Source organism: Rhinolophus sinicus, chromosome 15, assembly GCF_057876585.1.
Source record: "Rhinolophus sinicus isolate RSI-liver-muscle chromosome 15, RSI-T2T, whole genome shotgun sequence".
NCBI lineage: Eukaryota > Metazoa > Chordata > Mammalia > Chiroptera > Rhinolophidae > Rhinolophus > Rhinolophus sinicus.
This window is the reverse complement of record NC_142515.1, coordinates 84,656,084-84,799,622: the sequence shown is the minus strand read 5'-3', so window position 1 is coordinate 84,799,622 and position 143,539 is coordinate 84,656,084. Positions and strand designations below refer to the sequence as shown.

At 50.2% G+C, this 143,539-nt stretch overlaps 2 protein-coding genes across 17 annotated transcripts; one reads left to right on the top strand and one right to left on the bottom strand.

Annotated features, from left to right (window-relative positions):
* The first annotated feature begins 28,320 nt into the window (after positions 1-28,320).
* KLF2 (KLF transcription factor 2) lies at positions 28,321-31,018 on the top strand. Its single transcript, XM_019737088.3, has 3 exons — positions 28,321-28,714; positions 28,969-29,794; positions 30,376-31,018. The coding sequence occupies exons 1-3, from the start codon at positions 28,640-28,642 to the stop codon at positions 30,549-30,551; spliced, it is 1,077 nt and encodes a 358-aa protein (XP_019592647.2). The 5' UTR covers positions 28,321-28,639; the 3' UTR covers positions 30,552-31,018.
* A 20,719-nt stretch (positions 31,019-51,737) lies between these two features.
* On the bottom strand, positions 51,738-141,529 carry EPS15L1 (epidermal growth factor receptor pathway substrate 15 like 1). 16 transcript variants are annotated; one of them, XM_019736823.3, is made up of 25 exons: positions 141,417-141,529; positions 120,108-120,149; positions 119,827-119,916; positions 119,322-119,369; positions 117,372-117,467; positions 116,598-116,660; positions 114,163-114,288; positions 110,473-110,532; positions 106,697-106,930; positions 102,712-102,869; positions 100,244-100,400; positions 99,916-100,001; positions 97,057-97,129; positions 93,247-93,408; positions 92,446-92,643; positions 90,822-90,986; positions 85,637-85,760; positions 84,673-84,723; positions 83,438-83,574; positions 78,780-78,840; positions 77,907-77,989; positions 70,317-70,449; positions 67,955-68,002; positions 57,498-57,703; positions 51,738-52,412 (listed from the first exon to the last, which is right to left on the bottom strand). In XM_019736823.3, the coding sequence occupies exons 1-25, from the start codon at positions 141,447-141,449 to the stop codon at positions 52,266-52,268; spliced, it is 2,781 nt and encodes a 926-aa protein (XP_019592382.2). In that variant the 5' UTR covers positions 141,450-141,529; the 3' UTR covers positions 51,738-52,265. The 16 variants fall into 16 exon arrangements, with proteins under 16 accessions (XP_019592382.2, XP_074194087.2, XP_074194088.2 ...); XM_074337986.2 differs by lacking the exon at positions 141,417-141,529 and adding an exon at positions 140,120-140,287; XM_074337987.2 differs by lacking the exon at positions 141,417-141,529 and adding an exon at positions 140,120-140,287 and having other exon boundaries at positions 119,345-119,369.
* Between the last annotated feature and the right edge of the window lie 2,010 nt (positions 141,530-143,539).

Sequence of the window (143,539 nt, the reverse complement as noted above, 5' to 3'; positions counted from 1 at the left end):
TGGGGGGGTGATGAGCTCCTGAGGGCGGAGTTCTCGTGAATGGGGTTCGTGCCTTACAAAAGGGACCCCCGAGCGCTTCCCTCACACCCGCTGCCGTGTGAAGACAGCAAGAAGGTACTGTCTATGAACCAGGAAGTGGGCCCTCACCAAACACTAAATCTGCTGGTACCTTGATCTTAAACTTCCAGCTTCCAGAACTGGAAATAAATTTATGTTTATAAGTCACCCCATCTGTGGTATTCTGTTACAGCAGCCTGAATGGACTAAGAGAATATCGTTTATGGCAACTTTTTCTTTTCTCATTTAGGATCTAATCCAGACTCACCCACTGTCTTTTGTTGTCATGTCGCTTTAGTCTCCTCTTAATCAGGAGCATTTCTCAGCCTTCCTGTGTCTTTCGCGGTATTGATTTGTGGAGAGTCCAGGCAGTTTTACAGAACGACCCATGGCGGGCTGGCCTGCTGGTTCTCTGTGACCAGGTTCAGGTTGTGCATCTTGGGGCGGGAGCCATGGACCGGGTTGGCTGGTCCTCCCCCAGTGTGTCATGTCAGGAGGCACCTGACGTCTCGCCTCATTGCTGGTAATGTTAAAACTGTGCAATCTTGGTTCGGGTGGTGGAATCATATATCTTAAAATCTCCCCCAGCCACCTGAAACTAAAAAAAGGAAAAAAAAATCTCCCCCAGGCAGTCAAATGTTCAGGCAGAGCTGGAAACAACTTTCTTCAATCACCTCGCTTTTCTGCAAATGCAGAAAAACTACATAGGTCTGCTAACCCCAGCTTACACGTCCATCTTGGGGCTCTCTCACACTGATAGCTGATCTGGACAGGTGGCAGGGAACCAACAGGATCCAGGGGTGACTCAGACCCTCCCCTGATTCTGAGGAGGTTCGTAAAGGGGACCATGTGAGGGTGGAAAGGATGTATTACTGGAAGCTTCCTGGAGGTGGTGACCTCCAAGACATGCCTGCAAATGGGCTGCACTTAGTGTCATCCCAGAGTCTAGGTTCTCACCAAAATATCTGTAGGAGCCTCCTTCTCAGCTCACCCAGCAGGATAGCCCAGCGGTTCATTGCCCCCCATTCAGGGGCTCATTTTGGCTCACCCCATCAGACACTTGTGGCAGTTTCCCTGTGCAGTGGGCAAACACACTCAGGCCCCCATCATCAGGGACCAAACCATTTTGCCTTCTTTGAAGTTTATGATCTCCAGGGGATGGAATTTGAATCTCTTATTTTATCCTTGCAGCTTTGGAGTCTGAACCACAGTCCAGTGTGTACAGTGGCTGCTTGGAGGGTCAGAAAAAGGGGAGCTATTTTGGGTTCTATGGGTTGTAATTTCTGCTGCTCAGAGAAAGCCTAAGGGGTGGGGAGCAGGAGGACGATTTCTGGCTTCCCTCACAGAGCCTCAGTTTACCCATCTGCTAAAGGGGTGAGTAATTCACACCTCGCAAAAGGGTGGTGGAGAGTGGGAGACATGCTGGGCATGAAACGTCCAACGCAAAGTTGGTGTTTTCTGTCCATGTGAAGCGGGGGGTGGGGTCTCTCACTCCCCTTATACCTCCCACCAACCAGGGCAGGTGGGAGGATGGTGATTTTATTTTCATTTTTTATTTATTTTGTTTGTTTGTTTTTAAATAATGGAACCAGGTAGGTGTTTTTTTTAAGATTTTATTGGGGAAGGGGAACAGGACTTTATTGGGGAACAGTGTGTACTTCCAGGACTTTTTTCCAAGTCAAGTTGTTGTCCTTTCAGTCTTAGTTGTGGAGGGCGCAGCTCAGCTCCAGGTCCAGTTGCCGTTGCTAGTTGCAGGAGGTGCAGCCCACAGGATGGTGATTTTAACCTTCAGGAGACACTGGGCGATGTCTGAAGACACTTGGGATTATCAGAACTAGGGGCTGGAGACCAGGGATGTTGCTCAGTCCCCTACAACGCAATAGGAGGCCCCTCCCCAGAGAGTGACCGGCCCTAATGTCAGCCGTGCTAAGGGTGAGAACCTACTGGAGAAAAATACTGTATCTGTCATCTAGCCATACGACTGTCACGTAGGTGACTTTGTGATTTAAAATACGGCTCAGGGTTACATGCAACGATATGTGTTACATTATTCCTAATAATGGTGAAAGTGGAGGCAGCTGAGGTATCTGTCAATAAACAGCTAACTACACACTGCACATATTCGTAACATTGACAATGAAACTGCTTTGATGAAAATGAAGGGGTTCTAGAGCAGTGGTTCTCACCCAGGGGCGATGTCGCTCCCAGGGGACCTTTGACGATGAGGGAAGATTTTTTTATTGTCATATCTGGGAGGGGGAGGGTACCACTGGCATCTAGTGGGTGGGGAACAGGGTTGCTCCTTAGCAGCCTGCCGTGCACAAGACGCCCCACGACAGAAAATCATCCAGCCCCAGACGTCAGTGGTGAACAAAAATGAGAATTCCTGACCCCAGGGAGCCATCAGAGGGGGGACATTTGAGCTGAGATCTGAACCTGCCACCCTCAGTGATGTTTGTGGGCTCTGGCAGAGGGCATAGTTCCTGCTCACATGCCAGGGCGCACCAATCAGTGAGAGAGGAAGCAGGAGGCCAGCACTGGTGTCCCTGGGCAAGATGGAGGCGGCTCTGCAACTACAGTGTCTGTCTCAGTGACTTAAGTCTGCCTTGTAACTCAAAAGCAGCCACAGACAAGGTGTGCATGTGTGGGTGGGGCTGTGTGCCCATAAAACTTTCACGTCACAAAATATTATTCTTCTTTTATTATGTTTTCAACAGTTTAAAAATGTAAACACCATTCTTATTGGGGCAGGGGTGATAGTTAAGGGGTGCGAGGTTTCTTTCTGGGGTAATGAAAATGTTCTAAAATTGGTTGTGGTAATGGATACACTGCTCTGTGAATATACTAAAAGTCATCGAATTGTATACTTTAAATGGGTGAAATTGTGTAATATGTGAATTATATCTTACTAAAGATGTTATAAAAGGAAAACATACAATAGCCAAGGTGGAAACAACTCAAATGTTCATTGACAAATGGATGGATAAGCAAAATATGGTCCATCCATACAATGTACAACGGAATATTCTCAGCCACAAAAAGGAAGGAAACTCTGACACCTGCTACAACCTGGATGAACCTTGAGGACATTATGCTGAGGGAAATAAGCCAGTCACAAAAGGACAAATACTGTGTGATTCCACTTACGTGAGGTCCCTAGAGGAGTCAGATGCATAGACATAAAAGTAGAGGGTGCCAGGGCCTGAGGGAGGGGAAATGGGGAGTTAGTGTTAGGTGGGGACAGAGTTTCAGTTTGGGAAGATGAACAGGTTCTGGAGGTGGATGGTGTGATGGTTGCACAAAAGCGTGAATGTACTTCATGCCACTGAACTGTACGCTTAAAAATTGTTATGATGGTGAATTTTATGTTATGTGTATTTTATCACAATTAAAAAAAAGAAAAGAAACATTCTCAGCTCATGGGCTGTATAAAACCAAGCGGGGATCCAGATTTGGCCCCTGAGCTGTAGTTTGCAGACCACTGGCCCACCCTACACAGGCTCTAGGAATAAAAGTGTGTGAAGCCCAGATGGATTCCCACCCCCACCCCAGGAAAGGAGCCCACCCACGTGGGGGCTGGGGCTGTATCCCCACTCATCTTGTGCCTGTGAGACCCTGGGCCAGTCCCGTACCCTCTCCAACCCTCAGTTTCCCCATCTGCAAAAGGGAGGGCTCTCCTGTGCACAAAGTTCCCATGGATCCTGGGGGGTCAATGTCAGGGCACAAAGGGTTGGTTATGCGCTCGAAGAAAACCAAAGGGCTTTGTGCATGGTCCCATGGCTGATAAGCAAAGGAGGCTGGGTCTGAACCAAGTTTTGGCTTTCCAACCCACCCCCTTGCCTCCCCAGGAGAAACAATCACTGCCCACGGAGGACGCAGGAAGAATGACATGTCACACCAGAACGGAAGCATTGAGATGTCTTTGTCTCAAAGCGCCTTCCACCAAAGCGCAGACAGCATGGATGAATTGCTCTTTTGCAAACGGCCATTTTTCCCAGAGGAAAATGACACGGCATTGACAAAAATAATTTATTTCAACTCCAAGCCTTAAAATCATATTGAAACACAAAATCCATCCATCCACAGATGAGTGGATCAACAAAATCTAGTCCATCCGCACACAGAATATTATTCTGTCATGAAAAGGAATGAAGCATTGACCCACACCAGGCGGTGTGTGTATGTGAATGCTGAGTGAAAGAAGCTAGATACTAAAAGCTACTGGGTGAATGGTTTCATTTATATACACTATCCAGAAGAGGCAAATCCATAGAAACAGAAAGTAGATTAGTACTTGCCAGGAGCTGGGGGTTGGGGGATGGAAAGTGCAGCTAATGGGGACGGGATTTTATTTTGGAGTCATGAAAATGTTTTGGAGCTAGATAGAGGGGGTGGTTGCACAACACTGTGAATGTACCCAATGTCACCGCATTTTCCACTTTAAAACAGCTAATTTTATGTTATGTGAATTTCACCTCAATAAAAATACATGGATAAAAATAAAAAACAGAAGCATAAAAAATACACCAATGCAAACATTTGTCTATCCAGTTGGAGGGGGATGGGCACACACTTTTTTATCCACTTTGGGAAGGGACCATGGATTGGAGGTAGGGGGTGGCCTGGGGGCCCTGAGCATGGCCAATTTGTCAGCGCTATGGGGGCCGTCCTCAGGCTGGCAGAAGTGCAGGGCTCTCAAAGGTTTTCTGTCAGGGCTTTGAAAGGCGGCCAGGTTTTTTCCCCCGGAGCCAAGCAGTCTTGGGCCTGTTGTTCTCAGCAATCTCGGGGCCGCGTGCTAGCAGGAAACACGGCCAAGTAGGGCTTCCTGCGCGTCGGAGAGAGGAAGCTCCGTAATGTTCTGGAAGGCCGGGTTAAAAATAACCCCGGTATATAAAGAGAGCGGAGGGTCTCCTCTCTCCCTCACTCTGGCGCAGGCCGGCTGGATGTCGGGCCGAGCAGGTGGTTTGGGACGTAAAGCAAGCCAATCCCCCGCCCCTGGGCCCCGGAACTGGGAAAAACAGCCAAGTTGAGAATCGCAAGGCTGCCTCGCTTCCAGAACTTAAGCAGAATCAGGGCCACTGTGGGTGTTCCTGTTTTAAATCCTTTTTCTCCAGCAAAGAATTCAACCTCCAGCCGCTATCAGGGGAGACAGAGAGCTCAGCTGTGATTGCGGCTGTGAATGCGCATAGGCTCGGGGCTTGGCAGCCAGGGTTCCAGTCCCGGTTCTGCCACCTAACGCTGGGTCTGTTTCCCTGTCTGTACAAATGGGACTAACAATAGCTCCTATATTGTGGTAAGCACGAAACACTCAGGGGAGATGCGATAGTGGGGGCCATGTGGGGCTGAGCAATTACTATGAATTCTTACCATTATCTCCAGGGTCTTCACTTCCTCGGGCAAAGCACGCCCATGTCTTATCTCATTTAATCTGTGTGTCAGTTCTTGTATCATCCTGCCCCTTCACAGGTACAGCAAATGAGGACTGGATTCAGGTGCTGTCCCAGTGACTCAAGACCATGTGGCCAAGTTGTCTAAGGAGGGGGGTCTCCAAGCTTGCCTTCCAGAGCCATGAAGGGCCACCAGGGGCTTCACTGGCTCCACCCTCTCCTGGCCCCGATGAAAAGTAGCAGAGATTTGAGCCAGAATCGGCTTAACTTTGGAGCCCACATTCTTTCTGCTCTATCCTTAGAAGTTAAACTTTGGGAGTTAGGAGGGTGCCATGGGGAGGTGGATGGCCATCAGCCTTTAAGTAGGCAGGTTTTCCATGTTCTGAGCTGGGCGGGGTTGCCTTCCTGCAGGAGCTGTCATTGCAGTTGTGACAGTGAGAACGAAGCCTAGCCATTGCCCACATTTGGGCACCAGGGTTTGGGGTGTCTCATCCCGGGCTGAGCCACACAGATCAGGAAAATAAAAGAAGACACAAATGACCATTGTCAGGAAGGAGAGAGGTGACCCCATGACAGATCCTACACATCACAAGGGCACATTATAAACAATATGTTGCCAATTGATGGCTCTGATGGCATGGAGAAATTCCTTGAAACACACCAATTCCCAAAGCTCACCAATAGCCCTATGTCTATGAAAGAAATCTGTGGGATGGTTGAAATCTTCCCTCCAAGAAACCTCCAGGTCCAGATGACATCCCTGGTCAATTTCCCCACACATTTAGGGAAAAAATAATGCCAGTTCTACAGAGATGCTTTCATAAAACTGGAGCAGAGAGCAGGCTTGGCAACCCATTCTAAACGGGGGGCTGCTGTGGGGTGTGCTGTTCAGTAGAGCACTGGGGCCCCCCACACCTCTTCTCCCCAAAAGAGATCCTGTTCTCTTCAAGGGGATGTTTTCTTCTGCAGTTAGGGCCGATCCCCGCCAGGCTCGGGGAAATGAAAGAAACGTTTGCTCTCCAGAAATCGGATCCAGACGTGCCAGTCTTCTGAACGGCGCCTTTGTAGCCTGAGTGCTGCCACAATTAGCGCCGTCCCTGGCTGCGGCCTGCAGATCGTGTCTGCCTGGGCTCTGAGGCCTCTTTCAGAAGTCACCGGCGTCCTCCACCAGCTATTTTTAACTAGCCAAAGGGGACTTGTTATGGGCTGGGGGGGACCCGGTCAGAGGGGCTGGGGGCACATCTGTGAGGCCGAGGGAGGTGGCAGGCCAGCCAGGGGGCTCCGCGTGGGGCAGTACCCATGGGCCTAGGTGATGGTAAACGGAGGTGCCCAGTCAAGCTCCGGGCCTCACTTTCCTCATCTGTCAAACGAAGGCCTGAATTTCATCAGGGGCTTTAATTCCAAAGTAGCATGAGGGCCAAATTCCACCATGAATCTCAGAGGCCTGCTCTCTCTGCCTCTCTGTCTCTGTGTTTCTCTCTCTCTCTTTCTCTCTGTCTGTCTCTTTCTAACTCTCTCGCTCTCAGCATCTCTTCCGTGGGATGTGTGCATTTCTGCACAGTTCTGCCTGTGCAGGGAACAGTACAAGAGGACCCGTTCTGCTGCCTCATTTTCTTTATTCAGAGAAAATATCACTGACTGATGGATCAATCGATTGTTCCTAAATCACTGGGCCAGAGCCTGTGTGCTTGTCCCCACATTCCAGAAGGGTAGACTGACTTTTGTCCCAAACATCTCAGAATGAGCCTGTGCCCTCTCTATGATTCAAGTTTCTCCATTAAACAAATAAGTTGTCCAGGCCCCTCCAGGAAGCGGGTTCCCGTTCCTGCCGAGCTGTCCTGCTGCACCGCGACCTCCCAGGGGACTGGGCTCAACTGCACACCAGCCGACGTGCAGCATCACCTTCTGCTAATACTCCACCTGCCCATCTGGGGGGCATGTGCAGAGGAGAGACTGAGGCTCGGAGAGGTGAAGGCCCTCCCCCAGCCCAATAGGGATGGCTGCCTGGCTCCAGGAACTAGATTATTCACCAAAGTGTCTCCTGATTGTTGAAATTTAAGCTTTTTTCTGGTCATCAGTCTGTGCTGGGGGCCAAGCCTGGGGGTAGGGGCCTGGGGTGGGTCACAGCTCATGAAGCTGCCTTCCCTAAGCCACCTCCTTCCCTAACGCCCCACCCCCAGGGGTTGGTCCCATAGTGGCTTTCTTGTGGACTCACCCCAGCTGTGACTCTAGCACCCTTGGCCTGTTGATGGCACTTCCCTGGAAGGACCTCCCCAGGCTCTGGGGTCACACAGACCCACATTGGAATCCCAGCCGGCCACACTGAGCCTCCGGACAAGCTCACTGACCTTGTGGGCCTCAGTTTCCACTTCTGTTAAAGGGGCATATCTATGGTCCTGGCTTCCCACAAATCAATGGGCCTGACAGCACAGCTCCTGGCAGCAGCTATCCAACCACAGAAGGTCCTTGATTCCTGCTTGAAACTCTCCAGGACTCTGGCCACAGGCCTGATGGAACCCCAAGCCCATGCATGATTTTTTAAAAAAATCGTGGTAAAATATACATAACATAAAGTTGGTGCCATTTTAACCATGTTCAAGTGTGCAATTCAAAAGCATTTAGTGCATTCACAGGGTTGTGCAACCATCACTTCTACCCAGTTCCAAAATGTTTTTATCACCCCAAAAGGAGACCCCGTCCCCATGAGCAGTCACTCCCCATCCCCCTCCTCCAGCCCCTGGCAACCACTAATCTGCTTTCTGTCTCTGGATTTGCCTGTTCTAGACATTTCATAAAGATGTGATCATACATGTAGCCTTTTGTGCATGGCTTCTTTCACTCAGCAGAATGTTTTTAAGATTCATCCACATTGGGGCGTGTGTCAGTGCTTCATTCCTTTTTATGGCTGAGTAATATTCCACTGTGTGGATGGACCACATTTTGTTTATTCATTCATCCACTGAAGAGCATTTGGGTTGTTTCTACCTTTTGTCAATTGTGACCAGGGCTGTTATGCACATGCGTGTACAAGGGTTTGTTTGAACACCTGTTTTAAGTTCTTTTGGGCCGATATCCAGCAGTGGAATAGCTGTGTCACATGGTAATTCTATGTTTAACTTTTTGAGGAATCCTGCTCCATTTTGGTCCTGGCAGAATAAAGCCTGCATTCTCCATGCCCCTTTGGACACATCTGCTATTCATAGCACCTTGAGCTGTCCGCCAGGAAAGACCCTCACACTGCACCAGCTTCTCTCAACCCTCGTCTTCCTCGTCTGTGCACTGGTCACGGTGATGATTTAAAGAGATGATGTGAAAAAGAGCCTCAGCAGTGACTTAGCACCCACTAGGACCTCAAGGAAGGATGGTTCCTCCCTCACCTCCACTCCTTGGGTTTTTTCTTCTCCTCTATGTGGTATTGCCAGATAAAACACAGGATACCCAGTTAAATATGAATTTCATATAAATAAGAGATTTTTTTCATTCTGTGCAAAATTTAGGTTACACTTATGCTAAAAAAATTTTTGTTGTTCATCTGAAATTCTAATTTAACTGGGCGTCCTGCCTTTTATTTGCTAAATCTGGCGAACAGCCTCTGTGACAATTGCTTCTCATAGTCAGGTAGAAATCCCAAAAGTTACAGAAATCACAGCCAGGCAGAAATCAAGGCAACTATGCATTTCTGGCCCCCGGCATCTGATACATCTAACTCACTTTAGCAAAATGCCTACTGGGGCCTGAGCCACCGAGATGTCCCCAATTCACCACAGGTTCTTGGAGAAAGGTCTGCTGACAAAGAATTTGTTAAGACCCTGGGAAATTTTTGAAGGTTTATTTCAGACAGATGACAAATGATCTAAATTTGTCCCCAACCCCAGGCTGCAGGAAGGCCAGTGAGCGAAGCGGTGAGTGCACAGTGTGGCCCCGTGAAAGGACACTTCACTGGAGCCTGCCTCCTGGGGCACAGAGGTCTGATTCATGCTTCCTCGTATTCAAATGGAGGCTGCCATGGCCGGAAGCATCTCTACAAGGGGCATATTGGCCTGAAAAGGCGACACTTCTCCCTCGATTTTTCCCAGAACCTGCTTCTGGGCCCTGCACACGCATGAGGCTTGGGAGGTGTCAGGCAGTGCCACATAAGGAAACCACTGTCATCGCCATCCTCCCCAAGACATGACCTTGAAGGAAGACCACCTTCTCCAGGGCCGGCTGATACAACAGGGACAGGTGGCCCAGGGCTCTAGGACTTTCAGGAGGCCACAGGAATTTCTTAATTTCTTTTAAAATCAGAAGAAAATAAAAAGAACATCTAAGGCAGAAAACTGGATTTTAATTTTTTGTCTTGCCTCCGGGGGGTAATACATGTGAGGTTTAAATCAATTAAATTATTTTAACTTTTTTAAAATGGAAGTAGCATATCCCATTCCATGCAATAGTTGGTCCATATTTGTGCTAAAAATAAAAAGTGTTGTTTACCTGAAATTCAAATTTAATTGGGCATGCCATGTTTTATTAGCTAAATCTGGTGACCTGGGCTTTCTGTGACCGTGGGCCCTCACGGCCAGTCAGAAACCTGAGGCAAAAGCAGATGTGTCTAGATGCTCTCCCTGCAAGCCCCCTCACGAAGTCCTGAGTCTCTCCCACAAAGACGAAGACAGCCTCGTTAAATATTTGAACTGTGAAGATGGGAAAAGGCCTCCTCTGGGCACATAAATATCTGATGGGCTCCACATTACGTGTTTAAATGTTGGAAGGTACCTAGAGATACAACCCATTTCTCAGATGACAAAACTGAAGTTCGGAAAAGAGAAGCATCTTGCCCAAGCTGTAGGCTGTGGTTCTCTAAACAACTTCCTCTGGGGCAATAGTTTTATATTTTTTTGACGTCCTGGGCCCCGTGTGATGAAAGTTGTAGAGACCTCATTGTAGAGAAATGTCCCAGCATCTCGCCTTCAGTTTCAGGGAATGCATAGACCCTCCGAGGCTCATCAGGGGAATAAGCCAGGTCAGGATCAGAGGCTTCCAAATCAGGCAGTCGGGCTCCTGGCTCAGCAGAATATCTGTTGTGCCTCAGTTTCCCTTCCCTCACTCTGAAGAGGTGGAAATATTACTCGTCCTCTAAATCCTGAGGATCAAGTGGGCTCCACGCAGGGACTGACACATAGGAGGTCTTCAAGCAATATTAGTTTTCTTCTCGTCCCTCAGCCCTGTGTACCCACCAACACACTCTCTCTCTCTATCTCTCTCTCGCTCTCTCTCTCTCTTTCACACACACACACACACACACACACAGACACACACACACACACACACTGGGTTGGGCATTTTAAATTCAAGACCTTCCCATCTACTCCTGGAAAAAAAAGAAAGGAAAACTCCCTCTACTATACATATTTTCAAAAACTGCCCTTTTGGTGGAAAAGTTTTTACATCTTAAGAAAACCCTGATTGTTTGACTCGTTTGCAATAAACATGCAGCTATTTTTAAGTGCCAGGGGACACATGCCTGCAACCCCGTGAAAAGAATCTGTGTGTCCTCCACGCACGTCTGGAGTTACCTAAGTGATGTGGTGAGGAGGGTGAGGGGCACAAGCTGTTAGCCTGCCAGGAGCACAAGGAGCCTTCTAGAATATTCCGGAACATTCTTTCTCAGGTCATCAGAAATCATATAGTCGGGGCCCTGCCTCAAAGTTCCAGCTCTGTGAACCGTTGTTTTCCGTTTCATTTTTCCACTTTATTTTTTTCTTTTTCTTTCTGAAATCACATTTGTTTTTCCATAATCGAAAGCGCTCACACAGATCTTGCCCTGGCCTTCAAACATGCTGTTCTGACCGAGACGTGTAAACAACCGCTCCCCCCACAGCTGGCTGTTTGGGTGACACTGGAAAATCTTCTGGAGGGAAAAAAAAGGGGAGGGAAGTTTTCCAAAATTCAACTCAGGACTTACGTAACATAGAGTTTATGCAATGGGCCCCTGGACACAGATCCAGCAGCTCGTCCAGCTGCTAAGGCTCTGAGCGCTGGGCGGAGAGCTATGCTGGCAGCAATGAGACACGAGAAGGGAAAGGAAAGTTCTGGCAGGGATCCCTGACTCCTCCACGAAAGTGATAAGGGGAATGTGGGCCGTGGCTGGGAGGCCACGTGCATATTTGAAATACGTTGGCAAGGCCGAGCTCTTGTAAACTGTCACAAATCTTCCATGGGAAAGGACTCCAACAGCCACAAACAGGGGAGACCCAGGCACATCTGTGGGTCTCCCACAGAGATCCAGGATTTTGTTGTTACTTCCTCTTTAATTCCTCCTAGCGCCCGCCCGTAGGGGTTCCACTGAGCCAAACACCCTTCCCATTTTATAGAAAACAAAACCCAAAGCACAGAGCAGGGAAGAGACTTGTCCTAGGAAAGTCACGTACAGCACAAGCAGCACGGGAAACTTAAAGCGAGATCTGACACCACATTCAATACTTTAAATATTTTCTTTAAAGACCACCCATCCCCCCCTCCACGGGGTGGGGGGTGATTGTTGGAATCAGGACCTGAGAAATTTGTAAAGTGGGGGTGACAACAGTCGTCCAGCGCAGATGTGGCAGAGATGGCTCATTTCACAAAATTCAAACCTAAGCATTATCTGCTGGCCCGCTGCCCCTGACCCCATCTGGTCCCCAAAGGCAGTGGGGGGGGGGGGGCTCTCAAATACGGCCAGGTTTTGTGTTCAGGGTTTGGGAGGGTTTTTCTGCAGACTATGTGGGCCATGCTCTGTGCTCTATCCTTGGGTGCTTGTCAGTATCTACTAAAGCCAAGACCCAGAAATCCCACCCCTAAAGAAATAAATATATATGTCCACACACACAAGAAATGTAGCCACATTATTCCTAATGGCCAAAAAAGGAAACCAAAATGTCTTCAACGAATGAACTACAGTGTATACATTTAATGGAATACTACATGCCAGTGAAAAGAAACAAACTCCTGGGCCGGTGGCTCAGGCAGTTGGAGCTCCGCACTCCTAACTCCGAAGGCTGCCGGTTCGATTCCCACATGGGCCAGTGGGCTCTCAACCACAAGGTTGCCAGTTCAACTCCTCGACTCCCGCAAGGGATGGTGGGCTCCGCCCCCTGCAACCAGCAACAGCGATGGGATCTGGAGCTGAGCTGCACCCTCCACAACTAAGACTGAAAGGACAAAAACTTGAAGCTGAGCTGCGCCCTCCACAGCTAAGATTGAACGGACAACAACTTGAAGCTGAATGACACCCTCCACCTCTGGGATTGAAGGGACAACAACTTGACTTGGAAGGAAGGTCCTGGAAGTGCACACTGTTCCTCAATAAGGTCCTGTTCCCCTTCTCCAATAAAATCTTAAAAAAAAAAAAAAAGAAAGAAAAAGAAACAAACACCTTCTACGTACATACAATGTGGAGGAACTCAGTGGGCGCAATGTTCAGCAAAGAGGCTAGACATGAAAGAGGGCACAATTGTGATTCCACATCAGTGAAATCAAAAGCGGGCAAAACTCATCTCCCATGACAGAGGTCTGAGGTACGGCTTCCCTCGCCAGCAGAGGGAGCCTTCAGGGGTGACAGATGTTCCCACGTTTTGATCTGGGTGATAGTCACATCAGCAAAACTCACTGAGCACGCACTTCAGATGTGCGCACTCAGCGGCATGCAAGTTTTCCCTTCGAACGAAAAGATCAGACAGGCATTTATTGAGCACCTAGTGCATGCATGAAGGGGCAGTGATGACGCAGACCCCACCCCTCCTGCCAGTTCAGGTGTCTTGCAGCCCCACAGGTGGAAGCACCAGGTGGAGGGTTGAGCAGGAGGGTTCCACCCACGACCAGCACAGGTGCTGGGAGGCCCGCCAGCCCCGTGGCCCAGCAGATTCCTGCTCTGTCTGGAAAGAAAAAGCAATTGGTTCTGACTGAATGGGCAGAGGGATTCCGCAGAGGAGGGACAAGCGTTGCAGGCCAAGGAGGGGTGGACGGTGGTAGAGAGAGAAGGTCTGAAAGAACCTGCGCTCACAGGGGCCACCTCGCTGTGCAGGATGAGCTGTCATCTACGGTGGTGGCTACTGTGAGTGAGCGATCCCTGTGCATGAGGCACGTTACAGCTTTTGTCTCGCCATCCCTCTCAATACCCCTAAGCTCAACTTGGCAAGTGTGCCCAAGGTCCCCAAATTGGGCCCAAAGGTGGCTGGGTCCCCAATGACTGCTGGCTTTCCTGGTGACTCAGCACGCTCCAGAACAAGGTGTGTCTGGGAGCTGTCCGAATGCATGCAGCCTCTCCTGAGGGCCACCACCCTTAGCATACAGCCTCTGGGTGGTGGAGACACAGTGAGTCACAGGGACATGGCCCTCAGGTTGCCTGCAATGAGACCCCTTGTCGCCACAAATCCATAAGCTTGGACAAAGGCCCTGGCAGGTGGCAGCCAGCCCCTCAGGAAAACTTTCCAAGTGATCCCCTTTGGACCTGATGAGGACAAAGGCAGTGGCCAGTCACCTCCAAAACTCCTCAAAAGTGAGCAAATGACTCTTCTGCATGGATGTGGCCCCTCCAGTCTTGTCTCAGGGAGCTTCTCTCATCCAGGGCATTGAGGCTCACAGCCCAGAGGACAAAGGACTTTTACCATTTGATGCACATTGTCTTTATTTGGAAAATAGGCATTGGACTGTGTTTATAACGGGGATAAGGGACTCCCCCACCCCAATTCCACCCATGGGCCACACCAGCAATCCTTTCATAACCATTCAGGGGTAATGGCAGGGAACGAGGTGGGGGCTTGTGCCATCCCACGGACCATAGTATGAGACCCTTGACCAAATGAATTCTTACCCATCAACCCCTCCAGGCAGTCCACCTGGATGCCCCTCATGGCCTTATGAAGCTACATGTACTCCCATTGTCCCAAGTGAAGAACCATCACCCTAAACTGAAAATTCTTCCAGGACAGAAGAAACCCCTCACCACCACCGCCAATACTTGGGACAGAGCCTGCACACAGCAAATGCTTAAAAATGGATGCAAATCAAACCCACTGGGTTGGCAAAAATAAAAGGGGGGGAGGAATAACAAGTGTTAGTGTGAAGAAATTGGAGCCCTTGTGCATTTCTGGTGGGAACGTAAAAATGATGTAGTTGCTATGGAAACCACTTTGGCAGTTCCTCAAAAGGTTAAACATAGAATTACCACATGACCCAGCAATTCCACTCCTAAGTATAGACTCAAAATAATTGAAAACAGGTGTCCAAACAAATATGTTCATAGCAACACTATTTATAATACCCAAATATATATATATATATATATATATATATATATATACACATATACAATTTTATATATATATATATATATATATATATATATATATATATATATATATATATATATACACACACACACACTCATACACACACACATATCCATCAGTGGATGAGGGTAAACAAAATGTGGTCCATCCATACGGTGGAATATTACTCAGGCATAAAGAGGAATGAAGCACTGACACACGCTGCAACATAGATGAACCCTGAAAACATGATGCTGAATAAGGAAAGTCAGGCCCAAAAGGCCACATGGTGTATGATTCCATTTATATGAAATGCCCAGGACAGGCAAATCCACAGAGACTGAAAGTGGATTAGTGGTTGTCAGGGGCTGGGGCAGGGGAGACGGGGAGGTGTTGCTCAGGGGGACAGGGTTTTTTTGGGGGGCTGATGAAAATGTTCTGGAACTAGATGGTAGTAATGGTTGCACACACTGTGGATGTACTAAATGCTACTGAATTGTACACTTAAAAATGGTTAATGGTTATGTTATAGACCAAATGCTTGTGTCCCCCTCAAATTCATACCCCAAAGCGATGGTATTAGGGGGTGGGGCTTTTGGAAGGTGATTAGGTCATAAAGGTGCAGCCCTCATGAATGGCATTAGTTCCCTTATTAAAGAGACCCCAGAGAGCCCCCTTGCCCCTTCCACCATTTGAGGACACAGCTAGAACCAGGAAGCGGGCCCTCACCAGGAGCTCAATCCACCAGCACCTCGACCTTGGACTTCCAGCCTCCAGAACTTTGAGAAAGCAATCTCTGTGGTTTATAAGCCACCCTGTCTACGGTAGTCTATTATAGCAGCCCAAACAGACTAAAACAGGCTAATTTTATGTTATAAGAATTTCACCTCAATTATAAAGAGAAAAAGAACAACAATGAATGCACAGGACCAGAGGTGCATATCTGAAATTCCACTCCCTTCTTTCTCCAAGGGTCTCTGTCTGGCAGCACCCTCCACAGCTGACTCAGCCTCCCTTCTGCAAACAGCCAGGGGGGGCCCGAGTGTGTGAGGTCAACATGGTCCCACGCCCTTTCCCACCCTAGGTGTGCAAGCAAGCCCACAGCCGAGCCTGATAGCCATGGGTTTAGCCAATATTTTCTCAGAGGGGCGCTGTCTCTGGGCCACGGGCACAGGTGTGACATCGCAGGCTGTGAGTCAGGCCTTGGCTGAGCTCCCAGCACGACGACACATGAGTCAGGCTGGGAGCTGATTGCGCCTCTGGTTTTTCTTGCTTTGTACATTCCAGCGTATGACAGGCCTTCTTTCTGTGGTTCATAAGTCATTGTTTGGGGTAAACAGCACAGATCACTGAGTGCAAGGCTCCCCAGGGTCACGGGGGCTCTGACTTATTAAATTGCAAGTATCTAACATCTTCCATCATACTGGTCATTGGGTGACAGTAAGGGGAGGTTCCCTTCCTCCACCCAAGCCCCCAGCAGGGCCCCGGAGTTTGCAGGAAATGCAAATCACAGATCTAAGGAGCAGCCTGGTCTCCTACGCATGGTTAGACAGAGGGTCTCCCCGCTGTCCTCCCCCACAGGGAAAACTTGTACACATTGTTGGTTGTCACAACTGGAAGGGCTGCTACTGGCATCTGGCAGGTAGAAACCAGGGATACTTCTCAGCATCCTACCATGCACGCCACACAGAGAATGATCAGCCCCAGATGTCAGCAATACTGAAGGTGGAAAACCCCGCTTATGGGGCCCTGTAACCCAGTTCTCACCCTGGCCTGCCTTCCCCCTGCCTTTTAAGATCATATTCTGGGGGATACACCTTAACCACAGAGCCGTTTTCTTGCAATAGGGACTGGAGTTAGTGGATGTAAGCAGACCCGAGTTTCTGTGTGATCTTCAGTAGGTATCTCAGCCCCTCTGAGCCTCTGTTCTTCTCGGATAACTCAGATAACCTCATGGAGCTGTGGTGCAGATTAAATCAACTCTGAGCATTAAAATGCTCATGTTCTTTAGGCTGAAAGTCAGAGAAGCACGCTTCAGACACACCACTCAGAAGCACCTGCTTCTCACTGTGTGTTTGAGACTGTAAAGTGTCCACATTGGGAAACTGTGGGGGGAGAAGAGGACTTTTGGGGTTTCCAGGCTCTCCTGTTAACATTTTTCTTCCAGAGGAAGGCACCATGAAGAGGGCACATCCTGGCACTTGGCCCAGTGCCTGGTCCAGGCTATTGTCATATTCTGGTTTCAAGGAACCAAACCTCCCTTTGGCTCCTGAAGATGCTTGAGGAAGGTTCCTTCAGTGCCCCAGCCATAAAGCACAGGATTAGTTAACATCACAGTGAAAAGCCATGAGGACAGCAGGTAACCCTGGTATGACATGACATGGAGGACGCCCACCTCTGTGGTCCTCTCCCCCAAACCCCATACCTCCCAGACCCCCGTCTAATCACAATAAAACATCACACAAACCCATACTGGGGGACATGAAGATGTGTTGGGGGGATACTGGCCAGCTCGTCATGATTCTTCCAAGGTCATGAGAAAAACAAATAAGTCTGAGAAATCGTCACAGACCAGAGGAGACTGGGATGAATGTGGGATCCCAGAACCGAAAGAGGATATTCATGGAAAATCTGGGGACATCTGGACAAACTCGGGAGTTTCGGCAATCACATCATCCCAATGTCAGTTTCTCAGTTTCCACAAATGCACTGTGGTCCTGTAAGAAGTTAATTTCCAGGGGAACTGGGCGAAAAAAATACAGACCTCACATCTAATCTTTGTAGCTTTTCTGCAATTGGATTTGTCATTCCCAAATCAAAAGGTTATTTGTAAAAGCAACAAGGACTCTAAGCTAAGACAGGGAGGGGAAAACAGTTATAGGAGACATACTTAGGCGGAAACATCATTCCTGGTCTATCTGAAATTCAAATTTAACTGGGTGTCCTGTGTTTGATCGGGCGGCTTTAGTCTAGACGGAAGAAGGAGTTCCATTAACTGGGATGGGAGAGAGGGAAGGGCTGGAACTGGGGGGATAATGAGCCCCCATTTCATCGAGGCCAATAATGACTCAATAATGGTAATGATAACAACAACAATTGCGTCTCTCGGCATGTATCTTACTCCACCCTGGCTGGTTGTGGGTGCGCCTTCCTCCCTACCAGGCTCAGGGAACCTGCAGAGGGCATTCTCTGCCACAACCAGCCGCGGGCCCAGAGTGCAGAGCCCCCAGCTCTCCTTTCCAGCCAGCTCCTGACTCTATGCATACATTTCCTGGAGCTGCTGTAACAAATGATCAGAAACTGGGGGGCTTTACACAACAGAAATTTATTCTCTCACTGTCCCAGAGACCAGAAGTCTGAAATCAAGACTGGGCTACTTCTGGGGTCCTAAGGGAGAATCCATCCCAGGCCCTCTCTCCCTGCTCCTGGTGGCTGCCGGCCACACTTGGCGTTCCCTGGCTTGTAGTTGCATCACTCTAGTCTCTGCCTCCAGTGTCACACGGCATTCCTTTCTGTTTCCCCTTCCCTTTCCTAGTGACAACTGACACTGGACTTAGGGTCGCCCTAAATCCAGGATGATCTTATCTCGAGATCTTTCATTTAACTACATCTGTAACGACCCAGTTTCCAAGGATTTCACATTTACAGATGTGAGAGATTAGGATGTGGGCATACCTTTTGGTGGTGGGGAGTGGGGGGCAGTGGGACACCGTGCACCCCACTATACTGCAGATATTTTTCTATCAGAGCCTGTCTCTCTTTAAGATTGTTTTCTACCCCAAATTCAACCAGAAAAGCATTCATCGTGTAGGGAACACATGCCAACCATTCGCCCAGGGTCAATGTGCAAAGCTACACAGATGCTGAAGAGCCAGGAATGGGGGTGGGGAGGGGGTGGGTAGGTCCCCCCTGAGCTTCAGTCTCCTCACCTGTAAAGGGGGCAGGTTTTGCCATCCAGGTGAGATGCATTCTGTCTGAGTTGCAAGGACAAGGGGATGGGGGTCTCCCCAATCCTTGGCTGGCCTATTGCTTGGCTCCCAGCAGAAGGTGGGAGAAGCCCGGTGTTCTCAGAACAAGGGGAGACAGAATGTATGCAGGAGGGAGAGAGCTGTTGTGGGAGCTGGAAGGAGGAAATGAGATTGTGCATATAGAGGCTCCAAATAAATGTCAGAAGAAAAAGAAACATCCCTAGGGGTGGGGGGAACATAATTAGAAGACCCCGGCCCTCATTTCAGCCCAGTGGATCCTTTCAAAAATAGATCTGGTTAGATGGCTTCCCAAAAAATCAGATATAGAATTACCACATGACCCAGCAATTCCACTCCTCGATATGTATCCCAAAGAATTGAAAACACGGACTCAAAAGTTGTACGTGAAGTTCATAGCAGCATTACTCATAATAGCCAAAAAGTGGGACCAACCCAAATGTGTATCACGCGATGAATGGATAAGCAGAATGTGGTGTATCTATACAGTGGAATACTATTCAGTCACGAAAAGGAATGAAGCGCTGACGCATATGACACCAGGGTGAATCTTGAAAACATTATACTGAGTGAAAGAAGCCAGACATAAAAAGGCCATATGTATGAGTCCATTGATAGGACATGTCCATAACGGGCAAATCCACAGAGACAGAAAGCAGATTACTGGTGGCCAGGGGCTGGGGGAGGGGAAATGGGGAGTGACTGGTAAAGGGCACGGGGCTTCCTTTTGGGGAAATGAAAATGTTCTGGAATATTTATAGCATAAAGGTGATAGTTGTACAACAATGTGAATGTACTTCACGTCACTGACTTGTTCATTATCAAATGGTTAATTTTACGTTATGTGAATTTCACCTCAATAAAAAAAAAATTGAAAGTGAAGAAAATGGACCCGAAAGATATTTACACTCCTTTGTCCTCCAAAGAAATTCTTCCAGGCACCCAGAAATCACCGGTTGCCTGTCTCAAAGATGTAGAACTTAACAAGTAAACTTTAATAACGTGAAACAGGGAGCTTACGCAATTCACGCCTCATAGAACGCAGGCTCGCCCATCGAGGTTGCGTCATTACTGATGATACGTGATGCCGACAGATGACATAATAACATCACTGTTACTATCCCCCACCCTGACGACGGCACTGCAAGTGAGCAGGCTAAAGCCACGCGCTCGAGGCCGTTCACCGTGGAAGGGGCAGAGCAGACAGATTTAACGCCAGCTCTTCTGGCTGACGACAGGGAACCAGGCGTCGCTCTCAGGGATTCTGTGCAGGCTGGTTATCTGGAGGAGCAAGGATCAAACATTCCTTGAAGTCAGAGGCTGGTCAGGGGGCTTTGCCAGGCTCCCAGAAAGAGGGGCCACCAAGTACCAAGAATGTGGGGCTCACACTCATCACTTAGCCCCCGGCCCCAGGCCTCCCCACCTCCCCCATCAGGTGGGATGCATGGCTCTGCGGGCACGTGAGCACAGAACACAGGGGCGACCGGGAGGACAGGACGTCCCCACCTGGCAAAGCACGTCAGGGAGCCCAACAGGTCCAATCAGCCGCCCAAACAAGGCAATAGTGCTGCAGCCCCAGGCCAACAAGAGGGAAAGAGGCCAGGGCATTTGAGGTGGGGGAGGATATCACTGCCCTTTTCTAAGCTATGAGTATGGGATCGTCACTAGGCTCCAAGAAGGGACAGGGATAACACAGAATTTATTGCAGGCTTAGAGGCAGCCTGCGGCCATAGACGGGTGAAAGGACAGACAAACCATGATTCAGCCACACAATGGAATACTATTCAGCCGTGAAAAGGAAGAAACACGCAACAGCATGGCCGAACCTCAATCACGCTGAGTGAAAGAAGCCAAAGGACCCTACTGTATTATTGCCATTTATATGAAATTTGCAGAGAGGGCAAATCTACAGACTCCAAAAGCACATTAGTAGTTAGTTGCCTGGGACTAGGGGTGGGAGTGGGGTGGACTGCAAAGGGCAGGAGGGGGTCTCCTTGGGGTGATGGAAAGTTCTAAAGCTGGATTGTGTGAGGGTTGCACCACTTGGTATATTTTACAATATGTAGATGATACTGCAAAAATAGAAGTAAAATACAAAATGTTTAATATAAATTTTTTAATAAAAAATAAACAAAAACAAAAAATTTAAATCTAAACAACTAGCCAAATAATTAAAATAAATCTAAATAAATAAAAAAATTTTAAGTCTAAATTTTAATCTAAATAAAATTTAAATTTTTAAATAAAATAAAAATAAATCTCAATAATTTAAATATAAATAAAATTAAAATGTTTGATTAAAATAAATCTAAATAAAGTTTACAAATTTTAATCTAAATAACACTAAATTTTTTTAATAAAATGAAAGTGAAAATAAAACAGGTAACAAAATGGTCAACAGGTAACAAAAAAATCATTCGCATGTCGTCACTAAGAAACTGTACCTTTACATCCAGGTGCTTGAGACATGACTGATATTGATTGTGCAAACCACTGACCTAAAGGATGCCTTCAGATTCCTCCTCATCTTTACTTGGCAAGTGATTGATGTAACACCTGGGAGCTGCCCGAGGGCAGGGACCACCTTATTCCGGTTGAAGGCTCTCACTGGCACCTGCCCAATAAGAAGTATTCCATAAACGTCTATTAAATGCAGACTGAGGCAGCAATGGTTTGGGAGGGCCACCTCAGACTCGAGTACAAAAGCAGCTGTCCTGGCTTTTCCCTGTGGAATCATCTTCAGGCCAGAGATACAATTTTCTGCTTGCAGGACGTACAGTCTCTTTCTATATATATAGTTTCGATGCATCTATGAATGGGCATGGCTGTGTGCCAATAAATTTATGGACACTGAAATTTGATTTTTATAGAATGCTTATGTATCACGAAATACTACTTTTCTTTCCATTTTTTTCAACCATTTGTAAATGTAAAAAATCTTGCTTAGCTATTGGACAAACAAAAGCTGCTGTGGTCACATACTGTATGATTCCTTTTATCTGAAATGTCCAGAACAGGCAAATCCATAGATAGAAAGCAGATTGGTGGTTGTCAAGGGGCTGGAGGAGGGGGGTGGGGAGTGACTGCTAATGGGGACGGGGTCTCCTTTTGGGTGATGAAAATGTTCTGGAACTAGATAGAGGTGAGGGTTGCATAACACCGTTAATGTCCTAAATGCCACTGTATTTTTCACTTTAAAATGGTTAATTTTATATGTGAATTTCACCTCGATAAGAATTATAAACACACATATACATGTATATAATTAACATTGGAATATACATGAAATGTAAAGAATAATACTATTGATGTTTTGATACATTTTTTAAAGCTTCAAGCCAGAGTGGGTCAGCCCTTGGTTTAGGTAAAAAAAAATGCTACCAGGAAGGAAGGGCCTCTTCTAGGAAAAGTCCTTTATAAGTGGTGTCTCCTATCTAATCAACATGTGACAAGGCAGGCATTCTCATGCCTCTTTGATGGGTGAAGGACTAAGGTCCGAAAGGAGAGGCCATTCATTCAAGGTCACTGGGTTGCAAAAGCCAGGGCCAGAATCTCACCTGGGGATCCTGGCCTAGCCCCCTCTTTTATGTCCATCACTTACTATGCTGAATTGACCTGCCATGAGGTTGAAATGAGAAAACACAGGCAGCTCTTCAATGCAGTGCTTGGCAAACAGCAGGTGCTTAATCATTGTTACTCCCTCCCCTTCGCCTGTCTTCTGTGTGACCTAGACTAAAGCAGTCATGGCTGGCTAGTGAGGAGATGAAGAGTTCTCATGGGAATCTAGCAGTCACGAACCAAGTAAGCCTTGCACCTTCCCCGCACAGCCACTATTTAATTGTTTATAAGCAATAAGAAAGCCCCAGAGACAGTGAGACAAACTGGAAAGAGCCCTTTCTCATTGAGCCTCAGCTCTGAGCATGGCAGTGGCAAGGTGATGACCTCGGTAAGAAGCCCACTCGCAGGGGCGTCCCTCTCCACATCCGTCATCCTCAAGAAATGCCGAGCTGCCAAATATCTTTGCAACTTGGGGAGCCCAGTTTGGCAAGACGCTGTGAAAGACTTGCGCAAACTTAAGCAGAAACACCCCATCCACCCAGCTGGGAGTCGTCGTCCAGTTGCTGCTGTCATGCGACTGTAATTCCTCTAGAGCATTCATAACTTGTCTTGGAAGCTCAGCTGCATTTTAAGTGACGTGTTTTCTGTAGAATTCCTGAGTGTTTTCTCTCGGAAGTTGAGCTAAGTGTACACAATAGCTATTTGGGGTGGAACAGCTGGTAAAGGGAGAGGCGGGCTAAACTCGAGAAGAAAAGTGGAAAGAAGTGAAGAAAACTAGAAATGACCAAGACTCAGTTCAAGGAGACTGTGGGGAGAAATGGGTCACGTACTTTTTCAGCTTCCTCTCCATGTCCAGCAGAGCATGGAGAGGGAGATCAATGTTTGCTGCTCAGACTGACAACTTCTGATTCGCAAGTTTCCTGAGCCCTTAAAGACAGCTTGGCGGGAGATGGTAAATGGGAATACATAAGGACCATTCACACAAGCCTCTGCCTGTAACAGACATCACCAGTCAATCGTGTACTGTTTCTGAGCACTGAGCCTGGATGCGCTCTCAGGGACGGTGCCAGCACAGGGCTCAAAACATTATCAATGGGTTAGAGGAAAATGATCTGCCTCCTTGGCTTAGACTATTAATGTTAGGTTGTTGGGTGACCTGGGGGAAGAGAGGAGAACAAGAGCATCACCATCAAGGGGTAAAAAGTTCCCCACTGGGAGGGGGGGCACCAAGGCACAGACATGAAGCCGGTCCCTACTCTCTCAGAACTTACCCATGACACTTAGCACCCACCTTGGGTTTCAGCATGGTCAGTTCACTTACTGACCATGTAACCCTTGGAGGTGTGACTTATCCCCACCCCGCCACCCTTAGCAGCTGAAAGGACAGGCTGCTCAGAGGCTGTGAAGCTTTGATAAGAGTAAGTCACCCACCTAGTAAGAGGCAGTGCTGGGAACCTGACTTCAAGTCTAGAGCTCTTTCTCCAAAAGCATCATCACCTGAGATGTCACCAGGACACACACACACACACACACACACACACACACACACAAACATACACACACGCATAGACAGAGCCTAGATAGCAGGGTGACAGGACCACAGCATGAGAGGCCCCATGTTTAAGCACCCCCAGCACTGAGCTTCTCCCATGGTGCCTTGCCTGGGATCCCATCTGGCTCATTTGCTCATGCCCTTAATTGGGCAGCAAGCACTCTTGAGCATTTACCCATGCATCTCATATCTCACAATAAAACTGAGACTCAGAGAGGTTAAGTGACATGCCCAAGGTCACACAGCAAAAATGTAACTAAAGTCCAAGCTCTTTCCATTCATTGGTGGCTCTGTGCTGTGTGTTCCATTCACCAGGCGCTCTGAAGTATCCACACTGCTGCCAGAGGTGCTGGTGGATAGCCAGCATCCTCGCATCATGTTTGTATCAACACTGGGTCCACAGCTGGGCCTGCTAAACACAGAGATGAATCCGGGGAGGTCCCTGCCTTGGGGGCCTCCCTGTCTGGAGAGGAGGCCAGGTAGGACAGCAGCTGGTTTATCAACTGGTATGAGCTTTCTGGGGTGGCCACCACAAACTGGGTGGCTTAAAACAACAAAAATGCATGCTCTTGTTGTTCGGGGGGGCCAGAAGTCTGAAATCAAATTGTTGACAGGGTTGGTTCCATCCGATGAGGCTCTGAGGGAGAATCCATTCCAGGCCTCTCTCCCAGCTTCCAGTGTTTCCAGGCAATCTTTGGTGTTCCTTGGCTGTAACTCCATTGGTCCAATCTCTGCCCCCATCTTCATATGATTGCCTTCTCTGTGCTTGTGTCTCTGTGACCTTTCTCTTATACAGATTCTTATCATCGGATTTAGGGCCCATCTTAGTCCAGAATGATCTCACTCGAGACCCTTAATTACACCTGCAAAGACCCTCTTTCCAAATAAGACCACATTCACAAGTACCAGAGGTTAGGACTTGGACGTCTCTTCTGGGGGACACATTCAACCTATTGCCCATGGCGACAGAAAAAAACAGTCTGCAGGAGGCTGGGCTGAGGAGGAGAAAGTGTGGACAATCCTGCACGACGAAGAGACACTCCCAGGTGTTCCTCTGAGAAGCGGTAAGAGATATATCCACTCGTTTGCTTGTCCATCCATCGGTGAATATTTATTGAGTGCCTACTGTGTGCTGGGCTTGGCTTGAAGAGCACAGTGGATCCAATTAAGATCTGGCTCCCACCCTCCCCGCAATTCACACGCTACTTGTTGGGGAGTCAGAAACAAGCAAAGGGGTAGATAAAAATAATGACCAATAGTGAAAAGTGCTGTAGAACAAACAAACAAAAAGAGGGAGCAGAAAGGAATTCTTCTTTCTTGAAGAAGAATGGGGCTGGTATGGGTGGGGCTGGGGGGAGCATGTGTTTCAGGACACTTATGCTGAAACACATAGAAGATGAGCTGAGGACAGCTTTTCACCAATGGTCCTGGAACCACCAGGTATTCACAAGCAAAAACAAACAAACAAAAAATTAACTCAAAATGGTGCATTCACTTAAATGTAAAAGGCAAACCTATAAATCTAGACAACAACATAGGGGAAAGTGGAAATGAACTTGGGTTTGGCAATGACTTTTTAGATATAAGACCAAAAGCACAATTTGTGAAAGGAAAAATTAATAATCTGGGCTTCATTAAAATGAAAGACTTCTGCTCTACAAAAGGCACTGTTACGAGATTCAAAAGACAAGCCACAGGGGAAGCCGGTTGGCTCAGTTGGTTAGAGCGCTGTGCTCATAACACCAAGGTCGCTGGTTTGATTCCCACATGGGCCAGTGAGCTGTGCCCTCCACAACTAGATTGAAAATGACTTGACTTGGAGCTGATGGGTCCTGGAAAAACACACTGTTCCCCAATATTCCCCAATAAAATAAAAAAAAATAAAATAAAAAAAAGACAAGACACAGAGTGAATATCTTTACAAAACACCTATTAGATAAAGGACTGGTGTCCAAAGTATACAACAAACTCTTAACACTGAATAAGAACACAAACAACCCAATTAAAAACTGAGCCAAAGATCTGAACAGATACCTCACCAAAGAAGATATGCAGATGGCAAATAAGCATATGAAAAGATGCTCTACATCAGACGCCATCAGGGGATTTCAAATTAAAACAGCAATGACATACGACCACATATCTATTAGAATGGCTAAAATATGAAAAACTGACAACACCAAATGCTGACGAGGTTGTGGAGCAACAGGAACTCTCATTTATTCATTGCTGGTGGGACTGCAAATGGTACAGCTCCTTTGGAAGATGGTTTGGCGGTCTCTTACAAACCTAAACATAGTTTTATCTTAACAATCCGCCAACTGCATCTAGGTACTTACCCAATTAATTTGAAAACTTATGTCCAGGCAAAAACCTGCACATGAATGTTTATAGCAGCCATATTCAATATATATTCAATATAGCAATTATATTGCCCCAAACTGGAAGCAACGAAGATGTCCTTCAGTGGGTGAATGGACAAACTGTGGTACATCCACACCACAGAATCTTATTCAGCGATAAAAGGAAATGAGCTATCAAGCCACTAAAAGACATGGAGAAATCTGAAGTGCATATTGCTAAGGGCAAGAAGCCAGTCTGAAAATGCTACATCCTGCATGAGTCCAACTATGCGACATTCTGGAAAAGACAAATCTGTGGAACCCAACCAGGGATTAGGGAGGAGAGAGGGATGGAGAGGTGGAGCACAGGTGACTCTCAGGACAGTGACATGATTCCGTATAATGGTGTAGATACATAAACACTGTGCATTTGTCAAAACCCATAGAATGTACACTACCAAGAGTGAACCCTAAACTATGGACTTTAGTTAATAACAATGTATCAATAGAGGCTCTTCAATTGTAACAAATGCACAATAATGCAAGATGTTACCCATGGGGCAACCTGTATGTGGATGGGAGGGCACGTGGTCACTCTCTGTACTATCCACTAATTTTTTCTGTAAACCTAACACCACTCTAGAAAAAAAGACAGCTCATTAGTTAAGGAGGCGGGGGCAGATGAGCCAGAGCCAAGCAAGTGGAAAGCGAGAGGAAGGAATGCTTGGTGGAGGGCACAGCAAGTACAAAGACCTGGAGAGGGAAGGTACATGGCGAGTTTCAGGGCCCGAAGGGAAACTGAGAGAGTGGGAATGGAGTGGGATGGGCTGGAGAGAGGTGCAGGAGCTGTTGGAGGCTCAGGAGACGACAGAGGCCTGTAACTGCCCGAGAATCATACATCTTGGGGATCAGATTTGATTCCCTAAATCTTTCCCTCATTATCATATGGGGAAACTGAGGCCCAGAGAACAGCAATGAGAAAAGCACTTAAAGACCGCTCATGGGCTGTCATCAGCACTTCCACAGAAAAAGAGAGAGGATGCGTAACCCTCACAATATCCCTTTGGTAAGGTACTATTATTGCCTGCATTTCACAGATGAGGAAGCGAGCCCAGAGAGGCAAAGTCGCTTGCTCCGGGTCACACAGTGAGGGGTCAGTGGCCAAGGCTGACTCTCACCCATCACGGTGGCAGCCACAGGGAACACATCTGAGCTCAACTTGAAGCCTCCAGCAGCCCCGGGAAGCTGCAGAGAGGATTCCTGCCCCCTCCAGCAACAGTGCCTGGCACTGAAGCACCTCTGGGTCCCCACTGCCTGGCAAATAGGGCTTATCAGCGAGTGTTTGTCGAATGCACAGTTGGATGAATCACGGTGAGGTGGTGCACCTCAGGCTCCTTCCAGCTGGGAGGGTCCAGGATTGTGGACCCAAAAGGGGTTCCTTGGCACCTGTACGGTACCAAGGCCACCCTCCTGCAGCGGTCCTGGTCTGTTTCACTCCAGCTGCTGTCAGTAGCAAAGCCCTTCTGGCCCCCAGGAAAGGATTCCAGGGCAGGGACTACCTGCACCCCATGCCACCTGGCTATGGGACTGCAGATCACCCTAGAGGCCTCCAGGCCTAGAACGTGGGTTCTTGGGTCAAGAGACCTCAAGCCTCTCCCAGTGCTCCCTGGGCCTCAGTTTCCCTGCTCTGAAGGGCTTCCTGGAGGGACAGCCTCTCAAAGACTGAACATTTTTCTTGATGTCGCCATGCAAGTTTTTCTCAGGGAGATGGGCATAACAGTGGGTGAGGCTAGGTGGGCCCCCAGAAAATGAGGGGTGAAGTCTCACCATCTATCATGAGTCCTGGGAACCCCAATCTCCCCATCCATCAGGGTTCCGGGGGAACCCCACTGAGGTTGCGAGGCCAATCGCGCCACCCATCAGGGGTTCTGGGGACTCCTCTGAGTTGTCGGGGCCCATTCGCCCCATCCACCAGGGATCCCGGGAGGCCGCGGGGGCCCATGTTCCGCTCAGAGTCCCGGTCCCGGATGCCACCCCCGCTCCAGGTCCTCCCCGTCTACGCGCAGGCGGGAGCCCACGGGGCGCCCCGGGGATCCCTGGGTGTCCCGCGGCTGTTGTGGAGCGTGTGTTGATGCCGTCGCCAAGGAGACGCGCGGAGGCGGGCCGGGTCTGGGGGCGCGGCCTGGCGGCGCGAGAGGGGCCGGCCAGCGGCGCAGGGCCCTGGCCGCCACAGTGGCCAGGGCCGCCGCCGCCCGCCGGCTTATATACCGCGGCTAAATTTAGGCTGCGCCCGGAGCTCGTCCCCATCCGGGACGCGTTTCCGCTGCCGCCGCCTTGGCCCGGCCCCCGAGCGCGCCGCGTCTATAAGGCTTGGGCGGGCCCGGCCGCGGCCCGCAGAGCCGTCCCCGCCCGCCGCGCCCCATCAGCCGCTCACCGGTGTCCGAAATCGCGTCGGTCCCCGGTCCCGGCTATGGCGCTGAGCGAGCCCATCCTGCCGTCCTTCTCCACTTTCGCCAGCCCGTGTCGCGAGCGCGGCCTGCAGGAGGTGAGGGCGGCAGAGACTGCGGGGGCGGCCGGCTCAGGGTAGCAGAATGTGGGCTGCGGGGTAGTAGAACGCAGGCGGCGGGATCGGTGGGTTTAGGGTAGTAGAACGTAGGAGGCGGGAACGACGGGCTCAGCAAAGTAGAACGCAGATGGCGGGGAATGCAGGCTCAGAGTAGTAGAACGCAGACGGCTGGAGGCGGTCCCCTGGCTCCGCCGTGCGCTCACGCCCGCTCCCCATTGCCCTGTCACCCGCAGCGCTGGCCGCGCGCAGAGCCTGAGGCAGGCGGCACCGACGACGACCTCAACAGTGTACTGGACTTCATCCTGTCCATGGGGCTGGACGGCCTCGGCGCTGAGTCCGCCCCGGAGCCGCCGCCGCCGCCCCCACCGCCTGCGTTCTACTACCCCGAGCCCGGCGCGCCGCCGCCCTACGGCGCCCCCGGGGGAAGCCTGGTGTCCGAGCTGCTGCGGCCCGAGCTGGACGTGCCGCCGGGGCCCGCGCTGCACGGCCGCTTCCTCCTGGCGCCGCCGAGTCGCCTGGTGAAGGCCGAGCCCCCCGAGGCGGACGGCGGCGGCTGCGGCTACGGCTGCGCGCCGGGTCTGGCCCGCGGGCCGCGGGGCCTCAAGCGTGAGGGTGCTCCGGGCCCGGCCGCTGCGTGCATGCGAGGACCCGGGGGCCGCCCCCCGCCGCCGCCCGACACGCCGCCGCTCAGCCCCGACGGCCCCGCTCGCCTGCCCGCGTCCGGCCCACGCACCCCCTTCCCGCCGCCCTTCAGCGGCCCCACCTTCAGCGCCCCTGGGCCCGGCCTGCACTACGCTCCGCCAGCGCCCGCCGCCTTCGGTCTCTTCGACGACGCTGCTGCAGCCGCAGCAGCAGCAGCTCTGGGTTTGGCGCCGCCCGCCGCCCGAGGTCTCCTCACGCCGCCCGCGTCCCCCCTGGAGCTGCTGGAGGCCAAACCCAAGCGCGGCCGCCGCTCCTGGCCGCGTAAGCGCACCGCCACTCACACCTGCAGCTACGCCGGCTGCGGCAAGACCTACACCAAAAGCTCACACCTCAAGGCGCACCTGCGCACTCACACAGGTGGGAGGCGAGCGCTGGAGGGGCGGAGGGGCGGGGGGGGGGCGCAGAAGGAGGGGCGAGCTGAGAAACCCCCCCAGAAGGCGTGATACAGGAGACTGGGGAGGGGGCGCGTGTTTAGGACTCCCCTAGGGACGTGGCCTGGGAAGACAAGCTCTTAGGAATCTGAAGGGAACTGTCTCAGAATATTGGGGATAGGGGGCGGGGCGCACGCTTAGGACCCTCCTGGGACCCCGGCTCAAGACTGGGGAGGGAGTGCGCGCTTTGGAACCTTATTGAGACTGTCTCAGAATGTTGGGGACAGTATGCAAGTTTAGGACCCCTTTGGGGGCGTGGCTCCAAACACGGGACTGGACACTGTACGCTTCGGTCCCCTGGGGGCGAGAATAAGGACGTCCACGATTGGGCGACACTTGCCTAGGACCGTTAAAGGTTCAAAACGTAGAGGGGAGTGCCTCAGGGAGCTGGTTAGGGGTAGGTTAAGCGCACGCCCGAGTAGGCACTATTGGGGTGAGTGTTCGCACAGGCGGACAGCAGAGATCCTGGGAGGAAAACTGAGGCCCGCTCTCGCCCCCTCTCTGCAGGCGAGAAGCCCTACCACTGCAACTGGGATGGCTGCGGCTGGAAGTTTGCGCGCTCAGACGAACTCACGCGCCACTACCGCAAGCACACGGGCCACCGGCCGTTCCAGTGCCACCTGTGCGACCGTGCCTTCTCGCGCTCTGACCACCTGGCGCTGCACATGAAGCGGCACATGTAGCCTGAACGACCCCCCACCCACTCGCGCATGGCCGTGGCGGGACCCACGCGCCCAGCGCGGCCCCCTCCGAAACTGTGACTGGTATTTATTGGGCCTAAAGAACCGGGCCGGGCACAGCGTGGCCACCGAGGGGGCTCCCCCGACGACGAAGACGATGATGCCCTGGTCCCCATCAGAGACTGAAGGCCCGGTGGGAGAAGACCACAATTCTCCTTGACGAGTTTTGTTTTCAAAATGGTGCAATAATTAAGTGTGGTCTTCCCTCCACCGGGTCTACACTAGAGGATCGAGGCTTGACGCCTTGTGAAATGTATGCAATTTTTTTTATAGTATTGTACATAGTGACTGTGGCAGATATTGTATTAATGTAAATAAGGAGACAGATGGGCATTTTGGCTGCCTGGTTCATTTTTATAAGACTCGTTGGTTTTTTTAATTAAATGTTTTCTCATCTTTTTGAAAAATCACAGCGCTCTTTTGGCTGCTTGGAAGCTAGGGGCTTGGGGCACTTGGGAAAGGGTGGGGGAAATAGGCAGCTCTGATGGAGGGCAGCCTGTGGGGGGTGGGGGAGGGTGAAAGTGGGTCCTGCCCTGGCCAGCATGCAGGTTGCCAGCTGCAGCACCCAGCTGCCAGGAACCTGTGGGTTTTTCTATAAATTTAAACACTGCGTTTTAGGACTGAGGGAGAGCTATTTTAAGGTTGTTCCCTGAGCCATAAATTGCCTCCTTTTCCCCAGAGCTGGGGAAAGTGCTGGTCCCACTGACGTGGCCCCTCTGGGCTAAAAAAAGCCTTACCTACTTCTGAGGCTTCTGAGGTTTTAGCCAAACTTCTGGAGTATGCAGGCATTTTTTGAGGGGGGACAGACAAAAATGTTAAGTTTCTGACTAGTCTTGCCTTTAAGCAGGATTTTTTTTTTTTTTAAAGGAATGGGTTCCCTATCTTCTTAGAAAAAAAGGAAATCCATATTGAGGGCCACACATGGTGGGTGTTCTTTTCCAGGTGGGGAAACTGAGGCCCAAGGTGGTAGCTATGGAGTAGTGGTGTGGGGTGCTAGCCTGGTCTGGCTGCTTCCTGAGGATCCCCAAACCCCACTAGAGGTGATTAGGGGATTTCTGCAGCAAGCCACCTGTTGCTTCCATTGGAGGGACACGAACACCCTCCTGTTGGTGCCATTGTGAGAAGGAGTCACATCAGAGCCTTAGTGGATGGAGGTGGCCACTCCAGTAACCCACCTCATGAGCAAGGGCGACGCCTGCCTTCTACCCCAAATGTCTCGGTCAGGGGAGTAGGTTGCTTTGCCATCCCCTCATCTTCCCCCTTCTTGGGGCCCTGGGTGGGTAACCATGGCCACCAACAATTGCACAAGTGTTTTCCAGAAAGTGAAAATAGCTCATAAGCAGCGCCCATTTTAAAACTCTCTGGCCCGTTGCGACAGAGGCTGGGATTTCCTCCCTCCCTCCATCCTCCCCACCCCACCATGGCAGCCCTGGAAACAGCTGAGAGCGTTTGGTAATCCAGAAAAGCAGAAATGGGAGATGACAATCTGATTCATCCTTCTCGAGTAAATAGCTTGGCCCCACTTCCGCTGGTTGCAGAGTATGTGTGTGTATGTGTAAGAGGGAGAGGGAGGGAGAGAAAGAGAGAGAGAGAGAGAGAGAGAGAGAGAGAGAGAGAGAGAGAGAGAGAGAGAGAGAGAGAGAGAATGTGAGTGCCTCCTGTACCCTCTCTGCAGCTTTTGCCAAAACGTTTCCAGAGGGGAAGAGTGGCCCCTGGACCTGTGGAAATGCCCCCTCTTTGCTCAGAGCTGGTTTTGGAGGCCCTGGGGGCAAAAGAAAGATACAATAAATTTTCATTTTTGGTAGGGTCTCCAGTCTTTCCCATGAGTTTAAACTTATGGGGAAAGCCATTTTTCTGCTTACGTGAGAACTCCTCTCAGGTGCCCCCCACCCCAGGCCTCTGAGTCCAATGAGAGGCCAGTTATAATGGGACTGAAGCTGTTGAGTTTCTGTTTCCTGAGTGCCTCCAACTGATAGAGTGTCATGCTCCAACACAGCTGTAGGTTTCAGCAAGAGACACTCGGCAGGCAAAGGGGCTGCTCACACTGATTGATGCAGACACAGCCCTCTTCATTTTCTCTGCCCCTTTCAGAAACTCAAGTGTGGACTTCCATCTAATATCTTCTGGATGGGTGGTTTTCAACCAGGGGTGACCAGATCTGGAGGAATTTTTGGTTGTCACAACTGTGTGTGTGTGTGTGTGGGGGGGGTGCTGCTGCTGACATCTAGTGGGTGGGGTCCAAGGATGCTGCAAAAACAATTCTAGAATGCACAGGGCGGTTCCCCACCACAGAGGATGAGCCGGCCCCAAATGTCAGCAGTGCTGAAGTTGAGAAACCTGCTCTGGTTCCTAACATCATCGTTCTTTGCTTTTATGAGCAAGGAGGTGGCCCCATCCCAAGAAGCAAATTTCCATGTCAAATGCAACCCACAGAAAAGTATTGATAAAACCTCACTGCTGGGCCCAGTCTTGGATCCCTGTGAGAATACACGGAACCTGGACACTTTGTGTTCCCATGAATGAAGCCCTGGTATCCATTTGAGAAAACATTAAATATCAAACAAGAAAAAAATATCACCCTGCATTCTACAATCCAATTCCAATCACAGGTTGTTGTCACAAGGCTATGATTATCAATGTATCCTTTTTTATTTTTTTTCCGGGCAAATTTATAACCATTTTTCCATGTTTTCTTCCTCCATGATATGTTTTTATTATCATTTCAAATGGCTGTACAATATTCCATTTAGGTGTGCCAGGATTTGCTTGTACAAACAAGCACTGAGCATATGTATATGCTTGGCCATGTTTCAGTTTTCCTTGGGAACGGAGGTGGGTAAAAGATTTGGAAGCGTTGAAGGTTTGTGGAGGTGGGCTTTGGGCATCGCCAAAATGATCTCCCAAGAGTGACTCCGGTGATGAGGGAAGGATACAGGAGCCGTTTTTCTGCTAGTTTCTTGCGTGTCAGGGAACCCTGAAATCCTGCAGGATGGTGTGGTGTGAAGTGGGGGAGGGAGAGCTGTGAGGGGGTAAGGTGAGTCTCAGTGCATGCTTGACTCAGCACCCTGCCCCATCTGCAAAGCTGAGCGAGCACCCAGGCCCACCAGCACCCTGGGGAGTTGAAAAACAACAGGCCAGAGATGGCTTGTGAAGGCACCAGTGCCAGCAGCTCCCTCCAATGGCCTGGACCCACACTGATTTGGGGATGGATCATTCTCTGTGGTGGGGACCACCAAGTCAATGCCAGCAGTACCCAACCCCCAAGTTGTGACAGCCAAAAATGTCTTCAGACATCGCAGGTTTCCTTGGGGGCAGGATCACCCCAGATTGAGAACCGCTGTGCTAGGGGTTCTGTGGACACCTAAGAGACTGTGCATCTGTAATTATCTGGCCTACTGAGTGCCTAGGATGCGGCACACAGTTAAATACACACACTGAGTGAAAGGGAGAGAGAGAGGAATTCACAGATGCTGGGGAATCACCCTGGTTTATACCATCTAACCCGTCAGGAGTTTATTCTAGGTACATAGTGGGAACTAGGGACCTAAATCAAAAATTTTTCCCCAAATAGCACAGCTTTTCTCACCCTTGGCACCACTGACCACTGGGGCTTATCACTCTATGGTGTGGAGGCCCATCCTGTGCACTGTAGGGCGTTAAGCGTGTCCCTCGCCTCCACCCACCATATGCCACTGGCTCCCCTTCCCCCAGTCAGGACAACCAAAATGTCTCCAGACACCATCAGATGTTCCCTGGAGGAGGAGGGGACAGAATTGCCCACAGTGATGACCAGTGCTTAGGCAAAAAACACTCTTCCCATGGAAGCCCTCAGGTCTGCTGTGTGGGCCTGTTTCCTTATCTGAAGGTAAAGGTGCTACAGCCAGAATACAATGACAGAATGGGGACCAGGGCCCAGCACTGAAGTGTGGCCAGCACAGTGGGTCTCCTGGGATGAGGTTGGTGTACTTGCATTTTAAGTCTCCCTGCCCCTCACCATCTGCCTCTATGTCTAGATGATAGATGATGATAGATAGATAGATAGATAGATAGATAGATAGATAGATAGATAGATAGATAGATAGATACACAGATAGATAGATGATAGATAGAGAGACAGACTGATGATCATCTTTCTCTCAATTTCCGTCTCTCCTTTCTGTATTTTTCATCTCTCAATCTCTCTCTCCTTCCCTCCCTCTTTCCTTCTGTTTGTCTCTGTCTCTCTCTCCCTTTCTGTCCCCTCCCATCCATCTCACTGTCTTCCCCACTTGCCCCTGCTCCTTTCTCTATCTCTCTCCTTCCCTCCCTCCTATTTATTTATTCATTCATGGTCCCGATGCCTCAGCCCCAAGCGGAGTCCTGGCGTCCTGGCGTCCTGGCGTCCTGGCGTCCTGGCGTCCTGGCGAAGCAGAAGTGACTCAGAAGTGAGTCAGATTCGGCCTTTCACCGAGAGCCAGTTAACAAGTGTTTGTTGAGTGACTAACCCAGTGCTAACTTGAATTGAACTGCAGGATTGGAGCAGGTGCTTTCATCTCAGCCATTTTCCACATATTCTCACTTTCAACCCTCCCCACTAAGCCAGGGCGTTGGGAGGACAACCCACTGTTGTTTTCCAGATGTGGGAAGTGGGGCTCAGAGAGGGGAAGGTGAGCATGGGTGCTGGCGCTGATACAGGTGGTGGAGCCAGGGCTGGAACCCAGTTCAGCCTGGTCCTGATGTCACAGCTCCCCCGCCCCCCCCCCAACCAATTTGAAATATCTACACACTGAACTGCATCAAGCTGGCCCTGTTATCCTCCACACACATGATCTTGGGGTTCCTGGATGCCCCCGTGAGTCCCCTCGAGGCCTCCTTCTGAGCACCTTGGAAAGCTCATTTTCCAGTAAAATCCCAGACAGTTGGGAACGGGGTCAGGTAAGGCAGGCGTTTGGGGGAGACTGGCTGGATGAATAGAGTTTCCTGAGATGCTGCGATAGGAAACAAAGGAGGCCTAGGAGGGCAGTTCCCCCAAAAAGCTGAACAGAGAGCTATCATGTGACCAACAATCCCCCTCCTTGGCGTAGAGCCCAAAGAATTGAAAACAGGGACTCAAACTGATGCTCGTACACGCGTGTCCACAGCAGCAGGATTCACAATCACCAAAAGGTGGAAACAACCCAAATGCCCATCAACAGGTGAATAAACAAAATGTGGTCTGTCTACGTAATGGAATAGTACTCAGCCATAAAGAGGAACCAAGCGCTGACACGCTACAACGTGGATGAACCTCAGAAACATGATGCTGAGTGACGGAAGCCAGACACAAAAGGCCACATAGTGTGTGATCCCACTGATATGAAATGTCCAGAACAGGCAAATCCATAGAGATGAAAAGCAGATTAGTGGCTGCCAGGGGCTGGGGGAGGGGAGTGGGGAGTTAGTATTTAATGGGATAGAGTTTCTGTTGGAGGCGATGAAAAACCTTTGGAAACAGATAATGGGGATGGTTGATAACAGTATGAATATTAATAACACTGAATTGAATACTTAAAAATGAGTAAAATGGTGAATTTTATGTTATATGTATCTTACATTAAAAAAAAAAAAAGCTTGGGAGTCTCCATAGGCAGAGTCAGGGAGTGAGATTTCTGTGGATCTGACCCTGTGCTGAGTGTTTTCCAGATGTTTGTGCCCATTTTACAGGTGGGAAAATGGAGGTTTGAGGGGGCGAGGCTAGCATCCACATGATGGAGCCGAGCTTTGAGCCTGAATCTGCCTGAAATGAAAGCTTTTCCCATTGTTGTAGGGTGCAAGATGGGGACTGGACTTATCATGGGGATCACTTCATAGATTGTGTAGATGCTTGACCACTGCACTATATACCTGAAGCTGAAGTAGAATAGTATTGAATATTAGTGATAATTAAATATATGTGTGTGTGTATATGTATGTGTACACACACACACAACACACACACACACACACAAACACACACACAAACACACACACACACACACACACACACACGGTCTGACAATTAAGTTCGCAAACTTGTTGCAATGATGTTGCTAAAGTTTTTTGATATCAGAGGGATTATTCTTTATGAATTTGTACCAACTGGACAAACAGTTAACTAAGTTTACTATTTGGAAGTGCTGAAAAGGATGCGTGAAAAAGACAACCTGAACTTTTCTCCAACAATTCATGGCTCTTGCATCACGACAATGCACCAGCTCACACGGCACTATCTGTAAGGGAGTTTTTAGTCAGTAAACAAATAACTGTATTGGAACACCTTCCCTACACACCTGATCTGGCCCCAATGACTTCTTTCTTTACCCGAAGATAAAGGAAATATTGAAAGGAAGACATTTTGATGACATTCAGGACATCAAGGGTAATACGATGACAGCTCTGATGGCCATTCCAGGAAAAGAGTTCCAAAATTGCTTTGAAGGGTGGACTAGGCACTGGCGTCGGTGCATAGCTTCCCAAGGGGAGTGCTTCGGAGGTGACCATAGTGATATTCAGCAATGAGGTATGTAGCACTTTTTCTAGGATGAGTTCGTGAACTTAATTGTCCAAACTCATGTGTGTATATATATATATATATATATAAATATATTTAAAAGTTTATATCTATAAGTATATAAATATATATCTGTATCTATCTCTGTAGTCATGGGATGTAACGTACAGCACAGGGAATAGAGTCAATGGAATTGTAGCAGCTATATATGATGTCAGAGGGAGAGTAGACCTCGGGGGTTATCACTTGGTGAGGGGTGTAAATATCTAATCATTATGTTGTTTTGTAAACCTGAAACTAATATTTTTTTAAAAAGAAATACAATTTTAAAAATAATACATTTTTAGAAAAAGGCAGTTTCTCCCATTGAGATGCCTCAGCACTGGGCATTCACTGTGTCTCTCTAGGCCTCAGTTTCCCCATCTGAAAACAACAAGGGCATTGGACCTGACAGCTCCTCGACATGGACCTCATATCGGGGACAATTTTTTCTCCCAATTAAAATCAGATGGCATCCTCTAGCAGCCCCCCATCATTCTAAAATAAATCTAAAGATTTCATTGCCGTCAGTGGGGCCCCACCTCCTTCTGCCCGCCTCTCCTCTCACCCACCTGTGCTCACTCAGCCGCACCAGCCTCCTGGCTGCCCACCAACCATGCTCTCCTTCAGTCCTGCCTTGGAGCCTGTGCACTTGCTGTTCCCTGGGCCTGGAATGCTGTTCCCTGCATCCTTCCCATAGCCACTGGTAGCAGCCAAGCTGAGCTGTACTGAGGGTGTCTCTGCAGCCTCAAAGCCAGAAATCGGATCCTCAGGTGAGGACAGGAAGCTGCTAGACAAAGGGCTGGAAGAAGTTGGCCCTGGAGTCTCATTTTCCAGCACCTGTGCTTCCTGCTCTGTGCCTGAGGGCAAATGGACCCTACTTGACCCTCAGCACACCGTTCCTGCTGCAGACCTCGTCCTGGGGAAAGCCTCTCTGAGGTGTCATCTCCTCATCCTTGCAGAAGAGGAAACTGAGGCCCTGAGGTGTTTCCCAGAGCCAAACACTGGTGCTAGGACTCCCACTCTGCAGGTGGGGCTTTTCCCTCAGTGGGGTGACCGGAAAGGCCAGGGTTTCTCCTGTTTCATGGGGGAGGCAGAGGGAGGCCAAGCTCAAGGCCCCAAAACCTGTTCCCAGCCTGAGCACGGTCTCCCTCCTCTAGCTCCCCCATCATCCTGTTCTCTTCCCTCCCATTCTTGGTTTTCTTTCTTTTTTCATTGTGGTAAAACACATACCGTGTTTCCCTGAAAAATAAGACCTAACCAGAAAATAAGCCCTAGCATGATTTTCCAGGATGACGTTCCCTGAACATAAGCCCTAATGTGTCTTTTGGAGCAAAACTTTATATAAGACCTGGTTTTATTTTCGGGGAAACACGGTATAACATAAAACTAACGATTTTAGCCATTTTTAAGTGCACAGTTTAGTGATATTAAGTACGTTCACATAGTTGTGCAACCGTCCTCACCATCCATCTCCAGAACTTGTTCATTTTCCCAAACCAAAACTCTGTCCCCATTAAACACTAACTCCCCATCCCCTTCCCCCAGCCCCTGGCGCCCACCATCTACTTTCTGTTTCTATGAATCTGACCCCTCTAGGGACCTCATGTAAGTGGAATCATACAGTATTTGTCCTTTTGTGTCTGGCTTATTTCACTCAGCATAATGTCCTCGCGGTTCATCCATGTTGTAGCAGGTGCCAGACTTTCCTTCCTTTTTAAGGCTGAATAACATTCCATGTGTGCATGGACCTCAGTGTGTTTATCTACTCATTCTTCAGCGGACACTCCGGTGGCCTCCACCTTTTGGTGGTTGTGACTAACGCTGCAGTGAACATGGGTGTATAAGCATCTCTTCGAGATCCTGCTTTCAGTCCTTTTGGGAATCTACCCAGAAGCTGAACTGCGGGTTTTACTTTTTAAAGCATTATTCCCTGCTGCTCAGAAGCTCAGAAGTGTTTTTGTTTTCTGAGCAGCTCCCTCCGGAGCCACTGGCAGGGACCGAGCCCCTACAAATGTCCCAGAATGTTTGGTTCTCAGTCCTTCACCAGCTCGTTGCTGTGTCAGCTCCAGCCAGCCACACTCTGGGCCTCGGTTTCCTCCTGCATGAAATGGGGGCAACAGCAAAAATGTGAGGCGAGCACTGCCAATGCCATCTCAGGGTCATCCGGAAACTCGGGTTTTGCAGCAGCCGGGGCTGTGCAGAGAGGCAGAGCATCAGTGGGAGCTGGACAGGCCTGCGGTGGAGGTGCCACTCACACCCGGCACACCCACCGCCTGCTCTGCCTCCAGCTGCTCTGTGTGCAGTGAGCACCCTGCTTACCAGGCCCAGGCGTCCCAGGATGGCCTCCCCAAGAGGGGAAGCAGACGCCTGACCCCAGACCGGAGACCCTCCACCAGGCAGCGCTGGGGCTGAGCCAAGGCCCAGAAATCCAGGCTCTCGCACAGGCTAAGGCCATCGGCCCTCACTCCAAAGCAGCAGAGGCCACTCAGAGGGCCAGGCCAGCCCAGCCTCCAGAGCCACTGTGCTAACCCTCAGAAACTGGGCCTATCGGCAACGATACACTGCTTACCAGGACGAGACTCCGTTTTCACCTAGAGCAACTTGAACAGAATATTCTATGAATGAGCCTTTCCCCACTTTCCCCTCCCCACCTTGCTTTTTTTTTTTTTTTTTTTTTAAATATGGGGAGTCTATAAACCAACTCAATTGAACAGAATATCTGTAAGACCTGCCCACAGCAGCAGAAGACACATCTCTCTCAAGTGTGCAGGGAACATTCCCCAGGCTAGGCCACAAAACCAACCTCAGGCCATTGAAAAGGATCAAGATAATACTAAGTATGTTCTCCCCACCACATGGAATGAAGTTAGAAATCCAAAACAGAGGGAAATTTGGCAAGTGGAGAAATCCGTGGAAATAAAATAACAATAGTGCAGGAGACTGCTCCGAGACTTGACCAGCAAATCCTGGGAGTGAGAGATGCATGCGGGGGCCTGAGCTCCAGAGCTTGGGGTGGAGTGGAAAGCAGATCTGGCTTTAGATGGGGGGAGGGGGCTGGGTATACCTGGAACTCACCTGCAGAATTGGGGTGTCTGTGAGGTCTCTGGTGTCCCCCGGAGGTTTCCCGTGGCTCCTTGTAGCCTCCAGAATGGGAGCCTAGTCAGTTGCTGGGGCCCCCACGATCAGCTCCCCATGACTCTGAGGCTGGCAGTGGGGACCCCAAGGGGATTTGGGCTTCTGAGAGCCTGTCCCAGCTGTCCAGACTCACTCCTCCCTTGCTCGTTTAGAACATGCTAGAACTCCTTCAGTCAGCATTCTAGCCCCTTATGGCCAGTAGTCCCCCTCCCTCTGAGCCTCTACTCCTGCCACGCCACCCCCATCCTAATCTGTGAGTCCCCCTTTCCCCACCTGACTCACCCTTACTTCTCCCTAAACTCACATCTTTGCATAGGCTGCTCCTGGTGCTGAAAAGCCTTTCTCACGTGTCCACGGGGAAAACCCTAGTCCACCCTTCGAGACTTAGCTTGTGTCACGTTCGACGGGAAGCCAGCCATGACTCCACCAACACAACCCTGCCCTCCACCATGTAACCCAACCTCACAAGGGTGGAGGCGTCGGGATGGGTATCTGGTGCCTCCGTGGGCCTGGGCCTGGGGGGTGCTGCATGAGTTGGGGGCCTGGTTGAGAAGGGTGAACACTATAAACTGGCAGAGTAGCTTTGCTCCCCAGTTCTCACAAGGAACCAAACCCAAATGCAGGGCTTCCTGGGTGACAGGGTTTCTTATCGACTCAAGAGGCCAAGACGATGCTGAGCAGTGTTGGTGTACAGTGTCCGGTGGCCCAGGTCTGCGCCAGCTCTGGTGCTCACCTCCTGGCCACAGCCCTGGGCAACTGCCGGGTCCTCTCTGAGCCAGAGCTTCACCCTGGGCTGGTCAGAAAAGAAACGTATTTTCTGCATCCATTCTTCCACCTATGGACATGTAGGTGGCTTCCATGTCTTGGCTATTGTAAACAATGCTACAATGAACACGGGGGTGCAGATATCTCTTAGAATGAGTGTTTTCATTTTCTTCAGATAAATACGCAGTCATAGAATTGCTGGATCATATGATAATTCTAGTCTTAATTTTTTGAGGAACCTCCATGCTGTTTTCCACAGTGGCTGCACCCACTTACAATCCCATCAACAGTGCACGAGGGTTCCCTTTTTCCCACATCCCCACCAACATATATCTCTTGTCCTTTTGATGATATCTATTCTAACAGGTGTGAGGTGATCTCTCACTTTGGTTTTGATTTGCATCTTCCTGATAATTAGTAATGTTGAACATCTATTCATGTGGCGCGCGCGCACACACACACACACACACACACACACACAATAGAGTACTACTCAGCTGTAAAAAAGATGAAATGCTGCCATTTGCAACAGCACCGATGGACTTTGATGGTATCATGCTAAGTGAAATAAGTCAGAAGGAAAAGGACAAAAATTGCATGATTTCACTCATATGTGGGATATAAAACAAATGAACAAAACCGAAAGAAACAAACAGAGCAAAACCAAACTCACAGAATGACAACCGATTGGTAGTAACCAAGGGGGAGGACGGGTGGAGGGAGGGTGAAATGGGTAAAGGGGATCAAATACATGGTGCCGGATTAAAACTCGATTTTAGGGGGTGAGCACACGGCAGTGTATGCAGGTATTGAATTAGAATGTTGTCCACCTGACATTTATATAAGGTTATTAACCAATGTTAACTCAGTTAAACAAAAAGTAAATCAGAGAGTTGAGTTTCCACTCGGTGGGTGCTCAGCCGTGGCTGTCCCGTCCGCTCTGTCCTCCAGGGCAGGTGGAACCCCAAAGGCGGGCCTCAGGCAGGACCAGAAGTTGGTATGTGTGCCGCAGCCCAGGGACGCTGGCTCAGTCCTCTGCAGGCCACACTCTGAGACACTCAGCTCTAAATTGTCACAGTCATTCAGGAAATAGTTCTGTACCCGCCAAATGCCAGACGCTGTTGTAAAGGCAGCTGTCCTCGATTGTCAAGTGCATCCTCATTGCCCTCCACCTCAGTCACCTGTGATTTCAACCTTGACCCCAAGTTGGCCTTTTGGGGACTGTCCCAAGATGGAAAGACACACAAAACCCTAGTCTGCGCCTGCCCTCGGGGTTCTGTGGTATTCCAAAGCAAGGAGGAAAACCAGGAATCAGGAATCCAGTCGACCCCATCCCTCCGCTTTAAAACCTGCCCAGAGACGCCAATCCTGACTCTCCCGGGCAGAATTCTCTACATTCCTGGTGTGTTTCCGTTGAACCCCAAACCTCAAACACATCCTGGTGTCTCACTTCCTCAACACAGCCCTAGTGACTGAGGCCAGCTTGTGGGGGCTCATCCGTTCGTTTTGAGTCATAGGAAGGTTTGTCGAAGGAAGAGTTTCTCATTTCAGAAGTTGGTGGCTGTTCCATTGAGCACGGTCGGTTCCCACCAACCCTCTGCCTTGCTTCTGTGGGGCTCACTGCAGGAGCCCGCGGCCGGCTTGCCCTGCCTGCCAGGAGCTGGGTGTTTGGTGACAAGGGCAGCCCTGGTGGTTGACATAACAGGGATTGGTGACATAGGACAGGTTTGAGCTCCTCCTGAGTTCACCACGGTGAACCTGGAGTCTCAGCCCCCATTTCCTCCTCTGCAAAAAGAGTTCGTGAGTGGCTGTCTTGACGGGGCAGTCTCTGATGGATGGGTCTGCCCTATGCCTGGCACACAGTGGGCACTCACTGAATGAATGGTGGCCATTATTAAGAGAGAGATGGCACAGCTCTGAAGGAGTAAGCCTGCTCATTCTACTTAATTCCACTGGTCACTGAGAAATGGGACTGGGGGTGGGGGAGCTGCCACAACAATCCCAATGTCACCAGCAACTGTCTGCCTCGGAGGTGACTTCTGCTCAGAGACAGTGTCACTGTAGGACCTGACCTTGTATTGGGGTTTTTTCAAGTGTAAATGGGCATCACGTGGGTATCTTTTTTTTTTAATCTGTGCTACACACCACCTGTTTTTAAAATATTTATTAAAAAATTTTTTCTATTACAGTTGACATTCAATATTATTTTATATTAGTTTCAGGTGTACAGTATAGTGGTTAGACATTTATATAATTTATGTAGTGACCCCCTCATTAGTCTAATACCCACCCGCACTATACATAGTTATCACAATATTATTGACTATATTCCCTGTGCTGTACTTTACGTCCCCGTGACTATTTGGTAACTACCAATCTGTACTTCTTAATCCCTTCCCCTTTTTCACGCAGCCTCTCTCATCCAACCCCTCTCTCATCCAGCAACCTTGAGTTTGTTCCCTGTATCTATGAGTCTATTTCTGTTATGTTTTTTGTTTGTTTTGTTCTTTAGATTCCACATATAAGTGAGATTATATGGTGTTTGTCTCTCTCTGTCTGACTTATTTCACTTAGCATAGTACCCTCTAGCTCATGGGTGCTTTTTAAGTGGGAGGGACCCTGAAAGATTTTTGCCTGGAGGAAAACTTTTCACAATTGCTTTATTACTGTTGCTGGCTTGTTTGGTTAAGAAGCAAATGGGATGTTCCTTTCAGCACTTTTCCTAATAGCCAGAAAGTAGACAGCACCCAACTGTCCGTCAAAGAATGAATAAAACATGTGGTCCACCCACACAGTGGAATATTACTCAGCTGTAAAAAGGAATGAAGCACTGACATGCTGCAATGTGGATGAATCTTGAAAACATGATGCTGAGGGAGAGAAGCCAGACACAAAGGGCCACACGTTGTATGAGCCCATTGATATGAAATGTCCAGAACAGGCAAATCCAGAGACAGAAAGCTGATTAGTGGTTGTCAGGGGCTGGGGGAGGGGAGTGACTGCTCATGGGGACGGGGTCTCTTTTGGGGTGATGGAAATATTCTGGAAGTAGATAAATGTGATGGTTACACAATACTGTGAACGTACTAAACGCCACAGAGTTGTACACTTTAAATGGTTCATTTTATGTTATGTGAATTTCACCTCATAAAACAAAATGATTTTTTAAAAGAAGCAATGAGGAATAGGGGTTTCAATTGTAAAATTTTGCTATTTTTAATGAAATTCTTTTTGTGAATGTGATTGTAAAATAAAATTCATCTGAGGGAGGCATGGATAACAAAACATGGTATATACATATATGCAATGTATACAATGTATGTACATATATATATACATATATATGTGTATATATATATATATATATATATGATAAAATATTATTCAGTCTTAAAAAAGGAAGGAAACTCTGACACCTGCTACAACATGGATGAACCTCGAGGACGTTATGCTGAGTGAAGTAAGCCAGACACAAAAGGACAGATACTGTGTGATTCCACTTATATAAGATCCCTAGAGGATCAGATTCATAGAGACAGAAAGTAGATGGTGGTGCCAGGGGCTGCAGGGAGGGGAGGGGAGTTAGTGTTTCACGGGGACAGAGTGTCAGTTTGGGAAGATAAAGGAGCTCTGGAGGTGGATGGTGGCGATGATTGCACAACAATGTGAATGTACTTAATTCCACTGAACTGTGGAAATGGTTAAGATGGTAAATTTAATCTTATGTGTATTTTACCACAATTTTATAAATAAATGGAAGAAAAGGAGGGAAGGAGGGAGGGAGGGAGGGAGGGAGGGAGGGAGGGAGGGAGGGAGGGAGGAAGGGTGGAAATTTTGAAAAATCAAACATAACAACAAAGAACGAATCTGCAGCCTCTCGGAATCCCAAACACTAATTTCACATTTGCTATGTTGTCAGTAACATTGGATCATTATATTACCACCAGCCACACGGAAAGAATGTAGTTCAAACACTTTCTTCCGTTGTTAGGTAACACCACAGAGAGCACACTAGCGATGTGTATACCTGGGTGCATGAGTGATTTTCAAGAAAACAACGGCTTTCCATTTTAGGGTTTAAAAAAATTCTTTTCAGCCCATGCATTTGTCAGCCTTGAGAAAAGATGGGAAAGATGGGCCCTGATATAGAGAGTGGGGGATCAAAAAAAATTCAATGGTGTTGACATTATCATTAGATTCACAGGAGAAGCTGCTTTTATTTCACATAATTTCCTCTTAAACACTTTGACTGTAAAATTATGGGGAAACAGGAAGGGAACCTCTGGTTTAATGGTGTTGAGAACAATATAGCAAATAATTTTTATGTTTCCAAGTAATACCGCCCGCACCCTAGAGAGAGATAGAAATCCAATCACACAGAAATCAGAAATTGTTCAGCCCTAATGAAGAAAATAAATTCAGCTGGAGTTCCTCGAGGGCAGAGAAAATGTCTGGCTCACAACCACCTCCCCAGTACCCAGCTCAGGCACTAGACCTGATGTGGCAAACTATGGCCTATGATCCCAAAACAATCCCCTAACTGTGCTTGTAAATAAAGTTTTATTGGTACACAGCCACAAGCATTCATTGGCATGTATTGTAAAGCTGCTTTTGTGCTACAATGGCAGACTTGAGTAATTCCTACAGAGACTGTCTGTGACGCCCTAACAGGAAATAATATTTAACATTATATAATATTAATATTAATATTTATTATTAATATTTAATATTAATCTTAATTAATATTAATATTAATCTCTGGCCCCTTAAAGAACGTTTGCTCTCCCCTGGTCCACAACAAAATGAGTGTCACTAAAAGTTTGCTGAATTAACTCAAATTCAAAGTAGAATTGGCTGCTGGCAGCGTCTCCTGTTTCTGGAAACACAACTGCATTTGAGGGCATCTGGTTCTGGAACAAATGTAGTGTAGCAGATCTACCTGGTACAGTTCCCTGAGGCTCTTAGGAGAAAGTTATAAATGACAAACCGTAGGAAGGAATGCCCCAGGCCCCAGGGCCTGGAGAGTCATCCAGCCTCTCAGGTAGACTGAGGGAGAGGCCTTGGCAAGAATGGCTCTGCTGTTGTTTAACCGACTTAGAGTGGAAAGAATTTGCTCGATCTGGTTTCACAGCCACCACAGTCGCTCTCTGAGGGCCAAATAGGGATAGCTTCCCCAGTCTCAGTGCCTTGCCAACGTCTCCCATCTGTCTGAGGTCTCCGCGTCCCCCAAGAAAGTGCACAGCAGCCCTGGGGGGGACTCGGTCTGTTTCATGGGGAGGTGACCCAGGCCACGACTGATGGAAAACACCTGCTCATTTGGTCAACCCCACATCTAAAGAATTTCAGCTTGGGGAATACACATGGTGCTAGCCCAGAAATTGGGGTTCACTGTCAGCAAGACAATGTGCACATAAACAGGGTTCAAAGGGGTCAGTATGGTTGTGAGAGAGGCAAAGAGAAAGAGTTGCTAGAAATATGGCCAGTGTCCAGAGGTCAGAATATCAAACAATGCCACACACAGGGTTTCCTCCAAGCTGGGACGTGGGGCTGGGGGATAGAGAGCTGTCTGCAAGGGGAGGGAAGTGCTCTATGTCTGAAAAGAAACCCCTGACCCACACAACTGAAAATCGGGTTTCTGTCACTGGGAACCTCCATCAACTGAACCATCGTCCTTGGCCTGGTCAATGGTTGACAGAGAGAGAGAGAGAGAGAGAGAGAAGCTGATACAACTCAAGTAAGTGGGATAGAAAATGAGAGAGTTCTCTCCCGCTGTTGGCCTTCCCTGGGGCGGGGTGGGGGGATTGGGTGGGGACCAGGCTGGTTGGGGAACCATGATACAGGACATGATAACTCTGTGGCCTCAAACAGATGTCCTAAGAGAACAGGTCCTCAGGGAGGCTGAGAGGCCCTGGAATTTTTCCTAGCTGGAAGGGATCTATTACCTACCTGGAAGGGCCAGAAGAGCTACCCATATCCCAGGCTCACAGACTCCAACTCCTCAAGTTTAAATGCAGGCAGTTTCTATGCCGGAATGCCAAGCCATTTCCAGTAAGTTTCATTGTCAGCTATAAAAATAATCACTGTGGAAGCAGTGACAAGCTCATGACACAGTCCAGCAGTGCCACAGAAGGGCAATGGCAACTGTCCCTCTCAAGTGGAAAGTCCCCTGGCCAAGCCTCTGAATTAAAGGCAATATCTTGATTTTGGACACAACTGCCGTTTTCCCAAATGGTGGCCAATCATTGACTTGGTCCATACAAGGTGCTCAGTACACATGAGCCCCCTTCCTCCCAAGACCTTTGTATGATCGCACAGAAAGTTAGTGGCTGGTATTGGCCTCCTGCCTCCCCTCTACCCTACGCCTGTTTCCTTTAGAATTAGACTCCCATAATGAGGACTAATGTAATCGCTTATTTAATATAGACAGAGCCATATCTCAGCATGTTCTTGGGTAGTAGAACTAGAATATATCAGCCTTACTATCAAAGCGTGAAGCACTCACTATCATAGCAGCCATCGCTTTAATAATAACCATCTGAATCAGTAACAACAAAAACCGCTACTACTGGCTGTGGGGAGGGGGAAATGGAGAGTTGAGATAGAGTTTCGGTTTTGCAAGGCAAAAAATTATAGAGAGCTATTGCACAACAATGTGAATATGCTTGCCATGACTGAAATACACACTTAAAAATGTTAAGATGGTAAATTTTATGTTATGTGTTTCTCGTAACCACAATTGGTAATTTAAAAAACTGCTACTACTGTTTTTAGTACCTGATTTGAGTGTTTAGAATGTGCCGGAATTGCTGTGGATCCACACAACTGCCCTGAGAAGTAGATGGGACTAAGTCCACTTGACAGATGAGGAAGAATGACTCTTAGACATGAAATGAACTGCACAAGGTCACCCACTATCAAAAAGGAAGCTGGATTTACTTACACTCAGTTTGACTCTAGGACTCGGCCGTTTCCAGCATCCTCACAGCCTCTTCATAACTCTGCGGCATCTCTGGTCGCCCAGGGGAGAAGGAAGCCCTTGGCCTCTTATCCCAGGACCTAGAACCAGAGTTCTGGTCTACCACATTGTTCTCTTAGAACCAGGATCCCCACTTCCTTTAAAAGTGTGTTTACGGTTCAACAATGGCTACTTCTTGCCTTGGGTCTTTTTTTTGGCTCTTGGAGTGGAAACTCTGCCCTTTGTCGTCAGTATAAAGGAACAATATTCATTGTAGACTATTATCTCTAAAAGTCCTCTGGCTCTCAGAGAGGGCGTTCACCCTTTGAAGGTTAGCATAGGAAAACCAAGGGAAAGTCACAGATTTGTTCATTTATTAAACTAGTGTTTCTTATAGCATACAAGTTTTTAAAGTTTATATAAATAATTATATTATTGTTGTATTACATAGTATTGATATTGATATAATATATATTATTGATTTATATTACTGATATATTTATTTAAACTAGTATTTTTCCTCTAGCTATCAAATGGTTATCAAGAATGGACAAAATAGTTTTTAATTGAAATATAGTTGACATATAACATTGTGTAAATTTAAGGTGCAAAACAACGTTAATTATATATATAATTATATACTATAATCTATAATTTATAACCATATAATATATATATGGTTGCTATTGTAGTGATAATTATTACCTGTATCACGTATCATGTTACATAATGATCCTTTCTTTTTAGTGGTTGGAATTATTAAGTATCACTCTCTTAGCAAGTTGATTATAATAAAACAGTGCTGTCTATATGTGGACAAAATATGCTAAATAAAGACGAGGCTAGCACAGATGACATCCCCTCCATCTTCTTCTTTTATGGTACCCCAAATCCTAAACTATGTGCCTTTCTAGAGGCTTGAATAATAATAGTAAGGACTTTTAGAGTTAGAAGAGTCGTCACTGGTGATCTGGTCCAACCTCACTGGCAGAATGAGGATACTGAGCCCCGAGCGGTGAGGTAGCGTGCCCAAGGTCATGAAGCAGAGTGTGCACACAGCACAGTCACGAGAAAGCAAATCAAAGAGATATTTAAAGACCCACTAAACATAAACACGACTCAACCCATGCAAGCTCACATCACGTAATTTCTTTGGAATAAGCTTGCGATAAGGATCACATTTCCATTTCCCTTTATATTTTTCCAGCAACGGCCCATGACACAATTTGTACAGCTCCTGGTAACTTGGACTGGGGAAATTTGGGGGAAGAAAAAAAAAAAAGGACGGTGTTTCAAAGGAACCAGATCTGATAAGGGGGCAGAAATATTTACTCCATTATTTCAAGAGGCAGGTTCTTTGTTTTTCAGATGCTTCCTGTTTTAAAAATAGCTTTCCACAACTGTTCCAGGACTAGAGTGTCCTTTTAAATGAAATTGGCTTTGAAGAGATGATTTCGTTTACGTGGAGCCAGTTGCAGATAAGCAGTCATTCTTTTTCCAAAATGATGCGTAGACCAGGTATCCTGGGCCCATGGGTCAGGTCCCACTGCAGCTGGAGCTGGTCACTGGAGCCGGACAGGGTGAAGAGCCAGCTGCCACGGGTGAGAGCCGGGGGATGGCACCTCCTAAGGGGAGAAAGGCTTCCAACCATCAGGGCGGTAAATGAAATTACAAAATCAAAAGTTGCTGTTCATCTGAAGACATGACTGATGGAAAGAGGGTGTTACTTTTCATTTTGTTAGGTGTGATCATGGCATGGTGGTTTTAGGAGACGGTGTCCACATTTCTGAGTAACGAGTACTTAAACATTGACAAGGGAAATGACATCACAACTAAATTGCTTTAAGGTGCGTCTGCCAAGAGGCGAAAAGGAAAAAGGGATCGGTGAAGCAAAAGTGGCAAAATCGGGATGAGAGCTGATGCTGGGTAATGGATGAGGAGGGGTTTATTGACTCTTCTTGCTGCTATTATGGTTGGAGATTTTCATAACACATGTTTTTTCAAACTGGATACTCTGTTTTACGGGAAAGGGTGTGAGTGTTCTCTGCGAAGGAAGAGGCAGCAAGAGCCTGTGGGAGTGGGGAGGGATTAGTTGATTGGAGGGGGATTATGCATATAGCAGATCTGTGTGTGAATGTCTGTGTGTAAGCATATGTATGGCTGAGGAAGAAAGAAACAAGATTTAAAAACTGGTAACCTTTTGCGGGGGAGTCTGAGAACCTCTAAGAATCAGATGAAAAAGTTACGGACAAAAACAAAGAAAGTATATAAACGTGCATTCAGGGGTTGGCAGATTAGCTGGAGTCCATCCCAACCTCCTGGGTAAGAACTCCTTCAATTCATTGTATGGTCTTCAATTCAATTCAATTCAACTCAATTTATTGCATGATCTTCAGTTCAATGTATGGTCTTCCATTTCTAAGACATAAACAGCCTCTTTCTGTGACTTTCCTGGGTACAATGGATATGTAAAGAAGCAGCAAGCAACAAGAAACATAGCTCTTCTAAGACCAGCCAAATGCTGAGCCATGGCTGCTGGCTGGCTTTGGGACTCTGGGCAAATGATTGTAGCCATTGAGCCTCAGTTTTCCCATCAGGAAAATGGGCTACCATTCCACCCTCCTCACCTACGAGGCTGCTCTGAGGTTAGAATAAAATGATGAAAGTTGAGTTGCTCTGAAAACTGTGAGGTTTTCGCCAAATGGCCAAGTGTGGGTCTCATGTTCAAGTAGAAAGCTGTGACCACCTTGGAGAGAAGTGACGTTGTACCTTCCCCAAATGGCTGTGACGAGGGGCACATAGCACAGGGCTTTTGTATTTATTCTGGTGGTTCCCCCACAGGAGGAAGCCTTAGGAATCACTTCCAGTCACATTCTGGAAGCTGCTCACTCTTCCCAAGAGGATTAGGGCCACCTCACAGGTCAGGGACACCTCACAGATCAAGGACACCTCACACGTCAGGAAGCTCGTGAGCCTTGTACCAGGTCCCAGAACCCTATTACTGCACTGACATCTCAGGGGCACTGGGGAACCTCATCCCCTCCAGAACCTCAGAAGCCCTTTGTCCATAACCTGGAAAAGGGATTACCCAGGGCTCCGGCTGTCCTGTTGATCTCCACACCCCCTTCAATCTGTCGTAAACCTCAGTGTATGGTTTCCTTTCAATCTCACAGGTTATGGCTGAGACAAATCTGTGTAACAAAATACCTGGGTCTGAAATGCTGTCTTTCAAGAACAACTCTGTTTCCAGGTGATGGAGGTCAACACCAGCAGTGGTCAGTCGTGCAGAGGACATGCAGTCTTGATAAGATGGGACGAGAGGTTGTCCCAATAGTTAAGTCCAAAGTTCTGGGATGTTCTAGGGAAATTCAGCTGTGTCTTAGTGGAAAGCTCTCCCCGTCTCCTGATCCCGACTTCATACTGTGAAGACTGACTGCCCCCTGTGGCCTCACGCCTCATGGAGATCAGGCCTCAGTGAACTGTTTGCAGTCTCTTGAAACAGCAGTGATGTGACAAAGGGCTGCGCGCTGTGCATCCTGGGGGACAGGGTGACCTCTGAAAACTTCCAGATTGGCTTTCTCTGTGGCCCCGGAGTCTGCTCAAATACTTAGGGTTTAAACAGAAACACTCAGCTTGGTTTTCCACGTTGCCATGGGGCTGGTCTGCGTCTGTGACACCATGTGTGACCATTAAGGCAAACGATGTTTAAATGAAAAAGAGATTCTTGTATTTTGTATTAAAATATTTTATATTAATCATTCAAACTTAATTTTTATACAACGAATGCATACATCGCCAGGGTGTGTAACTCAGAAGGGAGGTTGGGGAGGCAGCGGATGGTGCGTCCTGGGCGCCGGTGCTCTCGGTGACGGTGAGCAGGAGCCAGCCGGCCAGGAGACAGCCCACGCTTCCTCTGCGCGTTCCAGGTGGGGCACTGTCACCAGATAGGGATGTCACAGTGGAGAGGTGATTGAGGTGGCGTGGCCTGCGCCTTCCTGGGCCATTCTGCAGGGTGAGCCACACTGTCTCACCTGTGATGAGCTACCCAGAGGCTTCTGCCCAGCAAGTCCTTGACATGTCATGTGAAATGGGGACCACTGAGTGTGAGTGTGAGTGTGTGTGTGAGTGTGAGTGTGTGTGTGTGTGTGTGTGTGTGTGTGTGTGTGTGCGCGTGCAGACTTCAGAGTTTTGTCCTTACGGAAACCCGCCCCACAGCCGTCCTGCTCCATCCCACGCGCGGTCGGCGCCCGTCCTAGGCAGCGGGCATGTCAGCCTTGCTGAGCGCGATGGCCAGCTCCAGGTCCTCCTGCTCCTGCCGCCGCAGCCGTGCCAGTCTCTCCTGCTCCGCCTTCTCACTCTCCCGCTTGGCCCATGCCAGCTGCTGCTCCTCATTGCCAAACTGCAAAGGAAAAACAGAGGTTGGGTTACATGTCCTGGGAGCTGCAGCTGCTGAAGCCGGGGGCGCGGGGTGGTGATGGGAAAAGGGCCTTGCAGGTGGGCAGGGCGCCGGGAACCACAACGCTGGGATGCATGGGTGGGGGGTAAAGACCAGAAAAAGCCAAAGCCTGTGTCTTGGCTGGGGGGCGGGGAAAGGACACCCATGCCCCAGCCCTGACCTCCAGTCTGAAGGGGTCACATGCACGAGAAGCAAGGCTGAGTCTGACCTTATCCGCCACCTTGGACCTCAGAGAAACTAGTCACCCGTCCCCTGCAGGGAACCGAAGCAGGCAATGAGACACATCAATGTGGGGACATGGAGAGCGTTCCAACGATCCCCGAAGACTGAGTCTATGAGACTTCATGAGGGTGGGAGGGAAAGCCCCCACGGCCTCCTCTCGGGGTCGGCGGGGCACCTCTGAAAGCCGCCGAGAAGCAGAGGTCCGCTGAACCCCCGGAGCCAGGAGGGCGAGCCCACAAAGCCTGTGCCTCGATGGCAGGCCGCTGACGCTGGGCACAGGCGCTGGGACTGCAGTCTAGCTTCAACAGCTCTCTGATTTCCAAACGTGTAAAGGGGCCGGGAGGCCAAAAGTGCGGAGACAAGTGGCATCTGCCGCCACCCAGGCCGGCACCGGGACGCGCTAAGAGCCACCTTCGACTTGAACATTTACAGGTGCCCTGCCACTGACGCTGCCATTCAGTCCATGAGGTTTTCATTGTTGGGATCCTTGTCCAAAAGGTTCATTTTGACAAAAAATATCTTTTTTCAAACAAGGGAAGTAATGGTTTTGATCCCGAGATGGGTGATTTCAAACCATTCAAGGTCCCTTAGCTCTAAGGAAAGAAGAGTCAGATCTCACATGCTCTGCTCCCGGCATGAGTCCCCGACACCCCGAGTTCCCCCAGGGTCCCCAGTCACTCTGTTCCATCTCCTGGTGAGATGCCTCCTGCCTCGTGGGCCCCGACGAAGCTGTGGCCTGTTCAGGGCCTTGGCCTCCCTCAGCCAGCATCTCTGTTCTCTGCACCGACTGGGGCCAGCACTCTACCAAGCACTGGGTGACACCAGAGATACAGAGGCAGGCTAGCCCTCTGACAGGTGCCCTCGGGAGCAGACAGACAGACAGACGATTCCAATCTGACACAGGCTCCCGTGCAGGCCCTGGCAGATCCCATGGGGCGCAGGGAAAGGAAGCCTGACAGGAATTCCCAGCTACCTCTTCACACACACACAGTCTGAATGACAGCCCCGGAGAGGGGCTCCTCCCATAGCTGGAGACACCAAGGCTGGACTGTCCCTGGGTCTGGGTGGGGGTGTGTGTCATCTGTAACTACAGGAAGAGTTGGGGTACAGCATGGTAACTGGGCCTCCAGGGCGCACCTGTGTGCGGCTCTGGGTATGAAAGTGCCAAACGTCAACCTTCGTGCAGCCAGGACAGAGTGGGGAGGAACTGGACCAACACGGGCTTATGGGCCCCAGAAAGGCGCTGAGACCTCCTCTCTGGGGGTCCCTGGGTCGGTGAGTGAGGTGATCAAATTGGCAATTTTTGAATGTTTCACAGCTTAATGGACGGTGTAGGGATGAGATGGGGCCAAATGGTGGGGAACCTGGGCAGGGGAATGGGGAGGAGTGGACGAAGGGAGCCTGGTCTGGAGCCAGAGGTGACCTGGAGGAAGAGGTGACACAGCCCAGGAGGCCTCTCCCCACCTGGCCCAGGGAGCCGGGCAGGGACAGGTGGTGGGTCAGCGTGAAGAAGCCTGGTCCAGGGAGGAAAGGCTGAGTGTTGATTTCTTAGAGAAACTGCCCAGAAAAATGCTCAGGGGTCAAATGGGTCTCCCTGAAAACTGGTCCCCACCCCTCATGTTTCCACCACAGGTCACAGATAAGCTCCGTCACCACTCTGTGGGGATTTTCCAATACCTCATTAGGAGAAAAACAAGGAAAAAACAACAAATGCTGGTGGAAATGACTGCAGGGTCCTGCTGACAGCAGCGGAGGGGACAGCTCAGCTGACAGAGACCCTGTCCCCCGCCACCCAAAGGAGGGGGGCCTAGAGGGGGTAAAGGATGCGCTGAGGCCACACCACGGTCTCTGCTCAGCCCGAGGGCTCGGAATGTCACTGCACAGCCGCCTGCTCAAGGGTCTGTGTTTTCAAATTAAGCACGCTGACAGGAACGTTCCGGAAACCTTCCGAGTGAACTGGTTCAAGGCCAGCTTAGGCCCCAGTGTGAAGACTGGCATCAAGCATTGGTCTGCACGCACTGAAGCAACATGGTGGACGGCGACGTCAAGAGAGAAAACTGGAGCACGGGGATCTTTGGGTCTCAGATCAGCCACCAATCCCTTCTGGTCCCTGGTAGAGACACCTCGACAGGGCCACTCTCTATCTAGTCTTCTGACCTGCAGGTGTCACCTGTGGGCAGCTCTGATCTCTGCATCACTCTTGCGCTGTCACGGGGCTGAGGCACAGTAGGGCACGGGGATGCTGTGCTTCCCAGACTCCTGCCGAGGGTCGCGGCTCAGGACAGACGCTGGGCGGTACTATTTATTGGTCAGCGTTCAGACGGCTCTGCACATGAGGCGCCTGGCACCTTTCCTCACTGGGGACTGACACCTGCGCCAAGACATCCAATGGCACCACCACTGCATCACCCAAGGGGACACTACTAACAACTTCCTGTTCACTCACTTATTCTGATGTTGACATTGCATCTAACTTGCTCCACGGCGCAAAACTTATCCCATCTGACATTTGCTCTGTGCTCAATGCAGACTTCCGGAAAAAAGGGCCATTTTGCTAACCCATAAATGCTACTTCCTAATAAACACATTTGCCCGAGACAGAAAGGCTGGTTTTTCAAGAAAGCTCAGAAAGGTTTGCCATGAACAAGCACAAGTAACCCATTGATGGAAACTTGGGGCTCGTAAATTAGAGGGTCCCAAGGCAGCAGAGCCAGGGCGCCAAAGGGGGGACTGTGTAGGTGTGTGTGACATCGGCATCCCTAACTCCAGCACAGACCAAGCTGCCTCTGCACATGGCACACGTCTTGTAGGCACTGAGAATATCTGATCTGAAAGTCACGTGGCCAGTGTGCTGAGCACTTCAACCCCTCAACGCTTACTGAGGGAGCTGAAATACACAAACCAGAGGAAGCAACTTTGGCCTTTTTTGAGTTAGCACACAGATCAAGGTCCAGTGAACCTCAAAACCACGGGCTGATGGGCTAACCCCCGGACACCATGAAGATACAAAGACATCCTGAGTCCCCGGAGGGGGGGGCAAGTGTTGACCATGTTTTTGGACGATGCTATGACCAAGGGTGACAAATCAACTCAGTCAGGTGTGTCTTGCCTCTCCTGAACCCCATCCCGTCAGAGGGAGCCAAATCTCACCGATTTACAGATTTCCTCTGGAAAAACTGGGGCATCTGAAGTGGGAAAGTTTATTTTAAACAGAAAACAGGGCTGCAAACTCAAGTGGGCAGAATCCGATTCTCTGCCTGGAAATGAGGGTGATTAAATATCGGGGCTGTTTTAAACTTGAAGTTAACAACTGTTCTGGAATGACCAGAAGCGTGGAGCTCAATGATAGCTTGAAACCTTGGGTGTTTTTGTTTTTTTTTTTAAATGTTTTCCAAAAACCAGCCATCAGGACGGGAAGGGGGGAGGGGCGGGGGGGGGCAGACCACAGGAAATAGAACTATACATTTCAGAAAGCGAACAGTCATTTCTACAAATTGCCGTTCAAATCCACTCACCCCTCTGCCCTGCCCAAAACAGATTACCTGAGTCGTGTGAATGGCTCTATTTTTTTCATCAGCATTTAATATTTTTTCCACCGAAAAACAAACACCATGCTATTCAAGAAACTGCAGATAAAGCGGGTTTTGTTTCTGGCTTTTATTAACAAGGTCTCCGTTTGTACACATCCACAGTGGGCACGGGCTGTCAACAAAACCGAGCTAACTGCAGCCGTTAAAATATTTACAGGTTGCCAACAGGCAGGACCGTGGCAGCGCCTTGGTGGCTTCAGGAAGCCCCAGGATAGCTGGGCACAAGGGGAATCTGAAATGGATCAGCGTTCACGGATATGGCAGAGCTTGTTTTAAGACGGATATTCTAGGAGTCGAAGCATCTATAAATAATGCATGTCACACCTAACCAGGAAACAAAGTACTTGGCAAATGTGAACTAAGAAAACTTTTTTTTTTTTTTTTTTTTTTTTTTTAACACGGGCACACAACAGTGAAACCGATTCTGGGAAGACAAACTCTGAAGCTCTCTGAGAACAAGATGTTTGGGTACTGATGAGGGTGCTGAAAACACCCGAAAGTGACAGCGTTTTATAATCTGGAACTTTTTTTTAGCACCGAGAAAACAAAGCCAGACTTTCAAAATCCCAGGATTAGCTTATGAAAAGGCACTTGACTTTGCTAAATAGCTTTCTGAGGACTTTTTTTTTTTTTTTTTTTTTGGCAAAAGAGCAGAGCTTCAGAGCGGTTGTTCTAGGTTGGATTTCTCTTCTCATTCAAGCTGGTAACTGAAATAAAAGTTTTTACAAAACCAAACTGCTCTTCCTTCATGCACCCCGCCCAGTCCTTCAGTTCAGACTTGCTGCACAAAATGTACTGGGTTGGGACCATCAGAATTCTTGCACAGAGACCTTCCTGGGGACAGAGACCCTAATGTAACTTTTACAATCTTGTTTTCCTTCTTCGGAAGCAACTGACATCTCGGCTCCCAAAAATCAATGAACACAACAGCCTCTGGGCGAGAGAAACAAGACAGAGTCGACCGGGAAAGACAGACGGACAGATTCGGCCACTGCGCTGGAAGGACACATGCCCTTATCACAGAGTATCCAAACTGTAGCGCTTTTCTTTTTTTATTGAGAAATGGTGTTTTTTTTCTTACAGAAAGAAGCAGCACAGAATAAATAACATGGGTGATGGCATGAGGTACCAGGGGATATAAGCCAAAAAATAGCCCCAAAGAAGCTGCAAGCGGAGGGGGAGGGGGTGGCAGGTGGCGGCGGCGAACTCAACTTACAGAGGTGAAGTCTGCAAAGCCCAGGGAAGAGGCTTTAGAAGGCTTAGCTGAAGAGGAGGGAGCAAATGGATCTTTTCCACTAAACGGGTCCCCAAACCCCCTTTTATTTTGGAACGGGTCGCTGCTGTCAGCCCCCAGTGGCTGGAATGGGTCGGGGGAGTCGGAAAAGTCTGCAGAACCCAGCTGGCTTACGGGTGTACTTTTACCTGGAAAGTTTAGGAGAAAGAAAAAAAAGGGAGAAAAAAAGAAATACAAGTTACTGACCACGGACAGAACAGAGTCCTGACTGAGGAGGCTGGGGGGTCAGCGCCCACTGGGTCACCCGCTCCCCTCTTTGGAAAAACCTGGAATGCCGCTCACTCGTGGGACGGACTCCAGGGGGTAGGGGAATGGCTGGATCTCTTGCTTTATCCAGGTTTAGCAGTTTGTGGGTGATACCAGAAAACCACTTCAGATGACCCCCCTCTCTTCCCTGCTCACCACGGCTAAAATTTATAGTTGTCTTTAAAAAGTTTACATGCAGGCATATTTCAAAGCGACTCATTTCAGTGTGGTAACATTCACTATCACTGAGTAAAAACAAACAAAAATCATGGCTGAGCAGAAAAATACACAGCAAGTTTCCAACAACAACAAAAAAGGTGAGGGATATTTGCAATTAAAGGGGGGGACTCATTTCACACCTGGTGTAGAGTTAGCTGTGTTAGCTGTGAGGGTCTGGCGGCATCTCACTAGACAGACTCCCCTCTGCTGTCTTGGGGTGTAAATTCTTTCAGCTCCTGCTTCTGCCCCTTTGGTGCTGGTGGCTCCGAGGACAGGGTTTGGGCCTTTCTGGGCTCCTGCCAAGAGGGTGGCTCTAGGATGCCTGGGTCCCAGTAATGCCGATCTCAAAGGGGCCGAGGGAGAGAGGTGTTTAGAATTGGAGGGAAACGAGACTGTGAGACCATAATTGGGGTGTGTGGCCTGAGGACAGGTGGCTTCTGCCAACAAGTCCTGCCATCCTGCCAGAAAATTCCATAAGGAATCAGACGCCTCTTCAGGTCTGCTTAGCAACGGGAGGCCCCACTTGACAAGATTTGGGAATCTGCCGGATTTGCGGGCCAGGTTACTCCAATAGCAGGGCCACAATGAATGAAGCTTCTTCAACAGAGGGGCCCACGTGCCCCCTGCCCCCTGTGACGAATCCTGAAGGCCCCTACAGCCCACGGCAGATTCTGCCCAATCTCACATCCCAATAGCTCTCCAGGGCCTGAGCGGCACCTTTGTCCCTGAGCTCCCAAAGCCAGGGCTTCTTTCCTGCTGGTCCCTCCGCCCAGAATGCACTCCCCACTCATATGCCTTCATTTGGGGAAGCCCCTGTGACACCCCTGTACCCTGGTGCCTGTGTTCAGGACTTTCGGCCCAGCCCTGGGGCAGGGAGTGGGGCAGGCCCAGCTGTACCCCTGGAAGATGGTAAGAAGTACAGCAATCACTCTGCTGGGCCTTGCCTGCTCAGCCTCAGTTTCCCAATCCATGAAATGGGGTTGTTGTGGGATGAATTATTGTCCCCTCCCCCCCACTTATTATGGTGAGGTCCTTAACTCCAGGACCTCAGAATGTGACTGTATTTGGAGATGGGCCATTTAAAGAGGTGATTAACTTGGGATGAGGTCATACGGGTGGGCCCTGATACAGTGTGACTGGAGTCCTTCCAAGAGGAGATCAGGACACAGACACACAGGGAAGACCACGTGAGGGCACAGGGAGAAGGCAGCCGTCTACAGGCAAGGAGAGGCCTCAGGAGAAACTAACCCTGCCGCCACACTGACCTCTGACTTCCCGCCTCCATACCGCGAGACAATGTCTGTCGTGTGAGCCACCCGGTCTGCGGCACTTAGTCCTGGCAGCCCCTGCAGGCTCACACAGCGGTAATGAGAGGCGGCTGCTTTACTAAGTCATGTTTTAATGGTACGCCAATGCCAATAAGCTATGCCTTAATTCATTTATGGGTCTTCTGTGGCTGCTTTCATCCATGACAACAAAGCTGGGCACTGGGACGGAGAACATAAGGTGAGCAGGGCTGAAAATATTGATTATCTGGCTTTAAAAACACAAACTGTGCATCCCCCTGGCACGGAAAGGGCACATAACTCTGATGCGTGGCAGGCGGTCAGCACGCCACATGGACCAGGTCCTGAGAGGCTGCGGGAAGCTCCAGGCCCCTGGGAGTGGGAGCCAAGCCAGTGCGGCTCCACCTCCTGGAAGTCAGGCCAGAGGGGCACCCCATGGACCCCGAAGGAAATTGAGGACCCTGACTGCAGCTCTCCGTTCTGCCAGAGGTGCTCAGATACACTTGGGTACCCCCCCACCCTGGGCCTCTCCACAGGCTGCCTACCCAGAGTCTCAAGAGTTCCCTGCTCCAGCTCCCATCCAGTCTCCTCCAATCCTCTGCACCCCTTCCCCACTGCAGAGCAGGGGCATGTGTGAGGGTGACAGGTGTCACCCCCAGGAGAAAACATGCAGCAAGTCTTCTCGTGGGGTGGCTGGCTGGCTCAGAGACCCTAAAGTCCTGGAAGACTTGCCCTGAGGAAAGCGCCAAACCACAGGTGATGAAACTACCTGAGGTTTGCTTGTGAATACACACGTGTTCTCACGCAAAGACACTGTATGTGTGTGTGTGTGTGTGTGTGTCTCTCTCTTGGGAAACCCGCAACAACTTTTGGTCCCAGAGAGATGGGCCCTCATCTGCACACTGTGCCAATGTGAGAGGACTCCCAAAGCCACAGGCAGGGGTGCCCTGGGGGACAGTATCCAGAGGGATAGGGATGCAGGCTTGTGTCACACAGGGAAGAGATGCTGACCTCGTGATCTGGCCACCCCGGCCTCCTGTCCACAGCGACTTCCACCGTCCTGACTGCCCTGTACTGTCCAGCCAGCTAGTCTCTCTCACGCCTCTCCCTTCCCCCGGCACCCTCCGCAGGGCTCACTCCTCCCCTGCAGGCTCCCCCACTGCCTTGGTCACCTCCCATGGCACTGACTTCTATCCTGGTCTAACCTCCAGCTCACCTGAGGGTCCCTGAGGGCCAACTCCATGTGGGTGGTGGAGCTCAGCATACTGCAAGTGCCAGTAAATCCCACACCACCCCTGGTGCCGGCCAGCCCTCTGGGGTCCTCGTGGACTGGACCCTCCTGAGGGACTCAAAGCTCTTTGGGGGAACAGCTCTGGGAAGCTAGGAGGAAATAAAGGACATCGGGGCTTCCCTCCTTTGCAAGAAACAGCAATACTCACTGCTGCACTCTTGGGCTATTTTTGTTTTTTACTCAAAAATAAAATGATGATGCACCAAACAGCAGAATTCCAACATGGGAAAAAGTAAGAGCCGCTAGGACAGGCACAGCCCCTGGTTTTGGGAGCAAGTCCAGGGGGGCAGCTGATTTCTGGAGTATTCCTTGCAGGGTCTGGTCACAAAAGGCAGATATCTGAGAGGGATAAAGACGTTCGCTAACCCCAGCCAGGGGTCTGCGAGTTCAAATACATCACCCACTTCTGTGCTTTTTTCTTCTTTTCAATTATGAAGAATTTCCTCCCTTGGTTTGGAGGTTTTTCTTTTTAATTCCTTTTTTTTTTCTTGGAGGGGGGTGTTAAGAATCCAGCCGGCTGGGATTTGAAGCTGAGGTTTCTGACAAGCAAAGAGATGATGAAAAGGATCGTTCACATCAAGAACTGTCCATGCCTGGTTTTGCTGTTGCTGAAACCATTGTTATTTAGAAATCATGACTGTGTTAATATGAAACCAGGGCACATCAACTGCTCTTGTTTTCAGAGGGGAAAAAAAAAAAACAACAACGGTTTTTTCTCGGTTGTCTGTTTTTGTGCTTCGACATGAAGCTGAATTATTGGACCTGACACTTGCAAAATTGGGGGCGTTCCTGGTTCGGCTGGCACTCTGCTTTCTGCGGAGCACGGCTGCCAGGACGGCGCAAACTTCCCTTTGCATCCTCACTTATTTTTAGCAGCAGCACTTTTAAAACATTCTGGGTCTAGTTCCTACTTTTATGTAACCACTTCTGCTAATTCCTTCATTGTTTTTCCGATTTTTCTGAGATGTAGCTTATCTTAAACGTGACAGAGTAACTTTTTTGCCTCCGTGTCCCTGAGCAAACACACGGCCCAGTTTTATGCCTGTTCAGTCGGAGAAAGGAAGGCTCAGGACTGAGGCATGGTTCAGAGGAGGGAACAAAGATCTTGAGCAAATTGGTACAAGAGCTAATCAGGACGGTGCCTGGCACGCACGGCTTGGTGTCCCCTCCTTAGATTTCTGCTCAGGGAACCACCAATTCCTTAGGGTAGCAGAAGGCAATGACCTAAGTCAAAATAAACAGAGAGACCCCGCTGGGGGCTACCGCTGCTGACTTGGTACCCACAGTGATTCTCCAACACTCAGTTTTTCATGAACAGGAGGAGAGGGACGCAAGATTAAAGAAAAGGCAAAATAGGGCTTATTTCAAACCGCAGCAGTTTCAACAGTTACCCAAGCGGTGCACCGAAACCGCACACAGGACTGCCTTCAGCAAAAACAATATCAACCCGATGGTTTACCACAGTGTGTGCTGTTAAAAAAAAACTTGGTGGCCGGCTCCACCCTTGGTTAAATGTCTTTAATTCTCCTATTTCTTAACTTCTTGAGGCTCGAGAGACCCCAGGGCTGGGATCGGCGAAGTGGTCGGGGCCAAGGCAGTGACTCCAGAACGAGTTGCTAGGCAGCAAAACTCCCAATTCTGCTTTTCCCAACACGCTTTTCAGGAAACCCTGGCCAGGAAAGGTCCCCGAGAGCTGGCTCATGGGAAAAACAACGGAACACAAACACACACCCACCCCAAGTTTCAAAAAATGTGAACACTGAGAACTCTGAAAGAAGGCGGGTTCTCGCGTTCGAAATTTTTTACTTAGGAGGCGAGTGCGAGGTTTCGGGTGATTTAGGATCTCAATATTATCTGATTCACAAAAATATCAAAAATACATGTGAACGTGTATAGTAGTCATCCCAACCAAACACTTGCTGGGTTGTGCTTATAAAAATTCAGGGCTGCAGTTGGAAAACACAATTCTGTAGATGAGCGATCTATACAAAAACAACAAAACAAAAAAATAAAAAACAAAGGTTTGTGGTCAGGACAGCTGCCCCACCTCAGCTATTACCCTACACAACAGAGGACGTTCTCACAACTGCCATTTATCCCAATGTGAGGTGTCCACACAACTGTCACTCATCCTACACAACACGGGTCGTACACACAACTGCCATTCATCCTCCAGAACCTGGGACTCCCACTCAACTGTCACCCATCCTACACAGCACAGGACCCCCACAAAAGCGTCACCTGTCCTACACAATAAGGGACGCCCACACAACCACTAGGCTTCTGCGAGTCACACCACACAGGAGAGCTGAGGCTGGGGAAGGGGCATTCCTCGTTCCCTTCGCTCCTCCCTTCCCACTTCCCACACCCCCAGCAAAAAAGCTGAACTGGGGGGGCTGTGGGAAGGAAGAGAGAATACAGGCTGTCCAGGGAACAACCCTTCACATTTATAATCATCTGGCAACTTTTTACTGTAAAAGCTACAGAACACGAAGCCATGTTTCCTCTGGCTCCCACGATGGTGGGCCGTGGGAGGCGAGGTCACCCAGGACCATCTCACGGGCCTGCAGGTGAGGAGTCCTGCAGACCCAGCCCTGTGCTCACTGCTGCACACCAAGAAGGTGAGCGGCAGATCAAAGCCGTGCCAAGTAGCACAGCCCCGCAGATAAAATCTGAGGTCCCACCATCAGAGCGTTGAGATTTTCCACTAAAAATATTTACCGAATTTTAAGAAAATCTGCTTAATGCATTGAAAGGAACAGGATGAGGTTTGGTTCTGAATTGTTGAGAAAAGCTGAACAAATATTTACTATTATCCACGAGGCTCCCCCACAACGGGAGTGTTTTCCACCCTTTGGGAGATGCCTGCGGGGCTCAGAGGTCATGGAAACCGCACCGGGTGATGAGGCCAGTGGATGTGGGGTCACCCATCATCAGACAGAAAAAGGGAAACAGCGGGGGGGGGGGGGAAGTAGCCATAAATTTTGGGCCCTCTAAAGACAAATACTCGTAAGAGTGAGAAATAAAAGCTGCAAGGTTTCCACAAAAGGTTCCTATGACATTTATAAGAAACCTGGTGGGGGCTACGTTTAATTCTGTAGCTACGCCAGGGAGGGGGCTATGTGATTCACAAAGGAATCTACAAATCCCAAGTCAATCTTTGTAACTAAAAGAATACAGACTTTGGGGCTCACGGTTCCGCTTTTTGAAAAATCACACTTGTTCTCTGATTTGCACCTTCGACACACTCTGCTGGAGCAGCCCACGTGCGTGTGCCAGGCCGGCTGCCTGTGCGGGGCGAGGGGCCTTAGGGGCTGGGGAGCCAGAGCCACACAGCAGCCTACTGGGGGGGCCCAGCCTTTGTTCCTCCCGCAGAGCACCGACGCGCCACCTCTGCCCTGGCGGAGAGGCGCTGTGCCCACATTTAAGATCACCCAGGTGCCACACGGCGGGTCTGGAAGCGATTAGAAGGCAGGTGTGCACGGGGGTGCAAGGTGCAGAGGCCACCAGCGGCTCCCCTCTGCTGTGGGAGTCGCTCAGGAGTCAGGAGAACCTGCAGCAGAACTCAGGATCCCCACACACTCTGTTTATGGCCATCCCCCTCCCCATCGAATACACAAGCTGTTTTTCAGTTGACAATGGTGGAGGGAGGGGGGTTGACTCAGTGCTTTGAATGTGAGAAAAACAAGAAGAGATGACGGACCACGTTCACCTCATCAGAAAAGCAGGGGCCACACAGGAAGCCCCTTCTTGGGCCCCCTCCCTTGCTGTAGGTGGAACCAAGGGGCTAGGGGAGGCCTAGCGGCAGGTACACAAGACCCCCACGCTGTTTGGGGAGGGAGCTGGGGGCAGGGAGACAGCTCCTGTCTGTTCACACCCAGGCTCAGATGCAGGATGGGAGTCTGAGCTCCCAGGGCCTGCAGCCCCCTCCACGGCCGTTCAGAAGCCCAGCTGGTTGTGCCAGCTAAGCCCTGACTCCTGGGTTCCAGGACCCCAAGCCGGGGCATCTGCACACCCAATGAACAACAGATGACAACTGTGTCACTCAACTCCCACTCAATCTACCTTTCTGGGTGCAGGAGGGTGGGTGTGTGCTAAGATAGGCAAATGCTTCTATTTTCAAATTCAGCCGTCTTTGCAGAACAGAAATTCACCCGAAGAACAATCCATCTCCAGGCATTTCACTTGTAAGAGATTGAGAGGAAAATGACGTTTCTCCCCCTGCTGGGAGTAGGGGCCTGCGGCTCTGGAGCACTTGTGATCAGGGGGCACACCTAGCCTGGCACAGACCCTCCCAGTGGGCAGGAAAGGTGGGCTTCAATGGCTGGCCAGAAGTACCGGAATTTTCCAGGCTTCTTGAGCTGGCAGCGAACCACTTGTCCCATTCTAGAACTTCACATGTACCCACCAAATTATCTCTTTGAAATCATCGTGGGAACGGAATTAAAGTAGTTAAGTTCAAGGCTGAGGTGCTAACCGCACGGCTCAACTGGAGAAGCCATTTAAAAAGTGGATCTTGTGCAATAAACAGGTCGGGACCCACATTGGTGAAGGACGACCACCCTGGTTTTGCCCAGGCCGGGACTTTCAGGACACGGGCAAAGCCAAGTGCACAGCAAGGCTGTCATCAGGCAGAAACTCAGGGCTTCCTCTGTGACCATGTCCCCTTTGGCAGCTCCCCCAGGACACTCAGGGTGACGGATGAGCAAGCAGGCTGGCCCTTGGGTGGGCGGCAACCAGAAAACCGCCCAAGAGAAAGAACCAGAAGCCAGTCATCCTGTGTGGAGTCCACAAACAGGTGGTAGGAGGGGACTTGTGTTCTAGGGGGAAAATGACTTTTTTCTTTTTCTTTTTTTTGATAATCGTTTGAATCATACAGGACACGGGTTGAATAGTATCTCGTTTGCCTGGGTGCATCAGAGGGATTATAGGAAGGGGGGAAAGGGGCAAAAAGACCTCATAAGTGTGTGCTTGGCTTTATTCTGGGGGTGAAAAGGTCATTAGCAGTAATAAAAGGACAATTAAATTGGGGAGAGGTTAAAGGTGACTGGCTGGTTAGTGGTGAAGGCGTGCTAGCTGGTGTCACCCGGGCGCAGCAGGAACCGCAATGCAGGGCTGCTCTTGCAGGAAGTGGCAAGGGTGGGGCCGGGCGCAGGGTCCCGCTATCTGTCGCACGAGGCCCAATCACTGACACCCACACAGCCATTTCCTGCACTTGAAAAAAAATCTGTTTCTCCCTTTGCAAATCAACAACTTTTACCTAGAAACTCTTCAGCGGTGAGTTCTGACTGATCTCCATCTCTGCCCGTTGCAGAAAATACACACTGTTTACCTGGGGAGGTGTGCACGCGCAGACTCTAACTGACAGGTTTCGGCAGCTCCTGATTTGCATCTGCCAGGAAGAAACCAATTCTCTCGACCCCAAACAGACACCTGCTGATTACTGAGTACCTTGATAGACCTTTCTAGAAAAGACCTGCAGGCACAGAGAATTGAGTGACCAAAGCCCATGAATACCCCAGTGGGTGATTCCATCGTCCCCGAGGGCACGCTTTCTGGCTGGGGTCAAGAGAACGGAGCAGATGACCAGCCATGGGCTGCTCCAGTTACATGAGCATGACAGCAGAACTCTCTCCTGGGGAACCTCAGCAAGGTTCACAGGGAGAGGGTCCCCCACTGTGACTGCACAGGCTGACACTTAAATACGTGTGTTTATCGCATATCAATTAAAGCTCAAGCAGGCTAAAAAAAGCAAACAAAAAGTAATTCCCCTGGAATGTGAAAACTGCAGCCTCTAGTGCATGCAAAACACCACGTGTGACTCCAAACCAAATGTGCATTTGATCCTGCACAAGCGACATCGCTAAGCTTTGCCAGAGAGGCCCCTGGAGCCCTCTTTGTAGTTCAACTGCCCACGCTCTGACTTGACTCAACTGCGAAGATTTTTGCTAAACTGCAGTCTGGTGGGGAGAAAGGATCCCTGATAAACCCTGCATGCATACAGCCCAGCCTCCGTCTGTCCCGGGAAAGGAGCCTGAGGAAGGGGGACCCCGGGTCCTGCGCCAGCACCCCGGGGCGGGTTGGGTGATGCACGGCACGCATGTCACATCATGGGTAATCACTGTGCAGGGACTCTACCCACACGGGCACCTGCTAGGCCAGCACTGGTCCTGTGCTCAGGCGGGGAAGCTGAGGCTCAATGAGGTTAAGATGCTTCCCTGAGCCTCTCAGGGAGACGGTGGCAGGAGCAGCACGTGAGCCCCGGCCCTCGCTCCAATATCCGGAAATCAGCCTGATCTAGCAAATGCCCTGGGTCCTAGCAGCACGGGCAGCGCAGCAGCTGCAGAGAACAACATCACATTCACCTACCCTGGCCTCACACGTGGTGCCAACACTACACACAGAGACCTGGCAGGTTCTAGAAACTTCTGGGCCCCTTGGAGTGGACAAGCCTCAGGTGAGAAAGTGGCAACCTCAGACCTACATCACATGCAGGGTGGCAAGATGTCGGAAAAGCCCATTCTATCACCTTGGTTCCTGTGAGTGCACGTATGAAGCTGCATGTTTGGTTTGTAAGAAAAACCGCCATCAATGGGCAGTCTGGATAGTCCACTCTGTTCCACAGGGTCACAGCTCAAACACCAGGGCCCTAGGCCCTCTTTCCCACTCAGCCACACTGGGACCGCTGCCCCGCCATGTGTCAGGAAGGCCCCTGAGTGCAATCACGTGGTGCTGCCAGGTGAAGGTGGCCGCGTCCGAGTGCTGGCCACATGGCCTCTCCAAGCAGGAAAAGGCCGGGTCAGTGAGAGGAGAAAAGCACATTCCATGCCCTCACTTTCAAATTGTTGGACTTTATGTTTTCTTAAAAACAAAAACAAAAAAATAAACAAACAAGAAAACCCCAACACTCGGACATGCTGTTGGTTGCCTCCCATCTTAAGCAGCCAAGAGAACACGAGGCATGCCTGGTGTTTTCATAACCAACACTTTGAGCAGGACTTCCCCTTCACTCGTCTGCCAACCTGTCCTAATAACCAGGCAACCTCCGGGATGCTCCCGGTTTAAGAGCCTCGCTCCGTGCGGTATAGATGGGAAGAGGGGCTTCAATTCCCTCGACCCGGGAAGCAGCATGGGTCAGGTACCTTTCTCTGCATCCCCAAATTGCCGAATGCTTGCCCTCAAATGCAACTCATAAAAGCGTCAACTGTTGGGCTGACATCGAGTGTGCCTGCATCGCACGGCTTGCGGTTTCCACGGCTAGTGTTAGAAGTTAGTACGAATCACAGCAAAACGCCACTGGAAGCGCTCAGCTGACAACCTCCACAGTGTGTACCTACCACCCAGCGGCGTGTACAGTGCAGAGCTTTTCTGTTCAGCCTTCACGTCTAGGTAAGAGAATCAGATGAAAGACATTTAGGCCTCTCTGCAGATACATCCTAGCTGCTCACAGATGAAACAGTGCGCACGCGTTGACAGTTTTCCACAGCACCCTGAACCTCATAGCCTAATTCTCATGATAGCTGTCTTATGGGGGTGGGAGGCCCAGGCGGGGGCAGGTCACCAAATCCAGAGCTGGCCCCGCTACCACCTTGATGCATGACCTTGGGTGGCCCATGTGACCTTTCACTTCCCTTCTTCCGGTAAAAAAAAGGGGGCCTCACATTGCCTATCCTGACTGCCCTGAGGGTCTCGGAAAATACCAGTCCTGTGACTGGATGTGAACAGGACCCGGGCTCCTTGCAGCCAGTGGCAGACGATGGACGCAGCAGCCCAGGGTCATGAGCAAAGGCAGCCTCAGGCCCCGGGGACAGGCCCAAACCTCCCCAAGTGTGGAGAGCTCTCTAAAAAGCCCGAGCTCTGAAACCAGCTCCCAGGAGGTTACCCGTCCCATACTATCTAAGTGCATGGCACACTGAAAAAAGAAGCCAAAATGGGGAGGGTAGGCTCGCAGAGAGAGACCCGAGGGAAAGGACATTGAGGGCAAGTTCAAAGCAGAGCCAGCAGTGGTGCAGGTAAGGGGAGGAGGCCGAGGTGGGTCTCCAAGGAAACTGTAGAATGAAGCTCTGCCCCTGCTAGCCAGTGAGGGGAGCAGCTCTTCCGCGAGGCCCAACAAGTGCTGCCCTGCTCTGCGGGTGTGTGCATGTGTGTTGCATGTACATCCACATGGGAGCCTGTGCAGTGTGCATGCAGGTGCATGCAAGCACTGTGAGAATGTGTGCATGTGAGGGTGCATGCACGTAGGCATGTGTGAACTATGCATGTATGTGTGTGTGCACGCACACATGTGTGCTCTGGCTCTCATCCTCAGGCAAAGTGAGGGGGCCTGATGCCATTCCATCAGGAGACAGTCACAGGTCTTCTGAGAGCCACTACCTGTGTCTACGGTACACGCAACTTCTCACAGATGGAAGGGAATTCCTCTGTTGTTTTTGCTTTTCTCCCCCGTTTTATGGTAAATGCCTTTGATGTGTGGCTGACAGAGTGATCTCTACGCATCTGTTTCTACTCACAGTTCACTGAAACCCTGTTATAGATCCACCCAGCCCATGGTCGGACTTTCTCTCATGACTCATCCAGAAGGAGGCCAAATTGGGCTCTGCAGGTGGGGCGCCTGTCCTCCTGAGAGAAAGCCCTGGACTGGGTGACAGGAGCGGAGAGGCAGCATTTTTTAAATAACTTGCCCTCTGTTTGTCTCTGCTGACAGGTGGAAGTCGTGCCTTGCACCTGTAACTAGAAAGCTCGGGGACCAGCAATGGTGATGCAAAGTGGAGCCCTTGGGGAGATTGAAAGGAAGGAGCAGGCTCGGGCAGGAAGAAGGAACAGAAGGCAGGACCGAGGGAGCACTCACAGTCTAGGGACAGTGTAGGTGAGACTCTGCCTGGAGACCAGTGAATGAGAGATGCACTAGCCAGGGTTCCGAGCATAAGGAGGGGGATGGGCAAAGGGGCTGGGAAATTGCACCGAGTCCCTCTGCTGCTTTTGAGGCTGATAACCTGGCTATGGGCCCAACACTATCACATAAGAGAGATCCCACACGTGACTTAAAAGTGCCCAGAATCCTCAGGAGGACCCAGGCCGCGGCTGAACGAAATTGCAGCACCATCAAAAGCCAGGTGAGGCAGAGCCTGCAGGAAATCCCTTGCTCAGAGCCATCTGCTGAGAAGGCTGGGACGGAAGCAGAGTAACAGGGAGACCGAGCCATCCTGCCTCCTCTCATGTCAAACACAGCCAAGGAAGACCCCCACGTCGACCCCCACCCCGAGTCCTTAACCAGTCTGGAGGCACTGGATCGAGGGGGCCGCCTCAGCTGCCGTCCTCACCCCTGGGCCACCCTGAGTCAACTTGGGAGAAGCTTGCTGGGGTAGAGAGGACGGAGGGGCTGCACAACCTTGAGCACATCTCAGCCAGGGGCCATGCGGCACCTTTCCTGGCACCCAGGAGGGCCCTGAGCCCTGGGCCTTCCAGAGACCATCCCAGGCCCCACATAGCCCGGCCCACAGGACAGGGCAGGACACATGCTCCTGGCACACACCATGAGTAGACTGAGGCAACTGGGCAGAGGGGAGACCCTCTTGCTCTGTGTGCAGACCTCATAGAAAAGCTCTACTCTGGGCTGGTGAACGAAGTGGGGCCCTCAGTCCCCCGCCGTCCTGTGACAGTGGGCAGGTGGGCGGCGGTGAGAGAAGAAAGCGTACTGACCGCTGGGCGGTTTAGGCCGTGGCGGAGCAGGTTTCTTCGGAGGCAGAGCAGGAGTGTCCTGTTTACTTTTAAAGGGGTCATCGGAGAATCCTGCCCCTCCAAAGGAGGAGGTGAAAGGGCCAGAAGGTGGGGGCTGTAAAAGAGGACACGAAAGAGAGGCAAAAATAACTGTTAACACGGAGCAGCGGACGTCCACCAAGCTGACGCTCACGTACCAAGAGCCTGGCGAGGCCCCACCCTCTGGGCTGTGTAGTTCAGCCCCTGCTCAGAGCCGGGGTCTCTCACAAACTCCCACTTTCCTCCACCCTCAACAGCCAGGGTCCCCTGGCCTGTGCAGGACGAGCTGGCAAGCACACAGAGCACACAGGGCAGGTGAGAGCAGCCCCGTATCATGAAGGTCTCGTGTCGTGGGAGGGTGCTCCCGCCACACATGCTTTTTTCACCTGCACGGGATGTGTTTCATGACCCCAGGGTCCCCTGGCCTCTGCTCATGCTTCAGAGATATGTCCCACCCTCACTCCCTTCACAGTGACAAGCACCTCCAGATGAGGGTCAGAAAAGCAATAGACCCTCTCTGTGCCCCCAGGGGCCATTGCCCAACTAGTGACTCAGGTCAGAGCCCACCTTTGAATACCGGGCCCACCCCCACAGCTGTCGCCAGGGCAATGGCTGCCTCTGAGGGTTCTTACAACCTCTGGCCCAGACCATCTCCCCACCTCTGCCACCTCTGTTCCTGCCACCAAATCATCCCACTGTCTCAAACCCAAATCGGACCACATCACCCCAGCAACAGACATGCATGGAAGATGGGTGGGTGGGTGGACAGATGGCAGACGGAGATGACAGGTAGGTAGGAGGTAGGTAAATGTAAGTCAAGATTACAGGTAGGTGGGTAGGTAGGTAGATGGAAGGTAGAGATGACAGGTAGGTAAGAAGGTAGGTAGATGGGTAAGTAGAGATGACAGGTAGGGAGGGAGGCAGGGACGGAGGGAGGGTGGGAGGCAGAAGATGACAGGTAGGTGGGTAGGTAGGTAGATGGGAAGGCAGGTAGCACTGCATAGCCCATGATCCCATAGGTAACCTCCAAACACTTCAAAACACGAAGGGCCTTCATCACAACCCCACTGCCTAATTCTTTGGCCTTACCTCTGCTGTCTCCCCCGTTCCCTCCTGAGACTCCCTGGTCCCTGGGACCCCTTGGACCCCCATCTCCAGGCCCCTGTGCACATGGAATCTCCAGCTGGGGAGCTCAGCCTGCACCATCCACTGGAGTAGGGTTTCCAGGCGGGAATTCCCACCCGTTTTCAGGAATTTTTTTTTGCTTTCCCGTTCCTGAATCCTGAGAAAAGTTGATCGGGAAAATCGGCTCCTTGAACCCAGTAATACCCACAATGGGAAATAAACATACTACTCACAATGTATTCCTTAGACATTTTTCCTATTTATCGCTAGGGTTTTTTGGTGGGAATTCCTGCCCATTCTCGGGAATTTTTTTTGCTTTTCTGTTCCCGAATCCCGAGAAAAGTTGGCCGGGAAATCGGGAAGATCGGTTCCTTGAACCCAGGTGTTTGGTAGCATCGGCCATCACTTTGTGGAAACGATTCATCGTGGAGAACAGAAAACAGTTTATATCTCAGGATTCGGGAACGGGAAAGCGAAAAACATTCCTGAGAGCGGGCGGGAATTCCGCCTGGCAACCCTACACCAGAGTCCCTCTTCTTCTTCAAAAACTGGCTGGACCTCAGTGCCACAACCAGAGCTCTCGTGGACACCCCTTCCTGCCAGCTGTGCCTGTGGATGTCCCAACAGCACCCGCGTCATAATGACACACTAACGGGTTTCCAGGCCCAGCCCACCTAACTGGGCAGCCGGGAGGGCAAGCACAAGCCCCCCTCCTCTTCTCCGTGGCCACTGAGAACAAGCGCAGGTGACGGGGCAGCATGGCTGCTGGCCGAGCCTACAGAAGCAGTCACTACCCGCGTGCAACCCCACCGCAAGCCCCTGCGTGGCATCGGGCACAACACACCCTCACTGACGGGCAGATGAGCCATAGACAGGCCAGCTCATCTCACACGATGAAGGGGCCTCGGGCACCTTCTACAGGCGTAGGGGACCACTTTTACTAAAACAAAATAACTAGGAAAACGTAGAGCAAGGGGATACATAGCGACAGCAGTGCCCCCTTAGCCACGGTTTCAGTTACCCCTGGTCAGCCGCAGTCTGACAATATTAAATGGAAAATTCCAGAAATAAATAATTTGTAAGTTTTAAATTGCACACCGTTCTGAGTAGTGTGAATCATCTCTTTGTCCAGCGTCTCCACCCTGTAGACGCTCCCCGTCCGTTAGTCACTTGGTAGCTGTCTCAAGTGATTAGATTGACTGTCGTGGAATTGCAGGGCTCATGTAACTCTCATTTCACTTAATAATGGCCCCAAAGCACAAGAGCAGTGATGCTGGCAATTCGGATATACCAGAGAGAAGCTGTAAGGTGCTTCCTTTACGTGAAAAGGTATGCATGCACAGGAATAAACACAGTATATGTAGGATTCGGTACTATCTGTGGTTTCAGGCATCTACTGGGGTCTCGGAGAGTGTCCCCCATGGTCAGGGGGAACTACTGTAGTAGAAACAAAAGGAACTGGTGGAAACCGGTAAAAACACTAACACTAGTTCCTCACAGAGCGCGGTGAGATGTGTGGCAGGGTGGGGTGGGCTACACACAGCAGGAGATGGAGAAAGGGGCAAGGAGGGGCACTTTTAATTCTGCCCCCTGTGGGGCCAGCCTAGGGACACACAAAGCAGGAACACAAAGTCCACGTGTGGGACTTGCTCAGACAAGCAGGACGAGAAGTGGGGAGAAGAGCCTGCCTCCCGTCGGCCTGTGCGGCGCTCCAGGATCCATCACTGGGGTGGGGCGCAGCCTCCTCTGCCTCTGGTATCTAGTCAGAGACACTAGTCTCGGGTGGGGACAGGCGGCCAGCCCACGGGGAGGAGGGGCCTGCACGCTCAGCTGACCCCACGGGCCCGGGGCCGCCTGAGTAGGAGATGCGAACTCTGCTGCTCTTCTCACCACAGCGTCCCAATGGCCTTGGGAGGGAGTCCTACTGTCACCACTTCCGTTTTTTATACACAGGGAAACTGAGGCACAGAGAGGCGATGAGCCAGCCAGTCACACAGCACCTCAGTGGTGGAGTCAGGGTGGGAAGCCACGTCGTCCGCCTCCTGGGCCAGGGCTCCTGGGCCCTGCCCTCGGCTGCTGGCAGCCTGCCCCCCAGGGTGGGTCTTGGGCCACATTCTGGGCAGAGCGTCCCTGTCCTCAGGCCTGTGAAGGAGACACACGTGGATGTAGACAAGAGGCAGAGCAGGCCGAGGGGTCAGTAGGCAGAAGGCCCCCGGGAAGACGGGGACCTGCAGCTCCCCCAAACTCATTTCTCTGCCAAGACCACCCTAGCTCTGAGTGAGCGGGGCTACTGGGCAAGGAGGTACCAGTTTCCACAGCTGCTGCTCCCCTCTCCCAGGCTCTATGGTCACTTGTCCCCTTTTAGGTACAGAAGCTGGGGAGTCGCTTTGCAAAATCTGCCGCTCAAGTTTCTGGAACACCTGCCAAGTCAGGCTGCAGGGCACGGTGTCAGGGCTGGGATCTGGAGACCCTGCCCGGCCACCTACTAACAGCCTCGGTGCCTCAGTCTCATCAGAGAAGTGACAATAATGACAGGCCCTAGCTCAGGGTTGTGGCCAGAACACAAGAAGGTCACATGTGGCTCCCGGGCAAAGTCAGCACAAGGACAGTGTGGTCATTATCATGCCAAGGATGTGAATGTGATTAGAATTCTTTCAGACGCCAGACGCTGCAAGAATCTGCAAATATCCCATCGGCTCCAGCACTTGAACTCTGCTGCTCCTTGTTACCCGCAGAGCCTTTCCCGGGAAGGGGCAGCATGAGAGCTGGGGTGCGGTGACACCCTGCAGCTTAGCTTTCAAATGGTGATTTAAGGTGTTGTCTGGGAAAGAAGAATGGGGTGGGGGCAAAGGAGATGCAGAGGGAGGGAACTTCTGCTTCTGCCGTTCACAGAACACGCCCTGGACCTGGGGCTCCTGTGATATCACCACAGCCTGAGACAGGCAGGCAGGAGGCAAGACCATTTTCCTAGCAGAGGCAGTGTGACTGGCCCTGAGGCCCCCTCGTGGAGCCCAAGGTGACAGCTCTGGGGAAGGGGCACAAAGGGATGCCAGGAGCCCTCTTGATCCCGCCCCTCCAAGACCACCTGATCCACGTGCTGCTGGGGCCCTCCCGGCTGGCTGGGGACACCATGGGCCAAGCTGACTCTGCCCCCTCTTCTGTTTAAACGCACTGAGCCAGGTGGCCACTCCGACATGAAAGGCTTCCAACCGTAAATGCCTGGTATGCCTACACCAGCAAATTATATCACTTCTAACACCAAAAAGCCAGCATCATTTCCGAATCCCAATTTTCACAACTTCAAGTTTCCCAAGAAGTCTCCTCTGGGACCTGATTCATTCCTCCTCAGGCTGTGGCTTCAGGGAAAGTCACTATTTTTAGAAGGTTTTCAGTAAAGCCAGTAGGGGCTCTCTGGGCCGGCCCAGAGTGAAGTGTGCTCAAAAAAAAAAATAAAAAGAAGAAGAAGACAGAAAAGTTACTATGAAAAAGCAGCCCTAAGAGAAATGTGTTTGGGGTTCAAAAATAGCCCTAAATAGAAATGCATAGCTTTAAAGGATGATTGAAAAATGACTGAGAACGGACTAACAACCAGCCCAGTTTCATAGATGGCCTTCTTTCAGGGGAGAGGGGTGAAATAATTAAGCTGGGCTCTTGCTTTTCTTCTCAGATGCTCTCTGAAATCTATTTGGGGGAAAATTTGTTTTGAAACCAAGGTAACATAGGCTTGAATCTGTCTAGAAAAATCTCTTTGGGTCTGGGGGACACCTCCGCTAGAACTGCAAGTCTGAAGAAGCTCCCAAAGGAATCAATGGAAGTCACATCACTGGCTGTCACTTTCCTTCAGCCAAGCAGTGGGTGGACAGCCCTGCTCAGATGGGGAAAAGCTGGAGATGTAAAAAAACAAAACAAAACAAAACAAACCAAACCAAGATGCCAAAAAAAAAAAAAAGAAAAAAGCACCTTTTTGCCACTTTACTTTCGTTTCCCTCAGCATTTTATTTATACACACGATGTTGTTCTTGAAAAACAGAAAGGGAACCAAAAGGGAAATGCAGACCTACAGAGTTAGGGCTTGGTATTTAGCGGGACCAGTGGCACAAGATCAGAACGGATGGGATCGTGGAAACAAAACAATGGGTACTGGAGACAGATTTTCCACAGCCCTGTCCAGCTCCATTCCCTCCCAGCATTGCCAACAGGAAGGGGCGCTGGCTCTAAAGTCACAAGTGCACGTGTGTGTACGGCCTGATGGGGACAAGGAAAGGGAAACTAGAATTACAAGAAGGAAGCGCAACTTTAGGTTAGAATGGGCAGAAAGACAGGAGAGCCCAGGCTCAGAGCTGCCTGGCTCTGGGGTCTCTACAGAGTCGGCCTGCAGGAGGGAGGGGGGCCATTCCGGCCGTCAGGGCCCCCCGGCTGGCCGTCCTGCCTTGGCCTTCAGAGCCCACGCAGTCTTTACTTGGACACCTCTTGAAAGGGGGGCTTCGCTCATGCCCCCGTCCTTGTCCTAGATGGGCCACTGCAAGCTCATACTCCCTCTGACTCTGACCTCCTACAAGGAGAGGACACACTGAGAGTTTGAGAATCCAAAGTAAATCCTTCCTTGGGGATTGCTGCCACCGTGTGGCAGAAGTTTTATGATTTAAGGAGATGGTTTTCCGCCCACTAAGCAGGGATGGAAGCAGAGGACACACAGCTCCACTCAAGGAGCCCAGGCATGTGTCAGAGCCACTAAGGGACAGGCGATCTCATACCCAGGTGCTTTCTGGCCAATCCCAGACAAGATCCCAACCATCAGGGTGACGGTGTTTCCATCTGCGGGATGGAGGCTCTTTCCACCTGCAGCTTCCTGCCTGATACTGGCAGGAGCGAGGCCACAGAAGCACTGCTGGGCCCCTCCCTGCAGCGGCCAATGGGCACACAAATGCTCTGCCTCTCCCAGAAACTATGTGCTACCTCGCCAGTTATGCTCATGGGCTTCTTTGAAAACCTAAACAGAATTTCAAGTCTTTCTCGGAAGCCACGTGCCACAATCACACATGCTAACCACAAGCGTTCGGTGCCCAGACAATTGTGTGCTCCTGGCGATGAGCGAGCATGGAGCAAGCAGGCAGGGCACCCCGAGGAGCTGGCATGGCAGGGGCACTGGCAGGGATGAGGAGGGTGCTCCTTGCTGCAGGTGCTCAGCTCTCACATATTCCGGGGGCCCCCGTCCCCAGCCCCTTCTGCACCATCTGGCTGTGAGCCTCACCCACTAGGATATAAGATAGGGGGTGAGGGCTATATTCTACCTGTAGCCACCCCCACAGGCGGTGGTTCAATGGCAGAACGAATAAAGAAAGCAGGGTCCTACTGCTTTGTGGCCATCGCAAGTCTCCTTATCTATGAGGGATCTCCCCTCACCTGCCTGGGGGGCTGCCAAGGAGGAGAACACATGGTGCCGGAAACTGGGGCCTTAAGGCTAAGATGGGGCACATCTAATGATGCTTTCCTTAATTCTTATCAAAGAAACATATGCTCATAGTTAAAACCAAGGGACCCTAAAGTTTATAAGAACAGAAGACCCTCGGCCCATTACCTTTCCCATTCGCCAAGGCCAACGTTTTTTATTTCTTAGTTTCTTTCTTCTGGAATTTACCTCAGTATCATGGGCTTCTACTGTTAGTTCTTAATCTGTCCATTTCAGACATGATCTACTGACTTCTCGCTACATTAAAGATTCAGCTCTAACCACACCGTACCCACCGAGCCCCTCTCGACAGCGGTCTGACACCATCGGGGGCTATATTCACAGTCCGTTAACGTAACCAGACCCACACAGATACAATGTCCAGCCAGTGTGAGTGTGGTCTGTCTTGAACAGTTTACTTTTCACCTGCAGCTTTCTTCATTGAGCCCTGTTTCCAAATCCTTCCGGGGTTCTGTCCCAGGGCAGCTCCAGACACTTGGGGTACTTTCTCCAGACACCCTCCACCTGCCAGCCTGTGGCCCACGGTTCTCGCCTCAGCTGGCTGCACACCAGGCCCTGCTGCCTGCCTCCCTCCCAAGCCCTCTGTGCCTAACACCTTCTCAGGTTTGTTCACTACAGCAATGACTTTATCTCCTGAGATCTGACATCAGACGCCAGGAGGAGCAGGGCGGGTAGCCCGTGGCACTTATGCATGGGGAGGGATTGGGGGCTCAGGAAGCTTCATTCGGAGGGAGGGAGATGGGTCTGATCATAGCTATGGGCACTTTCCAGACCCTGTTCGCTTCCTCACAACCTTGTGTGAGGGTACATTGCAGAGTTTGACAGGTACAGAGGAAACATATATGTGGCGTTAACAACTACGCCTGGCAGCCACGACAAGACCACAAGAGGCACACGGACTCGGGCAGAGGCGCAGATCTCCACGGGAGGGGCTTTACCTTGGACATCTGGCTGAAGTCGGCAAAGCCCTCAGCACTACTGAAGGACCCACTTCCGAAGGGGTCTAAGGTTCCAAAGGGACCTGCAAGCAGCAGCAACAGAGGGAGAGTTACAGGGTATCCTGGGACACCTCCTGGGGTCAGGGGGAAGTGTCACCTCTCAGTACTCAACAGCCCTAGAAGCAGGAGATCCAAGGCAGTTGTGTTTCTTTGCTGGGGTCATTTCTTTGACGGGGTGATGGCTGCTGACCCGCTGGGTCAGGAAGGGAGGTGAGAGGGAGGAGAGGGGCTATTCGACAGTGACCCGCCATCCACACGATTGATGTGGGGTGGTCACCTGCAGGTAGAGACTTTTACTGAGCTTTCTCTTTGGTGAGGTGACTTGCCTCGAGTAACGCCCCCATGCCCACCTATGATATCAAACTCTATAACCAATGAGCGAAATGCCCGGCAAGGCAACAGGACCAGGCAGGGCCTGTTCCCAAAAGCAACGGGGAGTCTGCAAACGCTCCCCTTCCTTGATATACAAGCCAGTACCCTTGGTAAAACTTTGGATTCTTTTAGGAAAAAAAAAACCAAGGTACGAACCAAAGATTTACATGGAGGAATGAGTTAAGAGTACCTAATAATGCTGGGGTTAATCACTGAATTAATTCCTACTGCTGAGCTTCCTTTCCAGAAAGATGCTAGAGCTTGCTTAGGAAGATGAGTAGCTAGCAGGAGCTCTGGCCGAACTGCTTCAGGGGAGGGTCTGGGTGCCACTGACTAATGACATAAACACTGAGAACACACCCGTTTTGGAAATGAAAGCATTAACTGTGTGGGCTCCACTGCCTGAGGAAGAGTCAGAAGGAGAACAGCCATCAGTCTCACCTGATCCTTTTGAGGAGACACTGGAGGTTGAGAAAGGGTCACTGGATTCAAAGGGGTCGAGCTGAGTGAAAGGAGAGAGGAAAGAGTGAAAAGCAGTTCATTTGTTGCACTGTCCATTCATTCAACCACAAATTTTCTTGACATCTACGTGCACTGTATCTGGTGCTGGGCCTTGGGGAGGACAAATGACTAAAACTAAACCCCAGCAGAGTAAAATCCCAATAGACTGACCCCTCCTATAGATAAACTCTAGACAAAATCCAAAAACAACCAACTGCCTGAAGGCTCAGAAGTGAACCAAAGCAAGAAGGCTTTGGAGGAGAATTAAAACTTGGCAGAAAAAACACTACAGTTGACCTTTGAACAACACAAGTGTTAGGGGTGCTGACCACCCCCTACCCCGCTGCGCAGTTGAAAATTCACATATGACTATAGTCAGCTCTCCACATACACCGATTCCCAACCAGATCAAAATTACAGTTGACCCTTGAACAACTTATAAATGGAATAAGCGGACCCACGCAGTTCAATCCCATGTTGTTCAAGGGTTGACTGTACAAGGTTGATTTTTCCACTTTGAAAGCCACAGTCTAAGGGTACAGGGACTCCAATAAAAAATGCCATGTTTCTGGCCTGAAGAACAGAGGATGGAGGTCTCAGACAACCACAGCCATGGGAAAGAGACAGGGATCCAGAGAGGAGAGGAAGAGTATATGTGCTGCCGAAGCGAGCACAGAGAGGAGAGGAAGAGAATGAGAGCCCCAAATTCCATGATCAGCTCTGCCCAAGTCTCAGACTTACCCCTTGCAGACTGAGAGCAGCTTACAGCTAAGGCCACAGTAATGAAACTGCAGGCGAGAGAGGGAGACTTTGCAGCGTGAATCTCACCAAGGTAATGGCCTGCTGAAACGAAACCTCCCACACTCTTTGGAGGAATGTAACAGAATCCAGACTCCACAACAGAGCACTCATAATGCACAGGCTACTGACTCAACATACAAAGAATCAGAAAAATGTGGCCAATCTTCAAGGAAAAAGACAATCAATGGAACCAATCCCAAAAGGACCCAGATGTTATAATTCTCAGAGAACGACAACTTTAAAGCAGCAACAACTGTGCTCAGTGAGGAAAAGATGCTTGGGTGAAAAGACAGGAGATCTCAGCAGAGAAACAGAAACTATCCAAAAGAAACAAATGGAAATTCTAAAACTAAAAAGTTTATCTGGAATAAAAACTTTACTAGGTTAGCTAAACAACAGATGATAGAGAAAAAGGTAAGGGAAGACAGATCAGTAGAAATTACCCAATCTGAAGAAAAAAGAGAAAAAAAGCGTGAAAACAGAGCTCCAAGGACTTGTGGGGACGTGTAATCATAATCCCAAAAAGAGAAGAGAGAAAGACAATAGGGTAGAAAAAGAAAATATTCAAAGAAATAATGGCTGTAAACTTACCAAATTTGATGAAAGACATAATTTATAGATTTAAACCTCAGAAAACCCCAAATATCATACATACAAGAAAACCACATCCAGACACTTCACAACCACACTACACAAAAGAAAAGATAAAGAGACACTCTTTAAAGCAGCCAGAGAAAACAACATGTTACAGATGGGGGAACAATTATCAGAAAGACTGATGACAACCCATCAAGGACAATGAAGGCCAGAAGGCAGTGAAACAACACCCTAAAAGTGCTGAAAGGAAAGAAAATACTACTAGCTCAGGCACAAAGACTCTTCCAGAATGACAACAAAGTAGATCAGTATTATAAGAAGTGCCAAGTGAGTTCTTCAGGCTGAGGGAAAACGATAATGGAGAGAAAATCAGATCTTGAGAAATGAACGAAGAGTGTTAGAAACAGTAAATCTATGGGTAAAAATAAAAGGCCACTTTTTCCTCTGAAATTTCTTTAAAATATATACAATGGATTAACGCAAACTGTCTTATGGGGTTTATAATATATTTAGATGTTTTACATTCATAAGACAGCTATAACATAAGGGACACTGCTAGTTGTGGGAAAGTGGATAAATGGACCTATATGATTGCAAGTTTTCTATATTTTACATTAAGTGATATAACATTAACTACAAGTAGCCTATGAAGAGTTAAGAGTATATATGGTAATTCCTAAAGCAACCTCTAAAAAATAACGAGAAGAGGTATAGTTAAAAGGCCAACATATACATGAAAATGAAATTCTAGAAAAATACTCAAATAATCCAAAAGAAGGCAGGAAATGGGGAACAGAAGAACAAAACACACAGGTGATAAAAAGCAAGCAAATAATAAAATACTAGACTTAAATCCAACCATATCAATAATAACATTAAATGTTAATGGACTAGAAACCCCAGTTAGAAGGCAGAGATTTCCAGACTGGATAGAAAAGTAAGCCCCGACTACATGCTCGACACAAAACACATCCTTCATATATAAATACAAGATACGTTGAAAGTAAATGGATGAAAAAATATATTTGATGCAAACAGTAAGCAAAAGGAAGATAAAATGGCTACTTTAAATGTATGATAAAATAGATTGCAAGACAAAGATATCACCAGAGGAAAACAAGAAACTCTTTATAATGATAAAAAGGTCACTGCATCAGAAAGATACCAATAACCATACATGTGTAGGCAGGCACCTAACAGCTTCAAAATATATGAAGCAAAACTTGACAGAATTAAGGGGGATACAAAGGATAGAAACAATTCCACAATCAGATTTTAACACCCCCCTTTCAGCAACTGGAAGACCGAAAAAACACACACAGTAAACACATAGGTGACCTGAACAATACTATCAACCACTTTCACCTAATTGGCATTTATAGACCATGACACCTAATAACTGCAGACAGGCATTCTTCCCAATTGTATGCGCTATGTTTAACCACACAGACCATAAAACAAGTCTCAATAAATTTAAAGAGATTGAAAACATACAAAATATATTCTCTAATAACAACAGATTTTAATTAGAAATCAGTATTATAAGATACCTAGAGAAAAAACGCAAATATCTGGAAATGAAACAATATATGGTTCAACAGAGAAATCACAAGGGAAACTAGAAATTATCTAATTGAAAAACAATGAGGGTACAACATATCAAAATGTGTGGAATGCAGCTAAAGCAGTGCTTAGAGAAAAATGTGTAGCTTTAAACACATATTATAAAAGGTCTAGGCCGGCCCAGTGGCTTACATGGTGGGAACGCCGTGCTCCTAACACTGAGGTCACTGGTTCGATTCCCACACGGGCCAGTGAGCTGTGCCCTCTACAGCTAAGATTGTGAACAACAGCTCTCCCTGGAGCTGGGCTGCCGCAGACTGCTGTGTGCTGCCATGAGTGGCTGGCAGCCGCTGTGAGCCGCTGTGAGCAGCCAATTACTGACCGGCGACCGACTAGGCTCGTAACACCAGCGTGGGCCAGGGAGCTGTGTCCTATACAACTAGACTGAGAAATAACTGGCTTGAACCAGAGTGAGAGGGGGAGGAGGAAGAAAGGGGGGGGGGAAATGAAGGTATAAATCAATTACCGAAGGTTGAATCTTAAGATATTAGAAATGGAAAAGCAAAGTACTATAACCCAAAATAAGTAGAGGAAGGAAATAATAAAGAGCAAACATCAGTGAAATAGAAAACAAACAGAAGAGAAAATTAACACAGCCAAAAGTTGGTTCATGGAAGATAACAGAATTGATAGAGAGAGAATCGATCATCAATACCAGGAATGGAAAGCGGATCCCACAACAGGTCTTATAGACAGAAACGTTACAAATGAACCCCTGCCGTTGAGGAGCTCTGGGCCGGTGCTGCAGACGGACAGAGCCATAGAGAAGAGGAAAACCAGCGAAGCATAAGGTGGGGACAGAGATGCAGCCTAGAACACCAAAGGAGGCGGCTACAAACCACTCTCACATAGTCACACAAATTCTCTATTCAGTCACAAAAAGACACTTTTGCTTTTTAAATCCTAGTCGACACCAATGTAACCCAGTCTACTGGAGCTAACGTGCACAACACCTGGTTTGACAGATGCGGAGTGTGGGGCACACAATTGCCTTGCACACTAAGTGCGGCTACGCTGCACGCCTGGACTTCCTCCTGCAGTGATGGGGACCCACTGAGGCAGTGTGACTCCAATGTCACCATCCATGCTGTGCGTCAGGTAGACAGCACAGATGTCGTGTGGAGGCTGGGGCAGTGTGTGGGAGCGTGTGGTGCTTTGTTTTGTTTCATCAGGAGACAGAGCGTCAGGGAAAGCAGGCGACAGAGCAGAGAACACACCAGACAGGCCTGTGCTGAAGTAAAGGAGCACAGCAAGGGACAGAGGAATGAGAACTATTTAGGTCACAGCCCCCCGACTTGGGCTCACTGGACCACTGGATGTGACACCCTGCTTCACGGGACAAGCCCAGCAGGGACCCGCAGTACAGTCGTCCTGCCATCCAGTAATGAGACTCGCTTGGCCCATGACCCAGAAGCTGCTAGAGAATCGCCTGGCCTCGCACAGCCCACATGGTCAGGCTTAGCAAGCACAGTGTGAACGGCGGAGTCCTGACTCGGCCACTCAGAGGGTAAGGACAAGCTGCCTTCACACAGGCCGTGCTCACACATGTAGCACCGTCACCTTCCCGCGTCACTCACCTTTGAAGGTAAGGAAGGGTTTTTCGTGAATGGGTCTGAGGTAAATGGGTCATTCTTCGTCTGTTTCTTGAAGAAGTCGTCAGGGGCAGAGCCACGAAACGGGTCGCTTTCTTTGAAAGGATCTCCTCCGAAGGGATCTAGAAAGTGTTTTGGAAAGTGAGGAAAAGACTGCCCCATGAATGAACATTATGTTTAATGAAAGAACCAAAATATGAAAGAATACGTAACTGATGCCATTTATATGAAATTCTAGGAAAGGTAAACCCATAGTGACAGAGAGTAAGTACGTCAGTGGTTGCCAGGGCCCTGGGGACTTGCAGGTAGGTGGCACAGGGGAACCTTTTAGGATGATGGAAATGTTCTCTATCCCATGTGACTGTACACATTTGTCAAAACTCATCTCACTATATACTTAAAACTGTGAATTTTGTTGTGTGTAAATTATACCTCTCAATAATGCTGATTTTAAAAATAATAAACAACATTGGCAAATCCGTAGAAACGGAAAAGCAGATTATTGGTCGCTGGGGCCTGGGGGAGAGAGATGGGCAGTGATTGCTAATATGGATGGGTCTCCTTTGGGGTGAGAGAAATCTTCCAGAACTAGGAAAACAGGTGGTAGTTGCAGAATGTTGGGAATGTACTAAATGCCAGTGAATTGTTCACTTCAAAACTGTTAATTATGTGTTATATGAATTTCACCCCAGTAAAAAAAATAAATAAATAAATAGATAAATAAACAGGCAGAGTGAGCCCAACACCACGCCCACGGTGTGTTCATTCCCCTCAAATGTGGGATGTGGGTGGCTGGAGAAGGCGGGAAGCCACCTTCACCAGGAGGGAACAGGACACTAGGCTTTCGTGCAATGTAGATGGCCGTCGTCCCCAATACACACTGCCGCCACCCCTGGGATGTGTGGACAGCAAGCACTACACAGGACCCCTGGAAGCTGCCACAGGTGATACAAGCAGGCACAAGTGACCGAGTTGCTGTGGGCGTGTCCAATCGCCGGGCTACTAGGAGCTCCTTTTCTAGGCACCAGACTGTGAGGTGGGGGACAGCATCGCTGCCAGACTCCTTCAGAAATGAACCGCCCTGCTGCCAGGTGGGGGAGGGGGGGGCCTGGCAGAGGAGGCTGAAAGGTGCTTCCAGTACCCTCGACTCGAACGAGGAACAGGACTATATGAAGACCAATCCACGAAACGTGTCTTTTAATAAAGGCTTTTGTTTTTACCTGTGGAAGCTGTCTGTTGTTCTGCAAAGGGGTCGTTCTGGAATGGGTCACCTAGATTAGAAGAGAGAGGAACACTTAGCTCTACAGTAGAAATGACCCTGGCATGTCGAAGCGGGAGAACAGGGGAGGCCACTGGCTGAGGTTTTCCGTGGCGAGGACGTTTCAGATGAAATGAAAGGTATTGTTGGCTGCTCAACACGGGCCAGAGTTGCAGCAAATGTACAATGAGCCAGGAATTCATTCTTCTCTTTCTATGGCACATGTCACTCCTGTATCTCACCTCCCTCTCATGTCCCTCAGCTACAAGCACACGGGCCGGGGGCTGCCCAGTCCTCAGCCACAGTGCCAAACCTGGAGCCAGGATGAGCTCGGTACATCTGAGCCTCAGCAGCTGCCTGGTGCACCCTGGACCTAAGGTCCTTCACTCCAAATCTGAAACTGGAAAGGCTCCCGTTGCCGCACCCTGCCTTGGCATTTTTCTCAGAAACATACAGATAGCCTTCCTGGAAATAATGTTTTGCTCTGAAAAACATGGAGAAACTTAGGAAATCTTGTTTCTAGAAATTCTTATTCTTGATTCACATGTGGCTCTGGGTAAACTTGCCAGTTAAGACCTTAGATTTACGTGGGGCTCTGTCATTCATTAGGCAGTTTCATAATCATTACTACATCTGATTGTCTTACCAATCCTGCGAGGGGTGCGAGGAAGAATCTGCCACCCCACTGGTGGGAGGGAACTCAAGTGTGCAGTCTCAGGGCCAGGCCGTGAGCTCTTCCCACCTCAGCCCAGCGCCTCGGCTCTTTACTTAACTGGGTGAGGTGACAACTCAAGAGGCCCATGAGGCTCAAAGAATTCCTTTCCTCTTCCATTTCAGAGGGTAGTATCTCCCAATTATTCCAGATAACCCTAAATGGCACAAATTACACAGCCTTTCAGTGAGAGAGTGGATGCCAAGTGAGATACCTTTGAAGGGATCGGCTCCTTTAAATGGGTCGGATTTGAAGGGATCTTCTGCCTGGAAAGGATCCGGATGCAATTCTTGGGTGTTGTTGCTAAATAACAAGGCTTTATTTTTGAAAGGATCGTCCTAAAATTTTGTGAAGAGACAGGACAGGGATTTTGTTATTTCAGAATTAAAGAAAAGTACAGAATTCCAATACCTAACTTGTATATTTCCCCTTTAAGTGGTGTGATCCTAATGAGAATGACTTTTAGAAAAAATCATTGAAGATGGACTTTAGTTAATATTGTGTTGACAGTGATTCATTAGTCGTGATAAATGTACTGTATGCTAACAACAGGGGAAGCTGGGTGTGAGGTATATGGAAACCCTCTTTACCATCTTGGCAATTATTCTCTAAGTCTAACACTTCTTTTTTTTTTTTCCTTAACAATAACCCACACCCTTCGGACCAACTATAACACTTCTAAAATAAAAAGTTTATTTAAAAATCACTGAGTGGAAGCAACCCAAGCATCCATTGACAAATGAATGGAAAAACAAAACGTGGTACCATGTTTCCCCGAAAATAAGACCTAGCCGGACAATCAGCTCTAATGCGTCATTTGGAGCAAAAATTAATATAAGACCCGGTACTATATTATTATACTATATTATATCATATTATATTATATTATACTATACTATACTATATTATGTTATATTACATTATATTATAAGACCTGGTCTTATATTACAGTAAAATAGACCGGGTCTTATATTAATTTTTGTTCCAAAAGACACACTAGAGCTGACTGTCCGGCTAGGTCTTATTTTCAGGGAAACATGGTATATACATGCTATAGAATATCATTCAGCCTTAAAAAGGAAGGAAATTCTGACACCTGCTACAACGTGGATGAACCGTAAGGATATTATACTGAGTGAAATAAGCCAGACACAAAAGAACAAATACTGTGTGATTCCACTTACATGAGGTCCCTAGAGGATCAGATTCATAGAGACAGAAAGTAGATGGTGGGTGCCAGGGCCTGAGGGAGTTAATGTTTAATGGGGACAGAGTTTCAGTTTGAGAAGATGAAAAGTTCTGGAGATGGATGGTGGTGATGGCTGCACAACCTGAATGTACTTAATGTCACTGAACCCTTAAAGTGGTTAAGATGGTAAATGTTATGTTATGCATATCTGACCACAATTAGAAATTTTTTAAAATCATTCAGTCTGGAAAAAAGTCATATTTTTGGAAATGTCAAGAAGAAAATGTAACGAGCCACCCAACTGCAGCATGGGCCTCTTCAAAGGTGTGACCTCCCTTGGTCATCTTTTCTCAGAGAGTGTGTGGGCATTTTAGAAAATGCTGTTTCCACACCAGGGAGCACGCTGGCTATTTACATCCTGGGAGGAAGTGAGTGCTTATGCAGTTAGAATTACTAGAGCATACAATACTTTGCATTTTTTTTAAAAAGTACTTATTTCTAGAAACAAACAAGCATATTTAAATCAAAAGAAAAAGATCTGCTTTTGAAGAGCACATTTTTATAGTGGAAAATGGCCTGAAAAGGGGCGGAACAATATACGCGGGAACAATGCACTTGGTTTAGCAATACTGCGTGTATTTTGGTTAATAGAGACACATCCTCAGTGAAAACATGAAGGTTTCACTGTGATAGTAAAAAGCACAGTGTGCTCCCTGACTCTGGTGAATGTGTGGGCATCTGTGTGGCTGGCACACGAATCCATTATTCCTACTGACCAAAAGCAAATAAAAGAGCTGGGGCTTCTGTCAAAAAACAGACAGTGTTAACAGGGGAATGACATCAAAGGTACCAAAGGAAGATTCCTGATAAGGCTCCCACCATGTGGGCCAGTCTACCTGCAGCGGCAGGGCGGGGGGCGAGAAGGTGGGGGGCAGGATGGGTTTTCAGAGGCACCGGGCTAACAGGAAGCCACGGACTTTGGAAGAGCAAACCCACACCCCTGGTCTCTGATGAATAGAGAGTGATTTTTCTTACCTGGGAAAGGTTATCTGGAGCCTCCAGCCATAGGGCTTCCCAAGGTGGGGAAACCACGCCAGATTCTTAGGCAAGTAAGTACAGAGGTCTGCAAGCACCGCGTCTGGCAGCAGAGCGCAGTTCTGTACGGACGTCGTGGTGCCAATGACCACAAGATGGGTACCCAAGGAGCACCTAACGAGGCTCTCAGAAAACATGATGGAGAGGTCCTAATCTAAGGAAGCCTGGGGGCCAAGGGGAAATAAGCTTCTCACACTGCATGATGGGGCAAGGTGTCTGCTCCAGAAAGATCAAGAGGGATGACGATCTGGATGAAGCAGGGAGTTAAGAATGACAGCTTGGCCTCAGAACGGAAGCTTCTAGTTCGTTTTTAATTGGCACTGATTTACTAATTGGTTGGGTTTCTTTGTTTGGATTTGGTTTTTTAAATGTTTTCCATCGTTACTTGGAAGGCTGCCAAATACCAGTGGAGAATGGCAGAGAGAGATTGACTTTAGGGGCTCCAGCTGCGAGCCCCCTGAAATGAAAGTCATGTCTGCAATCTCTCTCTCAGGAGCAATGATGTGCCTGAGGCAGCTATTGCTTCCTCCCCTTCAAAGGAGAAGCCTCAGAAGACCCCAGCAACATTCATGTGGTTAGGGGAACCACCGGGGGTTTGGATTCCATTTCACACAGATTCAGAGCAGAAAACTACACGCCCCCTAGATCAGACACCATAACCTCCCCCATCCACTGACCACCTACCAACGAGCATTGAGCCATCTGCCAACTCGGGAGATGCAAGTGCAGCAGACCAGCACGGGGTGAGGGTTACATCCCTTGGCAGAGGTAAAATACCTTCGACAACGAGTTCAGTGACCAGTCTCAAGTTCTGCACTTCGTAGGAAATAGACTGTGAAACAGACAACTGTGAAAGGGCATTCAAGGGATTTCTGTGACATTCCTTCCTTTTTAAAGGGGGCTGGGCAGTGGGATGCTGGCGAACCAGCTCTCTCAAAGAGTCCTGATGGGCAGCGTCTGCCAATTTCTGGGGTGTAAATACACCATGGCTGATTTCAAGTTACAGGTTGAACAACCAGCTTACAAAATTCTTATTTAATAATCAGCGCTGGAGCTTCAGTAACACGGGCTCCCGCGGGCTGCTGGGGGCTGGATGCAACAGACAACCCAGGTTCTCAGGATGAGTTCTCAGCAAGGTTTAAGTCCGGATGACTTATTACCTACTTTCTACTAGAGACTGACTGAGTACCGACAACAAGGGCAAGAGGCCAGTATACTCTTGATCTAATGAGAGAAGCCATAACTATGGCCTTAAGAATCCTGTGCCTTTTGGAGAAAGTATCATGGAGTGAGAGTAACACTAACTCAGTAACTCTAGAAGCGCCCAGGCTTAGAAAGCTGTAGCTGCACCTCTTTGGTTAGACTATTCTCAGGGAACTAAACCCCTCACTTTCACCCCCCTTTGAAGAGAACTAAGAGCTCTCTCTCCTCTGGAGCAGTCTTAAAATGTTCAGGAGTAAATAAAAAGCCCTCTTCAAAGTGTTCATTAAGAAATGGAAACAAACCAAAAAAAATGCTTTAAAAACTGTATTTGTACAACAAGATAAATATAGTTTTTCTTTCAGACACTGGTTGCAAGTTTCTATGTAACATCTGACGTCAATGTTCCAAGATGAATCGACTATCATGTAAACATGGCCCTGCTTAGAAGACGAACAAAAATAAAAGATAAAAAAATCTGGGGGGGAGGGGAAGAAATCACTGGCCACTTGTAAACTGCCACGTCATTGCCAACTTTTATCCAAGGAAACCAATCTTATCAAAACCTGCCAAAGGATTTAAGAGTGAGGTGTTCCCTGAACTAGGACAGAACCAAACAAGCTGAAAGCCATGCGAGGGGACCAGTGACAAAGAGGGAAAGTAAGAGCAGGGCTGCGAAGCGGACAGACACACACCGAGGGAGCCAGACGCCAAGTGGGAAATTCTGCCCCACGCAGTTCATGAAGAATGGATGTTCGTAATCTATAGGCAAGCCGATACGGGCCCAAGAGCGGACAGAGAAGTGTCACCTGTTTACAGGTCCACAAGAATGTGGACTCTAAATGGCAGAGGGAAGCAGTGACAGCCAGAGATAGGAGACACATGAGAACATCACCAGTGTCTTCTAAGCAATGTGGGGAAGGAGGCTAAGTTTCCCCATAAACTCTTGGGACTGAGTACTTGGCTACTGAGAAAAGAAACATGTCAAGGAATGAACATAAAGAGCTAGTCTTGCAAGTGAGAGAGAGAGAGAGAGAGAGGCTGTATTATTACAGAGAGGAAAGGAATCCAGGAAGCAAACAGGGCCGGGAACAGAGGGGGAGCCCTGGAAGAGAGAGGCGCAGTGCAGGGTGAGCTGCTCAAAGCTCTGGGAGCGAAGCACAACACATCCATTGAGATCAACCGCATCCCACTGGCGCCCTCAAGAGCACAGAGACACTCTCCTGGGCCAGACTCAATTGGAAACAGCACGTGCCAGGTCTCAGGGCTACAATGGCAGACTCTGGTGGGAACAGGGGGACATGACAATCTGAGGAAAAAGTAACACTTGCTGGATGCCAGCACCCTGAGAGCCCACAGCAACCAGAGAGGCCGAGAGTCAGGATGTTTGAACTAAAGTGCTGAGGTTTCAAATGTAACCAGAATGTCAGGACACAGGCCAATTCAGAGGTGAGACAGCAATGTCCCAGGAGGGCTGGCATTTTTTTGATCTTTATCAATACATTTGATTTTCAAGGTGCTCCTTGTGGAAACAGACACACACACACAACACACATCCCTTCCCCCAATAGTGGGATGTGGGTTGCACAACATGTGAGATCGATCCAAGTCTGGTTAGGTTTGGGAAGCCATCCACATTTGGGTGGTTGGCCCACAGAGATGGAAGTCTTTAAAAAGTGGTTTTACAAAGGAAGCAGGCCTATCCCAGGCTTTGTCCCAGATGCCAGGATGGAGCGTGGCCACGTACTCAGGGCTGCAGGGCTGGTGGGGACTCTCAAAACAGCAGTGAAAACGAGAAGCACCCTGCACTTGGATAGAACAAGGCTGGCAAGTGCTGGACCAAGTGGGCAGGGCATTCTCAGATCCCAACGTGGGCCCTAATCCCAGGACTGGAATACATTTATTCAACCTTTACCATGGCTCCAAAACCGCCCCTCTCTGTCAGGGAGACGCCCTCGCTCAGGTCGGCTAAGTTGGTCAGGCTGGCGCCGTGGGCCCCATCGAGCACCTCGTCGTACTGTTCCAGGCTCCTGTGGGCTTCCTGCTGGCTCTCGTGCAGCTGGGCGAGCTTGCTTCTTGCCTGCACAACAAAGACATCACCAGCATCAAGTGGAGTTCAGCAGGGAAGTCGCAGGTGAGACCTTCTTTTCTCTGACCATCCAACCCCGAGCAATTCACGTGGGTAACTGAATTAGCCATCTAAGAAGTAGATGACCCCAGTTGCCACATTTACAAGAAGTGAGACAGCTCATAAACCAAGACAATGCCCTTCTCACAGCCCCAGGAGGCCTCTTTGTATCCCCAGCCCCTGAGGGAGGCGCCTGTTCAAACAAACATTTGTTGATTCTGAACGAACTGAAATTGGACAAAACCCAGATTTACAAGCTGTTCAAAGTGATATGAGACAGTCACTCTCTTTTATGGGATGTTTATTACCCCATTTGCTCCTCCTTGTCCTGGAGAAGGCACATGAGGCCCGGGAAAGGAAGACAATCTATCAAGTCACACAGACCCAAGTGTGTACCTTAAATGTCTCATACACACTGTGTGATCTCAGGCTGGTGACCTAACCTCTCTGTTTCCTCCTCTCCAAAGTGGACCATTGGAAATGATGGGTAAGACACCCAGGGTCTGGCAGGGTGGGCAGCAGCTACTGTTATTATCATCATTGTTACTATTACTACATACACTCACATGTTGGCTCCTATCTAGATTTTACAAATTCTAAGGGCTGGGGGGCAGGTAGAATTTGATTAAGATAATCCTATTGATATTAATTAACAAGCATAATTTGGGTGTTAAATCCCTAATATGTGTTTGTGATTAACTTTTGTCCATAAACTGGCAAAAAAGAGCAAAGAGGTCTCTTTAGTCAAGAAAGGAAGCACGAATAGCCATTCTGGTATTGCCGAGGGCATATGTCACCCCCACTCTGTAGGTGGGAGACCCAAGGACCAGCAGAGAATCCTACAGCCGTCACATACAGGGGAGCAGGAAAAGAGCCCTCCCTCTGCTGGCGAGCAGCACTGCAGGCCACGTGGCGTTTGCACCGGAGCAGGACCGGGAGGGGGTGGATGAGGGCCCCAAATCTGGTGACGCTCATTCCAGGGTGCAGCTTCCTTGATGTGACGGTCTTCCAATTGCGCTGGGACGGAGGCGCTGGACCATGTCTCTGACCCTGACTCTTCCGCTGGGGCGAGGACCAGGCTGTTAATTCGATGTCCCCACCCAGCCCCTGCCCACTCCCCGAAAAGGAGGTGTGCTCAGGCGGGGAAGGGGAAAGACGTGAGGCCCAAGTCAACGTGGTGCTGGGACATATGCTTGGGGTTCTCACCGTTTAACCTCCAGGCCTGTTTCCAAGAGAACATAATGCAAGTGAGGACACACGGGGCCTCAGCACAGGCAGTTGGCCCTGCCAGTCACATACACCGACATGACATGACATGACAGCTCATGGCATCTACTCTGCTTGGCAGAAGCCCCCAGAAGACGTCAGGCCACAGCTGGCCTTGGCAGAACCCCCCTCCCCAGGGAGATACCTGGTTGATTTCGTCTTGCGTGGACTTCAGGGACTTGATGATGGTTTCCAGCTGAACCTTCCCGGCCTGAATGCTCTGCTCCAGCTGGGTCTCTTCCTGCTGCAGCCGGTTCAGCTCCGATTTGGCCCGGTTCAGGTCATCCTCCTGGGACTTCAGGTCAGATTCCTGAGACTGGATCTGCGTCTTCAATGAGGAAATCTGAAACAAGATGAAATGTGGCTCTGGGAGAGAATTCTCAGTCCTCAGCCCTGGGTGGAGCTACCCCAAGGGAGGCTAGACACCTGGCTTCCTCACAGGCCCTTTCTCCACACCCAAAACAAAGACAGAAACAACAAGGCAGACATGCTCGCCCCATGTGACTGGCAGGAAGTTGCTTTGGGATAAGGAGGAAATGCAACTGGGACAAGCACAGGCAATCTGTCTGTCCCGAGGGGCTAAACACCCCATTCCAGGTCTCAGAGGGTCTTACAGTCTGCTGAGGCTACAGCCTCCGTGGTTTGTAACGAGCACTGAAGACAGCAGAGGAGGGAGACAAGCACGCTGGGACCCCCGGGCTGGGGGCCACGGGCCATGGTGGGGTGTCCACACACACAGGTTTGTGGGGATCGAGGCCATTCACTGCTGCCACTTGGCGGCTAAGACTGAGGTCAGGGCCCAAATATGTGGATGGTTTTCTAAATGGTATGTCCAACTACTCTCTTAAACCAGTAGGATGTCTCCATAGTGTGCTTCCAGGTCACCATGAGCTCCCAGGAGCCCTTGGGAAGCGCCCTCCCCATGCTGGGCATGGACGGGACTCACCATCTGAGTCTCATCCTGGCACTTCTGCCTCACGTCGCTCAGCATGTCTCTGAGCTTGGCCTTCTGCTGATCCATTTCGTCCAGGCGGTCCTGGGCGTCCTGTTTCTGAGCTTCCAGCTCTTGTAAACTGCTTGTTTCCCGGTCTAAGTCATTTTGTAATTCCTAGGGAAGGAGAGTTGTGTGGATTTCCTTGAGACTGGTGAACGCAGGCCAAGCTGAGGCAACGGTCACAGCGTGAGCTAGAGCCCCCTGGACGTCCACACTCGGGGTGGCGCCCTGCACACACCCACTGTAAATATGTGCATCTCAGCTGGGTGGCCAGGCTCGGTCTCTCCTTGAGTCCCTCAGCAGGTATTTACTGATGGCCTAAAAGAGGCCAGGTGCTAGTAGCGGGGCTGGGTAAGAACAGCTCTCCAGTGACCTGCGGCCGGGGCAGGGGGTGGGGTAGAGGCGTCACCTGAGCACAGAGGAGCTGTGATGAAAGCAAAAGAGACAGCATGAGCACTGTGAGAGTCACGGGGGCACGGAGAGACCCGGACCGCCGCTGCACAGGTAGAGAAGGCCACGGAAATGCCACTTAGGGCGGGCCCGAAGGGCAAGCTGGCAGCAGCAGGAAAAAGCAGCAGGGACGCGGCTGTTACCTCCGACGTGCCTGTGTTTGCCAGTCTCAAGCAAATCCAAAGACCCACCAGAGAGGCCTGGTGGAGGGGGCCCCGGAGAGGGGCAAAGGGGTGCTCTGCTCCAGCGGGAGCAAAGGGCAGCAGGGTGAGGGAGGCAGAGGCTGCACGCGATGCTGCAGCAGGAGGCCCCTGCAGGTCGTTCAAGTGTGGGAGTGGGACCTGCTGCTTCTCCATTGCTAAAGCCCTTCCAAGTCGGCTGTATCTACAGAGCTGGCCAGTGCAGGAATCCTTGGCCCTCACTACAACACTTCTAGGAAAAGCATCACAGATGTGTATGAAGCGTGGGAAAACATGCAACATCTGTGACAGCAAAACTGTCAACAATGCAAATTCCACCAGGCACGGGCCAACTGATAATTTCCATGGAACTTGATAACCACCTCAAACTCCGAGTTCCATTGTGAAATGAACAATGCATGTGGCACATGTGTGTTGCACGCTGGTATCTGTGCAAACAGGAAGGGGAGAATATACATAGATGTCTCTCCTTAAACATGCACAGGACCTTTCTGGAAGGCCTCCTGGGAGCTAACTGACTGCGCCTCTGGGGACTAAGGGGAGGGCAGGAGGCTTCTCGTCTTTGATTTTCAACCAGGCAAATGTCTTGTGGAATGTCTTATCTGTCTGTAAGATAACTAAAGCTGGAATAGAATGGCAGAGGAGAGCGTGGCCTAAGGGGCTGACAGAGGGAGCCAGGTGGGGAGGGGGTCAGGCTGGGCTCAGGGAGAGGTGACAGTGATCTGGGCCAAGTGGTGGCTGTGGAATCAAAGGAAGAGATGGACATGAGGGTTCCTGTGGGGCACGGGGAGGACGGGGTGGTGAGGCCCATCCCCAGGGCTTGCCTGGGCAGCAGGTGGCTGGGGCCTTTTTCAGGTGAAAACCTGAAGGAGGTGCAGGGTCTCCCTCTCCCTGCTTTGAGGACAACCACCTCACGTCTCTTTCTTCTCTTGAAAGCCAAAACACACCTCTGAGTTATTTGGGGGAGCTAGATTCTCTGCTCCCCACTCTCCCTGACACTGACCTTCAATTCGAGGAATAGCTCTCGAGCCTCACAAGTTTGGGACATAACACAGAATGTCTGAAAGGGAGTTGGTGGAGGACAGTCTAGATATGTATTTCCCACATCTGAGGAAAGGACAGGTGATGGGGGAGGGAGAAACGAAGGAGGAAGAAGGTCAGGCCCGGTGTGGCAGCCTAGGGGAACAGGTGGCCGGCAGCCTAGGCCATCAGGAATTGCCCTCATCCTGTAATGGAGAAGGAGCCATTGAAGAGCCCTGCGGGGACGAAGACCCACCAGCTGGTGGTTAGGAAGGGTGCTGGGGTCAGAGTGTCTGAGCAAAGAGAAGACAGAAATAACCCAAACGACCCACAGACTCAATGCAATCCACGCCAGAACCCCAGCTGGCTTCTGAGTAGACACTGACAAGCAGATTCCAAAATTCATAAGGAAATGCAAGGGATCCAGACTAGCCAACACCGTCTTGAAAAAGAAGAACAAAGTTGACAGACTCTTAGATTTCAAAACTTACTACGAAGCTACAGTCACCAAGACAGTGTGGTACTGGAATAAGGAGAGACATACAGGTCAGTGGGATAGAACTGAGAGCACAGAAATAAACCCACACATCTACGGCCAACTGAATTTTTGACAATACTGCCCAGACCATTCAGCAGGGGAAAGAATAATTTCTTCAACTCACGGTGCTGAGACAACTAGATCTCCACATGCAAAAGAGTGAAATTGGACCCTTACCTCACATCATATACAAAAATTAACTCAAAATAAATCAAAGACATCACTCTAAGAGCTAAAACTATAAAATTCTTAGAAGAAAACACGGAATAAATCTTAGTGACCTTGGACTTGGCAATGGCTTCTTAGATATGACACCAAAAGAAAGAACGAAAAAAAAGGAATCAATGAATTGGGCTTCAGCAAAATTTAAAACTTTTGGGTTTCAAAGGACACCATCAAGAAAGTGAATAGACAACCCATAGATGGAACACAATATTTGCAAATCATATGTCTTATAAAGGACTTTTATCTGAAAAACATGAAGAACTCTTACAGCTTAGCTATAAAAAGACAAATACCCAACTAAAAAAATGGGCAAAGGATCTTAATTGACTTTTCTCAAAAGACATAGAAGTGGCCAATAAGCACAGGAAAAGATGCTCGCTGTCAGTGGGGAAAGTATTCGGGGCTCTGAAATACTGCTCCACACCCAGCAGGAACGCTATAATAAAAATGGGAAATAAGCATTGGCGAGGACGTGGAGAAACTGGAATCCTTATGCATTCCTGGTGGGAATGTGAAGTGGTACAGCCACTTTGGAAAACAGTCTGGCGGTCCTTCCAAAGGTTAAACATAGAGTTATCATATGACCCAGTAATTTCACTCTTAGGTGTAGACCCAAGAGAAATGAAATCCTACGTCCACACAAAAATGTGCACATTAATGTTTATAGCAGCTTATTCACAATAACCAAAAAGTGGGAAAACGCAAATATCCATCAACTGACGAATGAATGAAACGTGGCCCAGCCACACAATGGAATATTACTCAGCCATAAAAAGGAATAACCCTGACACGCTACAACATGAATATACCTTGAAAACATCATGCTGAGCGAAAGAAGCCAGACAAAAAAAGCCACATGGTGTTATGATCCCATTGGTGTGAAATGTCTAGAATGGGCAAACCCAGAGACAGAAAGCAGATTCGTGGTTGCCAGGGGTTGCAGGGAGGGGGATGGGGAGTGACTGCTAATCGTTATGAGGTTTGTTTTGGGGGTGATGGAATTGTTCTGGAACTAGATAGAAGTGATGGTTAAGCACCATATTGAATATGCTAAAAACCACTGAACTGTATGCTCCAAAAGAGTAAAATTACATTATGCGCATTACATATACGTGTATCTCAATAAAGAAAAAAAAAGCCCCTGCCTATGATTATAGGGAACATAACAAAATTCACCTGGACGCCCCCACTGAGCTCTGGTTCCCAGTGAGTGCAGGGCGACCTTCCGTTCCCCCTCCTGCCACCACTGATATCCTGTCGTCTGTGATGGAAACTCCCTGCACTGCATTTGACACAGGTCGACCTGACCAGAAGGAATACCGTGCTTACCTGCACCTCGTTCGTTTTCTGTCTGATGGCCTCTTCCTTTTCTCTAATGTCTTGTTCCAGTGAGTATTTCTCCCTGAGTGTTTAAAAATATTTCATGAGACCACAGACAGAGTCAATAAGTCAACTGTCACCACAGTGCAGACTCTCCCCTCCACGTCTCAAGACCCAATTCCATCCATCACCAGCTGCCCCTACTTGGTGAGGGCGGAAGTCTAGGAAACACCCCAGGGATCATTCCCCTACGTGTGATCCCCTCCCCTGGGAGCATAGGTGGAACGTGTGGATGCGATGACGCAAGGCTCCCAACGTGGCCACAGGAGCCCTTGAAAGCAGAGTGTTTTCAGAGTGAGTCAGAGTGATGCCCACGGTGAGAAGGACTGTCCAGACTGAGGGCCACGAATAAAGGAGCGTGCTCGGCCTCTCGGAGCAGAAGCAGCCCCTGGCCACATCCAGTGGGAAGAGAGATTGCAGACCCATCGCTGTGAGGAAGTGGATTCGGATTCTTCCCCACCCACACACGCCTGCTTCGGCTGACACCTGACCTCGGCCCTGTGAGACCCTGAGGAGCTGTGTGCTAACAAATGTATGATGTTAAGCTGCTACATTTGTGGCAATTTGTTACACAGCAAGAGCAAAGTAACATTCCAAATCCTATCTTCACTTGCTTACTGAATGAGGAGGGCCCACTGCTCTGAAGCACCAAGTGCTGAGGCCACGGGGACACACCACGAGCAGCCCCTACCCTCATGGAGCCCCCAGGCCAGTGGGGCAGACAGGTGACAAATCAATGCACAAATGAATACAACCTAAGGGCCACAAAGGGAAATCAAACAGGGTAAGGAAAGGGAAGGGCTCTCCAGGGAGGTATCCTGTGAATGGGAGATGTGGTGGAAGAACGTACTAGATCACAAGAACAGGAAGGCAAAGCTCAGCTGGGGGAGCCATAGTGCGAAGTCTGGAGTGATGCAAAGTGGGGTGGGGCAGCAACAAGTGGCAGTGAGGGTCTCTGGCCCCAGGGCTACCCCAGCCAACCCCGAGGGAGGCTGTGGCTGGCTGCTGTGCACACAGGCGCTCGCTCGGTGGGGCCTTGCCTGACTCCTCAGCTGCACCCAGCATCTCCTCCTTATGGACTAAACGCTTGTGTCCCCGCTCAAGCTCCTATGTTAAACCCTAATCCCCAGTATGATGGTATTAGGAAGTGGGGCCTCTGGGAGGTGATGAGGTGATGAGGTGATGAGGGCGGAGCCCTCATGAATAGGACCAGTGCCCTTATAAAAATGACCCCCGAGCGCTCCCTCAGCCCTGCTGCCATGTTGAGAATACAGCGAGAAGACAGCTGTCTATGAACCAGGAGGCACCCTCAGCAAACACCAAATCCGCTAGCACCTTGATCGTGGACTTACAGCCTCCAAAACCGTAAGAAGTGGATGTGTGTTGTTTAAGCCTCCCAATCTACGACACTTGTTAATGCAGTCCGAACACACTGAGACACCCCAAAGGGGCTGCCTCAGCAGCAGGGACATCGCTGTCCCACACACCCTGCCTCCTCCACCACCACCCAGCATTTGCACAACAAAAAGGCCTTCTTTGGGACACTTGCCAGAAATGAAACAACTGTGACCATCTGAATATCCATTTCCACAAGCCTAAGAACTACCTAACAACACAATATCCTCTTTAGACCCAACCCATTATGACTGGATCACACTGCAAGGGGAGAGGCGTGTCTCCACGCCTCCATCAGTAACAGCCTCCTGGGTCCCTCGCAAAGCTGCCAGCTGGGGGCTGCTCCAGGCCCGGCCTCCTGCACACACCTGCCTCTCACCTTCGCAGGGAAAACACTCCCTGCTGCCAGAGGCTGCACATCTGCAGATGCTCCCCTGGCCTGACTTGGACACTGGTGCCCTGTGTCCCTGCGTCATAGGCCCCTTTCCTCCTCCACCTGCAGTCCTGTCTAACAGCCCACGCGGGCTCTAGGACACTGGCCTCCATCTTCACAGACACTCTTGGCCTTGCCAGGCTGCCCGTGCTGACCTCTGCTTTGGAAGACATGGCCCCCGGAGCCAGCAACAGATTGGAGGCCATCCTCTGGGCTGACCGTGAAGGGGGCCGCTTGGCTTCCACAGGCAGCCAAGGCTGAGGCTTTGTAACCCACCTAACTGCTCCCACCAGACGTCTGACCTGCCCTTGCTTTTCAGGGCCCTGCTGCACTGAGGGTGCCCAGCTGTGAGCGCTCTGGCAAAGTACTGCTATTTTCATTTTCAAGCAAATAAGTGCTCTTTCCCACGGAGGGCAAAGCGCCTCTGGCCCTTCTGCTCAGTGCCCCAAAGTAAGGAGAGTGCGCCCGCCCCCCAGAATTAACTGGAAAGGGGATGCTACTCTGGTAAGGATCACAGGGGCACACAGGAAGTGGACACTTTTTCTAAGCCTGACTCCGAGAGTGCAGACACCCTTCCAAAGCCCTCGTTCACACGTGGGGAAACCGAGGCAGTGAGTACAGGGAGTGGAGCTGGAGAGCTGGACGAGAGGCCCCTCTCACAGTTCAGCTGTTGGTCCTAAGCTGTTAACTGACCCCCTGAAACTCTGCTGCTTTGTGTCAGAGATAACAAAGCCTTTGGGGCGGGGGAGGTGTTGGTGCTGCCTGAGACCCCGCACACCACACCGGCTCTGAGGACTTACAGACTCAAGCTTGGTAAGCCACTTTGGGAACTCAGGGGAATCAGTGTCCCTTCGCTTTTGCTGAACAAACTTGTGACGGTCAACTTTCCAGGTGTTTCCAAAGCCTCCAACACTGCCAATAGCACCTGGAGTAGGGTTTGTGTGAGAGTCAGAAGGGAGAGCGCTGCCCTATTCACGCACCTTTGTAGCTGGGCGATCTCTTGACTGATATCATCGAGTTCCTTCACACCAGTGAACTCCCCAGATCCAAGAGAACTTGAGCTGTCCTGAAACCAAATTCAGACACAGCATCATGAGTTATTATACCACACTGACTTTACTACACAGCATGGACTAGTAGGTCTTAGAACGAGAGGTAAAATCATCCATCGATCCCCCACCCTGAGAACTATCTGGGCGTCCAGACAACCCAGGGCCCCTGCGGAAGGCTCACGGAACGCCAGCGCCACCTGGTGGCGGACTGTGGCAACGACATGAACACAACGGGGGTGCACCAGTGGCTACTCACCGGAACCGGGGTGCCTCTCTCTGAGGGTGGGACCATGTCCGGTGAGAGGACCTGAGGAGGGTCGATGCCTTTACTGACCTTCTGCTGAATGAAATACATAGCTAACGCGAATTGGTCTTTGCTTAACTTCCCCGTTTGCCTCGTATCGGCCAGAGCCCTGGGAGAAACGTGGGGATGCTAATTACATATCACAGACATCGGATTCAGGATTCAGCCCGAGCAATGAGTACCAGTCATGGAACCCATTCTTGTAAAAATGGACGATAAAAACAACTGGCCACAATGCAATGCCTTTTCTACTGAACATTCAGCTCTGGGGAACAGTCTTGGCCCCCACCTGAGCATCGTGCCCAGAGGCTGGCCAAGGAGGGGCTGTCGGGGGCTCCCTCCTGGCTCTACCACGTGTGGGTGGTAGACACAATGGTCTAGGACGGAGCAGCAATCTCCATGGAAATGGAAGCTGGGCCAAGTGCACACGCAGATCTCTAGCTGGTTCCTGCAGCCGGCGTCAGCGGAAAGCTTGGGCTGCTGGTTTTCAAGGGATGACGGCAGCAGCATTTAGGGTTGTCATCATGAGGGGATGGCGGTACTGCCCAGGACAAACCCTCCCTGCAGGGGTGTAGCTGCCCAAGTGGCCTTGTGATGTCCTGGCAGACAAGCAAGGCAGCAACTCGACACCCTTGGGAACTGGGAGTCGGCCGCTACGGGAAGGGAAGCCTCGTATGACAAAGACTCAGCCTCCACGTCCGTGAGAAACATCTTCCCTCCACTCACTGCCTATTCAACAGTTTTTCCCACTGCGCGTCACCTGCAGAAACAGCAAGACCATCTCCTAATGCGCAGCAAAGAGAGCTGGAAACGCTGAACACTCAGGCCTAAGAACAGTGTCAGTGAACAGGGCTGCGGGGGGAGTGGAGACCTGCCAGAAGTCATGGATAAAAGCTGGTTTAAAAACGGCTTTGTTCTTGTCACAGTTCAGGGGCACAATTTCACACTGTGATTACTTCTCGTGGCTCTGCCCACGAGGGCCAGTCCTGCCACACACCCAGCGCACCCACAGCAGCTCCGGCTGCTGCCTCTTCTCTCTAGCCCCTCCCCTGCCTCCGAGTCTCTCAAGGATCTTGGGCTCCAAGGCCACGTGCAGACGCTCTGTCAGCGTCCACACCCATCTTGACACCACGCTGCCTGGGCAGGTGCCAGATGCTACTTGGGGAAAGGCCTAGGCCCCATTTCCCCCTGCGACCCCTCTTGTCCTGTTCTCTCCCCTTCAGTTATGTTCCCTTTCCCTGGGCCACCTGCACACAAATCTAGACTGTCTGTCGTTTCACTTTCTAGTGGTGACTCTAGAGCTCGCTCTGTCTGCCTTTCCCCCCACTCCCTGTACGCAATCCTCTGCGCTCCTTCTGTGATCCAAGCATGTTCATGATTTCAGTGTCATTTACATGTAGTTATGCCACTTACAGGTTGAGATGTATGTTATAAATTACTTCCCTTGCACTGTTGCTTCATTTGAAGATCGGGGCATCATGTCGCTACCTTTGAATTCCACGTTTGTCCATTTCAGGTGATAAAGGGGACTGTTTTACTGGTTTCTTAAAGGGGGAACTAAATCTGAAGGGGCTGTGGGCAGGCGTCCCCCAGCTGCCTTGGTGACTGACTTAGGGCGTCATGCACTCCCTCAGCCCACTTTTGAGGGCAGGGCTTCACCTCACAACATGGACATCTGTGAATTACTGCTCAGTACAGTACTAACTCACTGCTCTACTTGGAGGGCTCGCCTTTCCAGAATTACATGGGAATTCTCTTCTTACAACGCCCTAGTGAAAGCCCAGGGCTCCGAGGACAAAACTAGGAAGTGACTTCCACCACTGGCCAGTGACAAAAGGAGCCACTCCAGTGAGTGAAGATGGGTCTGCCTAGCCCCCAAGGGAAGTGGGGGTGGAGCCTGCTCCTTGACCCGGCCCTCCCCCAGGAGCCGAGCCACTGACCTGCCTAGGGCCGTACCCCCACTGTCCAGGGGCACACTCCCCCAGAGAGGGCACGGCTGAGTGCCTCCACCCCAACTGTCTGTGGCCAAGGCTGGACCTCCTGCTCGAGTCAGCATTACCACCAGTAAGAACGGGTCCGGCCGTTCAAGCAGGTCACCCCAGAGCTCTCTAGAGGGTCCAGACAGATCTTCCTGTTGAAGAAGAGTGAACTGACATGCACGGAACACGAGGTATGGGCTTTTACACGTGTGCGTCGCTCAGCTCCTATCTCCCTGGCAAGAATAAAGTACGGGGCAGGCAAGGCAGCCAGTGCAGGGCTGGGGAGGTGGCCTGACCCCCAGGTCCCTAATGACACCCCTCCGGCCCTTCACACAGCACAGCCTCATTTCCACATGGCCCCTGTGAGCCACTCACAGCCATCATTACACACACAGCGAGGCCCGAATACCAAGGAGCAGACGTCCGTCTACCCGCCCTTACCATATGTGTGCTAGAAGGTTCTGAGTGAGGCCAGAGTGCATGAAGATCTCCTTCACCTCCAGGCCGCTGACATAGCCATCCAGGTCCAGGTCGGTCTTCAGGAATATCTCGTCAAAGCGCATCTTGTCTGCTACTGGCACCACCCAGTTCACCGTTGGCTGAAAGGGAGTTTTAAAACGGTTCATCCTCAAGCTTTTCATCACCTACAAATATGCACGACGAAAGTGCTTTCACGTGCATGTTAGCAGAAAACTGTCCTCAGGACTCCAGGAGCCGGGGGAAGACAGGATCCCGGCTCTGTAAGCAGGGACACTGAGGCTGAGAAAAGTGAATGCTGATCGGTCCATCTCGCCCAGCGGCCAGCCTGCACCTCTTTGCACTGCAGCGCAGCACCCAGTCTGCTGGTGCTGAAAGGGACATAAAGACCCAGCAGGTCCATGTGCCAATGGCCCTTCCACCCCCCACCGCCTGGGACATGCTGGCGACCTTCCAGGAGGGGCTTCGAGTGTGCTGAGCAAAACCCTGCTCACCGCCCATTTTGGAAGACCCAGCTCCTGAGAACCAGCCCGGCTCCCACTCCAGCCTTCCTGGTCTGTTGTCTTCCGTCTATAAATGCTTTCTGGTAGCTGCCAGGGGAGTCTCAGTGCCCACAATACCAGGATTCTGCACTCCATCCTTCTTTGTCCCTGCCCCAATTCCCTGTGACACAGTAGCCTCCTATGAGGTGCTGGCGTGCACACAGCACTGATGGGGAGCCTCCGATGAGCACCCCAACACCCTCAAAGAAGGGTGCTACTCTGGCAGACGGAGCTTGGCCTCTCACACCACCTGTTCAAGTTTACTTAAGAAGGGCAAATGCCACAGAGGGTCCACCAGGGCCCATGTACCTTCTAATTCGGGGTCTATAAGGCCCCTTGGGCTAATTGATTGCTAACTCTGGATGTGTCAAATTTGACCTTCGGTGCTCTCATGGCGCCAGGTTCCATAGCATCAATGCCCCTTTTTCTAGAGACGTTTCTCCTCATCTGCTTTTCCTGAACGATCTCCCTCATTATCCAAGTCGAGCGGGATCCTGACCTGAGCACCAGGAATCCAGAAAGCGAGGTTGAGAAGCTAGGGTGCCACGTTACCCAGAATGTTTCAGTTTGGTGTTTCAGGCAGGAAATAGAACGACTGAGTACAGCAAGGAATTGATCAGAAAACTAATCATAATCTATGGACCAATGTGAAAGGCAAGGGCTCTGGCAGCAAGAATTCAGGCAGCAAGCGAGAACTGAGTTCTACTTGTCACATTACTCTTCCCGTCTGCTGTAGAAGCGTCAGAGACATACATACAGGAGCTCTAATGAAAAAGAGGCTTGCTGTCGTAAGTCAAATGGCTGGAGCGAGTTAAACCTCAGATGCTAAGAAACCAAGGAAGAAGTAACAGCAGGTCAGACAGGCTGAGCTGAGGGAGAGAATGCTTTCTGTGTCCCATGAGTCCCAAGAAATTACAACAAGAGTCCTAACATTTGCTGTGCAAACAGAATGACCTTGCTGCCTGATTTCTGGGGTACTGGTGTCCGTCAGCAGCAAAACCCCAATGCCTGCTTGGCTACAAATCTACATGAGACAGACCTCCCCTTGGAGCTGGGTCTCCCGGAACAGACTGGCTTTAAGGCTGACACAGTTGCTACAGGCCCCCAGTGAACAGGAACAGACCTTGGTGGTTAGAAGGGGCTTTACCCCACACCTGGCCACGAGGCCAGGACCAGGCAGCCCTTGACCTTGAGGCAGCAGGTGGGGGCAGACAGGACATTGCTGGCCTGGAGATGAAAAAAGTGGAGGAGAGGGAGCAAGTCAATTGTAGGTCCCCGTTCTCACGTCTGTGATTCTACGAGCTGCCCCTATTCATGGTGAAGGCGGCACACCCTCCCACCCCACCTCTGACCCCAATAGTGGCCACTGCTAACATCAGTCTAGTTGGGGGTGGGGGGCGGCAGCATACTCCTGGGGTCTGGATGAGGCTGGTCAACCTGAGGCCATCAGCAACTTCAGCCCCACTTGCTTCCTTGAAGGAAAACACATCACCACTAACCTAGCCTACGGTGCTTACTAAGAGCTCTTAACAAGAATTCTGCAGACTCAAGGGGGCGCTGGGTCGTCTTGGAAAGCAACAGCTTATGCAGACCTCAGTGCCTGGCCTCTCCCTCTCTCTCGGTCCCCACCCTGCTGTCCCCTGGCTCACCCTGCCCCAGCCTTCTCCCTGTTTCTCCAACACACCAACCACTCCCACTTCAGAGCCCTGGCACAGCTTGGTGGCCATCAGTGGCCGTCCAGCTGGCCTCGTCTGCAGGACCATGCAGGCTCCTCACCCAGACACTTCCAGGCCAGGCCCTGTCCTGCTTTCTCATGGCTGTCAGACCTACCTTAGTTTATTGATTTACTTATTGTCTGCCTCCCTACGGAGGGCAGGAGCCTATCGCAGGGTCACTGTGGCAGCCCCTAGGACCCCCAGGACATGCTGGGCATAGCTGGAGAGCTGCTGAAGATGCCGAGGCTGCGCTGTCTAGACACGGGGCTTCTTAGCAGACAGCCACGGAAATCAGGTTAACGCCAATCAGAGAGAACACCTGGGGCCACGCCCTCCACCTGGCCAAGGCACTGACAGGAGCTGTGCTAGCCTTGTGGTCAAATCACCTGCTCTATTTTTGTTTCCTCTAGGGTGTGATGTGTTCTCTGAGCTCCTTGAAAATGAGCCTCCTAAGTCAGATGGTTAACTTTACAAATATCACAAGCAAGAGAAATCAATGTCTGATTGTGCACTGCTCATTTTCACTTATATCATATTCTGAAGTTGCGTGGTGGTGCCAGCTCGCCTTCTTGTCACATTCATTGCTTTGCGTTTGAAGCCGCAGATGAGGCAGAAAACGAAACGTGATTCCAGATGTCACTCACATTCATGTTCTTGTGTGTTTTAGACAATCTCACAGGTGCCCTTTTATAAAGATGCTGCATTTGCCAGAACAAGAGCCATCTTTTTGATATGTAAGATGCTACTGTGCGGAAACTCTGAACCCCCACATGTCCTCCTGACATGAGATGGATGCCTCTCTCACTCACCTGATCATTCAATACACATTTGCTGAGCAAAGTACCAGAAATTATTCTAGATGGTGAGGTTATAACCAAGAACTAACTCTGCTCTCCTGAAGCTGGTGTGTGCGTGCGTGCGTGCGCGTGTATGTGTAAACTTCGGGATAGATGGAGGAGAAGGGCTGGGTAGGCAGGACATGGGCTGTGCTGGGTAATGGTGTGGTCACACCAGGCCCCCCAACGGGGTGCCCCATGAGTGGAAGCTCATGATGCGAGGTGTCACGGTGAGGTCTGGGGATGCCCCTCTGACAGGAGGGCCAGAGGCGAGAGGAGAGGGGATTTGCTACGTGTCTGAGGAAGGGTGGTATTTCTGCACAAGTGAATGAGAAAGTTAATTCTGAACCCCTGCTGCTATGGACTGCATGTATGTGCCCCCCAAATTCACGTGTTGAAATCCTACCCCCGCCATGTGACGGTATTAGGAATGGGGCCTTTGGGAGGAGCAGGCCATGAGGGTGGAGCCCTCACGAATGGGATTAGTGCCCTTATAAGAGAACCCAGGGAGTGCCCTTGCCCCTTCCGCCAAGTGAGGACACAGCTAGAAGACGGCTGCCTGTGAACCAGGAAGCCCTCACCAGGTGCGCAAGCTGCCCATGCCTTGATCTTGAACTTCCAGCTGCCCAAACTGTGAGACATAATTGTCTGTTGTTTATAAGCCCCCCCAGTCTACAGTATTCTGTTACGACAGCCCAAATGGACTAAAATGCCTGTCACAGATATTTTTAATTTAATCACAAACGTTGCCTTTTTGGGGTAACAAATTACTTGCTCCCAAGAAACATCAAGCTGGGGCTCTACACCCGAAAACAGCTGCTCCAAGAAGGGACCCCACACACAGAGGGCACTGTACCTGTGTTTGCTTGATGCTGTGCTTGGGAGACAAGCTTCCTGTGCTGTTCAAGCTGCTGACGCTGCCGTGGGAAGGCGTGGAGCGGAGGCTGTCCTTGGGTGGGGGGCTGGCGGGCAGGACGGGCACAGCGCCCGGGAACACTGTCTTCTTTCTCTTGGAGGGTGGGATGAGGGCTGGGGGCAGGATGGAGGGCACTGGCTCCTTCTCGAGGGCGCGGTACACCAAGTGCATTGCCTGTAACAACAAAAAGGAATCGTGTTCAGGTGGCCAGGCCAAGTCGCGGATGGGCAGGGGGCAGCTCTAGCAGGGGCTATAGTGATGAGACAAAGAACGCTCTTTCAGAGGTTGCTTCCAAGCGGAACGAGTACAAATAAACCTCTTCTGATGAGCTATGCTTCCAAAGCAGGATTTTGCAAGACATTTGTTTAACCACATGAGGCTGAATGAGTACAAAAGGAATTCAATCATGCCAGACTCCATACATGTCCCGTCACAGGAGGGACACTGGCTCCAGGGCTGACAACTTCCAAAGCACTGGAATTTGGAAATCTAAAGACACTCGCGAGCTGTGTGGCTTCAAGATATTCCAGAGATACAGAAAACTACAGAAAAACGTGTGCTGTGCTGAGGACGCTCCCCTGTTTGAGGCAGGTAGAGAAAAGAAACTTTGTCTAAAACAAGGATTTAAAAGTTTGTTTTAAACTGTAACAAAACCAAACCATAATTACAATCCTCACCACTTCAAACTACCCTGGTTCACCGAAAATAAGCCCTAGCCGGACCATCCGCTCGAATGCGTCTTTTGGAGCAAAAATTAATATCAGACCCGGTCTTATTTTACTATAATATAAAACCAGGTCTTACATAACATAACATAACATAACATAACATAACATAACATAACATAACATAACATAACATAACATAACATAACATAACATAACATAACATAACATAACATAACATAACATAACATAACATAACACCAGGTCTTTTATTAACTTTTGCTCCAAAAGACACATGAGAGCTGATGGTCCGGCTAGGGCTTATTTTCGGGGAAACACGGTATTCTTTAAGTTGCTGTCTGCATAGACAACAGACCGTTAACACCAGCAGCTTACTAAAAATCTCTACAAAATGTTACACCCAGTTAGTGCTGAAAAGAAACACAAAAACGACATGATTCTAAGACCCATTTATAAAAGAGCATAAATCTTGGCCGACGGGACGAGAAATGATAAAACACAAAAGGGGAAACAGGGCTCGTGAGGCCGTGAGGAGAGGCCCCTTCCAGTTTCACGCTGGAACGATCACCCTGGTCCTGGGACCACCCTCAGAGCAGATCAATGATATGAACACCTTAAGTCAAGTGCAGTCAACAGGAATATAACAAATAAATAATGAAGGGCTGGGAGACGGGGAGTTAGTGTTTCATGTGGACAGCGCTTCAGCTTTGCAAAATGGAGAGAGCTGTGGATGGTGGTGACGGCTGCACAACAATGTGATCACACTTAATGCCACTGATCTGGACACTTAAAACAGTTAAGATGGTAAATTTTATGCTATGTATATTTTACCACAAAAAGAAACGGACAACCAGTAAAAACAACAGGATGATGGAGAAACACGGAAAACGCTCCAAGTGAAAAGGCAGAACAGAGTTGATAGGTGGGGAAAAACACAATCGAGTACTGTTGGGTGTCAGTTTATGGAGGGAATGGTAAGAGAAATTTATAATTCCCTTGGAAAATGGTTTAGATTTAACCTAGAAGTTTAAAATCTCAAAGGTTTTACACACATAGGAAAGATAATAAGAAACCTAAATTCATGTACATGTTGCAAAAATCACATTTTAAAGATGTTCAAAATTCCAGAACAGAAGATGTATCACGAATACAGTTGTTTCATCATTTTTTTATTGCTTGGGTATTCCCACATAATTCACAGTTGGGGTTTTTATTTTTGTTTTTGTTTGGTTGAACTTAATTACTATTTATTAGTGTTGTCCTTAACTACAGGGGCTACTTCATTCCATTTGTTTTTGTTTTTGTTTGTTTGAGATTTCATGGAACAAGAAGTAAATCCCATGAAAGGGAGAGAAAGGTCCAACATGGACATGAGGTGGGGGGGCAGGAGGAAGAGGAGGGACAGACTGACAGTGGCCCAGGATGAGGAGGGCATGCACGGGGGGAGGTCAGCCCAACCCCCTGGGCAGCTGAAAAGGTGGGTGGGTTGGGCAGCTCCATGGGAAGGTGGCCCATAGGACGGAAGAGCCCTGATCTACACACAGCTAGCTGCACTGCTGTCACTAAAAGAATAGGGTGCGAGGACTTGGGCTCGGGCATGGGGAGCAGATGTTGGTGTGCTAGGGTACCTGGGGGGCACATGTACACACACACCTACTTCCCAGCTCTATCTGCTGGGAAGGCTGGGGAGCAGGCGGTACCCCAGGGGCCAGATTCTGGTTTCCAACGCCATTCTCCACTACAAGGCCCAGGGCTCCCTGGAGAAAGGGCTGATACAGGGCTGGGCAGGGAACCTATGGGGCAGCTAGGAGTGCCACAAGGAAGTAACTGGTCAGAGAATGATAGGATGTGACCAAAGGACAAAGGAGCCAGCTGGAGGAGCTCCCACTGGGCAAAATAAGTCACACCAGTGAAGGATTATAGACAGTGGAGCAGAGGACGCATCCATGAGTGCGCTCTGAAACAAACAAATTCCTGACGGTAGAAGGCCAGCTAGAGAATGTGCAAGGAATGACAGAATTACAGATCACCACCTGAAACCACCAGAATCCCAATATGCAGGCGAGACTCCCAGGAGAAGCAGCGGGTAAGAATCAGACAGGCAACAGCGTGCCCAGTCTCCACGTGCCTCCCACAAGAGACTGAGCACAAAGGGGACGAGTAGCAGCAGGAGAAACCCCAGCCTCCACCCTGATGGCGATCAAGGCTGCCACCGTGGTAATGACGTATAAGACCTCAAGTGTCCTATGGATGCTGTGTGCCCCAGGAGAACTCCTGTCACCTCCATGAGGTCCTGCCACCACAACAGTGCACAGCTTGGATCATCAGAGGAAAACAGCAGACAGGCCCACACCAAGGAACACTACACAATGCACTCTTCAAATGGCCATGACACACACAGAGCGTCCCCAGATTAGAGGACACAAAAGAGACAGGGCTATGGAACGTAACAAACCAGGCTGGAGTCTCTTAACTACAAGGGACGTTTTGGGGACAACTGGAAAAATCTGAATGATATCCTTAGATTAGATAATAGATGACATAATAGATATAATAATATATACAATGTAAGCTATAACCTATAATAGATTACCATAATAAATTAAACAATGTCAATGTTAATTTCCTGATTTTTGAATTGGACAGTGGTTATGGAAGAGAATTCCCTCGTTTCAGGAAACACACATTGAAGTATTTTGGGATTAAAAGCTATCACAGCTACAACTTACTCCAAAATGGTTCAAAGGAAAAGTTCACTGGTGCATACACAGACATACTCTCATAGAGAGGGAGGGAGGGAGTTAAGCAATGTACTAAAATAGTAACACTGGGGAATCTGAGCGAAAGTTATTCAGAAAAATTCTCTGTATTATTGCAATTTTTCTTTAAATTCAAATTATGTCTAAACAAACACTTTTTAAAAATTAAAGGAGAAAAAACGAGTCCAGAATCCCCCCTCCCCGCACCCTCCCCTTCCTTAGCAGAACGGGGAGAGAGACACAGCGGGGACCTACCACAGCGGGGACCTACCACAGCAAACTCATCTCTGTCCAGGTGTCCGTCCTTGTCAATGTCACTGAGGTCCCAGACCTGCAAGGGAAAGAGCAGCAGGGCTTACTGGGGGGAAGTACCAAGGCTTACTGGAGTGGGGGAGATACCAAGACTTAAGGGGGTAGAATCAAAGCTTACTTGGGGAGGTACCAAAGCTTAGTGGAGGGTGGGGAGTACCGAAGCTTACTGGGGGAGGTACTGAGGCTTACTGAGAGAAGTACTGAGGCTTACTGGTATGAGGAACTGAGGCTTACTGGGGGAGGTACTGAGGCTTACTGGGGGAGGTACTGAGGCTTACTGGGGGAGGTACTGAGGCTTACTGGGGGAGGTACTGAGGCTTACTGGTAGGAGGTACTGAGGCTTACTGGGGGAGGTACTGAGGCTTACTGAGAGAAGTACTGAGGCTTACTGGGGGAAGTACTGAGGCTTACTGGTAGGAGGTACTGAGGCTTACTGGGGGAGGTACTGAGGCTTACTGGGGGAGGTACTGAGGCTTACTGGTAGGAGGTACTGAGGCTTACTGGTAGGAGGTACTGAGGCTTACTGGGGGAGGTACTGAGGCTTACTGAGAGAAGTACTGAGGCTTACTGGGGGAAGTACTGAGGCTTACTGGTAGGAGGTACTGAGGCTTACTGGGGGAGGTACTGAGGCTTACTGGGGGAGGTACTGAGGCTTACTGGTAGGAGGTACTGAGGCTTACTGGGGGAGGTACTGAGGCTTACTGAGAGAAGTACTGAGGCTTACTGGGGGGGAGGTACTGAGGCTTACTGGGGGAGGTACTGAGGCTTACTGGGGGAGGTACTGAGGCTTACTGAGAGAAGTACTGAGGCTTACTGGGGGAAGTACTGAGGCTTACTGGGGGAGGTACTGAGGCTTACTGGGGGAGGTACTGAGGCTTACTGGGGGAGGTACTGAGGCTTACTGAGAGAGGTACTGAGGCTTACTGGTAGGAGGTACTGAGGCTTACTGGGGGAGGTACTGAGGCTTAGTGGGGGAGGTACTGAGGCTTACTGGGGGAGGTACTGAGGCTTACTGGGGAGGTACTGAGGCTTACTGGTAGGAGGTACTGAGGCTTATGAGGGATGGGGGGAGAGAACCAAGGCTTACTGGGAGAGTTACCAAGGAATAATGGGGGGAGTACTGAGGCTTACGAGGGGGGGGTATCATTCATGGCTTACTGGGAGGGAAGTACCAAGAATTATGGGTGGGTGGGAGGTACTGAGGCTTAAGGGGGGGGTACCAAAGGGCAGGGAGTACCAAGGCTTACTGGGGGAGGTACCAAGGAATACTGGGGGGCAGCGAGTACTAAGGCTTCCTAGGGGGGAGGTACCATGCATGGCTTACTGAGGGTGAAGTACCAAGAATTATGGGTGGGGGGGAGGTCCCAAGCCTTACTGAGGGGTAAGAGCCCGTGTGCAGCAAGTGAGCCCACCTGAATTCAGATTCTGAGTGCATGCCCGAGGTAAAATGAGGCAATCAAAAATGCATTAAGAACCAGTCTGTGGGTTCTCTGAAAAAAAAATCCCCCAATGAAGTACTGTCAGTTCCAAGATCCTTTCTGACACATTATGGCCATTTTCTCTAACAAATGTTCACGACTATGATCACATCCACCCCGACTTTTTCTTCATCGTCTCACAAAGAAATCCTAGTGAAGATGGTTTGGTTTTGGCACAGGTGTTGCTCTGGACACAAGACACCCCAACACACTCACACATACCCATTAGCCCCCGCCCCATTCTTCATGCACAAGGCCATGGGCATGTGACTGAGCAGGTCTGTGGTGTCTCATTTCTCCCGTCATTGGGTCGTGAAGCAGGTACCGTGGACTGTGCTAGACCCACCGAGCACCGGAAGACCAGGCAGGCAGGCATGGGATCCTAGAAAAAGGCTGCGTGCCAAGTTTTCTAAAGCACAATCAAGGCACCAGCTTTCTGACCCAAGTCAGCTCCCCAGACAAGCCAGCCAGCCTGACGAGGCCAATACTGGGCACGGCACCAGTGCCCAAGCTACGCGTCACCCAGGGGTCTACCTGAGATGCTTCACATGCTGGTTTCCCTTCCCACCATCATCAATCACCAGGGACTTCAGCCCAGGGACATTTCTCGTGTGAGTCCTCCTCTCCACCATGCCATGTCCTTGACTCAGGTCTCTCGAACACTCCAGAGCCTCCAACTGGCCTCCCTGCCTCTAGGCCTGTCCCCAGGGTTACCAAAGGGACTGGTCTAGAATGAACTCTGAGCCCACCCTGTCCTGCTAGCAGCATCCAGTCCCTGCCCCTCCTCCTGGCACAGAGCCTCTAGTGCCCTTAGCAGGCCCTGCACCCCAGCCCAGCCTCCTGGGACTCCACCTTGACCTCTAGGGACACCAAACTGTCCCCAGCCCCCTCAAGGTATGGAAGGCCCTTTTAAAGGTGCTCGGTACCCGGCTGTGCTTTATGTCTCTTTTCCATTTAGGAAGCAAAGGCTCTGGAGAGTCACTTTCCCAAAGATATAGCATATGTGTGGGGGAAGGTGGAGGGGGGTGTCGCTGGACAGGAACAGGCCTTCCTGCCTCCACTCTTCCCCATGCCCAGGGCTTCCCCACTGACATGGGGCCGGACCAGTGCCCAAGGTTCTTTGTGGGGTGTCCTGGGCGCTGGGGACTAGCCAGGACCTCATTCCCTTCTCTGTGCAACCCTGGGTGACTTACCAGACACTCTGAAGACCCCCGTTTCCTCATCTGGAAAACGGGGGAGACACCATGCGGAACAGGTGGTTGCAAATAAATATTCAATGACTTCATTCATGCAAAGCCATAGAACAGGGCCTGGCACATACTAAGTCCTCGAAAAATAATTATGAGGATCTTAACCATCACTTATTTATTCGACCTCCTGGACTGTCTCTAACTTCATCCCCATCTTCCCAGAGCTCAGCACAAGGCCCGTCCCACTGGCAGTGCCCGCAGGGGCCGGGGGCAGCAAGGGCCACTCTCGGTCCTCCTGCTCTAGGCTGGCATCTGCCGAGTCACGGCGATCCCACCCACACACACATAACAACCATCCCGAGTCTGGAGCAGGGAACTCAGCACAGAGACAGCCATGTGGAACCAGGCTTTGCGCACAGAGCAAACACCAGGGCCCTACCACAAACCTCAGTAAAGGGAAAACAGTCGGGGATAGAAAACTGGGTCAAAAAATCTTGTATTTTTACTTGGACCAAAACTGAGACTTTTTGGTTTTTAAAGGAAACACATAAAATTTTTTCTGAACTTGCAGGATTGAAAGTACCTTTACCTTAAGGCAGAAAAAAATTAAAAACTGAAAAGAAAAAAAAAGCTATAACATAAGCTACCATACCTCTCCCTGGAAACACAATGGAGAGGGGGAGATTCCCAGGTCTGGGTTCAAGTCCCACCTCTGCCCATCCCTGGGCCCCAGGCAGTGAGTTCACTTCTGAGGCTGCCCCGCCACGTGTGCGATGGGCCATACAGCACCTTCCCACAAGTGGGGAGCATCCATGAGCCGTACCCGTGAGGCCGAGCCAGCCTGGCTGCAGCAATTGCTCTAACCACGTTGGCTCCCCTGTTGGAGCGCGGTTGGGCGTAAAGCCTAGTGAGTGTCTGTGGAGAGCGGGCACAGGGCCGGCAGAATTCAGTGGCCTTGCAGGAGGGGAGGGAACCACTTACCCTGCCCAGGACATCAAGAGGCAGCTTTGAGTTCATGAGGACGGGCTTGACTTTGTCCCCAGAAAGCAAGCCATTGATGGGTAACAGGCTTTCAAAAATTCCATCGAATTTCGCCTTTTCTTCCACCTAGTTAGAAACAGTCTGAGTGAGTACAAACGTGGGCCTGTGGGAGAGTTCCAAGTGAGCTGTGACTGGAAGCAGGCGAGGGCCCCCCCACCCCACCCCCAGCCTTTCCTAAATGCACAGGATGGTCTTACAGCTGCTCGAGGGAACTGATGCCCTAAAGGAAACTGCTCTCCGGCCCACGGATCTGGCAGCCAAGGTCAACAGGAAAGACAGGACCTGGCCATAGGGGCTGCCTGGGAGACAAAGGTTACTCCACCTACCTGCTACAGCAAAAGTTCTTTAAGACAAAGAACTAAAACTGGGGATCATGCTACAGAACTAAAGAATCAAATGTAAAAATAAACCAAAGACTGAGCAACTAATTATCCAAATCAGCTTCAAGCTACTAAGTCCTCTGTGTATACCAGTAAAAGAATAAATAATAAAAGTGCCTCATGAACAGAGTGAAAGTCTGGGCAGGACTTACAGAGCAGCGGCTGTGAGATATGACATGTGGGCAGCGTGCAAAGGGGGCTGTTGGTGAGGAGGGTCTGGGCTGGGGGCCTGCAATCTGCCACCTACGGATACAGAGCCCGAGGCGAGGGGAACTAGGGGCTGGCAGACACCTCACCACCCACGCTAACCACATGCTGGAGCCACTGGGCGCCCTAGTTAAACACCCTCAACAAGCGGCCATCCACGTAAGAACAGAGAAGCAAAACGTGCTCTATCCATACAAGGGAATTATCAAAGATTCTGACATATGCCACAGCATGGGCGAGCTTGGAGGACACCATGCTGAGGGAAATAAGCCAGAATCCATGAACAAATACTGTCTGACTCCACTAATAATGAGGTCCCTAGAGAGATCCAACTCACAGAGACAGGAAGTAGATGGTGGGCGCCAGGGGCTGGGGGAGGGGGATGGGAGTTAGTGTTTACTGGGGACAGAGTTTCAGTCTGGAGGTGGATGGTGTGATGGCTGCACAACAATGTGAATGTACTTAATGCCACTGAATTGGACACTTAAAAATGGTTAAGATGGTGAGCTTTATGTGACAAACAAACAAACAGAAACAAGAAGCCCAGTCACTACACACAGGAGTCGCTGTGAGCGCTAAGAACCCCAACACCCTACGGCTGCTTGGAGCGTCTGGGCTTCTCCCGCTCATCTGTCAGGCTCGCTGACAGGGAGCTCTGAGGAGTCCAGGAACTTTCACAACAGAGAAAAAGACTTGGCACCTCAGGTGTGTCACTGGTTCTCTGAATGGCATCTCCCCTGAAAACAGCCGACCCATCCCAGCGCCATGCCTGCCCTGACTCCCCTCGGCAAGGGAGGCCTCCACGAGGCCCCCGCCCGAAAGGGGCCAGAACGGTTTAAGGAATAAGATCTCTTTGGTGCCGTTTTCCACAACAAAGCAGCCCTTTTTCAAAGTAGGCACTGTGCAACTGGACGATGGACAAAGAAAACAAGCCCTTTGCTACTGTGATCACGACTGGCAAACTGCTCCATCGCTCACGGAGGCAACTTCACCACTCCTTGGTCACATGAGTGGCCTCCTGCTCTGTCCCCACACAGACGCCCCCATCATAACCCTTCCAAGGAGGGAACAGACCAACTGCGTAAAAACAGGCCAGAAGCACTTGGCGGGGAGTGTGGTCTTTATTTTGTGGCAAGACTGTTATTAACGGCGACATTTAAGCCAAATAAAAATGAGGAATGCAACAATCCCCGCAGAGTGGGTGGGAGGGAAGAGGGCTCCCCATCTGGGGCTCCCTTAGGAGAAATGCTACACTTACTAGAAGACAACACTCTTTTTTTTTTTCTTTCTCGAAGCAGTAACACTGCCTTCTAGTCCTAACATCTCTTTCTTAAAAAGTTTATGCGCCGAGAGAAGCTTTTCAAAAAGCAACAAGAGCATCAGAAAGGGAAGGATACCACGTGAACTAGCCGAAAATGAGAGAAGGAGCCAAAGCACGCTGGAGCTCTTGTGAATTCTCACAATATCTCCTCTATTCTGATTAACCAACTCAAGCAGCACAAACCACAGAACATGACTAGAAATGCAAGATTTCAACTGTAAAACTTTCAGAATACAATGCCTGAAATTTAGCTGACTGCCTTCGTAGGCAACACCCAGCTATAGTATAAGGCCACAGCTATTTCAAAGACTTTCATTTGAAAAAGTATTTCATCCCAATGCTGTGGTACACTCACTCGGAGACAGCAGGTAATATAACCGGTCTGTGAAATCTTTGGAGTAGCATTGTAATGGCCAAAAACAACTGCACGTGAAGGACAGCCGAGGGGTACCACCCCTGTCACTTACCCTCACAGCCCAATGGGCCTCTGCAGAAGGCGGCGTGACCATCAAAGGGCTGCTGGTGTCGTGCTGGGAAAAAGAGAGAAACATTCTGTTGTGGCTCACACAGAATTAAATTACAGGAGGACGTGTTTCAAGAAAGGATACACATTTCAAAGTGTTTTCAAAACTGGGGACGACCTCAAAAAGTTACACCCAGAATGAACGTAGGAGCCAGCAACTCTTCTCGTAGGTATGCACCCCAAAGAAGTGAAAAGAGGTGTGCAAACAAATCCGTGCACATCAATTATTATGTCCACTGGCAGATGAACAGATTAAACACAATGGGCTGGGCTACACAACGCAACCTTCTTCAGCCGTGAAAAGGAATGAAGCGCTGCCACGCGCCGCAGCTGGACAATCCCTTACATTATGCTGAGTGAAAGAAGCCAGATGTATGGTTCCATGAAATGTTCAGAACGGGCAAATCCAGAGACAGAAAGCAGAGCAGTGGCTGCGAGGGGCGGGAGATGAGGGAAACGGGGAGTGATTACTTAATGGGTACAGGGTTTCCTTTTGGGGTGATGAAAATGTTCTAGAACTAGACAGAGGTGATGTTTGCACAATACTGTGAATGCACGAAATGTCACAGAATTCTTCATTTTAAAATTGCTAACTTTAGGTTATATGAATTTGATCTCAATAAAAAAAGGGAAAGAGAAAACATGGAGAGAGAAAGAGAGTGTGAGCTAAACAGATGGGTGGGATTAGAAGGTGAACTTGAAGGATTTTGACACTTACAAATTTAGGTGGCGGCATGTTCAAATTCAGATTGCTCAAGGTGACTTCGTGGCCACTCTGTGCACAGGCCACTAGTCTCAGTGCAACATAGAAACCCTGCAAATCCAAAACAGGGGGAAGTGTAAATCCTACCCGCCATCTGCAGCAGAGAAGAGAGGTTGTGGCAACAAGCTTCAGGGAAAGAGGGACTTCAGCTCACTTCACCAGGAAGACTATGTGAAAGTCACAGCGTCACGTGGAACTGGTCTCACCCCGGGAATACTGTTTAAATGAATACTGTGTTTCCCCGAAAATAAGCCCTAGCCGGACCATCAGCTCTAACGCGTCTTTGGGAGCAAAAATGAATATAAGACCTGGTATATTATATTATATTATATTATATTATATTATATTATATTATACCCGGTCTTATATTATAGTAAAATAAATTATATAAGACCAGGTCTTACATTAATTTTTGCTCCAAAAGACACATTAGAGCTGATGGTCCGGCTAGGTCTTACTTTCGGGGAAACACGGTATGCTAAAACGGACTTAGCCCATTGCATTCTGAATGCTGTACAATTTCAAATAAATGTGTTTTCAAAAATAATGAGCTGCCAAAACTTAGGAAATGCTAGACTCTCTAAGTAGCAGGCTTAATATGTTTAAGATTATGAATTATGGTTCATATACGTGACTTTTTAAATATGGTTTGGAACAGACACCGCTCTTTAGGAACTTACACCCGGATTCACTGTGATCCCCTTGGTCTCGATGGACAGAGCATCCTCCACCCTCCCATCCCACCCCCCCGTGACCCCACGTGGACGTCACCTCCCACGCAGGGACCAAGGACCTGAACGACGCCATCAGTGACTGTGGCTCCCCCCGCCTTCCTTCTACCCCTGAAATGGCCACACCACAGGCTTAGTGGACTCATGCAGCATCGCCTAATTTAATTGCTCAACTGACCCAAGAATATAGAATGCTTCAAAGCGATAACCACAATTACGGTTTTAAAAAGGTCACCAAAGAGATAAACAGCCTTCCTCAAGCTGATGTCGAAAAAACACTCATGTAAAGTGTAGAGAAAAGGGGATATAAGTAAGTTTAGGGGGACTGCATTAGGCAAAATGACCAGGTTTCTTTCCCCCGAGGCTGCTCAGAACCTGATACAGGCAGACACACAGCGTGAATCTCAGGAAGGGCGGAGCAGCGGCTCACGGCTGTGGGTCACCAGGAAAAACATCCCCTGGAATGTTGTTTGGGGAGAACTACACTGACCTAAATTAAAATATGGCCATTTAAAATCATTTGTAAGTTCTATAAATTTCCCTTTATAGAACATTCTTGAAATGACACAATGACGGAGAAGGACCCAGCGATTGCCAGGGGCTCCAGTGTGACTCCAAGGGCAGTGGGAGGGGATTCTCCAGGGTGCTGGGCCAGATGTGTGTCCTGTCTGTGGGGGTGCTTACATGAATCTATGCAAGTGATAAAATTATACAGAACTACACACCCCAAAAACACCCAAAGAAGTGCATGGAAAACCCGTCAGCTCCGAGTAAGGCCTCTGGTTGGGTGTTGCTTCTGGCTCTGAGCACGGTGCCATATTGACGTAAGCTACTCTCACTGGGGGAGCTGAGGAAGGAGACATGGGAACTCGGAACTACTTATGCAACCCTATGAGAGTCTCAAGTTATTCCAAAATAAAATGTTTTGAAAACATTTCAATCAATTGTAAGCACACAAAATATGAAAAGATACGCTAACCATGAAAGATGGCTCCAAGTATTCAAATAAAAAACCTTTATTTCAAAAGGAAACCTTCCCATTTTAACAATTTGATGGCCGCACTCCTGTCTAATTGTACGTGTCAGTGGCATGAACAGGAAGGAAGCGCAGAGGTGGCCAGCCTGGGGGCTCTGGCCCGGCCCCTCCACTTGCTCTGAGCATACGTGTATATACCTGTTTGTCCAAGAACCCTTTACCTTCTGGGTCAGCCAAGTCCCATATCTGCAGAAACACAAAAACGCTTGTGAGTGCGACCGCTGACTGATCACTACCCATTTATTCACAAAACAGGAGCTGCCACTGCTGTAAACGGGCCATAATGGTAGGCCAGAGCAACCCCAAACTCAGAACAGGTGAATGACCTGTGCCCTCCCTCCCCCCAGGGCACACAGGCAGTTGGTGGCAGAGCCCCGAGAACACCCAGGCCGACAAAACGACATAAATCCATAAGCTGTCAAGACCCCTTAAGCACTCAGGCCTCTTGTCTGCTACCCAAGCAGCGGGTGATAGCTGCCATCAGAGCATGTGGGCCCACCAATCAGAGCCCTGAGAGGCTGTCAGTGGCCCGCCCACTCCCCAGAAGGCCCATCCTTAGGAAGAGGGGTCTGCACAGGACAGCCTTCACCTGCCAGGGGGACCCCAAGGGCAGCCGCAGAAATCACCCTCGGTCTTGATGTACCTTCCCAAGGATAATGTCTGAAAGTCCAGACTTCTTTAGAAAAAGTGCAGCTTCACTGGCCCCGACTCGCCCTGTGTACGCTGGGTCTACCTGCAATGGAAGAGAGACACTGAGCTGGGGCTTCAGGAAACGGAACTGCAGGTAAGGTAGCACCCACCACACTGACTGGGGCTGATACTCCAGAGAACAGAAGCGACCAGAGGCTGGGCGGGGCTTCCAGGCTGGGCTTTCCGGGTCCCTCACTCCCTAGTTCCATCCAAAAAGATACCGGTGAAACTTACCTGCTTGTAGTAAGACTCGTATAATGGATTTCCAGTGGGAATCTGTAAAGCAAAACCACAGATATTGGTCAAAAGTGGACACACTCCCTCTTAAAAAAACCACATTGTCCCCTCAATTTTGTCATTACCAAAATATACGATAGTGAAAAAACAAAAGTTAGGCACTGAAGCATCCTCTATACTCAGACTGCTGTTGAGTTTCAGACACAGGTACTGTACTTACTGGATTTAGAAAAAGGAAATGCTAATGCTCAGTGAGCCAGTCCCAGGTCCTGCGCCAGCAACGTGGTTGCTCAGGCAGCAGTGCAGTCCCGAGGTGATTTCCATGAGCTGAACGATGGATTCAACGTGTCTGGGAGCTCAGAGGAGAAAGACACCCTTATCCTGTGAGATTGTTCTCTGGCTCCAGAATCAGAACAGGAATCTCTGACATCCTCATGAATCACCAGATACACAAGCTTCAGACCGGTTTCCCCACCCCAGGTGTCACCCCACCTGCTACGGCAGGGACTGTGCAGAAATGCACACTGACTGGCCAGCAACCACTCCTATGATGGTAAGCAAGACGTTCAAAGTCCTCAGCTCAAGACACTCCACATTCGGGCCATCAGATCCCTGAGACACTGCTTTTAACAACCTCATCCAGTGTCATGTGGTAAATCGAGGGCCACCCCTGGACCCAGCCTGGCTGGCAGCCGAGCCCTCGCACTTCCCACCACGTCCAGCGCCTCTTTTCCCGCAAGCCGTCCCCAGTGGTGAGGAGGGGGCACCCAGGGGAAGTGGCAGCGGGGAAGGAATTAAGCAGCCACAAAGATGGGGGCTATAAAGCTTGACACACGTTGGTGTTTTACTGGGTGAAGAGAGGAAAGCAGTACATCAACCTGCTGCTGATTTTATGAGCAAAGGAAAGTGCAGACGACACCATTACGTGTATGGTCATATAGAAGAACAAGTGTGAACACAGCTAAAGAGAAAAAAGAGGGAAAGACGAGGACTGGATGAGGGATAGGATTACAGTGCTTATTAAAATGTCTTTGAATGCTGTCATGTGATTTTTTTTGTAATGAATAAGCCTGGGGGGAGGTACATTCCTGTTACAGTCACTGAATTTGAATCCGCCCAACACTTGCATACACTATGCCGTAAAGAGTCATTTCAGGGTAAAAATAACGCGCGATTACGGTCAGCTTCTCTAGAGGACCTCAGCACCTGCCAACGTATAAAGAAGTGAAAGTACCGAAAACAATACCCAGACAAAATGAAAATAGAAGAGCATAAAGATCTGAAAGGGGAGACAGGAAAATCAAAACAAAGAAAAGGGGGAAGAGAGAAGAGGAGATTCTGAAAAGGCAGGAAACGCTAAACAAACAAAAACTAAGCAAGAAAGGCTGGAAGGTGAGACGTATGGTTTGAGAAAAGAAAAAGGGACGACACCGGTGAGGATGAAGAGGTAGCGGGCGGCCCAGCTCCCTGGCCAGCGTCAGCCTCCTGCCCAGAGCCCCTACTTGACACGGTGGTTGCGGGAGGCTGTCACCCTTAGCTCCTTACGACCTTAGGTGGCAGCGTCGACCATCGCACCTTGCGTGACATCGTGAGTTTAAAACTCCAAATGCTTTCAAAACACCTGTCCCCAGAAGAGTAAGGCCGACACAGGAAGCAAAGTCAGGCAAGCCGTTTGTCATGTCAGTCAGGGTGACAGTGGCCGGGCCCAGACAGCACAGTACATGCCACTGACTTACTGGAGTGGAATGCACAGACCCCAGAGGCCCCCACTCTGAAGACAAAGGTCCCCTTCCTACCAACAATCAGGGTGGCGCAGGTCTGAAGTGCATTTCCCCTAGGCGTTTTTTAAAAATCTCATGGCAGGCAAGCAAGGTTTCCAAGTTTCTGTGAGTCCGGTGAAAAAAGTGACAGTATTTGGGGCAAATAAATAACAACCGTCTCAAATTTCCCAAGTGCTTCTGAGCTACAAGATCCACAAGAGAAACAAGACCCTGAAGAGTCGGACACCGGAAGCCCCAGGCCCCAAGCTCCGCCCATCTGTGCTGAGGGTTCACCTCATCGACAGGCTCGGGCCAGATATTGATCCCAAATGATCTCAATTGATGGGACAGCGCGGGCCTCAGCCACTCCTCTGCGACTACAGGAATCAACTGGCGTGGGCTGGGACAATGAAGCAGGATTTAATTACACATACTTCAGCTACTGCAAAAGCAGAAGGGGAAAAAGAAGGGAAAGCACCAGGGCTAACTGGCACTTCCTCTTACTACACTGCTTCCTCACAGGGACGGTGGAGTCACACCTGCAAGCTGCCCGAAACGTCAATGCAACAGAGCTGAGACACGCGGCAATGCCACGAATCCCCAATGACGGGCAGTGTGTGTGGCCCAGCTCCTGCGAGACCTTGGTCACAACCAGCTGGCTGGTGTGGCCAGCGTCTCCTAGAGGGAGTGTTACAGCTGCTGGCACAAAGCCCTGGGAGATGCCCGCCCACGTCTGACCCCAAAGCGAGCCCAGGGCCCAGGCAGAAAGGGAGCGGGCCAGGGAACAAGGCTGTCAGTGTGAGCGACTGCAGAGGGCTAGCTGATGGCTTCAAGAATGGAAGCGAGCGAGGCAGAGCTGGCCCGGGGTAGCATTCTCTAACACCAGCTGTATCACTACAGTGCCACCTTCGGCTTGGCAGCATCTGAATTGTTGGGGTTCAATAACTTTTGATTTGACCTTTTAGTTGCTCTTCATGTCTTAAAATACTGAGATAACATGAAAAGTTCCTGTGGCCTCTTCCTTCTATCCTCCTGCAATTTACAAGTATGGGGACAGGGAGGGGGCACATCGGAGAACAAGTTCCCATCCTTCTGTTGGGAGGGCTTTAAAACCCCACAGTCAGGGGAGAGCCTGCAAGTTTAACACCAGAGAAAACCAGCTTGAGAGGAGGCACAGCAGAACCACTTTGGGGGGAGACTCTCTGAGGATTGGGGTCCTAGCCACTCCTAATTCCCCCAGGATTGAGTCCACCTAGCTCTGAGTCCTGCTTTCATCCAGGGCAGGACTCCTAAATCTTTACGCCTGGAACCAGGAGAATTCCCAGTCTGCTGGAAGTATGTTTCCTCATGCAAAACAAGGCAAGGATCGCTGACCTCACTCAGTTACAAATGGCATTTTTAAAGCAAATTTGTCTTCATTGTAAAACTTTTCTTTAGAAGAGTGTCCATAATTCCTCATTCTGACACACAGTGGATCACACTGATTGAGCTCCGTTACTCCTCCCAGCAACGCCATGAGCAGGTGGTATTGTAGCCCCAACTTGCATATGGGGAGGCTGAGGTTACCCAGGATCACACAGCCAATGAGTGGCGGAGCCACAGGGTGCCCAGGTCACGTGGCCCTAAGCCACTGTGCCCCTTGCAAAAACAGCCCAGGCATGACAGAGCTGGGCGCGAGGCCACAGCACTGCCCCCCATGCATGTTCACCTGGGAAAGTGCACACACATAGTCACGTGCTGGTGTATTATTCAACAGATAAGGTCAAAGTGCAAGACTCAAGACAGACTTGAGGATATACACTGACTGGAAACGCAGCCTGCCATCACCCCAGGAAAACCGAGACCCCGTAAGGGCTGTTTTTCCATGCGGTTGCCAAGTTTTGCAGGAAGTTAGGAATCTAACACCAAAAGACATGCCGGGTCTGAGTCCCCATGAGGAAAACCAGATGCTGACGCGAAAACAGGGCCTGGAGAAGTGCTCACTTGATAATCCTTGCATGTTTGCCTTCCACTTAGAGTTCCTTAGTTCCCCTTGCTGCCTGCAGAACCAGCATCTCAGCTGTGTGCACGGCCACGTTCTGCAGGTGAGGAAACTGGGACTTAACTCATTATTACTCAAAAATCATCAGGAAACGAACCTTCCCAGAACTGAGCGCTCTCTCCAATTGCCCGACTAGAGGTTCCTAACCCACAGCTACGGTAAACACGACCGAGAGATGGAGAATAACTGGAATAACTGGACGCGAGAAAGAGCTTTTATAAAGCGCAAGGAAAACGAGAGACATCCCAATTTTAAAATGAGCAAAGGGAGGGCCGGCCCGGTGGCTCAGGCGGTTAGAGCTCCGTGCTCCTAACTCCGAAGGCTGCCGGTTCAATTCCCACATGGGCCAGTGGGCTCTCAACCACAAGGTTGCCGGTTCAATTCCTCGACTCCCGCAAGGGATGGTGGGCAGTGCCCCGTGCAACTAGCAGCAGCAACTGGACCTGGAGCTGAGCTGCGCCCTCCACAACTAAGACTGAAAGGACAACATTGACTTGGAAAAAAGTCCTGGAAGTACACACTGTTCCCCAGTAAAGTCCTGTTCCCCTTTCCCAATAAAAAAAATCTTTAAAAAAAAAAAAAAAATGAGCAAAGGATAAGGGAAAGGCAATTCAGAAAGAAGAGATGCAGAAAATGGGGGGAAATGTTCAATGTGTGTATTGCAAAAACAGAACAAAATGCCAGTGTTTGCCATCAGGTTGGCGAAGTCAAAGAGAGGGTCTCTGCAGGGCTGGCCAAGGTGGAAATACACGCCAGGCCCTGCTGATGGAAAGATAAACCAATCGGCAACTCTGGAGGTCAACACAACAACGTGCAGACAACGCGGATGCCTCCAATATGCAGGTTTAACTCAATTCCTACCAAACTCCAGCAAGAGTCTCTGTAGACACTGGTAAGATTATTCTAAAATGTAAATAGAAAGGCAAAGAAACTAAAATGGATAAAACAATTAAAAAAAATAAAAGAATAAAGAGGACTCAGTCTACCTGGTTGCAAGGCTTTGCTATACAACTACAAAAATCAAGCCAGTGAGGTAATGAGGAACAGACACACAGAGCCATGGAACAGAACAGAGAGCCCAGAAACAGACCCACACTGATGTGGCCAACTGACTTCTGACAAAGACGCAAAAGCCACTCAGGAGGAAAGAGGCCTGTGTGACAAATGGTGCTGGGACACCTGGACATCCAGAGGAAGAAAATGAGTCTCACACTTTACACAACTCCAAATGGGTCACAGACTGAAATGTAAAACTATAAAAACTTTAGGAAGAAATATAGACAATATTCAGAATTAGGGGCTGGGCAGAGAATTCTTAGACTTGACACCAAAAGCCTGATTCATAAGAGGAAAAAAAGATCAATAAACTGGGTCTCATCCAAATTAAAAACATCTGCTCTGCAAAGGCCTTGATAAGAGGATGAAAAGACAAGCTACAGACCGGGAGAAACTACTTGCAAATCACATATCCAACAAAGGACTAGTCTCCAGAATATATAAAGAACTCTCAAAACTCAACGGCAAAAATGCAAACAGTGCAATGAGAACATGGGAAAAAGACATGAAGGGACTTTCACCAGAGGATATGTAGATGGCAAATAAGCACATGAAAAGATGGCCAGCTTTTTGTTAGCCATCAGGGAAATGCCACCCCACACCTATCAGAATGGCTAAGATAGTGACACTGGTGAGTGACAAACAAATCAGACAGCTCGTACATTGCTGAAGGGAATGGAAAAAGGTCCAGTTACTCTGTGAAACAACGTGGCAGTTTCTAAAGAAAAATAAAAAAAAAAAGAACAAAACATACGACAATCACTCCACCCAGGAAATGTCTTGGGTAATTCTTCCAGAGAAATGAAGACGTGGGTTCACAGACCATCCTGCACGCAGATGTGTACCGCAGCTTTCCTCATCATCACCCAAAACTGGAAACAGCCCAGTCTGCCTTCAGCGGGTGACTGGTCCCATGGAACACACATGGCAATGAAAAGGAGTGAACTGCTCATACAAGCAGCAACCCGCGGGCATCTCCAGAGCTTAAGCTGAGTGATAGGGCCGATCTCCAAAGGTTGCGTACTGTAGGATTCCATTATGCAACATTATTAAAATGCTGGAATCATAGAAATAAACAGGTGAGTGGTCGCCAGAGGTTAAGGAAGGGGTGAGGTGGGAGGGAAGTGGGAGTGCCTATAGAAGGGCAGTGGCGGACCCCTGTGCAGACAGAACTGTTTGTTCTGCCCCAGACTGCAGCACTGTCAGTGTTTTGGTTGCGACCCTGTACCACAGATGTCACCACTGGCGGCAGCAATGGACACGCTTTGGTTGATTGGTGTACTACGGATGTGTAAGACATTCCTACTGGAGGCAAGTGGGGAACGAATACACAGGATGTTTCCGCATTATTTTTTACAATTGTAGGTGAATCTACAATTATCTCAAAATTTTTAAATTAAAAAAGAAAGACTTAAAAGACCTCACAACCAAATGCAAGGTGACATTTTTAGACAATCAGAGAAATTTGACTCTGGATGGGTATCGGACAGTACTAAGGAATTACTGTGTAAGGTGTGACGTGGCACTGAGATTATGTAAAGAAAAACAGCCTTGCTGTTTGAGATGCACATTACAATATGATTTCTAAGATTAAAAAAGCCTCAGAAATAAAAATGAATACGGGGAGATCTGGAGAATGGTAGACAGGCGCAAAGAGGTTTACAAAACGTGGGTCTCCATTGTAAATGGGTGGGGAGTACCTGGGAGCTCATTAAACTCTTCCTGAGACTTTCAGTGTGTTTAAACTTTTACATAATTAAAGACCCACATCTGATGTGTTGCTGCCCTGGCAAAGATCCTAAGGCACAAGCCGCTTCAGGGTCAAGTGGGGTCAACAAAGAGCAGCTTTACTGAGTCACGCCTTCTGTCAAACAGTAAAAGCTAACATTTCTTTAAAACACACAGGCAGGGCACACACATGCATGCCCTCCACTACCGTAAGGTCTCCTCCTGAAAGGGATCAGCTTTGCCGGACGGGAAAGGAGAGGGTCCATCAGTTTGCCCAGCTGGAGGGCGGGGCTACAGGTGACAGTGAAGGACTGAAAACCATTGAGGACCAGTGAAGCCAGCAAGGAACTGCTGTGTCTCCACTGAATGGAAAAGCACACGGCAGGCAGTACGACCAGAACGGGCAGAATGTTTATGAGTGGGGTACGAGCGTCAGGTATTTGCCAAGTGAAAGGGAGGGCCCAAGCCAGCTCCCGCAGGTATGACCTGGCTGGTAAGCATGAGGTGATCAAATCCATGTGGATCGAAATGAGGCGGGAGGGACACCACGTGCTAACAGGGATTCCAATTGGCGAACCAGCTTCCTCCTCGTGGCTTTCTGAGCTCTCCAGGGTTCGACACTAGTGCGCGCCGCCTTTGTAAATAGGACAGAAAAGGGGAAGAGAGAAGCACAAGAAGAGGGATCTCAAGGAAGACACAGAGTTCTGCCCAGGGACCCAAAGGACCACCACGCTGAGGGACCCGCGGAGACGTGGTCCACCTTTCCGCACAGGACCCTGTCCGACCTACTCAGGGCCTGCATGGCGACATGACACGGGGTAGTTCTCACGCCCTCCAGAACCAAAGAGCAAGAGACCCACAGCTGCAAGTTTAGACATGCAATGAAATGTCACCATGAACAAGACCGCTGAAGGGAGTTCAGGGCCAGGAGCCATGAGGAGCGGATGGAAAGGCTGGGAAGGGGACAAGAACACAGAATCGAGGTGTGAAAGCTGCAATGCTCCCAGGAGACCCTCCCTCTCAGCCCCGGCTACCAGAAATGCAAGTGAGGGAGAAACAGAGGCCACCCGACACACTGCCCTCTGCAGGATGCAGCACCGCCATACAAATGTGGACTCGAGTCCTACCCCACAACTGGAATGCTGTGCAACCTTGGGGAGTGTGAGCAGCCTCTCTGTGCCTTGATTTCTTCATCTGGAAAAACGAAGGTGAGCATCCCCACCATCGGAGAATGACACAGGATGAGCGATGGTCAAACACTGGCTGTCTCGAGTCCTGTCCTCTCCCTGGTCACTCTCCTTCCACCCCAGCCCCGTGTGAAAACATGTGCTATTCCCAGAAATACACTCCCCAACCCCAGTTCCACTTCAAGCTACTGCCTCCCCCTACCTTTCACAGAAACTTCCTGAAAGGGTGGTCAGCCCTTGGATTCACCAGTTCTCAACTCTTGGACTTGCAAATTCATTCGTTCTCTCATTCAGCAAACACACTGAGTTCATACTGCGGGGACGTGTGGAAGACACAAATGTGTGTGGGAAGGCGCTCTGGGGCTCAGCAAGGGGCGGCAGCGTGAGCCCACAGCTACAGAGCAAGGGGGCTCCAGTGCGGGGTGCCGAGGGGTATGACAGCGGGAGGCCAGGGTCCCCAGAGCCTGGGCGAGGGTCGGGGTGGGCAAGGTGGGTTCCATGGCAGAGGGGCAGGCAGGGACTCGGGGTCACTCAGCATGGTGTCAGCCAGGCAGGAAGGGTGGACACAGTAAGATGACAGTGTCTGTCACGCCTCGCTGAGAAGCCAGGAACGTCATCTTGAAGGCAACCTGAGCAAACGTACACGTGAGGAGGTGACCTGAACATGCACTCAGCTGGCAGAAGGGGTGACAGAAGGGCAGACAGTGCCAGGTGGGAGGGATCAGGGAGAGATGGGGGCAGCCCTCCAGGAGAACGAGGCCTAAGGAACGCAGTGATTCGCTGTGTGGAAACACATGAAGGGTGGGGGGAGAAACAGTTGACCTTTAAACTTGTTTCTCTGAGGTGCCCCACTGGGGCATGGAGGTGGAAACCTCACTGCCATTCCAGCTGTATATACTGAGCGCCTGCCTGGTCCCAGGAACAGGCCTTGGGGAAGGTGCAGCAGCGAATAAGGGGGACCCACCCCCAGACTGAGGTGCTCCTGCTTTTCCAGGAAAACGGCATTAGAAATGACAACACACACAAAGAACCGCCACCTGCTGTAACGAGAAGACAGGACACACACCTGTGAGGGCAGAGGGGCAGCCACCACCCCAGCTGAGGCTGCCCAGGGCACAGGGCGCAGAGGCTGCGCAGCAGCACGGGAGCTGGACAGGCCCCCAGTGTGAGGGACGGAGGGACACTGGCAGGAAAACACCGAGGAAGGGGGGTCCGGGACAGACGGACAGGCGTGTGCGCTGGGGCGCAGGGTCAAGTGCAGCCCCGCGGAGGGAGCTGGTGGATGGGGCTGGAAGGGTCTGGGTGAGCAGGAGAGCCCCGACCTCTCCCAGGCAGCCTGGATGGAGCAGGAAGCAGATACCAGCCCTTCCTCCTGAAAATGCTACTTTAAGATCCCAAATGGCGCGGACATCCCCACAGTCCAGCCTGGTTCCTGCAGGCGTCTCAGAGAACAGCCCTGCTCCACCCTGTCTTCCCTTCCTCTACATGAAGGGCCAGGTGCTAAGCAAGGCCCTGGAGAGACGCATGGGGGTGATGGCTCAGCACTAAGGGCCCCTACACAGCAGGGCACCCACCACACACAGCGCTCCCAACTTCCCCCAAATATGCCCTGAAAATTCCTTTCCTTCATCAGCCACCCCAGGGTTCCAAGGTCCCTGCCACCTTCTGAGCCCTGGCCCAACATGATACCACCCCTTAACAGAGAACACTGCCCAGAACTCAGGTAGGTCCCTACCAAGAACTCTCAGACCTCCCAAGCCAGGTCATGTCAGCTCGCTCCTCCCCACCGGCACTCTGTGTGCAGCATCGCCAGCCTCCCAGTGCCCACTGTTCTTCTGGAGCCTGGGGGGCCTCTAGGCTCCAGATTCCCAGGTGAGAAAAACCCCGGCCCTGCTGCCAGAGCTGAATGTCTGGTCAGGGAGAAACAACGCACACAAAAGAGCAAGCTCTCTGGTGGGGACAGGGAGAGGAATGGAGCTTCGTCCTGCCACGGACAGGGGAGGAGGGAGGAATTAGGTGGGCAGAGCAGAGAGGACTGGCCTGCCCACCCGCCTCACTCTGCACACACCTTGGCCCAGACCTGGCCCCAGCCTCCCAGCTCAACCCTGCCTTCGCCACTTCCCTCTCCATTCCATTCCTTCCAGCACATGGTCACTCCCTGCTCAAAAAGATCGTCCACAATGGCTGAAGGACTGTGACGTCCTGCCCTTCAGCCCAGCCCTCAATGTATCCCACAGCCACCTCCTGCCCCTGCCGGGCTTACTTCACTCTACACACTCACATTCACCCATATACACATATACTCAGACACTTTCACACACTCACACACACTCACACATACACAGCCCTCAATCCCCACCTTCCTTCCCACTCTACTGAACACACTGTGCACTTTTCACCCCTTATCTTGGCACAAATTATTCCCTATGCTGGGGGGGGGGGCAGGGAGTGGGGGGGTCTGCCTGCTGAAGGCCAATTACCTTCCAGCATTCCTGCTCTAAAAAGCCTCCAAATTCCCCCCAATTAAAACAAGTCTCGGGGGGCCGGCCCGGTGGTTCAGGTGGTTAGAGCTCCATGCTCCTGACTCCGAAGGCAGCCAGTTCGATTCCCACATGGGCCAGTGGGCTCTCAACTACAAGGTCGCCAGTTCAATTCCTCGAGTCCCGCAAGGGATGGTGGGCTCCGCCCCCTGCAACTAAAATTGAACACGGCATCTTGAGCTGAGCTGCCTCCCGAATGGCTCAGTTGGTTGGAGCGCGTCCTCTCAACCACAAGGTTGCTGGTTCAATTCCCTCAAGGGATGGTGGGCTGCGCCCCTTGCAACTAGCAACGGAAACTGGACCTGGAGCTGAGCTGCGCCCTCCACAACTAAGACTGAAAGGACAACAACTTGACTTGGAAAAAAGGCCTGGAAGTACATACTGTTCCCCAATAAAGTCCTGTTCCCCTTCCCCAATAAAAAAAATCTTTAAAAAAACAAAACAAAACAAAACAAAAACAAGTCTCTCCTCACACTCCCATAGCCCCAAACTTGCAAAAGGGGCTGTAATGATCACCTCCCCCTACCTTTTCAATTCCTGCAGGGGGCAGATTTCACATTAATTCTACCTTGTGCACTGCTGGGCCCATACACAACAGGTTCAGTAAATGTTTGTTCACGGAATGGATAAGATTTAGGTGAAGCCTGAGGAGGGAGCGGGTGAGAGGGGAGCAGAGAGGCCAGAGCCCAGGCATATACAGCTCACCACTCAGCAGCAAAGGGAAGACAGGCCACGAAGCCTCACTGAGCCTCAGTTTCCCCACCTGTAACGTGGGAAGACAGTAGTCCCCCTTCATCTGCGGTTTCACTTTCTGTGGTTTCAGTTACCCACAGTCAACTGTGGTCCGAAAATGTTACACGGAAAATTCCAGAAATAAGTAATTTGTAAGTTTTCAATTTTGCGCTGTTCTGAGTAGCAAGATGAAGTCTTGAGCCATCCCCACGTCATCCCGCCGGGGACATGAATCGTCCCTTTGTCCAGCATCTCCATGCAGTACACACTACCCGCCCGTTAGTCACTTAGCCGTCTCAGCTATCAGACTGACTGACCCAGTATTGTAGAAAGTCACCTCATTTTAATAATGGCCCCAAAGCACAAGAGCAGTGATGCTGGCAATTCGGATACGCCACAGAGAAGCCGTAAGGTGCTTCCTTTAAGAGAAAAGGTACATGTCTCTCACATATAGCTATACCTCACATATAGGGCTTGGTGTCATGTGCCGTTTCAGGCACCCCCTGGGGGCCCTGCAAAATATCCCCCGGGATCAGGAGGGCCTACTGTAATGTCATGCCGCGCTGAGCATTACTGTAAGCATCAAATGAGGCTACTAGGTAAAGCACATGCTACACGCTACACGCCACACCAGGAAGCCATTACACATCTATCATTATGGTGATTCTTATTGTTACTACTGAGCCAGAGGAACCCGCTTTATTTACAAAGAATCAAGGGGGTGGGGAGGGAAGGCAGGCAAGGCGACCCATCAATCAGGGCTGTGCTGCAGTGTCAAATCATGGTCCTTACAACCTGCCACACCAAACGGTCGCTGCCAAACGATGAACTCGTCCCCCAAACGCCGGCTATAGTTTTCTCTCCTAACTAGTTGGCGGAGCTGCACCCAACGACCAGGACAGAACAATCTGTTACCAGTTCTCGGTCTCAGTCACCAATTATTTAAAACATACAATTTCACACACAGTAGGTTAAGTACGAGTAGATACCTATAAAAAAAACCCACTTATGTGGCTGCGAATTAAAGGATATTTTCTAGTGGCTAAAAGTCAACCAAAAAAATTAAATCCATGGGCAGCCGGATGGCTCAGTTGGTTAGAGGGCGAGCTCTGAACAACAGGGTTGCTGGTTCGATTCCCACATGGGCCAGTGAGCTGCGCCCTCCACAGCTAGATTGAAGACAACGAGCTGCCGCTGAGCTGCTGGAGGGGCGGCCGGATGGCTCAGCTGGTTAGAGCGTGAGCTCTCAACAAGGTTGCTGGTTCAATTCCCGCATGAGACGGTGGGCTGCACCCCCTGCAACTAAAGATTGAAAACGGCTCCTGGAGCTGAGCTGCACCTTGCACAACTAGACTGAAGGACAACTTGGAGCTGATGGGCCCTGGAGAAACACACTGTTCCCCCATAAAATTTAAAAAATAAAAAATAAAAACAGCCTACTGGAAGATGAAAACTAAAAAGAAATTGCCAAATTATTTGGGAAAAAAAAAAAGAAATCCACAAAGTCAAATGCCAACACTAAGAGCTTGGCCTGAAAGGAAATGCTGCTTCCATCGGCCTGGTGTGTGAGCAAGCGAAGTAACAGCACAGGCTCGCACCGCAGCAAGCCGCAGGCTCCCCTGACCCACTCAGCCGCCATGGTGGCGGCTGAGCCCCTCTGAGCCCCTCTGGAATCCTCTTCTCCACGGAGAAAGTGTCCAGATGGAGGTAGGGGTACCCCGCAGGCCCAGAGGCCGCTCTGATCTCTATCCAGGAAAACACCCACAGGGAGAAACGTTTGCGATTCCACTTGGGTCTATGGGGTTCTGGGACCCCCACTACAAACTGTGCCTTTTCCATGGTGGGGGGATGGAGGTTAGCCCACCCCCAGAATTTTACAGTCCCAGTTAAGCAGTCTCCATATGAGGGCCTCATCATCAACAGTTTTTGTCCCGTTTAACCTTTCCCCTTTACAAACAGTCTGAGAAGGCATTTTCTTATTGCACTGGAAACTGTAAAATTGAAAAGCACATCCTATGTGGATTAAGAAAAGCCAATTTGCAATGGATCCATGTAATGACTGACAGGAACATTTATTACTGTCACCAGTAAATCACTGGTAGAAAGTGAATCCCTTCCCACGCCCTCCTAGAGCAGAAGAGAAGAGTAAACGGGAGCCGCAGGGGAGGGCTGGGAGCTTGGCACCAGGACACTGGTCAGTCACCAGGGGAGTGGGTCTAGGCAGGCAACACTCTGCCATGAGCCTGTTTCTTCCCCAAGAGAGAAAACACCCTGCAGATCAACTGCCATCAAAGGCAGCCAGAGAGACAGGCTGCAGCCGGCTGCCATTCAGAGTGTGCAGTAGTCAATCAAGATGGTTATCATCTGCCTGCCTCAGGGGCTGGGGACACAGCAGGGACAGAGCTGCCCCTGCCCTCCCAGGGGCCCACTGTGTGGCACCCACAGGAGAGAATCATCCAGGCACCCCACCTCCCTGTGAGGCCTAAAAGCCGTCATTTCACCTCTTGCCTTCTTAGTTTCCTGGTTCAGAAACGAGCATAGGGCCGACGACAGTGACGGCTCCCTGATGACAAAGTGGGTATCCAACCACACTCCCTTACTTCCCTGTGAGACCTGCGCCCCAAGTCTCTCCCAACACCGTTCTGGAGGCCCCTGGGTTACCAGAGTCAGGGAAGGAGAGGAAGGTGTATGGATGGAGGGAGGTCTGACAGGCCGCCTCCTGCAGTGCGTGCATCAGTCCTGCGGGAACAGAAGAGGGAGATGCAGGAGCCTCCGCCTCCTCTCCAGCCCAGTGAAGGGCTTCCACCCGCGCGGCGGGCATTTGCCACGCTGTGTCTGTGCCCAGCTACAGAAGAGCCCATCTCAAGGGCAGGGCTCAGCAAACAGAATGCGGGCTGCTTCCCAACTGTGCCTGAATGTGGGGTGTCACCTGGCGCAGACGGCCTGCTGCAAGGTGGTGGGTCTCGTCTCAGCTGACACAGCCGCCCACCTGGCACCCCCCCCCCCCCCCCGCAGGCTTGTCTTGTCCTGCTGGCTACACACACCACACCAGCTTCTTTACCCTGCTTCCTCCCCTACTCGGAGGGCCCCTAGCCAAACAGCCAGCCCCCTCTGCTCTTCCAGGAAGACTCTCAGGCCAGGGCGCTCTTTGTCACCTCCTGCCCATGTCACAGCCAGGCCCGGGCATTCCCTGCACAAGCAGTCAGACAATCGAAACTTGTCACCTGACTCCTCAAGAACCTGCTAGCTGCTCGCTGCCTCCCACCTTGTGGACCCGCCCTCCCACTCAGCCATTCATTCAACAAATGAGCAGAGACCTGGGGTACAAGGACGTGAGAACAGGCACAGGCACAGCCCCTGCCTGTGTGGGCCGCACACAGGTGGCGGGGGAGGGACACCGTCAGTCAAACGATCCCAAAACAAAGTTACCCACTGGCATTTGTAAAAGCACAGGGCATCCCCACCGGCAGGAACAGCGAGCCTGGGAGACAGTCTGTCGGGGAGGCTTCACCTGAGGAGCCGATGTGCCAGCTGAGACATAAGAATACGTATGGATGAACCCAGAGATGAAAGGGAAAGAACATTCCAGAGAGAGGCAATAAGTAGTATGTGTGGAGGCCCTGAAGCAAGAAGGAATGTCGCCTGAAAGAAGGGCCCAGGGGCTCGAGGCAGAGCGAACGTGGAGGGCAGATGTGGACGCTGCAGGACACAGTGTGCCGCGTGCTGGACGGGCCACAGGCCTGGCCCAGTCCACAGACAGTGGCGGCCCGGCTTCCTGGCGCCACCTCTGCCTGCTTCCAACCAGTGTGTACGCAAGAGCTGGCTTCATATCAGCCAGTGCGAAATATAATCAGTAAATCAATTCTGCTATCGAGAATCACACCCAGCAGGCAGAGCCAGACAGAAATTAGGAGACGGCTGTGTGTTGGTCATCTGTGCCCTCCATTTCCCTCCAACGGCTTATGGCACTAAGAGCTGGCGCGACCATGGCAGGCAAAGCACCTACGCAGGAGCAGACTTTTGGGCCACACAGCGGGCAGGTCTCCTTTCCTCCCCCACGTCTGTCACCAGGCACTCTCTGGGCAAGCAGACACCATCCATGCCTTTTGTCACAGGCCAATTTGTAGGCCAGGCATAGACTCGAGTGCCCCATTTACCAAACCCTTCATCCTAAGTCACCCAAATGAAAAAGAGGAATGTGGACCCCAAAGGCCCAGCCCCAGCCTCGCACTTGGCCCTTTGAGCTGGAATTCTGGCTTCTATGCTTCTGCTTATTCCGTGTAGCCTCTAAGAGGCCACTCCTCCCTCCCTTTCAGTGTCCCCACAGCCAGGTCCAAACGCCCCCTTCTCCCTCACGCAGCAAGTCATCACCCCTCCCCCCAGCTCCGGCCACCCCTGGCCTGAGTCCCTTCTGGGACCGGGGCCCAGTCGACCCTCTTTGTGGGTACGGCCCGCTCATTCTGCATCAGCCGGGAAGCATGGGGCACCTGCTCCCGCAGGGAGACCTGCTGATCCCGCGTAAAGACGATGAGGGAGTCTTTCCATATCTCCCACCTCCACCTTCCAATGAGATTAAAACAATAAAATAAAAATGTAAACAAGTGATCTGCTCTCCACCAGACTCCGCAGTATCTGGTGATTAGGTAGCACAACCAGTGTTTACAACAAATGAGCTCTCACACCCTTGTAATGCTTGGTAGCAAAGAAAAAAATCCAAAAACATTTCCAAAACAGGCAACTACAGAGCAATGTAGAGCCCAGACCTGGGTCAGAAGAGCCATGTTTGGCTCAGCGCTTGCTGGACGCAACCTTTCTCAAGCGCCGTAACACCTCTTGGCCTTAGGTTACCTTTTATAAAGCGAGGATGAGACCGGCGGGGGGGTGGGGGGGGAGAAACTGAGCAATCAAAAACGCATTTTCTGCTCAGTCCACGGCACTGCGTGGTGAGGCCTTCCTGGACCTCACGTATGGGATCGTAACCTCCTCGCGTCACAGTTCTCACAGCACAATTGCATCGCCATGGGCCAGACCCTCTAAGTGCCTGCTCATTTCCTTAAATCTGTGCCCCCTCCTTAGAAACTCAGTTTCACAGGGCAGGGCTGTCCTCAGGTTCACTGCCACCTCCCCCTGCTCAGAAGCGCCCAACAAAGAGAACATACCCAGTAAATATTTGCTGAACAACTGGAGCGATACACAAATGAGCACAATGACAGCCCACCCAGCACCCCGCTCCACTGCCGAAAGGCAGTTATATACAGTTGTTCCCAATCTGCAGATGGAGAAACTGAGGTGCAGAAAATACCACATAGCTGAGGGCACTGAAAGAATATCTGGGGATCCTAGCACTGAAATACAGGAATCCTGACATACAAGCACTCTCAAATGGTCATGGGGCCCAGAGTCTTCTCCGAGGAAGACTACGCAGCAGCTTTCTGGGCAGACATTGGCTGCTCAGGTCAGGTCAAGGTGGGGAGAACTTGAGAGCACCCCAAGGAGTAGGGCTGATGAGGTGCCTCTCACTGGGGTGGGGGCAGTGTGTCCGTCTGTCGGCACAACAATGTGGCACAGCCTGAGGCATCGGAGAGTGGACATTCAGTTCTCGGGTGCCATTTGATTGAAGACAGTCACTCCACTTCCCAGGTCAGCGGATTGGGGTTAAGAAGCAAGAGTAGGAAAGTTGCTTTAAAGTTCGATATTGGGGTAGAGGGGGCAAACCTTACATGTTCTTGCTTGACCAGGAGCTACTCAGGCACAAAAACCGGGCTGATGCATCTGGTCCATCAGACAAAAGGACAGCCAAGGACTCCTGCATCTTATGGGTGGGGCCCACCTCGACTCGAAAAGCCAGCTCTCTGCCCACCACTTTAGACCGCACCATCATCAGCGTTCCAATAAGGTAGAGAGACGAGCAATTATTGTAGAGGAAAAAAAACCCAAGGGACGAAAGGACAAACAAGTGTCCCAAAGGCTCGGCATTCATTCCAGACACACTGGCCGGGTGTCATCTGGGCGGGGTGCCCAGCAGGCTGCCTGGAAGAGGGGAAAGAGCAGGGCTCTGCAGGCAGGCGGATGTGGGTCAACTCCAGCTCTGCACCCACCAGCTATAGGGCTTTAGCAAGTTACTGCAATTCCTCTGCGCCGGTGTCCCGTGTGCAAAACGGAAATAAAAACCTGCGAGAACCGCAGCACATATTAAGGAGATGCACATGTAGTGCCTGGATGTGGGGAGCACATGCCAAGGTGGGGAGGCCCCCAGTGGCCTGGGGTGGGGGCAGAGGGAACTCCTTGAGCACAGGGCAGACTCTCCACACCAATGAGCCCACTGCTGTCCTGCAGTTCCCGCGTGCTTCCTAGGTCCAGGGACCACACAAGGAACCCATGGGAGGGATGGGAGAGAGGAGCTCCTGCTCAGGTAGGGCTGCGGGAAGAAGACACCACCAAAGAGGCCTCTGGGAGCCGCCTTAGGGCAGGCAAGGTGCAGCAGGTCCCGGCCTGACGTTCCAGCAAGAGCCAAGGTGGGTTGGAGGGGAGCAGTGGGAAGAGCGAGGGGGTGGGTGGAGATGGCGGGAGAGTGGGAGTGAGCCCCCAAGGTCAAACAGAGCACGAGCAGGGGTGTGGGAATGCGGGGCCAGGAGCAGTCAAGCTGGACATACTGGGGGGAGGGGAGTGGGAGCAGCTAGAAGTTTCTGGAGCAGGCAGGTGGGTGAGGATGTGGTTGAGATGAATCCCACAGTGGTGTGGGATGAACTTGGAGGGAGAGGTTCAGCACCAGAGGACAGCGCCCGCCCGTGAACGTTGTGGGTGTGGTAAGGAGGTGACTGGTTCCAGAGTCCGGAAGGCTGGCAGGGGCAAAGGAGAAACAGGAGACTGGACTCCAGGGCACTGGGGAGGGAGGCAGGCTTAGAGTGTGGTGCACAGACTTGCCAGAGACAGAGCACATCGAGAGAAAGGATACAGGCAGGAGAGGCTAAAGTGTGGGGCAGAAGACAGAACGTGAAGGCCCACAGGTAGGCTACAGTGACAAGTGTTTCTGGGCTCAGGGAGGACCAGCCCCAACGACGGCCACTCGTGTTAAGGATAGCAAAGTGACCAGTACCCTGTGAGAGCGCGTGGTACTAAAGGGTAATGGGCACACGTTTCTGGGGTGCGCAAAGCAAAGGGAAGCTGTGCCGGGGGAAACATAAATCAACGAGACGCTGATGGAGGGTAAAAAAACAAAACAACAAAGTAAAAATACTCCTACAGCAGGAACGACACAGATGTCATAGGTAGCGGAGAGCAGGGAGCAGACCAGGAAAGCTGCTGATGGGAAAAGCACCGGCAGACCTGGGGGCAGAGGGTAAACACCCCACTCCGGCCCCTCTGCAAAGCCACTAGCTAACCCCGTTACTCACCGTCAGCCGGTCACTCACACACCTCAATCCAACCAGAGCACAGACTCCTGCTCCAGGGGGCTCCCCACTGCCCCAACCAGAAAGTATCCTGGAATCATATCCACGCTTCCCCTGGAATTATCTGTGAACCATATGATCCCCTCAGCCAGGCTGGAAGCACCTGGAAGAACTGTGCCTCACACCTGAGTCGACAGAAACACCTGGTATAGAGCTTCAGTTAAGAACAGGTATAGAGAAGTGTTGACATAATGACACGAAGGAAGAAAACCTGGCCACGCCTTTGTTCAACAAACATAAAGGAAAAGGAACAGACGTCAGCGACCTGAACTTGTCACAGGATCCAGGCTGTCAGTCTCTTAAAATTCTTCATTCAATTTTGCTCCTACCCCAGCCCCCAAACCACATGTAGAGAAGAAAAAAACACCTGAGAATGGTGCCGGGTGGGGCGAGTCGCTGGTCCCTGCTTCATGGGTTTACCTGACACTTCCTGGGTGCTGGGCAGCGAGTCAAGAGGCCTGTGCCTGCTCTCACTGGGCGCCCAGTATACTGGGAGAGAGACAGCAAACAGACCGACAGCCATCTGTGGACTATGCCTGATGCTGAGGGGTGACGTGAGGAGACACACTGCTGGGGGGAGAGTCGACTCATGACAGGGGACCAGCAAAGGCCTCTGGGAAGAATGACATTTGAGCTGCCACCTAAAGGACAGAAAGGAGCCAGACATTGGAAGATCAAGGGAGAAGCAGGGAAGAGCACTTCCGGCAGAAGGAACAGCCTCTGGGGATACTCTGAGGACAGAGAGCCTGGACTACAGGGGGAACAGAAAAGTAGCAAGTATGACTGCACTTTGGGTGCCAGAAAGAGCAGGAACAGAAGCTGGCAGATGCTGGAGCCAGACCAGCAGGGCTTCCTGGGGAGGAATTGGAATCGAAAAGGTTCTAAGCAGGTGAATCACATGACCTGATTCAGGTTTTCATACTCAACCTCACAGCCTTCCTCTAAAGCAGCGGTATCCAAACTGCGGCCCGCATCCATTTTTAATTGGCCCGCAGCAAATTCCAAAAATATATTTAGTTTACTTAAATAAACCAGGTGAGGCAATACGTACTTTACCTCGAGTGAGTGGCCCAGCTGTTTGTGTATTTTACCGCATACGGCCCTTGGTGAAAAACGTTGAAAAAAGTTTGGACACCCCTGCTCTAAAGCCAATCCTTCCTCAGTAAAATAAGAATCCCCTCCAATCCTTCATTAGTAAAATAAGAATCCCCCCTCTTTGTTGTGTGGATAAATGCCAACATGTTAGAAAGCACTTGAACTTTAAAGCATTCAATAAACATTAGCTATTGTCATCCAAGTTCAAATTAAGGCTAATGTCAAAATTTGACAGAAAGTTGAAAAAGATTCACCCCAGAACCCAGAAACACTTTCACATTAAATGAGCCTAAGAGTTTCACACCCTACACCCTAAACTTAAGCAATTGGCTATTAATAATACCACCCAACATCTGTAGGACACTTAGTATACAGAGAACTTTCACATTAGAAGAACTTGTTAATTAGTAACCACTTGCCTTTAATGCTTTTAACGTACTGTTACAAATTGGCTAGTTCTTGCAAGATTTAGCAGGTAGGCACTTCTCTCTCCTTGGATCAGCTGAGCAGTCATGTCAACCTGCCTATAAGCTCTCCTAGGGTTTGGAATTCTTATTCCTGTTGTCTCTATTCCCACATGTCCAAATCTGCCAGAGAATTAAATGATGATTATATTTTAGTATCACTGAGTGCTTCTGAAGTGCTAGACACTGTTCTAAGGGCTTTACATGCTTATTTCTACATTAGCTCAATACTTTTTCATATTCCCATTTTCCAAATGAGGCGTGGAGAGGCTAAGAGCTTCATCCAAGGACACTCAGAGGAATAAGTGCTGGAGCCAAGAACTGAACACAAAATAATCTGACCCTGTGTCCTCACTCTGAATCCTGATGCTGAGCTAGGTAATTCTGGCATAGTGCTAATACAGTATTACAGCAAATACGACACAGGTATTTAGTAAATAAAGGCAGCTGTTATTAGCGGGACACAGGTAGTTTTCTAGTTCCCACAAAAGTGTCACCTCCAGGAGAGCAGCGACCTTGTCTGTCTGGGTGACTGCTGCGCTCCCAGCACCTGGGCCAACACACATCTGAAGGATGGATAAATGAATGAAGGTCCCTCCCAGAAAGCAGGGCTGCTTGCGCATGGCTCTTTTTTTTGCACGTCTGTGTCGCGCCAGTTATTGCCCCCTTAGAAAGAACATTAGGCGGATTTGAGAACACAGAAAGGTGCCGGGAGACCTGTGATCCCCCCTTTTACCGCTCAAGGGTGGCAGGAGCAGCTCCCAAGGGAGGGAGCGAAGAGTCCGGGATCCCGCTGCTGACGGGTCCTGGCTCCAGCGGGGTTCTGCCCTCCACCCCGACGGGGACACTGTCCACCCCGGCGCTGGGATCCGGCAGGAGACAAAGACTCGCGGGGCTGCAGCACCGGCACATATGCTCGCTCCCCATCGCCCACCTCCCCGGGAGGAAGCCCGAAATCACCGTGCCTCGCCCGGCCTGGGATCTGCGGTGGAGGGCGGCCGGGCCCGTGGCCGAGCAGATAGGAGCCGCGGCCCCGCTTGGTGGCCCCCCGCCGAGGGTCGCTCGGGCACGAGAGGCCGCGGGCCGGGGCGGCCTGTCACCTTCAGGACCGCCCGCCCACTCGCGCGCCCTCCGCCGGGGCCCCTCAGCGCGAGCCACCACGGCTCGGCCGGGCCTCCCCGCGCCTCCGCCTTCCAGCGGCGCCCACCTCGCGCCCCGGCGCCGCGCCCCCGCCCGTCCACCCGGCCCGTACCTGCTGAGAAAGCGGGAGGAGCGGTGCCGCCATCTTCCCGCGGACTCGGGCTCCGAGTGCCGGGGTAGGGGGCGGGGCCGCGCGTGCGTGTAGATGCGAGGGGCGGTGCGCGCGCAGCTGGATCTAGGAGGGGGCGGGGCCAAAGCAAGGCCGCGCACGCGCAGCCAAGCCTAGCCCAGGCCGAGAAGGGGTGGGGCGGGGGAAGCTCGGGGAGGGTATCCGCGTGTCCGCTGAACTTCGCAGACCCTGTCCCGCTGTCCGACTTTGTCACAGGTCCTTGCCGATGCCGGGCCATCTTCTGGGAATGCCGTTCCCCTCCCCGTGCGCCTGGGAAATGCGGTATGAGGAGGCCGTTGCCTACCCTGCAGAGGGAGGGTCGGGATCCTCTCCCTGCCCCACACCACAGCGTCCTGTTCCTAGGATAGCTCTGTGTGTCTGTGTTCGAATTTGTGTCGTCCCCTTAGGGCTTCGGCTAAACTCGGTTACGAGACAACCTCTTCTGTGTTGCAGGACCACGCACAACGCCTAGGGTCATTTCCCAGCCGCCACTTTATAGCTGTGTGACAGTATCTCTGCACCCCCCCCCCCTCCTCTTCTGCAGAGGGAATGGTGCTATGTGTTTACTGCTGTTCCGTCTCTATGCCTCACACTGTGCCCTGCACAGAACAGGCACCTGATATTTGCTGGAGCACCATTCCTGGAGGGGCATTTATTTATTCAGACATTGATAAGAGAGAAATTCTGAGATGTTCTAAATTAAATTACCGGGGCTGGAGTGAGAGACAGAACTGGGGGCTAGCTAACAAGACTGCTCACACTCCTGAGTGTACGTTGGAATTTTGCATTAACTTCCAAGTGGCTATTTCTGCAATTATCGAAAAGAATAGCCAAATGCTATTGAACCCCAGCATCTCCGCTTCTTGTTTACACATGAACTTTCCAGACTTGCCCACCACCTACAGACTCTGCACCTATCCCAGAACTCACCATGCTTCACCTTCTCCTTTATCTATAGCCAACGTAAATTCTTTCAAAACAACGTACATCTCTGCCCCCACGACTTGATGTGAAAGAAACGCTCGCCAACTCTAAGACAGCAGACATGTTGCCTTTTCCACCTGGCACTCACGCTGGGGGTTTAGATTTCATGCACCAGGAACTGCCCTTTTTTTTTCTTGCTAGCAATGGCCCAATAAACCTTTTCTTTTAAAAAGACTTCCAGCTGTGGGAGTTAAAAAGTTTTGTGAACAACACATGTTGCTGTCCTTTGGCTATGGACACCCACTCATCTGTGGCAAGTCACCACTAACAGGGTGAGGAAGGAAGGACCAGCCAGGCAGCTGATGGTAGTGGCCCAAGGTTTCTTCAGGGCAGGTCGACCTCCCCTTACCTGGTCCCCTATGATGATGGCTGCTAGAAGGCCATGCAATCTCAGGGGTGGGGCACAGCTTCCTGTCTACCTGCTCTTTCTGGAGTCTCAAGAACTGCTGCTCCAGTGTCTTCAGTGACTGGGTGCCTCATGCCATTCAGATGAGCACAGAGTGCTTTGTGACTCATTCAACAACCATTCACCCACCAAATGCTCCTTGAGCACCTCAGCACAGGTGCTCCAACGTTGGACCAAGCAGACACATGCTGTACCCCTGCTGACAGCCTAGAGCAGGGATAGGGAGTAGGGGGTGAGGGGGGGTCTTGCCCTGGAACCACCCACATCACTTGTCAAACACAGACTGGATTTCTGATTCTGATTTATAGAGCTGGGTAGGGGCCTGAGATGTTTGCATTTCTACCAAATCTCCAGGAGATGCTATAGAGGCTGCTCCCAGGCCCCCATTGTGAGAACCACTGATCTATGGTCTAGAGCAGGGGTGTTCAAACTGCGGCCCGCGGGCCAACTGCGGCCCATAATCCATTGTTAATTGGCCCACAGCAAATTCCAAAAATATATTTAGTTTACTTAAATAAACCAGGTGAGGCAATACGTACTTCACCTAGAGTGAGTGGCCCGGCTGTTTGTGTACTTTACCACATATGGCCCTTGGTGAAAAAATGTTGAAAAAAGTTTGGACACCCCTGGTCTAGAGGAAGAAAAAAGACAACAATTAATCAATCACATGAGGAAA

Coding starts and splice junctions, on each gene's coding strand:
- EPS15L1 (XM_074337976.2), bottom strand. CDS start 139,196: ATGAGTCGACTCTCCCCCCAGCAGTGTGTCTCCTCACGTCACCCCTCA. Junction 120,150..139,025: donor CAGCACCCAGGAAGTGTCAG/GTAAACCCATGA, acceptor TTTGCTTTACAG/ATTCCCACTGGAAATCCATT. Junction 116,661..117,371: donor ACATGCCGCCACCTAAATTT/GTAAGTGTCAAA, acceptor TCTTTTTCCCAG/CACGACACCAGCAGCCCTTT.
- KLF2 (XM_019737088.3), top strand. CDS start 28,640: ATGGCGCTGAGCGAGCCCATCCTGCCGTCCTTCTCCACTTTCGCCAGC. Junction 28,715..28,968: donor GCGAGCGCGGCCTGCAGGAG/GTGAGGGCGGCA, acceptor TGTCACCCGCAG/CGCTGGCCGCGCGCAGAGCC. Junction 29,795..30,375: donor GCACCTGCGCACTCACACAG/GTGGGAGGCGAG, acceptor CCCTCTCTGCAG/GCGAGAAGCCCTACCACTGC.